Raw genomic sequence first — 126,073 nt, 5'->3', positions numbered from 1 at the left:
ATGGAGACAGAGACTGCTGGATAGTGACCAAACCTGTTTGCTCTTCTTCCTGGACACACAGCTAGACTGTTTCTGAGCCTTCCTCACAACAGTGGCCAATGGAAGATGAGAAAGTGATGTAAACCACTCCAGGCTTGCCCCATAAAAAGTTCTCATGTTCTATCTGCCATTGATCCACTTCTTAATATAGTTGAGCACAGTGACCTTGGAAGCCATCTGTTGAAGATGGTAGAGCCCCTGAATGTTAGGAGCTTGGATTCCTGAATCTGTGCTTAGAAACAGTTGCCTATTGGGTTATGGAAGACAGAAACCAGGGTAATTTCTGACATGTCCTCCCTCACTCTCTACATCCAATCCATCTTTAAGTTCTTTATTTTTGTCTTCCATATATATATTGAATCTGTTCCTTTCTCTTCATACTTTCCACCAACACTTTTGTCCAAATTGACATATCATCTTTCTCTGGACTGCTGGCATAGCCTTCGAACATGCATCCATTCTGTACCCCTCCTCCCCATTCCTTTCTAGTCTATAAAAACTTGTTTTTCCTCTACTATGTACTCTAATTATGGATGCGGTGGGACATATTATATTGTGATAAGACCCCTGGCCTTGAACCTTTGTGCATGCTGTCAGGTAAGGCAACGCTAAGGGTGGTAGGAATATTTGTAGAAGCTGTTCCTATACCAGGCAGGAACTAAAATTAACTATAAGTAGAAGTGACTGTGAATTGCATAGATATATCCCACTAAACCCACACTAAATGCACCTTCTTAAGTCAACGTCCCTCGGCTGGATTTCCAAAAGTACTGTGACCACTCCAGTGCTACCCAGTGTAAGTGTGATATGACAAAGGGTTAGGGGCAAGGAGGGACCTAAGAGGAAAGACTGATTTTAAACAATTATGCAAATTTTACAAAAATACTATGACCATGTGACACATTGTGAGGGTCTCTTCAGGGCCTTGGAAGTAACTGATACAAAGGAAGGGCCTTGAAGCTTGAGCTTCATTAGCTTCTCTGAAAATTCACCTTTGAAGGGCAACCAATTTTATATAAGACTCTCTAGATGGATTTGTGATGTGTTTTAGAATAGGCTCATAGTATTAACTATAAGATGCTACTTTACATATTATCTAATGTGTCTTTGTATTTAATTCAAAATCATGTGTCTTGGACATGGTTGGTACTTGATTTGCTAAGTGAGTGAAACTCAGAGGAGAAACTAGGTTAGAAAAAATGGAAAGATAGAGGATGAGAGAGAAAAAGGTGGAGAACCAATAGGAAAAAGGTGAAGGAAGAGGCTCAGTGTGGTATGAAGCCATCAGGCCAGTTACTCCAGATTCAGGTGTCAGACTCATCAAAAAGTGCACTATCCTCAGTCAGCAGATGTTGATCCCTGCCACTTGAGTTTATCAGCCTCTTGAGTTTATTGGGGGCTGCAGTAGAAACTTCTAGCTCATTGACAGCATCCTACCTTAAGCCTCTCTCTCTCTTCCCCTATGCCTGAGGACTTTCTTTAGTGCCAGAGAGCTCGCCCCCCTGCAGGCAGTTACAAAGGGGGTATAGCATTAGTGTCCCTGGGGCAACCATCACCACAAGGATGGAAGTTGGTAGAGAAATGGATCAGCCTAGGCAGCTTCTAGTGGGATGCTGTTGAGGTGGGTTGCACACGATTTCCCAGAGGATTCCCAGAGAAATTGAGTGCTAGTTGCCCATAGAAGTGACCAGTTCATTAACTCACTCATTTATTGGCATCTCTCCCTTTCCTGGCTCATTTTCCTCACTTCCTCTCCTGTGCTTCCTAAGTTAACCTCTCAAACTACCCACACTCAATTCTTGTGTCAGGGTCTGCTTTGGGGGCAACAAAAACCAAGACACTTGGTTTAAGTAAGTAATTTGCCATTTAAAGGAACATAATCTAAATATTAAAATACAAAAACATGGACTACAGATTTTAAAGAAAATAAAGAATTTGGAGACACCCCAAAAATGCAACAAAATATTTTTTTGTGCTATATGCATCTGTTTAAAAATAATGTTGAGGTTCTGAAAAAAAGTAATTTAGTTTTTATGTCTATGGGAAGATAAAAAAGAATGAATTATTGCATTCAGCTCTTTAACATTCTCTTGCGTTTATATTCCAACTCTGGCTTATTAAATGGCTCTGTGCTCCATTAACATATACATGTGCTTACAATATAAACAGCTTAACTAGACATCTGTGTTGATGGCATATAAGAAGTAGTTAACTTTTTGCCTTGTTTCTGTGCAATGATCCTGATATTTTAATCTGCTGGCCAGATTGGGTTTTTGGTACCAGATGTGTCATAGTTTGGGTTTGTATTTTGCAGGTGCTCCCCCCAGCTGGGAAGATGGAAACTTGCCATCTTTTTGAGATGATGATTCAGGATAGAAATATAAGTGTGTTAAAAAAATAATTCAACATATCAATGAAGGGCTTTGTCCCTTGTGGGCTTCTTATGCATAACATATGAGCAGACTAGCAGCTGGCCTATATTTTAAAAGAAGACTTAGAAAGTTAAAAACTTTCATGGATATTCAAAACATAAGCAACTGCTTAGCATTATGGAAACAAGATACAACAATAAACTTTTATTTGTGAAGCTTCCCCCAAATAATAATCCCACTGGGCCGTGTTCAGGTGGTATTTCCGTCATTTGGATTCACTAAAACATCTTGTAGAGGCAGAGTAGGAGAGATGACTACATTTATTAGATATGGGGACTGGTTTCTATCTGATTTCTAAATCACATTAAAAATATCCCTACTTATTTTTGCTATTTTTCACTTAAACATATTGTGAAAGAACTAAAAGCGCCATATAGAACTGAGGTGTTAATAAAATATATCTTATCTTATTCCAGGCCTGTAAAGCAAGAATTCTTTAGGGGTTGCAACCTCTTTGGTGGTCGAACGACCCTTTCACAGGGGTCGCCTAAGACCATCCTGCATATCAGATACTTACATAACGATTCATAACAGTAGCAACATTACAGTTATGAAGTAGCAATGAAAATAATTTTATGGTTGGGTCACAACATGAGGAACTGTATTTAAAGAGCCAGAAGGTTGAGAACCATTGCTTTAGGTGGTGATGTTCATTGGCTGCCCCTTCAAAAATCACCTGATGAATATTAACCAATGTCAAGGAATGTCAGTAATGATTACATTAACCCCTTAGCTTACACTGATACTGGAAGGAAGGACTCTGTCAGCCCGTTGGTCCAGCTTTTGAACCAGGAGTTAGCCCCACTCCATCCTCACCACTGTGACTCTCATGCTTCCCCCATGCCAACAGCTCCATTTGGATCTTTAGTGATAGCTTTTTTTTTCTTTTGGAAATTGCTGTCCTCTCAAGTATAGTAAGGCCTATATGACTGGTTCTTTTATTTTTTTTTTTAAATTTTCTTTTATTGCTTAATGTATTACAAAGAGTATTACATATATGACTGGTTCTTGAGTTTCAGTTTCTACAGTTCACAAGTATTTTGTGTAACACAATTACGTCTGTGCTCTGGAGTTTTTAAAGAGAACAAATTAGCTAACGTTTAAGAGAGTAAATAAGAATCAGGTTGGTATCTGTGTTATTGCAACCTCGCTGCATGTAAGTAACAGCAGCGGTGACAACTGGTCATGGCAGCCGGCAAGGGTGATCTATGATTTGGGGTGGAAACTGTGCAGGAAGAAGCTTGGAAGGAAAGGATGGCTTGTTGATATAGAAATTTGGAGTATGGATGATGAAGAGCCCTAATCTAAGTCATAAGACCTGTATTCTAGACACAGTGTTTGTGCTCAACAAACTGTATTCTTGAGCAAGTCTTAAAAATAAGATGGTTTTGGAATCCTGTTATTATTTTTTTAAAAGTGTATGTAGTAAGAGATTTTATGCTTGGAGGGAATAGAGGTTGCAAGTGGTCAAATGACCTAGTTGGGAGGGAAATTTGGCAGTGGAAGGAAAGTTTTCTCCATGTGAGAAGTTCTGACAACCAAGAAAGATTTCCTAATCATTGTCAGAAAATAACTTTGTCCAGTCAGAAAGCATGGAAGTCTCAGAGCCCAGGAGTTATAGATAAAATCCTGGCTCTTTGATTAAGAGTAAAAAATCTTAAGAAGGCTTTAGGCTTAAAAACAAAACTTTTACCATTCCTAACTCTGACTTGAGAAACGTGTCTATATGTAGAAAAATTACTATATTGATTAAAAATGGAAGAATTTAGATGAAGCCTTAATTTATCTGGACTGCAGGTAATCATGTGAACAGGGTGACAGGAACACCCTCAATAGTCCTGCTGTGTTGTGGCTGGTTGTTAACTCTACCTCCTTGTCTCAGCCTTGTTTAGACCTGTTCTCACCATTGTTTCTATGCCCCTTCAACCTTTAAAAGCCCATCCCCTGCTCTACTTACACAAGAAGTTTGTTTTGTGCCTTGGTCTCTTGGTGATTTCTTTTTGACAATTACTGCACACTTAGTCAACTTTCAAGAAATGTTTGTTTCAATGTCAAGGTTACCTGGTTTCAGAGTTTATTCACATGTATTTTGAAATTGGATGTAAGAGAAAATTGGCTGCACATCTTTTTGTGGCATGATTTTAATGGTCCTTTTGTTTCTTCATCTCCTAGATTATTAATTTTAAAAAAATAAAATGGTTGTTTTTGCTCTGACAGCTTAAGCTAATTTTCCCCCAGGCATATAATTTATATTGGATGTTATTGGTTACATTAAAAAAAAAAACAACCTCCAAAGATTGGGTGATCCTCTAAAAGAATATTTGTTTTTATTTAAAACTATGGTACATCAAAGTAAAGCAGTTACATTTTAAACAAATAAGACATAAAAATTTTTCACAGAACTGGGAGGGAGGGTAATTTGCTTTAGTTTACTGTCATTCTGGAGGCCAACAATAAGAACATCACCATTTTCTTTGTCTGTGAGCATCAAATATAAACTTGAAAAATTTAGTGATAAGTTAGTAAAGTTTTAGGGTTTACATTTTATTCAGAAATTAAAACTTCTTCAGTAAAATAACTTTTCTTCATTTTGCTCCACATCTTGAGGAATTCCTGAATTCAGGAATGTTATTATATTTACTGCATGTTATGGAATGAATGTTTGTGTCCTCTCGAAATTCATATGTTGAAATTCCAACGCCCAATGTAATGGTATTAGGAGGTGGGGTATTTGGGAGGTCATTAGGTCATGAGGGTGAAAGCTTCATTAATGGAATTAGTGCTCTTATAAAAAGGACCCCAGAGAGCTCTCCCTCTCTCTTTCTACCAGGATAGGTTATGAGTCTTCATTCTAGAAGAGGCATTTCACCAGAACCTGAACATGCAGGCACCCTAATCTTGGGCTGCCAGCCTCCAGGCTGTGAAAAATAAATGCTGTTGTTTACCAGCCACCCAGTCTATAATTTGTCCTAGCAGCTCAAACTAAGATACTCTATTTGCGTCTTCAAGTCAACTCCAATGTGATTTAGAAAGAATTTGTTTTCTTATCTCCTCCCTGTAGATTTCTCAATATAATAATTTCCTAGGAGATACCTTATTTATTTTTGGATTTTTGCTTACTGTTTTTTTTACATTCATAATCAAAAGTTTCTGACAAAATTAAAAATATCCTACAATAATTATTTATTATTATGTAATAAATAACCATAATAAGACTGATCATGAAAATAAACACAAATGTGGTAGATCCTCATTTTCTAAAGAAATATATCTTTATTGACTTTTTCCATTTTCTTACAAAGCAGTTATAAAAACCTCATTCATGCTATTCAATGTCATGATGGCTGCCTCCTTGTGAGACTATCAGTGGAGCTGTAGTAAGTTTCCTTAAGCACCACAGAAGATGATCTTTGCTTGGTCCCATTTTTTACAGAAAAGAATCCAAGTTTCACTGAATACAGTATGCTTAGCTCTCTTGCAGAAGACCACGTTAGTGGATTAATGTCTAATTTACATACAGTAATAAAGACAAACTTTGAATCTTTACAGATTAAATGCCCACTTCATACCATGGTGTAATTGTTTGTATTATTGGTGAGTGTACAATGTATAGGTGTAGATGTACTAGATATATCTATAAATAAAATAGTGCTTTAAGGTAACAATATTCTCTGGCTGATTTAAATGCCTCAGTGAACTCTTTCAAAAGATTAAAATGAAAATGGCCCCACTATTATTGTCAATCTTAACACTGAGCTTGTGCGGAAGGTTCCTATACTGCTGACTGTCAGCATCTCCAGGTCCACGATATATTCTCTTGGTCCTGATAGTGACTTCACCAGCACAAGCATTGCACTTACAGGACTTGTTTGCTAAAATAAAAGAAAAAAGAGGAAGGGAGAAAATAAATGTTTTTGAATTGAAGTTTTTATTCTTTTGGGAGTATACTCCCTAAAAGAATTAGGGGAAGCATTTTAAGGGTGGATAAAAGTCATTCCTTAGTCTTTCCTTGGTTCCAACTCTTCTTGGGCTTTATCCTTTGTCTACACATAGTCATCAATTCCAAGGAAGGAGCCTGCTTTTTTCTGTTTTCTATTTGCATTCTATGTTAATTTTCTCTTCACTTTTTTTGAGTATTTCAGCCTTTATAGAGACTGGAGTTCAGGTGAGAATCCAATAATTTCGGAGAAAGATAAATCATATATATATATATATATCACTCATATGTGGGATATAATGATCAACATAGTCTGATGAACAAGAATAGATCCAGAGACAAATGGCAGGGGAGGGGAGGGGGTTAGAGAGCAACCAAAGGACTTGTATGCATGCATATTAGCATAACCAATGGACACAGACACTGGGGCGGTGGGGGCTTGCCCAGGGTGGAAATGGCTGGGGGAGGGGGTCAAATGGGGAAAAAGGAGACATATGTAAAACTTTAGACAATAAATAAATAATACAATAATAAATAATAAAAACATATATTTTTTATTGATTTCAGAGAGGAAGGAAGAGGGAGAGATAGAAACATCAATGATGAGAATCATTGATCGGCTACCTCCTGTACACTCCACACAGGGGCTTGAGCCCGCAACCTGGGCATGTGCCCTTACCGGGAATTGAACTGTGACCTCCTGGTTCATAGGTCAATGCTCAACCACTGAACCATGCCGGCTGGGTGAGAATCTGATAATTTTTGAACTGGTGAAAAAGTTGTCATCTTTTATTTCTCAAAATTTACATTCCAGTAGATGAAGAGATATGTAAATAGTAATTTCAATAGAATGTGGAAAATGCTAATTTATATGCAGAAATGCAAGGCATGTATGAAGAGGGAACCTCAAGAGCTAAGGGAAGACTTTTGAATGACTGAGGAGAGTCACCCAGAATAAATGGAAGTTTTGTAAAGAAGTATATTCATTAAGCAATAAAACAATTTAAAATAAAATAAAATAAAATGGGTGCAGGCACTGCCATGGGAAAAAAGAAAAGAAAAAGAAGTATATTCAGAAGATGATGCAATTTCATTTTGATAAAGAATGTGATGGGTGCTGAAGAGTAGAGGGAGATGAGGCTGGAGGGGCAGGTAAATAAATGTGTGAATTTGAACACCAAGAGGAGGTCAGGGATAGAGACAGTGGATTAAGATTTAGCAGTCACTTCACTGAGTGTATTAAACCAAGGGAGAGAATATATCTGTGATAAAACTGGGTCTGACAGAGGCCAACATTTAGGGAGTGGGCAGAGGGGAAGCATTGAAGAAAGCTGCGAAAAAACAGATGATTGAGTGGAAAACAAATGAGTGGCCAGCAGTGTCTAATTGAGCAGGAGAGGCTGAGGGTGACTGAAACTGAAAAATGTAGCCCTGGAGTTAGCAGTGTGGATGTTGGTGTTGGTTTTTTCCCAGAGAAATTTCAGCAGAGTAGTGGAACAGACAATAGAGATGTGAGGATAGGAAGTGAGAAAGCAGAGACTATAACTGCAGACTGTGCTTTAAGAACCTTGGCCAGGAAGGAGGAAGAGAGAGAGGCAACCGAAAAGGATGGGTAAAGGATTTAAAGAGTGTGGGAAATTTGAAATCAAGAGCTGAAAAGAAGAAATAAAAGAAAATAATAGGATTGTTGAGGACCCATCTGAAGTTGAAGACTTATGGTATTACTAATCTGTGTGGACAAGTTGGGTATGAAAATAGATATGGATTATGGGATTGATCCAGGTTGCTGGTCGGGAAGTTGAGGTGTTGGTGACAGAGTACTGCAAGGGTCCATCAAATAGTTGGTAGACTGGAAGAAAGTGGAGGGTGAGGGGTCAGGGGATTAGCATCACTTTGGGTATGAAGAGAAGATAGGGTGGGAATGAGGGCATGAGAGAGAGGGAGAGTCAGTCATTAAGTGTGTCACTGGAGACTACGATCTGATATGAAACTGTTCTGAACGATAACTAAGTCCGGCGTGCGACCGTGGGATTGGTGGCAGAGTGGCATGAAGCCAAACATCATGGGGGATGAGATGGACTCACTGCTAAAACCTAGTCTCCCATCTCGTGAACTACTTACTGGTTTCTCCATTTCCATTCTTGCTTTACTATAATCTAGGTTCGACAGTATAGCCACAACCTTTTAAACATGAAAACTTGATAGTGATGCCTTTTCTTAAAACCCTTACTATGGTCTGTAAAGAATTGTGTGGTTTAGGCCTTGTTCATCTCTCCAGGCTCCTCTCAAGCCACTCTGCCTATAGTACTTGGAATTCCAGACCAGCTGGTTTTCTTTTTATTCCTTCCATTTGCTGGTCTCTAATTTCTAGTCTTCAGTTTAAAAATCAACTTCTGCTAAGAGGCTCACAGACCACTCCTGTCTTGGGTAGGGGTTGACTTGTTATGCATTTATGAGCAACTTGCAATGCTTAGTTGTAACTTTCAGCAAACTTGTTTTACATCTTGACTACAAGCTCCACTGGAGCAGGAATTGGCTTAGTTTTATTCACTGTTGTGTCTCTGGACCTAACATGGTGCTTGCCCCTTGTAGGTAACAGTATATCTTGAAAGCATTGATTGAATTAAACTCACTTAAAATATTTTTTGAGCACCTGTAATTGTGCTAGGTACCATTCTATGTGCTGTGCATAGAAGAGTGAACAGACAGCTAAAGTCTTGCTCTCATTATACTCACAGACTAGTGGGTTACACAGACAAATGAATACTATGCAAGTGTTGATAAGGCTATGAAGAAAAATAAAGCTCAGAAAAGGAGGACAGATATTGGGTGGGATGAGAGGAGGATGGTACTCTACCTCCAATTCATGTAGTACTTCTTTACAATATGTCCCCTTTTCTAGGGAAGAAGATTTTCTCAGTATTCTCCCCAAAGGAATATAAATAAAATCTTGTTTACTACAGTCCCTTTCAAGATTCAGGTCCAGTCTTGTGACTATCAAGAAACATTATTTGACTATTGCAGCCCACATTAATTCTTTGATGTATTGGACCACAGATTTAAATTCATACTTTCCCCTTCCTTTTTTTTTTTTATAGATGTTAACTTTTACCACATGTTTAAAGCTTTTTGAAATAAGGAGCTATGTATTACATGCACTAGCTTGGAGCTGAGCAAAAAGTAGAGGCTTAATTAAAGTCTGCTAATTGATTATTATGCATTAAATGCACTCCTCACAAGTGGAATTTCAGTGGAGAAATTTTGTAGGATTTTGATCCAAATACTTTTTGAATTATGTGATGAGAAATAATCTTGAAATGTCTTTTTATTTTCAATAGTTTTTTGTTTTAAATAATTTAATACTATTTAACTCTAGGATTATAAAAATTGATATGCTGTAGATCATTCATAAGAAAAAAGGATTTTACTTGGAAAAAACAGAAAGTATATTTGAAAACATCAAGTCGATAAATGCACTGATATGAATCATAAAACTTTTAAAGGACCATGTTTATTGCAAGGAAAAAACATGCTGAAACTTTACTTCACTGTTTGTTGATTCTGCTAGGAAATTTTATTTTCTTAAATTATAGCTAAAGAGTTCAAAATGGGAAATTATTTTTAAAGAAGATTTTTAGATGAACCTATTTTATTACCATGGGTTACAAATAATGTCATTTGTTTGGCTAGAATTATTAAATTGGTATTATCTAAACTGTATGAAATTCATTTAGAATAAACTTACATTATCTACTCTATCTCAAATTTAAAACATCAAATGTTACAGAAATTTATTCTTAGCTATGAGAAAAAAGAATAGTAATAGATTGTATTTTGGGTTTGTTTTTTCTCTTCAGAAGTTGGTCATGAGAAATTAATCATTTCTAATTTACTGGCAAAGAAACAGAATCACATAATTCTGGAACTGGAAGGGAACTTAATATAGCGAAGAACAGCATAAACATGTAAACATTAAAAATCTGTAAACTTTTACCACAAGGATGAATTTCCCAATTTACTTTTCATATTCTCAGACTGAAATATTGACTTTAAAATTTGATTAAAAATGAAGAGTGCCCAAAGAAGTTTTGAGAAAATTGTAACTGGATGAATAACATCCTTAGTGTGAAACAGTTACCATAACCCTATAAACTGCTTGGTGCGGTGCCATCATTTTCACATGCAGTGGTGAGCTATATTTAAAGTATGGCAGACTTTTAACCTAAAATGAACTTGCTGAGATTTTGCAGGAGTGGGTGGGGAGGTGTTGGAAGGCTGAAGTCAGGGAGATCTACTTGGAATCTGTTGGAGGGATTGAGGAGGTGCTAAGAGCAAGTTCAAAGGAAGAGAGGCAGGGGTATGGGGAAGCAAAAATATCCCGGGAGACACTGAAGAAAGAAATGGCAAAACTCAGAGAAAGATTTCAGACAGGCAACGAAAAAAAAAGGAAACACAATGGTGACCTCAAATTGTCTCCCTGGAGGTTTGCAAAAGTGGTACAACTATTGCCCTAGCTGATTTGGCTCAGTGGATAGCACGTTGGCCTGTGGACTGAAGGGTCCGGGGTTCAATTCTCTTTCATCATTGACGTTTCTATCTCTCTCTCTCCCTCTCCTTCCTCTCTGAAAGAAAAAAATATATATTAAAAAAAAAGAGGGGTACAACTATTGACACATATGTTGCAAGGGGTTGGAATCACTTCTTTGAGATTCTAGGTTTTAGTTCTATAAAAATGTAAATACTCCTGTGACTGTAACAATAAGAAATTCATGGTTTTTGAAAAGCCCCCCAGGAATTATTTTTTATAGGTACAATTAAAAACTATCACTAATTTTTGGTATCTTTTTGGAGAGTGTGTGTGTGTGTAGGCTTGTGTTTTGGTGGTCACACACAACTCCATTAGAGTCTACAACTTGTTATCTGAATGATTTTAGAGAAGCTACTTAATCTCTCCGAGTCTCACTTTTCTGTAAAAAAAATGGAGGTACATATTTAATATCTAACAATGTTAACAAGAGGATTGAATGAGTTAATGCACACAGGAAGGCTTTCAGTGGTTCTCAACCTTCCTAATGCCGTGACCCTTTAATACAGTTCCTCATGTTGTGGTGACCCCCAACCACAAAATTATTTTCGTTGCTACTTCATAACTGTAATTTTGCTATTGTTATGAATCGTAATGTAAATATCTGATATGCTATATGTGTTTTCCGATGGTCGCGACCCACAGGTTGAGAACCGCTGCCTTAGATAATACCTGCACATAAAGACACTTTAAATGTTAGCTTTTCTTCCATATGAATACTCCCAAACAATAACAACAATAACAACAACAAGCCTGAAACTTTCTCAACAGCGAAGGCTGCCCTCAGGATACTTACTCTTAGGTAGAACTCTCCATTTTCATTTCCAGCTTTAATCTGAAAAGTATTGATAGTGTTGGCATAGATAGTTGTGGCCTGTATCTGGAAGATATCTGATGGCACAGACCTATCAGATCGAATGCTCATATATTTGTAGACTATGGACTGGGGGAGTTCTCGGCATACTGCATTTGAGACTGGGCAAACACATCGGCTGCAAAGGCAAACAAACATATTCAACATTTTGGCTTGGTAAGACCAGAAAATTCTTACTTTCTGAAATTTTTATTTTTCTTACTTCTCTGATGTTAGAACATATGGATCTTGACAAGGATTTCGTGGGTAACAACGGAAGCCGCCATGATAATTCCAACACATTTCATCTTCCCGACATTCATTTGTGGTCTCACACTCATTTATATCTGTAGAGACATAGGGTCAAAGAGTTTACTGATCTAAGTAAATTGTTTAAGTGGCAGGTTCAGGTTTTTAAGGAAGGAATCTGGACAGTGTTTAATTTGTTTTTAGATAAGAGACTGCATTTATTTCAGTTTATTGCATTTAATTCAGCATAGATGCAGCTGAGCCACTGTAGAAAAATTGATATGTGTCATTTCATGATACGTTATCAAGCACCTATTGTTAATGTGTTGAATTCAAAGCCAAATGCTGGTCATTGATCCTGCTTATGTTAAAAGGAAAAACACCACTTCTTGCCCTCAGGGAGGTTATAATTTAGTTAGGAATATAGATATGGCAAATAGTAATTTATATATATAAAAGCCTAATATGCAAAGTGTCCCCTTGGGAGTTTGATCGCTTGCTATGATGTGTGCTGACCACCAGGGGGCGGTGCGGAATGAAGGGAACCCTGGCTGGCAGCCAGCAGCCTCTAGGGACCCTACTTGTGCACAAATTTCCTGCACTGGACCTCTAGTTATAAAATAAAATTGAATTAAATAAGAGATTGAAAAGTGCGCTAGAAGATTAGAAGCAGAATTGAATAATTATGCCTGGGGAACTAGGGAAAGCTGAAGGAAGAGGAGGCACCTCAACTTAGCCTTGAAGGGTGGTGGTTGGGTGGGATTTTCATGGTTGGGATGGGAGGGGCCTTCCAGGCTGAGAAAGCAGCAAGCTAAGACTATGGGGAGGGCAGTTCACTGTCTCAGAAGCTTTGGAGAAAGGTAGAAGCTAGAGATGCGGTTTCAGTAAGTTCTCCAGGAAAGGATTATACTCTCCAGAGAATGCAAAGCACAAGAATGGAGCTATGAAGTGTTCCACCTTGTAGAGCATCCTATCTAATAAAGAGGGAATATGCTAATTGACCCATACACCATCGCAAAGATGGTGGCGCCCACAGCCAATAAGGAGGGAATATACTAATTGACTGTCACACCCTCAAAGATGGCAGCACCCACAGCCACAAGATGGTGGTGCCCAGTCCCCTCAGCTCTGCCAGAGCACCCAGGGCTGGCCCGAGGTGCAGGCAAGCCTCAGATCGCGGCTGCCCAGCTGCCTAGGGCCAGCCAAGGCTCTGGTAACCAGGGCTGGCTGAGGCTTGCACTGCCAGCAGTGGCAGCAGCAGAGGTGTGATGGGGGCGTCGCCTTCCCCTGATCGCCGGGTCACCTCCTGCCCCTGAGGGCTCCCAGATGTGAGAGGGGGCAGGCCGGGCTGAGGGATCCCCCGTCGCCAGTGCATGAATTTTCATGCACCGGACCTCTAGTAGCTATATAAAAACAGAAGAGGAATTAAGGAAGGGACTGTCAGTAGTGAGAGGCAACACTGGAAAAGGCAGGTGGGGAGAGAGTAGTGTGAAGGAGGGTTGTGGACAGGCCACACTGCACAAAGACTGGTTTTAGATTTAGGAATTAGGAGCTCCCAGATAACATCTGAGAGAACAGTTTCACTACAGAGCTATTACTTAACAACAGCAACAATTATATTAATATCTACATTCCTATTAATGCCTATTGCCCTTTGCATTTGAATAGTGATTTAGATTTTTATCCAATATAAGCCTTTTTCTGAATCATTCTTCACCCACAACTGGATATTTTCATTTGTTAATATATTCATCCCACAAGTAATTTATTGAATCCTTGCTGCAAGCCAGGCATGGGCTAATTGATGGGATATGATTTCTTTCTCCTCTCTGAATTCTTATACCTCATGTTTTTCTTTTTGGACCTTTATTGCTTTCTGCTTTACATTATTGAAATATGCATATTTGTCTTCACCCTTCTACTAGCTTGTAAACTCCCCAAGGTCAAGTGCTATCAAATGCATCTTTATATCTCTTCATCACCTAGAATTAATGCACTGGGGGCACCTGAATTTTTAAGAAACATTAAATTGAACTAAGTTGCTCCTCACACAAATTGCATGGAGATAGGTGAGAAAGGTATTATCTCTACTTGACATGGAGGAAAGACAAATAAGGATTAAGTAGCTGACCCAAGTTCATAGTTAGTGAAAGGCAACTTTCCACTGCAAGGTACTGCATCCTTTCCACTGTAAGGTAATTCCATGCCTTGTCTTTTAGGGAGAGAGAGAGAGAGAGAAAAAAAAAAAAAGACCATGCAACAACTTTCTTATAGTTTCCAAACTGGCTAAAGCTATCTGGAATCCAAAAGAAGACTGGAAAAGCTCTGAGGTTTCCAAGAGTCAGTTATAAGAAGTGTCTTCTTTTGGACTTACTATGCTAACGAAATAAATTCCTCAATAGAAATCACAATAATGTTGTCTTTTCATTATTTTTCACTTAAAAAAATAAAGATGCTGTTTAGCTACAGGGAAAACTAAGACTGGTTTGTTATATGGAGTCTAACAGCAGCAAAAATAAATTTTATGTAATAATTTAATGTATTTTAATTTAATTAATGTTATTGAATTTAGAGCCTAGCATAATTTACACCTTAATCATTCTGGAAGGTTTTCCAGAAATTATTAATAGTATTAAAAAATTTTATAAGTGTGTCTATGTTTATGTATATTCTCTTTGTGTCTCTATTTTTCTGTCTTCCTCTCTCACTCTCGTATTTTCCACTCCCCACTCCCAACCCATTTGTATTTTTGCAAGACCATGGAAATGAGAAAAGTTATCTCACCCTCAAAATAAGCCTTGTGGAGAAATGTAAGAATTCTAACTCTTTCAGTTTTACTTCAATATGTGGATGAGGTGGGGAAGAAATGGTTTTGGTGGGGAAAACCAATTGCTTTGAACTTTAAAAGAATCTCTCTCTCTCTCTCTCTCTCTCTCTCTCTCTCTCTCTCTCTCACACACACACACACACACACACACACACACACACACACAAACACACATGTTTTGGCTTAGCCAAACATTCTGAAGCTGTATATCTTCAAGACACAACATCATTCATCTAGCTCTGGCTGGGTAGCTCAGTTCGTTAGAGTGTCGTCCTAATACGCCAAGGTTGCAGGTTCAATCTCTGGTCACGGTACATATAAGAAGCAACCAATGAATGCATAAATAAGTGGAACAACAAATCAACGTTTCTCTTTCTCTCTTTTATTTTCACTAAAATTAATAAATAAAAAATTAAAAAAGATATAACATTCATGAATCTCCTATTTAAAATTTCAGTGCATTTTCCCCTTTAATGATAACAGATATAAATGTTTTCAGGTATACAGACTAGACAGGTAAGATTCTGCTGTACATTAATTTGCTTCTGTCTTTTGCTGACTATCAAATCCATTTATGATAAGAAACACATAGATATTTGTTTGAAAGACTCCAGGGAAAATTAAGATGTCCCAGTGGCTAACATTTTTCAGCATGTAATATTCATGTTAAAAGTCTCAATTAGGGTTCGGAGAGTAAAACCATTGGAATGCAATGTTTTTCCACAATTAACATTACAGAGTCTTTAGTAACTTGGAAAGGGGTATAAAGATGTTCATTGTGAGGTGAATGACATTCTAATTGTGCTCATATTTGGTGGTTGGAACCTAGTTGAATGCTCATATGCATACTAATAAACTGCATATCAATAGATATTCCTCTGAGTTAGTATTTTTTCTGTAAAATCATGATACAGACTGAGAATCCTGTGTCTCCTTTCTTTAATCTTCTCCTTTTTTAACAAGATTTGATTACTGTGTGCCCTCTCTCTATTTTGATTAAAAAGGACTCCCTAGAGAAGATTTGCTACTGGTCATTTACGTTGCTAGGTAACTTTCATAAAAATTTGTTGAATTATGTAGTGCTTGTACTTTACAAGTAATTTTTATTCTGTTTCCTCCCTCAACTTCTTTTCCAAATAGGAAAGCTGAGACTCAGAGTCTAAGTTTGATAATTTGTTCAAGATTGTATCGATAGAATGTAGTACAGCTAGGAATCAAACAGATTTCCTGTCTTCAAATTCAGTCATTTTTTTCATTGTCTCATTGCTTTATGTGAATGTGTTTGTACTATCTTTTCCAGGATTATCTACATTTTTTTTGTTTTATCTGAGCAGTATTTTCCCTGTCAAGCTACATGCAGCATTGATGGTAGGAGAAGAGGGTGCATATTTTCAGATCTTCTGGAGAGACTCTGACTGAAATCATACCATGTAGAGAGCTGCTTCTTCCACCTGTGTGTATGTGTGAAGATCACCTGAATGTTTATTTTAAAACTGGGCCCAAGAACATTAACTATTTTTGAATCAATAGTTTTTTGCCAAAGAATTCAAGCACATTTTAATATATACATGAGGCTGATTTTTTCAGTATCTAAACTACTTCTCAATTTATAATCTTGGTGTTTTAGAGACCCAAGACTGCTTTAAGGTATGCCTAACCCACATATTATGTTTATGTTCTGGACTCAAATTCATGATGAAATATTTTAACAATCAAATCTTTTCTGGTGGATGCTTAGGAGACATATCATATAGATTATGTAGGCTACATAGAAGGGATATCAGTATTTTATGAAAATTATTTATATTTTAAGAAAGAAAAACAATTACTTTAAATTTCAAGGAAAGTAGGTATTTATAGTAAACTAGAGGCCTGGTGCACAAAATTTGTGCACGGGGTTGGGGGTTGTTGTCCCTCAGCCTGGCCTGCACCCTCTCCAATCTGGGACCCCTCGGGGTAAGTCTGATAGGCCCACAGGGATTGGCCCCAACTGCCTCTGTCTCAGCCCCTGCCACCGTGGCTTTGTCCAGAAGGAAATCGAATGTCCGGAAGATGTCTGGTCAACCCGGTCTAATTAGCATATTACCCTTTTATTTTATTTTTTTTAATATTTTTTATTGATTAAGATATTACATATGTGTACCCTTTCTCCCCCCCCCCCCCCCGCTCATCCCCTCACCCCCCCGTTGTCCGTGTCCATTGGTTAGGCCTATATGCTTGCATATAAGTCCTTTGGTTGATCCTTCCCCCTTGCCCCCACCCTCCCCTACCTTCCCTCCAAGGCCCGACAGTCCAATCAAAGCCTCTCTGTCTCTGGATCAGTCCTTGTTCATCAGTTTATGTTGTTCATTATATTCCACAAATAAGTGAGATCTTGTGGTATTTATCCGCTCTCCAGTTCCATCGATGCTGTGGCAAATGGTAAGAGTTCCTTTTTCTTCTTCCTCTTCTTAAAGAATACCTTTCAGCATTTCATATAATGCTGGTTTGGTGGTGATGAACTCCTTTAGCTTTTTCTTATCCGTGAAGCTCTTTATCTGACCTTCCATTCTGAATGATAGCTTTGCTGGATAAAGTAATCTTGGTTGCAGGTTCTTGCTATTCTTCTCTTTGAATATTTCTTGCCACTCTCTTCTGGCCTGTATGGTTTCTGTTGAGAAATCAGCTGACAGTCGGATGGGTACTCCCTTGTAGGTAACTGACTGTCTTTCTCTTGCTGCTTTTAAGATTATCTCTTTATCTTTTGCTCTTGGCATTTTAATTATGATGTGTCTTGGTGTGGTCCTCTTTGGATTCCTTTTGTTTGGGGTTCTCTGCGCTTCCTGGACTTGTAAGTCCATTTCTTTCACCAGGTGGGGGAAGTTTTCTGTCATTATTTCTTCAAAAAGGTTTTCAATATCTTGCCCTCTCTCTCCTTCTGGTACCCCTATAATTCTGATGTTGGTATGCTTGAAGTTGTCCCAGAGGTTCCTTACACTATCTTCATATTTTTTGAATCTCTTTTCTTTTTTCTTTTTCGGTTGGGTATTTTTTGTTTCTTTGTATTTCAAATCTTTGACTTGATTCTTGGGATCCTCTTGTCTGCTGTTGGATCTCTGTAAATTATTCTTTTTTTTTAATATTTTTTTTATATATATTTTTTTAAATATATTTTATTGATTTTTTACAGAGAGGAAGGGAGAGAGATAGAGAGTCAGAAACATCGATGAGAGAGAAACATCGATCAGCTGCCTCCTGCACATCTCCCACTGGGGATGTGCCCGCAACCCAGGTACATGCCCTTGACCGGAATCGAACCTGGGACCCTTCAGTCCGCAGGCCGACGCTCTATCCACTGAGCCAAACCGGTTTCGGCTATTCTTTATTTCAGTCAGTGTATGCTTAATTTCTAGTTGGTCCTTTTTCATGTCCTCCATGGTCTCACTATACTCCTTGAGGGATTCATTAAATTTATCGGCGGTTTCCATAAAATTCTTGACAAACCTTATAAACGTGGCCTTGAACTCTATATCCAGTCGTCTGCCCTCCTCCGTTTCTGCCAATTGTGACCTGTTTCTTTGTCTCCGCATTTTGGCTGCTTCCCTGTGTTGATAGAGTGGCCCTGCGCGCCAGGTGTCCTGTAGGGCCCAGTGGCTCAGCCTCCCCAGTTACCTGGGGTGGACACTCTTAGTGCACTCTTGGTGCCTTGGTTGTTGTAGGATCACTGGGAGGAATTGACCTCCAGGCCAACTGGCTGTGGGAAGCAGCTGTGTCTGAAGTGGGAGAATGGTCCCCCTCTGACCACTGGGTACAGTGGCTCCTGGATCTAAGGAGGTGCTAATTCAGCCCCTGCCTGAGGCCACACAGCCGGAGCCACGAAGAGGCTCAGCTGTGAAGCAATGCAAGCCGCTGCGGGGCCTTGGGCCTTCTCTTCATATTACCCTTTTATTAGTATAGATACCCTCTATTTTTTAGTGAATACTCTATGAGATGTGCATATCTCATAATGAACAGGAGGGGGGCAATAGTTCAAATTGTTTGTTCAGGGTGGAAAACAATGAAAAGTCTAGGGTAGAGAATCCTATAATTCCTCCCTGCCCTTCCTGGTTAAACTGAACATAGCAGATACAAAAATAAACTTACCCTGACATGTTCTACCTCTCACCACTTGGTATCCCTGGGGGCACATACACGAGAATTTCCCAGGTTCATTGACACACTGATACTGACACAGGTAGCTTGAGGTTCTGCATTCATCAATGTCTGTTGAATCAGAGAAGAGCAGGGACACAGAATTGAAAAACTACTTTGGTAATATATTTTTTAGAAGTAATAGAGTAAAAACACTGCAAACTCTGAAACAGAAATACAATATTTGTAAGAATCTCAAGGGCAAATTCTAACAATATCAGCTCATTTCCTCTAGAACAGTAATTTTCAACATTTTTCATCTCATGACATACATAAATGAATCACTAAAATTCTTTAGCAAACCAAAAAAATATATTTTTTACTGATCTGACAAAAATAGGTATAACGTTGATTCATTTGTACTGAACAGTTATTGTTATGTTGGCTTTTGTGATTTTTAAATTTGATAATTTAAGGGAAAAGAGGTCAGTGCTCCTCACTAAATAGTGAAGTATTGCACGTTTTAAAACTTCTTATGGCACATCAGTGTGCTGTGGCATACCATTGAAAATCACTGCCTAGAACTTTATAGCACAAAGAGTTTGTCTTACTATTAGTTTTACTCAATCTTGCTGACAGTTTGTCAAATCCTGGACCTAACCATATGAACTAAGCAGAATGAATGAACTGGCTTATGATTGCTGCTTTTCATATCTGCAGAACCACCCATGATGCAGATTCACAATTGCATTCTCAGAAATTGGGTATCTTTGCTCCCAAGTTCAGCTGAGCTTTGAACTTCAAGTCCCATCACTGTGCTAGCTTCTAGAGATGACATCCTGACAGGGTCTGGCCTTCAGGGAAAGAATGCTTTGCATTTCTCAATGGTGATGCCCTTATTGTTTACTTAGAAGGGTAGAGGCAGGTGTCCAGATTCAGGCCCTTTTGGTTTTGAGCACAGCAGCATGATGCAAGGCCTCTCTGGGTGAGGTATGACCTCTGTAGCCCCAAGTAAAACAGGGAGGGTCCACAAAGAAGTCAGGGACATCAACTGCAGATGGCATTCCCCCAGGATGTCTTATGCCTTTTAAATTACACTGTAACATGCATGTGCAATGGACTCTGAAGGTCATCCCTTCAGTTAAATGGGCCTATATGCTTATGTGGAAAGTGACTTAAGATATGTGCCCAAGCTGCACACTGGCAGGAATAAGACTAGGGGCCAGGCCTCTGGGTTTCTATTCTAATGCTTCTGATAGGCAACCAGCATTTTCCTAACTTAAATATGTGTGCCAGTCACCCAGAATTAGATGCAAAATTTGACTCAGTGGGTCTGGGTTGGGGTCTGAGATTCTGCATTTCTCACAAGCTCCCAGGAGGTGCTGATGCTGTTTGCTGTTGGGTCAGACTTTGAGAAGCAAGACACCAGCACACCCTTCTGATTATTAGACCCCCCTTGCATTTAATATTTAAGTCATTTTTTCTTCTCCTTTTTCTTGATTGCATACTAAAAAGTCAATGTGGCAATTGAATTAACTGGATTTTAGAATAGAATTTTCATGAATAAAAATTTGTTTTCATAAACAGGTACATCTATATATATAAAAGCCTAAGCAACTATCCAACCACTCAACTGGTAGCTATGATGAGCACTGACCACCTGGGGGTAGACGCGCAGGCATGGAAATATGGAACAAACTGATGAATCTCAGAGGGAAGGGGGTGGGGGGAAGGTGGGAAGAGATTAACCAAAGATCTTATATGCATGCTAGAGGCCCAGTGCAGGGAGGGGAGGGTGTGGGGGAGGAGGAGCAAAACTGGCAGTCCGACATCCCCTGAGGGGTCCCGGATTGTGAGAGGGTACAAGCCAGGCAGAAGGACCCCACTGGTGCATGAATCCGTGCACTAGGCCTCTATTAATCAAATAAAAAACAGCAATAAAGAGTCTTATTAAAAATTATTTGGAAAATATTTTACCTTCACAGTTGAGCCTGTCACTACTTAGCTCATATCCTTGATTACACTGACAGATGAATGAACCAAGAATGTTGTAGCATTGCTGAGCACATTGATTGCTGGCATCACATTCATTTATGTCTGGAAGGAAAAGTCATATGAATTTATATATCTGTGTCTTTAAACATATCCTTGCTCTTTGGTACCCATGTCATTTGATGATAAGTGAATAATTCCCCAGGTGGATTCTTTGCCCTGCAGAAGCTCATTGGAGAACATCCATTCAGGTTCCATATTTGTTGGAACAACTTCGAGCATCTGTTGTATACTTCTTTTAGAAATACCAATTTTTTTTTTCTGGGAATGACAGTTATTTTGGGGTTTGATGAATCTTTCCAAAAGAATTTAATGATTCTAATAAATATACATTCCAGTATCTATTTTCTTTTATTGTTGCTCAGATGCAAAATGCCAAGTCTATAAATAATTGATATACTAGTAAGACATTCGTACTGATATGGTCTCTCAGCATGTTGTAGTGAAGATTTATCTGTGCTATTTATTACTTTTTAAATGGGTTCTGTTAAATTCCATTACAATTATAACATAAGCCTTTGAGACTCATATAGAGTTTTGCAATGCTCTAAAGCACTGAAAATATTGTGAAAAAGGCATTTTTTCTGCACTAGATTCTTTCCATGTCATGTCAATCTTAAAATTGTGTGCCGTGACATTGCATTCTGAAAGGGGAGAAGAAGCATATAAAAATCAAATGCGCTTTCATTGGAAAGTTTATGTACTCGAACTTGCAGTAACCCCGTTGGCACCTTCAGCTTTTATATCACACATTGTTGACTAATTGGTGTGTGCATATCAATGGATCTGTATTTTCTTTTTATACACCCACGGTGGAGAACTAAAACCAAGGTTAACAAAGTTTTCCATTCACATCTTGATGTATTTTAAGAAGCAGATTGATTACTGTCTTTTCAGCTTTATTCAGGGAAGTTGATGGAAACCAGTTCACTCAAGAACATAGAAAACTAGAAATACTGCAATGTGGCATGAGGTTTTTTTTTTGTTTTTTTTTTTGAAGACAGAAGTTAGTCAGGATGGGGGGTTCTCAAAAGGCTTACCCACGCAGGTATAGTTGTTGGCTGCCAACTGAAACCCAGGACTGCACTGGCAATAAAATGATCCTGGAGTGTTCACACATCTTTGGTGGCAATATGGAGGCATGGTGCATTCATCTATATCTAGGTTACCAGACACACACGAAGAAAACTATATTATTGAATATCCACAGCTGTTTGCTCTCAAGTTCTCAGAAAAACATTTCCTAGAAAAACTATCTAGAGAAGACATTTTAAAAGTGATTATTATTATTATTATTATTATTATTTTTAATTAGGGTAATATACTTTGGTCTGCAATCTGCAGTTAAATGAGATGTTTAGAACAAAGACTTCATAAACCTGGCTGGGTGGTTTGAGAGTAAAAGAGAGAAAAGTAAGACTATTTCATATATATATATATATATATGTATATATATATATATCATATATATATATACACATATATATATGATATATGTGATATATATATCAGTTTGAGGATCTAAAGCTTATTTCTAATGACAGAAGTAAAAAAGAACTATCGAAGACTCGAGTGATGCACATAAAACAAAGGGAAAGAAGGGGTAGACTGCTGTTTAGTTGGTGACTTTGGTGAAGTAATTAAAAGGTTCAGTATCTTGGTTTTTCTTTTGTAAAATGTGGATAGTAATGCTTACTATGTGTATCTTATGATGTTTCTGTGAGAATCAAATGAAAGAACATGGTGGAAGGAATATGGTGCTAACCAAAAGTGCCCTTCTGACACATTGATGAAGCGTTCCAGCCCGTGTCCTTCTCATATAAATATTTCCAACTATAAAGTGCTCAATTGAGAACTTGCAGAGTAGGATTAGTATCTTAGAAGCATAATAAAATTTCATTGACTCATGGCTCTACACTTTGTGACAACTCCAACATGGCATGTGTAATTTAAAATAACAATTATGAATGCACAATTTAAGACTATGTAGTGATACTATCTTATGGTAAGAAAAAAGCAAAACCAAAACTTTATGCTGAGCTCTTCTGGTACTTTAATAACAAATAGTGTGGAAGGCATTGTGCTCAAGTGGCCTCAGAGTAATCTGAGTTTGAGTCTTCTGGCAATTACTAGCTTGGTGTTAATCTCTTGGAGTTCCAATTTCCTCCTCTGTAAGAAATAGTAAAACATTGTGGTAGAACTGTTGGAAGGATTACATGACACAATGTAGGCAAAACTTCCTTACACAAAAAAGGTATAAACAAATGGAGCTATTATTGATAAGTTGCAAAATCTATTTGATTTAGTTTGAGTATTGAAACAAATGATAATGATATACACATGTTTTCCCCATCATTATTTTTTTTAATTAAATCTTTATTGTTCAGATTATTACATTTGTTCCTCTTTTCCCCCCCCATAACTCCCCTCCTCCCAGTTCCCGCCCCATCCTCCGCCCTCACTCCCCACCCACTGTCCTCATCCATAGGTGCACGATTTTTGTCCAGTCTCTTTCCACATCTCCCACACCCCTTTCCCCCCCAAGAATACTCAGTCCATTCCCTTTCTATGTCCCTGATTCTATCATGATTACCAGATTATTTATTCACTTGATTCTTAGATTCACTTGTTGATAGATGCATGTTTGTTGTTCATAATTTGTATCTTTACCTTTTTCTTCTTCTTTCTCTTCTTAAAGGATACCTTTCAGCATTTCATATAATACTGGTTTGGTGGTGATGAACTCCTTTAGCTTTTCCTTATCTGTGAAGCTCTTTATCTGACCTTCACTTCTGAATGATAGCTTTGCTGGATAAAGTAATCTTGGTTGTAGGTTCTTGGTATTCATCACTTTGAATATTTCTTGCCATTCCCTTCTGGCCTGCAAAGTTTCTGTTGAGAAATCAGCTGACAGTCGTATGGGTATTCCCTTGTAGGTAACTGGGTTTCTTTCTCTTGCTGCTTTTAAGATTCTCTCTTTGTCTTTTGCTCTTGGCATTTTAATTATGATGTGTCTTGGTGTGGCCCTCTTTGGATTCCTTTTGTTTGGGGTTCTCTGCGCTTCCTGGATCTGTAAGCCTATTTCTTTCACCAGGTGGGGGAAGTTTTCTGTCATTATTTCTTCAAATAGGTTTTCAATATCTTGCTCTCTCTCATCTTCTGGCACCCCTATAATTCTAATGTTGGTACGCTTGAAGCTGTCCCAGAGGCTCCTTACACTATCTTCGTATTTTCAGATTCTTTTTTCATTTTGCTTTTCCGGTTGGGTGTTTTTTGCTTCTTCGCATTTCGAATCTTTGACTTGATTCTTGCACTTCTCTGGTCTGCTGTTGGGAGTCTGTATAATATTCTTTATTTCAGTCAGTGTATGCTTAATTTCTAGTTGGTTCTTTATCACAACATCGAGGGTCTCATTAGATTTCTTGAGGATCTCACTACATTTATCGGCAGCTTCTAGACAGTTCTTGAGAGACCTTAAAAGTGTGGTTTTGAGGTCTATATCTTCCATTTCTGACACTTGCATCCTGTTTCTTTGTCTCCGCATTTTTTTATCTTTTCTTGGTGCACCCCCTTAGTGGTCTTTGTGCGCAGTCTTGTTGTAGTTAAGCCTTGATTGTTGTCGGCAATACCGGGGGTGATTTGACCTCCAGGCTAACTGGCTATGAGAGTCCGCTGTGTCTGTAGTGGGAGAGCTTCTGTGTTGGATCTCTAGGGCGGTGCTAATCTAGCGTTTGCCTGAGGCTATCCGGCAAATGGCTCTGCGCAGGGCTTGGGCAGGGCAGGTCCCCGGGGATCTACAGGGCTGGTGGAGCAAGCAGTTATGGCTGCTCTCAGTTCCATTCCTAGGGGCTCTGCCTTACAGAGTCCCAGCAACCGCTGCAAACCTCAGAGAGAAAGCTGCCTTCGAGTTCCGACCGAAGCCAGACAGTCCCGCTTCTCCGGTTTGAGTCTGGGTCCCTAGAGACTCGCCCGGATCTGGAGCTCAGAGTCTGAAACTCCCTCCCGTTTGAAAACAAGAACCGCGCCCTCCGCTGCCAGCCCGCTCCGCGCTTACTCCGCACCTTAGTATTTCACTTCAGCACTGCGCCTCCTCTGAGTCTGGGTATGATATTCTCTTTCCTCCTAGTTGTAGAATTTCCACTCAGCCAGCCTTCCTGTGGTTCTGGATGATGTCCGTTCCGTCTTTTAGTTGTTTTTTGAAGTGGTTGTTCGAGGCAGCAATCTCCGGCGTTAACCTATGCCGCCATCTTGGTTTTTCCCCCCATCATTATTTAGGTGTCTCAAATGTCACCTCAGGAAGACCATCTATGACCATCCATATAAAATGGCTTCTTCTGCATTATCTATTGTATTTCTTTGCAGCCTTTGACATGCCTTGACATTGTGTTATGTGTTTATTTGCCTCTTGTCTGTCTCCCTCACTATAATACATGGTAGATAAGACCTGTCTCTTTCTCTTGAGGTGGCGATAAAGTATTTTTGTCTGTTCACTGCTATATGCTTAATACCTGGGCCTGGCAATAGTAGGCACTTAATAAACATTAGTTGAATGAATGGAAACATCATACCAACTAAGAGCAATTTTATTATAGTTCTTCCTTGTACCCAGTATTATACTCAGGTGCTAGTCTCAATAGCTATTTGTATAAATGGTACTTTCTAATAGCTCCACAAGGGCTGTGATTCTGTACAATATGTTTGTTCACCATGATGTACCAGCACCAAGTACAGTTCCTGGCACACAATCAGCCATCAAAAAATATTTGATGAATAAATGATGTGTGTCTTTACAACCAGTAAACACTCATCAAACCATTGTTATTTGCTAGCATTGTGTTTAATGCTGCAGGTTTATAATGATGATCAACATACATATGTTCTATCCCTATTTACTATGGAAGGTGGGCATGAAAACAGATTACTGCATGAATAAAATAAAAAATAGAAAGTTGCATAAGGGACAGAAGGAACACTGGGCTACTCAAAGTGTGGCCTGCTGACCACTGCTGGTCCATGGACTATTTGGACCAGACTGTAACAGATAAGTATAGAAAATGAGAGTAGTTGTTTAGGAATAGCAATTTGATGTTACCACATCATTACTGTAGTTTGTAGAAAAATTAATCTACAACAGATAGAAAATTTACAAAATGGATCCATCAAAATTTGAGAAATAATAGTATAAAGGAGGGAGTGACTAATTATATTGGGGTAGATCATGGACAATTTCCCAGAGGAAATTACTGAGCTGGGATTTGAGAGTTAAACAGGAGTTTTCCAGGAGTGCATGTTCCTGGTGCTGAAAGAGCTTATGTAAAGGCACCAAAATGTGACTCTATGCGATGTATTGTATTGTGGGGAATTATAAGTAGTAGGGTAAAGTTGGAGTGGTGTTTTTTTTTTTTTTTTTTTTTTTTTTTTTTTTTTTGTGGGAGAGAGGTGTTCAGAGCTGGGCAAGGATCAGGTTAAGGAAGACCTTATATGCTCTGTTTAGGAATGTAGAATTTTTTCTATGGGTGGGAGAAATGCCACATGATTAGATTGAATTTAAGAATGTTTCCTCTTATCATCTCATAAGAGCTATAACCATATGTTCCATTCTCTTTGGTTCTTCCCACAGTAGTTTGGGTTAGTTCTTTTTCTGTACTTTTTATACTATTAATTGTTTATTTTCCTGACTAAAACAGTGGGCAAAACTTTGGTGTCTATCAAGTTTTCCACACAATCTTCTCCTAAATCACAGCTTCAGTCACTGCAAACCCTGGGCCTTCCTCAGAGGCTGGCAGTAACTCCAGCGTCTAGGAGCAGCTCATGGCAGGCAGAACTCCACTGGGGCCCATGAGGAGCTCAGTGTTGACATCTTGACATCAACAGCTCACATTTTTTGGAGAAAATGGATACTGGTTGTCAGTCCCCACGTCCCGATCCTCTGTTTCTAAGAGAAAATAAGGACTCTTCACTTTTCTGGGAAGAGATGGTATGTAAATCAATGGACAGAGGTGGTCAATTAATGAGTTTCATGACTCACAAACAAGCCCAGACACTTTAGTTTATCTCTTATTTGCCAGTCAGCTTCCCCATACTGTGTTTTCAAAAAAGGTGTCTAGGGCATCTCCGTGGTGAGCACTCTTCAGGGACTAAGAAGACAGCAGTAACACAAACCAGACCTGCCCCTGCCTGGAGGGAGCTCAAGTAGAACTCTCAAGTAGAGGTACATGCTGCACTTGGCTTTGCATTCCTAGCACTGCACCTGCAGCATGAAGAATGTTTAGTATGTTAACTCATTGAATAATGATAGCACACAGCTATTCAGTCCAAGACCAGGCACTATTCTAAGCATCCCCACACATGAGCTTCTGAAACAGGGGCTAGTATTATCTCTATAGTACACAGTGAAAAAGTGAGATAGAGAATGTCAGTAACTCACCCAAGTCCTCAATGTGAGTTTAGGGTGATGACGGGGTTTGAACCTCGCCATCTGCCTTATAAACTATGACACCAGTGAATGAAGCCTGTATCATTAGTGTTTAAGTGCTATGGTCCCCAAATAGATAATTTAAAATTATTTCTCAGTTGCTTTTATGGTCTCATTCACACTCCAAATTTCTGCTTTTGCTTAGTCTAATATATAACCAACACTTTGATAGCCAGAATATGCTAAACTTGCAAGGCTAGTTCGTTCTTGTGAATGTGGAAAATGGATTGGTATTCAATGAAAGAATAAACAGTTGTTGGCTATCATTCTCCAAATAAATACAAGTGCTTTGTTTTGAATGCCCGAGGTTTAACAATTATGATGCTCAAGACAGGATTTTGCTTACTGCACTGTTGTACTTACCCACACACTGCTCTCCTCGCTTCTGATAGCCTGGAGGGCACTGACAGGCGAAAGAGCCACGTAAATTGATGCACACTTGGTCAGCTCTACAGTTGTGCGTCCCTGCAGTGCACTCATCTATATCTGTTAAAGACATGCAACATAGAAAGGGTTTGAGTAGGTTGTGACCATGTTAATATTTCCTCCACGTTGTTATAATACTTTTCCTAAATAAACTGAGTTTTTACTTTATTCTTAAAATATTACTCTGCAATATTGTTATATTGGAAATGTTTAAAATGATAAATTATTTTTAGTGTTCAGAAAATAATGTGGGCCCTGGCCGGGTGGCTCACTTGCTTGGAGAGTTGTCCGGTACACCAGAAGATGGCAGGTTTTGATTCCTGGTCAGGGCACATACCAAGGTTGCAGGTTCAATTCCTGGGGAGTCTATGGGAGGCAACTGATTTCTCTCTTACATCAATGTTCTTCTCTCTCCCTTCCTCTCTCTAAACTCAATAGAATAAAAAAATAATTTCATAGATGCCAATGTGTACCATTCAGATATAAGAAATGTTAACGTTTTGCTGTGCTTGCCTTAGCTCACTTTATTGTGTTAAGAAATGAAACAGCCCTAGCAGGTTTGGCTTGGTGAATAGAGCATCGGCCTACGGACTGAAGGGTCCCAAGTTCGATTGGGGTCAAGGGCACATGCCTGGGTTGCGGGCTCCATGCCTAGTAGGGGGTGCGCAGGAGGCAGCCGATCAATGATTCTCTCTCATCATTGGTGTTACTATATCTTTCTCCCTCTTCCTTCCTCTCTGAAATCAATAAAATTATATATATTTTTTTAAAAAATGAAATATATCAGATATATCTAAAGCCTTACTCCATCCTCATACCTTTGCCCACCCACCTACCACTGTCTTGGAGTAGGCGTGAATCCTTCCCCAAGATGTTTTTATACTTTTAGTATACAGTTATGCACCCATTAGAATATATAGTATTGTTTTGTGTTTTAAAATGTAAATAAATTATATGATACTGTTTTTCCACCCAACATACTGCCTTTGAAATAATTTCTATTGACAAATCTCTAAAAATCTGCCAAATAAAAGGGTATAAATCAAACTTTAATATTATGCATTCCCTGTTGCTGTTTGTGTGTGTGTGTTCAAACTTTAGAAAGAAAGGATTTAATTTGGTCATATTTCTTTAGGAGAGATTGGCTGGTGTAGTGTAAAATACATATTTTCCCAAAACATTTCAGTTCTGGAACAATATAGTAAAGGTGACTTAAGTAATAGGTAGGTAAAAGTTTTAGAAAAGTAAAAAATGCTCAGTCATAGTATAATAACCATGTTACAATAAATTTCTGTGGGATCAAAATGTGATGTGAATCTGTGTGTGTACATAATATAAATGTGATTTTGGCATCTTTTAACAAGTTAAGACTCTAAGTATCTTTTGTTAAGACTCTAAGTATCATTCCAAAAAATATAGCCTTATAATTCCTTGATGACAAATTTAGTATAAAAACTGCAACAAGCTTGGGTCTTAGAACATCACTGTGGTAGACCCAGGGTGGTGCTTTGGGCTAAGAATCAGTAATAAAAAAAAATGAGCCATCAGTTAGAATTTATTCTTCAATTCCTGCCCTTCCCTTTAAGAAGCTCAGAATATTGCCAATTCATCTTTCTAATATTTCCAAGGAGATTTACTGCACTTACAGTACCCAGTGTAATAATGTAGGAAGTTCTGGTTATAAGAGGGTGGGTTGTCCTCAGATATGGGCTTAAATTAGCTGGGTGTGGAAATGATGATACGGGAGATTCCAAAAGAATGAGGGAGGGGAGATGAAAAATACTCGAGGGATATATGGCTGTTATTGGATAATAATCTACTAAAGCATCTACTTACATAGTTCTTTGTACCTGGTTTTTAAATTTTGGTGAATTTATTTTTGTTATTTTTTTTTTTATTTTGAAATTTATTATTATTATTTTCAAATCACTATCCTTTTTGGGTACTATGCAAAAGTGCAGCAATCTTGCTTTGAAATTATCTGTTCTTTTTTGTGTATTTTATTATTTTCTCATATGCACGTGATGAAAACATTTCTACTGAGGTTTCTTCAGAGCTTTATGACTTGCTAATGCAGTAATGACAACAGAATTCCTATTGTTTTATGTCAAGAACATTTGACAGCATTTGCAGTGATAACAGCCCTGAGAGATACTGCAATGTGATATTCAGTTGTGGCAGGTTTCCTCAGTACATGCTGGCAGAAGATCAAGGACTGGCTGGCTGCTGCATTTTCTAAAGGAGGCCTCACCAGTGACCAAGTCTTCTCTCTGCAAACTGCCTCCACACCATTACACTTCTGATGTCCTACAATTTCTTTCCTACTTTCTTGTCATTCAGTTCTGTCTCTTCGATAAATAGGGTAACATTTCCAGTGGAATTAATATATCATTAAGTAGATTTTAAACATAAGAACTGGGCCCCATGGACCTATTTTTCCTTAAGGACAGGCCCATTTACATCTGAGAAGGATCTATATTATAAAAGGCCAGTGGCCATAACGCTGTAATGACCAAACGACCGGTCACCAGGAGGTGCATTGATGGGTCTTGCAGTGCGGCGGGGGTCTGGGTCCTGTTGGCACAGCAGGTCTGGGTCTCGTGCAATTTCATGCACTGAGCCTCTAGTTATTTAATAAAAAATTGGGTGCATTAAAGTAATTTAATAAAAACAAACAAACAAAAAACAAGTAAAATACCACTGCCTCCTCTCCATTTTTTTGCTTTCTCTATCAAACAAACAAAACAGCAGTAGGACTCATCTCACCTAGCATTGACTACTAATATTTTTAATACATATTTACATGGATTCACTTTTAATTTAATTCTTTCAGAGGAGAAACTTTCTGAAATTTGATAAAATGCAGCTGCATGAGATTCCCTTTGTGACATTATTCCCAAAGACTTGAATGCATGCTTCATCATACACCTTGAGCTGCATCTGCTAGTACATGATCTGACTACATTTTCATTTATGGCTTCTCTGACTCGAGTTTATAATATTTATCCTCTCCTTTGCTCTTAGCAGGTTATCTAATGCTGAGAGAGAGAGAGAGAGAGAGAGAGAGAGAGAGAGAGAGAGACTGGATTTCTTTGAATTATCTTCAATTGTACTGCCAATTTATTGGTTTATTTAAATAAAACAATTTTATTATTTTTAAAATTGTACTTGGAAATATTGTTATGATATTCACAAACCATATAAGCCATATTAGAAAGTTATATAAGAAAATACAAAGTCATATAAGAATTTCTATACATTGTTAAGCTCTTTTATGCTTCTCTTTTCTACCTGTCTGCATTTCTATTTGTCTTAGATGTCAGAAAGTTCAATGTATAAGAAAATCACTAAAATATACATCTGTGTCAGAAACCCAAAGCAGAATGTCCATCCTTGTGCAGATGTTCCAGAAGATCTGCCTCCCCCAGGTATGATTATGAAAGCCCTCTGTGGTGAGGATGTCTGTAGTGGCAAAAGCAATATTGTATTCATAAGGAAAACTAGTAGCCCAGTGCACAAAATTCGTGCACATTAAAAGGGAATTAATTGCCCTAACTGGTTTGGCTCAGTGGATAGAGCATCAGCCTGCGGACTCAAGGGTCCCAGGTTCAATTCTGGTCAAGGGCATGTACCTTGGTTGCGGGCACATCCCCAGTGGGGAGTGTGCAGGAGGCAGCTGATCGATGTTTCTCTCTCATCGATGTTTCTAACTCTCCATCCCCCTCCCTTCCTCTCTGTAAAAAATCAATAAAATATATATATATTTAAAAAGGGAATTAATTAGTGGAGATATTTTAATATTGCTATTTGCCCTTTCTCTATAATAGAAGTGTGAGAGATGAAAGGAAATTAGTAAAATGTATATGAAAATAATATATAAATTTATTAATAAATAAACAGTAACAAAAGGATATAACAACAGAGGCATGACATAAAAATGACAAAAACATGATATGAAATCAACAAAAACATGATATGAAAACAACAAAAACATGATATGAAAAGAACAAAAACATGATATAAAAATAACAGTGATGCAAACAATGACTGATAAAGTGATTAAACTTATTCTAATATCTCCCTGTACACTACATTAAAAGTGAAAACACTTTCAGAGTGCTTAACTAATTTCCCTTGTGATGAAGTACTTAGAACTTTACCTGTAACATCACATGTCTGCAAACTCGAGAGAAAGCAACATATAACTGGCCATGTGCAAAAACGGGTTCAGGTAGGAATATGCCTACTTTGTCTAGAGTTTGTCCTTGTGATTTATTAATAGTCATCACAAATGCTGGCACCACGGGAAACCATCGTCGAATCAATTTAAATGGGAGGCCAGTGTCAGATGGGGACAAATTAATTCTTGGAATCATTACAACCTCTCCCTCTGCAGATCCTGTTAATACTTCAGCATCGATAGTGTTAGGTCGTAATCTTTTGATAATAAATCTGGTACCATTACAAAGATCCCATTTACTATTGAGATTTCTCAATAGCATGATGATTGCACCCACTTTCAATTTTAATTTATGACATGGCATTCCCGAAGGAGTAATACTATTAAGAAATTCAATGGGAAAATTTTCCTTTTCAGCATCATCTGTGGAATCAATGGAATCATCACTCAAATATGTGTGAAAATCTCCATTGAGTATACCCAAATTTTCTTCATTTAATTTTTGAACATGCTCATGTTTTGGACAAAGAATTGCATGTTTAGATATATTTTTAATATTATCTATAGCAGTGGTTCTCAACCTTGGCTGCACATTAGAATCACCTGGGAATCTTTTTAAAATCCTGATTCCTGGGCCTTATCCTCCAGAAATTGTTTCTTTGTTATGGGGTGGGGCCACAACATTAGTAACAAAGAAACAGAATTTCTGGAGGATGAGGCCTAGAAATCAGGATTTTAAAAAAATTCCCAGGTGATTCTAATGTGTAGCCAAGGTTGAGAACCACTGATCTATAAATATAGTATTTTCAAAGGTAGCTTCAATAATAGATCCATTACAAATCATTTCACTTCCACACTCTGCTCCGAGGGCAGGTTCCTGCCTGAAACTTTGCCCTGAGGGCCGGTTCCTGCCTGAAACCTCGCATTGAGGGCTGGTTCCTGCCTGAAACCTCACCCTCCAGGAAACAGCTGGGGGAGGGCGCAGCCATTTCCAAGACGACCCTGGCAGGACTGACTTCCTTCTGGTTGGTCGCGGTTCTGGCTGTGATGTTACACCCAGGGTTTTTATATAAGTAGATTACTCAGGTCAGCCATGATTTTTCTGATAACTTAAGAAGTATTCTGGGGAGAGGAGTTTTTGCTTTGTTTTTAAACTATAATTTATCCTTGACAGTCAAGCTCACTAAGTTCTTAGGCCATCAGTTAACACATTCCCTGGACCCATGCCCTTTGAGAATAGGGTCTATGTGTTTCTGTCTCTCTGTATTTCTAGTGCCTAGTGGAATGCATGAAGAATGGTGGGTTTTCAATAAATATTTGTTTAAACATGGATGAATGAATCATGATTGCTGAAAACTGAGGTCTAGAGTTTCAGGAAAGTAGGACCAGTATTTTATCTCATGGAACTAAACATTACAAGATAGGTTAACAGGCAAGTTGTGAGAAAAACAACAGAACCAGCATGATGTCAGCAAAGGAAAAGGATGTAGGGCAAGGGGATTGAGAAGTGCAGAAGCACTTCTCATGAGGAATAAGGCAGCATCGGATGAGGATGGCTATGGAAGGTTTGCCAGAAGAGATGAGTTTTGAGCAGCATTTTGAAGAAGGTGAGGTGCATGGAATTGACAGAAATAGGAGGCTATTTCTAGGCAGAAGGCAGGTCACATTAGAAAACACTGACAAGACAAAAGCCATTCTCAGCATGAGAATGGCTGAGAGCTGGAGTCAGCATGGCTGGAGGGGCTGCCTGTGGGGAGTCTGGTGAAGTGCCTAGTTGAAGGTACTCATAAAATGGTAGTTCAAGAGCTCTTTCTTTCTTTACAGCAGTGTAGTATTCCATTGTGTAGATGTACCAATAGGGGAAAAAGGATTCATATGTAATACTTTAAGCCAAGCATGTCATACTTGCAGCTGGCGGGCCGCATGTTTGACATGCTTGCTTTAAACAACAAAGAATCTAAAAAAGAAAAAAAAAATGGTAGTTCAAGTCGTGAGCAAAATTCAGGACCTTAAAGGTGGGATTAGAGTTTGAATTGAACACCACAAGGAACAGCTCATGTAGACATAGCCTAATGTAAACATTACCAAAGAACAAAATAATAGTGTGCTTCCTAAAATATCACAACACATAAATCAACTCACATTTCATCATCCTAATGCATTAAGAATAGCTAATGGCAATATTTGATGATTCCCTCATTTTTCAAAAATGTGCCCACGTTCTCCCTCCTAGTGATTTATAGTATTGCAGGTCCTTCTCTTGCTGATTTTGGCACCATCATTGCTTTAAATAATAGTCTGATCTTTGCTCAGCTCATACTCCTAGCCTCTTTACCATACTGACCCCCAGTCTATGCAATTGCATATTTAGTTTTCTCTCAAAGTTAATGGAGGTAACTATGTCCATGTCATTGTGGTGTCCATGAAGTCCCTGCTTAGGCCCTCATTCTCTATGTTTTTGGCTCTTTTCCTTTAGTCTGATTCATATTTCCCAAACCCCTGACTCATGCTGCTTTTTTTCTCTTATGTAACGTTTTAATTTCTGCAATGTTCTTTCCACAATTTGATAACTTACCACGACATGAAGTCACTTAGTGTGTTTCATGGACAAAACTTTTCTGTATCTTAAATGCTGTAGATTACCAATTAGACTTCTAATTTTTGCTGCTTTAGGTTTAAGGAATAATTCAGAACTACTTTAGAATAAGCTACTATCACCCAGTAATGAGAATGCACTAAAATAGAAGGGAGGGGATTGAAATTATTTTGACTCTGTCACTGCTTATGTGATCCAGGACCATGGTATCAATATCAATTCTTTTTCTTTCTTCTTCTCCATCTTTAAAAAAGGCTGTCTATCCCTAATGATAGTTCACAGAATTTTAAAAAATGTTCAGAATATTCAAAAAAATATGTGTTTTTTATCCAGACTGTAAACCTGAGAGTAAATAACCATATCTTTACTAGTTCTGTGTGGGCACTGTGCATGCTTTGGAAATATTTATTTGTTGGTGCTGTCCCTTGAACTTCTGTGGTTAGAGAAAAGTTAATGGTTACATTCAAGTTGCTGCTAATTCTTGACCTGTGATTTAAAACTTTGTTATATTTTCCACAATCATGCTGATCTAATCTCATAATAGAAGTAAAGTAGGGGGGAAAAGGTCAAGCATTCATGCTTGCTGTAAGGCGGAGTTACTTCTGCCTCCTTTCTTTTCTTTCTATTTTCTTTTCTTTCTATTTTCTTCTCTTTTTTCTTCACATTTTTAATGATTTAGATAGATACCTATCTGCTCAGAATCCTTTCAAGTGACAGGTCAATAAATTAGTTCCCAGGAAAGTACTCTTTCTACATACTTTATGAAACCTTTAAGTAAAAGGGATTCATTGGGTGAAGATCTTATAGTTATTTGGGGTATTCATCCTATTTTTCAATATAGTCCTTGAAGGTAGCAACTATCTCAATAAGAGCTGAGGGCATTGCTGTTTTACTGCTGCCTCATTCATTAATGGCTATTGATAACAAAAACTTGAGAATATTATGTTGATTGAAATATGATTAAGAAGATGTCTAATATTTTATATAACTTCCTATACAAACTTGTTAAAATTCTAAAATTAAATGGTATAAAAATTGATAAATGTTTAACAATATCTAAACACCTATTATTTGATTAGGAAATCAGATCTACAGACCTCTGACTTAATCCTAATAAGAGCCCTGTGGAATAAGTGGTTACCTCATCCACAATTTATGGGTGAGGCAGGAGGATGTCACTGAAATGTAGATTGGTGAGGTAACCTGCCCAAGGTCACACAGAGCAGGAATTCAAACCCAAAATTTCCATTTTGCCTCTGTATTTTAGGTCTCCAGAAAAACTTATTTCTAAGAGTTTTAAATAGAAGTTTTATTGTAGTTATACATATTTACTTTTTCTTAGAATTAAAGAGAGGGTTGTTAATCTGTAGCACATTGGTTCCTCCCTTGCGTCTTTCTTCTATGTTAGAATAACATTCATAGCTCTCCAAGTCTTCTGTTTCCCTCCCCACTCTTTAGCCAATTATCAACAATTTCTGTCAAAGACTTTCTATTTCTCTTGCTGCTTCTTTCATAGTACTGGAATCAGATTTATCTGGGCCAAATGCCCAGTTCTAGTTAGCTTTTCACCCTTCTGAAATTATCAACCAGAATTCACCCAAGCTAAGCAGTTCTAGTGGAGAAAATAAATACTGATAGTTAAGTAACAAGAGAAGACTGTCTTCATCCATAGCCAGCAGTAGATTTATAGTTCTAGATTCTTATCTGTTCTGGCAAAAAAAGATTGTTAATGATTTGGTGTGCTTTAAATGATAAACAAAAATATCACCAAAATCAACAAATATCAGCCTCCCTGATAGTTCATGTTTTTGTTTTAGAAAGTGAGTCAAGTGTCCTTGGCATTGCACTGTGTTCTATCAGGACTTTGAAATATGCTGTTCTCATATGGAAAAATGTTACATGTACTTGGAGTTGCTTTTCCCAGCACTGGTGATGGATTTGCACTACAAATCAACCCTCTCCTACCTGGTATCCTCTATAGCTAGTGGTGTTCATGTACAGAATGATTGAGGGTAGATATAGGGTTTGTGATTGTGGAGGGGAAAACCAACCGATGCATATGAACACTCAACTCATGACTCATCTATATTCTACGTCACACAAATGAACCAATCAATCACAGGCAAAACAGGAGAACGAGCAAGGAAAAAAAGACCTTAATTTCTATTCTTCAGGTCTTTTTGCACACTGCAGAATGAAGCTCATTGCTTTCAGAATCTTAAAGAAAAGACATTTTCTACGAATAAATAACTGTTAATTGTCAGTGATGTTCTCTGGCATCTTTGTAAATGTCATACCCAGCTAACCTTCCTTTTTTATTCTTAAACTTAATTATCCATCAAGCAAATGTATGGGAAAAGATCGTCTTAGTATTTGGAGGTAAAACTGTATTTTGTAACAAATAGCACCATCAGTCTTTGTTCCAGGGTGGCTTAGTACCAGGAATTAAAAACCTCTGTGTGAAAGTATGAGCCCATATCATACAAGCTGTGGACCTGGCCTTTGGAGGAATTAGGACCCCAACTTATTAAGGGATGCCTATGTACTGACATTTTAATTGTCTTTTCCTGGTGCTCCACCACTTCACATTGACCCTCCCACCCCTTCCCATCCCCAGCTCCATCTCAAATCCCTGAAAAGTGATGAACTGAATGAAGACTGACTACATTCAACTGAGTCCACCATGCCCGCCTAAGTGCTGTGATTTGATTCCTGGCCCCCTTTCCTGAGTCCTTACAGCCAGATTAGTCAGTCTCTCTAGCCCAAAGTACACACATTCCTGGCGTACTCCTTCAGGCAAATCATCACTTGAGGTCACATAAGCCCCTGGCTATGGCAGTGCCAATTACAACAATCATGGCTTGGTGACCTCCTAAATGTATGAGACCAATTACATTACAGTTGTTGTTCGTTCAACAATAAACAGCTTTTGTGCTCACTAAATTGAGTCATACTACTAAATTTGCTGAGTGTAACTTGGCAATAATTCTCTAAATCATTAACTGCCTAAGGCTTTGAAATAAAGTATCTTTGTGCCTCTTACTCTTAGAGCATGTTACTTTTCTTGTGTATATTTTTCTTCCCATTTCATTACATCTTACCTATGATGTTTCTGTACAGTGTTTTCCCATATGCCTCAGGGCCCTTATGTTTTTCTGAATTCCAAATGGAGCAGAGAGGTGGAAAGAAGGGGGAAGAGAGTGACTCACCAAATTTCCACTAAATACCTTTTACTTTTCTCTTTTTGATTTAAAATTTCAGCACAATGAAAAGCAATGAGAGCATAAATATGTAGATACATTTAAATGAATACTGAATACATGAAACAATAATAGCAGGGTCTCTGGGAATTTATCAAATGTATAGAATGAAAATACAGAGAATAAGAGCATATAGATTGGCAGGAGGGTAAATGTAGTTTAAGCAGTTTAAGGTCCTTACACCTCTAGAAAGAGCTAAAACTACTAATTTATTTTAGACTTTGATAAGTTAAGGATGCAAGTGAAAGTAACCCCCAGGGAAAACACTAAAGAAGTTATAATAATAAAAATTATGAAACTACAAAGCTAATACAAAGGAAAATAGAATAATGCAAAATATTCTATTATTTTAGAGAGAAGGCAAGAAAGGAAAAAAAAAAGAAACTAAAATGTGCTGAATGCATAGAAGGCAAATACTAAAATGGTAGTTTAAACCTAACTATATCACTAGTTACATTATATGTACTAGTATGTGGATTAAAAGCTCTTACTAAACCCCCCAAATTCTCAGGTTGATTAAAAACACAGAACCTACATAAACTGTTTCAAGAGACAAAATTTAAATATAATAACAGAGATAGGTTAAAGAAAAAAGATAAAAAATATACCATGCAAACATTAACCAAAAGAAAGTTGGCTTTGCAGTATTAATATGAGACAAAGTTGACTTTAAGAGATATATTATTAGAGAATAAAAAGTAACACTATGTAATGATAAAAGTTTTAGTTCACCAGGAAAATATGGAAATTATAAATTTAACTAAATTTAATCACCTGGATCCAATATAGATAAAATAAAAGTGGATGAAACTAAAGGGAATAATGGATACACATAATCGCAGTAAGAGATGCAACATACTTCTTTCAGTAACTAAAAGAATAAGCATACATTTTCAGAAATGACTAGAAAATATAAATAACATGATTAAAATTTTTGAAATAATTGACACATAGAACACTGTACAGCATACATAACCTTTTCAAGTATTGAGAAAACAAGCAAAAAGGCTATATGCTGGCCTTCAGACAAGTTTAAATAATTTCAGAAATTGCAACATACAGTTTTTATTCTCTAACTACAATGTGAATTAGATAGGAACAACAACATGGAAAGATGGTGCACCCAGAGACGTCATAAGAGTCCTTCAGCCAGGCCTGGATACCTTGCCCTATGCAACCCTTCCAGCTGGATTTTCATTTGTATCCTTTGTCATATTCTTTTATCATAAATTGGTAAATGGTAAATTTAAAAAAAAGGTAGGAACAACAGCAGCAACAACAAAACTAGAAAAATACCCTTATTTTGGAAAAGAAGACATACACTTCAAAACCACTTATGGCTTAAAGAAAATGAAAATTTGAGACTTCTTCTTAGACATGTGGTACATACACACATGTATTTCGTTGTACAGTTGTAGAGATTATTTTTACAATTTATCCTCTAACATCTGAAAAACTTACTTGATGATAAAGTGTAGCAAGGAAAGATCTCATCTTAAGTGATTTTTTAAAATTCTTTCCCTCTTCCTTGAACAAGGAAGCAATTAAGAAATCCTAGCCTTGGCTGGGTAGCTCGGTTGGAGTGTTGTCCCGTATACCAAAATGTTGTGGGTTTGATTCCTGGTCAGTGCACATACGTAGGCTGTGGGCTTGATCCTCAATCAGGGCATGTACAGGAGGCAACAGATCAATGTTTTTTTCTCACATTGATGTCTCCCTCTCTTTCTAAAAAAAAAACAAAACACCTAAACTTGGTGGATCCAAGATAGCAGTGGAGTTGGTGGATGTTACTTACACTCGCCTCTTCCCAGGACCAAACTGGAATTACAATTAAAATGTAGAACAATCACTGAATAACCAATTGAAGATTAGCGAAAGAGAACTCTTATAACCAAGGATTTACAGAAGAAGCCACATTGAGGTTGATAGGAAGTGTGGAGATGTGAAAAGGGCTGGCCCCGTTCCCATGGGCAGTGGCTGAGGTTCTAGAGCGATATCTCAGCTGCAAAGTTCCCCCTTAGAAGCATGGGGTCTCACCCCCAAGCTGAGCTCCCCAGCCAGAGCACCAGAGTTGGGAAAAGGCACTCACATAATATCTGGCTGTGAAAATCAATGGGGATTCTGTCTGCCAGGGAGAGACAGGGGTCTGTTAGGGCCAATGCACAAAATCTCGTTTGCAGCCAGTCAGCCTGGGCTCTGGTGGAGGGAGGGTGGAGCAGACTAGAGTTGCATGAGAGACTAGGGTTTGTGGCTCTGGGGAGACATCTGAAGGGAAAGTGAACAGGATAGTCATTTTCCTATGCTGCAGACATCTTTCTTGGGTGGAGCACTCCCCTCCATTGGGCATCTACCTGGGGAATGCAATAGCCCCACTCTCTGGATCACCTGTTGCCCCACCTTATGGAGCTTACACCCTGCTGAGGAATCAGTTGTCTGGGCCAAGGTATAGAGGTCTGGGCAGACTCAGGAAGTGTCAGTGACTGAATTGTGTTGCTCTGGAGTGAGGGCCACTTCCTTCATCTTCCTCCAAGCCTGACCAGCACCTCCTTGTCAAGAGAGATACACAAGCCCCACCCTCCTGATTCATGGTGACCTTGCCTTGCTGAGATCAAGCTTTGGGCAGAATCTGGGATAGAGTGAATTGTGTGGTTCTACAACGGGGGACATTTTTCCCCTCACATGCCTGACTGGTGCAAAGCCCTTCCTCCACATAGCCAATTTTGGTCTTTTGGGGCTTGATAAAGTCTGCTGGCCTCACCCTAACAACTCCCTGAGACCCCACCCCACCATAAAGGTGTGTGAGCACCCAGAGGGTGGCAGCTAGACTTGGTATACCCTGTGACATTTGCTGGGTGGCCTCAAACCCAGCACTGGCACCAAGTCTGAACCTGTATAAATCTGGTGAACACAACTTACCCTTACCTGGGACTCACTGAAAACCTACCTCATGCCACTTGCCAGAGGCGAGGCAGCCAGTCGGCAGAGGTGGATCTCAAGGTACCTTGGGACTTTTGCTGACCTGCCCCTGGGCCCGATGCTGGTAAAAGGCAGCCTTGATTCTCCAGCACTCAGGTCCAGCAGAGGCAGCCACAGTGGATTACTTTGTAGCTCCAAACAGTTTGCTGAGGGTCAGTCACAAGCAGCGACTGACAGTAGCCTGCACTGAAGTCCCTCCCAAGAGGCCCGGTACCAACACACCCAGTGGCCATCTTCAGACAACATGAGAGCAGGTTCCAATTAGCTTCACAAGTGGCATATCCAAAGGCTGATCTTGGCAACACCAGAACCTGCTGAGTTGAATTTCACTTTGTGTGGTCAGCAGCAGCTCATACACTGTGTGCAAGCACCCAGCTAAACTTGGCTGACTGTGAGCATTGACCCTCACAGTCAGCCAGCCTGAGGGTGGACTCCATGCATGAATGGGCCAATAACAATTAAGACTCAATTATGACAAGAAGGCTTACATAACCCCCACAAAGAACCCAGCTCAGGTGATGAAGGAAACTGCTCCAATGGGTCCCACAGGACAACTATTACATAATGCTACCCTACCAAGATGAGTGGATAAAAGAGCTGTGGAATACTACTCAAATGTGAAAAGAAGGAAATCTTACCCTTTGTGACATCATGGATGGACCTGGCTAGTATTATGCTAAGTGAGATAAGCTAGTCAGAGGAAGACAGATACCATATGATTTCACTTATATGTGGAATCTCATGAGCAAAATTAACAAAAAAAATAGAAACAGCCTCATAGATACAGAGAACAGACTGACAGCTGTCAGAGGGAAGGGGGATTGGGAGGCTGGGCGAAAGGTGAAAAGATTAAGCAAAAACAAAACAAAAATCCATAGACGCATGCCCTGGCCAGTGTGGCTCAGTTGGTTGGGCACCAAAAGGTTGCTGGTTCAATTCCTGGTCAGGGCACATGCCTGGGTTTTGGGCTCAATTTATGGTAAAGGTTGTGCAGGAGGCAGCCGATCAGTATTTTGCTCTCACAACAATGTTTCTCTCTCTCCCCCCGCCCCTCTCTAAAAATCAACAAGAATAAAAAAAAACCCCAACATCATAGACACAGACAATAGTATGGTGATTACCAGAGGGAAAAGGGGTGGAGGAGGCAGAAGAGGGTAAGGAGGGCATAAATGGAGATTTGACTTGGGGTGGTAAACACACAATATAGCATACAGATGATATATTATAGAGCTGTACACCTGAAAACTATATAATTTTATTAACTAATGTTACCCCATAAATTCAATTAAAAATTTGATTAGCAACCTTCAATTGATTAGCAACCTTAAAAAATTAAACAAAAATCCTAGACTTTTTATTCCTTGTTCTGTTCTAAGAAAATTTCATGAAGACTCTGCAGCCTTTAACATATTAAGACTTAAGATTATTCAATGATCAAAATATCAAATGTGAGCAACTATCAACTTGTGCTCAAATCTTTACTATAACATTAAACCAAGTAAGGTTTTATTCCAAATTGATACTATAGTAACCATTTTCCCCAAGTTATTCATGGATTGTCATGCATACTTGAATTTAATTTGCTGATAAATTGTGTTTGAAACACATAAGCTGTAAGGTCCCCTCCACCCCCTTTCTGTGTTAAAACACTTTCAGCCAGAGCATTCAAAAAAAATACCTAAGTATTAGTTCAAGTACCTAAAGGCAATAGGGGACAAAATAAGATTCTGTTTAGTAAAATTATGGGCCCTATGAGCGTTTCAATTCTAAAGATTTCTTAAGCTAGCATATAAAATGGTCTTTGGACTTTTAAATGAGTTTGTGGGCATTTTACCTTACATTTTCATTGGAGGCAAAAACACATTTGAACTATATATACTCAAAGATTTCCCTTAGCTTTAAGAATCTGAAATTAAAACTCACTCTGCTGAATTCCTGGTTGCTGTTGTAGAAACTATTCATTCTTCGGCTCTTCTCTCTTCCCCTAACTTAAAATGTTAGATCTGAAGAAACATGAATACATGCTCTTGCTTTCGTGGGGACCATGATCATAGGTCTCTGTATCTTCTTCTCTTTTTCATTTTTCAGCAGTGACTTGTCTCTCTAATCTATAGACTCAATAAAGGGCCTAAAATGGACTCATTTTTCTGGACAGGATTAAATGGCTCTGTTAGCATAGTGAGATGAACAGAAAGTTCTCCTGAATGTTTAAATGCACTACTGTGTACCTGTAAGGTTACATACTTGTCAGGAATTTAGAGTAGCTTAATGCCTGTTTGGCAGCGTAAACTCTGAAAAAAATGTCTCATGGGGAAAGATGCCCTGCACATGGTTTCAATGTCTGTAAAGTACAAAAGGAAATGGACCCCCACCAGTTATGCAGCTGGCATGCTAAAGGTAGATGCCAAACTAAGGCAGTCTTTAAGAGAATTTCGTGGCATTACTAAACACAGATAAGAAAAAAAAAATCTATGTCCTTAGATCTGTTTTATATGCTTAAAATGGTTACTGTAGGAAGCATATCCGTGGAGTCTATCATATTCCAAGTTTTCATTTTAGAAGAAAATGGAAAAATTGAGCAATTCACATTGTTCATTTTATAATTAGCCTAGAATTATTTTTCCTTAGAAATGCAATAGTTTGTTTGTGGAAACCTTAAAGTGAAAACCTTGGCTTCAGGCATATATGTAGTTGATGTGGATGGATAACTGTGAGGCTTCCAGGTAGGTGTAAGGAGGCCCTTTGTCAGTGACCTTCAACTGCGGATCTCTTTCTATCGCATTCAGAATTAGAATAATCATTCTATTTTCTCACTGCATAGTCTTTTGAAGGTCTAAGTTGCTTTATTTGAGATTGTATCTTTCTTTAGTTGCTTATGCTAGGTTTCTGTTAGCCTTATGCCAAGAATTATTATACCAGGAATTAGAATTTATGGGAGGATTTGTTGATCTTTTGAGAAAGTCTGAGAACCACAGAATACAATTTTTTTTTATGCAGCTCACTAACAGGAAGATATAAAGTATGACTGAGACAGATGAGTGGGTAAGAACATGGGTTTTAGTGTCAAATAGGTCTCAGTTCAAATTCAGGCAATACCACGTTTTAGTTATGTGACCGGAAAAGTTAATTATTTAACTTTTGCAAGTTTCACCACCATATCTGTCAAGAACTTTTCATAATGTTATTGTGAGCACTAACTGAAATAATACACACCCCAAACGGTACCTGGTTGACATGAAGGGCTCAATAAGCTATATTTAACATTGTGAAATGACTATAAGTTGGTGTATATCAGGTTGGTACTTCTGTTGTATACAGGTGGAAAGAAGCAAGGAAACTGTAGAAAGCTAGAGCTCTTAATATAATTTTCTATTTACTCTAATTACACATCTTATCTTCATTCCCTTGCTCAGTGTCAAATTTTTAATGTGGTCCATAATGACTGAAATCCAATCAGGAGAAATGCCAAAGCATTGAATGAGTTCCTGTGCTTTGGCATATTCCAGATGAATGGATTCAAGAACAGCAAATCAGCCTTTCTTTTTAAAAGTTACTTTTCATTAGAGAAACTGCAAAAATTCAAACAAAAGGGATCTGTCAAAACAAAAGAATCTAACATCTTTTGCTTTTCATAATATGTTGTGATGTGAGAGGACAGTTGATTGCTATAGTACTCTTTCATGGCAATGGGGTGTTAATGTTTATAAAGATTGCTTAGCAAACATAGCTTTAACTAGAGCTGTAATTAGAACCTATATGTAACTCTGAGACAAAATTTTGTGTGAACAAATTCTAGCTATGAAAATGTAAATTTCAGCAGCAATTTTTACTTATTATATCGACTATGTCAAGGACAGTATGGTCATTATCTTTTGAACAGTGATAAAATTATAAATCTGAACCAGAGAACAGATGGGGAATATTTTCAAATATAGTGGAGATATACCTGCATGGAAAGTCAGGACAATTACTTCTGGTTGTTTGTTCATAAGGACAAGGCTCTGAATTAGACTTTAAGATGACAAAACTGGATACCTGACTTCTCAAATGAACAAGTCCAAGGAGTTTCTACATCATTTGTAGCTAGTGAAGCATTTATTCAATGTTATCATATAGAAGCATTTGATTTAGAGTCAACTTTTGTTTTTTAAATGCTATGCTAGTAATAGAGTAAAACCATGGCATATTAGGGAAATATTCTTTTGGTTCCTTTGAACACTAAATGACTTCCTCCAAATGCTTTCCTTATAGCCATAGGTAAATTATATATGTGTATATGATAGTCTCTTGTTCCTATATTAAGAAGATAACAGAGAGAATTAACAAGAAAATGGAATAATTTAAAGCCCAGGAAAAACACTGTGCTTATGGTGACAATATGACAAATCAGCAGGTGGTTGACTTACCTGTCTCCATTCTGCATTTCTGACTCTTTCCTATTTAAATATTTGATTTTGCATTTGCCCTTTCTCAATTTCACCATAATTAAACAGACAATTCTTTTTAACTTGAGAGCTCTGCTCTGACTGCTGCCATATCCAAGGTAGTGTTAGGACCATCTCCTGGTCTGTAGGCCTTGAGTGCTTCAGCAGTGGTTTGTGAGTACTGTTTCATGCTCAACACTGTGGCTCTTCAGTGCACCCCCCACCACTGGGAGCTCAGCAAGGCTGCCCCTGCCATCTTCATCTCCTCAGTGAGGCTGGGCTGCTCTCCAGGCCCTTAGGACTCCCAACACCTGCCAGCTAATCTTGTGATTATGCACATAGATATCAATAAAATGCAGGAGGTCCTGTATGATTGGTTTGAACCTCACTGCAACAAAAGAAGTGGTTTCATGTAAAAGCTAGTCTCTTCCTTAGATTCCAACTTATCAATGCCATCTTATATGATCCCACACATCAGCCAGGCTACATACTGCCTTATGCAACATACATGTTGCCACTAATCTACCTTTGCCTCTGAGCCTCTCTCCAACCCCTTTAACAGAATGGATTCCCCCGTTCAAGGTCCAGTCCATATCCACCTTCTTTATGCTTCTTTTTTCAGGTTCCTTTGACCAATGCAAGATCACAACATAAAATAGCTGTCCAGCTGATCTTTGGGAGAGCTGTATCCACAAATTAACTTTGTTATTAAAGAGTGTAGCAGCAAACTTGCCAGCTCTAGAAAGTCAACTGCCTTGGAGAGGTCTTGGATGACTGTTGCCCACCTCACCTTAACTAGAACCGCCTTAATGATGAAGGAGTGCCCCTGGCACTTTGTTTGGCTCAGGGTCCTAAACAAGTTTTTGCCCAGACTACTGAATTCTCATTTTCCCTATTAGGAAACCAGCAGCTGGATAATCCTAGGCACACATCAGTGGCTTACATACTTTTATAGCATAGGTTTGTTGAAAGTACCAGTTGAGCTCTCCATTAGGTTTGATGTGTAAATTCTATCACTGTTATATTATAAACTGGCAAAACACTCAGTGCTTCCATAGTATTTATACAATTATATTATCACTACAACAAAAATTTTACAACACGATGGGATGCTGTGCTAAACAAAGAGAATATGCACAACTTCTTGTAGCTTCTGCAAAGGCTGAGTTACAATTTTACTTTCAAACTAGTCTCCCAATAAGCTTTAGTACAAACTTTAAGGTGGAACAAACCCCAAGCAGTAAAAATCATTTGAGTTAGAGTTATATTCTGTGTGGGTAAAATCATAATGGCCTGGACCAATGCACTATATGCTGAGTAGACTTTTAAGACTGGATTTGACTTTTTTACAGCTTTTCCTGAGCTAAGACATTTTCTCCATGGCATTAATTTGATAAAAACTTAAGCTTACAAACAGAGCTGTGCTATTTGTAGAATGAAATCCATACTTAATATGCATTGGAAGCACTGTTATAAATGGAGAATAAAAACAGTCTTAATTAGTTACAATAAAATTACCTAACTGGGTCAACAAATTTAGAATTCAGAAGTAAGTTTTAAAAGCAAATGATATGTTTACTTCTTTTGTGAACAATGAGGGTGGACTTCATTTGCATTTACATAAATATATTTCAAATTGGTATAGGGCTTCTTTCACTTGGTGCATAGGAAATCTGATTATGTCCTTCCTAGTATCGTCAAGATGAAATTCAAACTTTTATTTATTTTTATTTTTTTATTAATCCTCATCCTAGGATATTTTTCCATTGACTTTTAGGGAGAGTGGAAGAGAGAGGGAAACACAGAAACATTGATGTGAGAGAAACACATGGATTGGTTACCTCCTCCAGGGCCCTGGACAAGGAGGAGCCTGCAACCGTGGTACATGCCCTTGACCAGAATCAAGCCTGTGACCCTTTGATCTGCACACTGATGCTCTATCCACTGAGCCAAACTGACTAGGGCAAAATCCAAACTTTTTAAGATGTCATGCAGGGGCTTTTCATGATTTGAGACTGGCATACCCTCACATGGTGCATACTGAATCATATAGAGTCTATATTATAGAACACTCATTCCCTTCTTCTCTGTCTTCTACTTATAACCTTAGCAAATGTTGTTCCCTCTGCATGGAACATTCTCCCAACTCCCTTTGCCTTCCCCCAGTTTGTTAAGACTAATTCCCACAACTTTCTAAAACAGGCCTGGTGTCACCTTCTCTGGGAAGTCTCTAAAATGGAATTCAAAATGCCACATTGTAATTACTGTCCACTTCTTAAACTGGGAACTCTCTAAGGGCAGGCACTATACTTTTATCTTGTATTCTCAGCATCTGCTGTTACTCAAATCAGGTTTATTGAATAATCTCTCACTTTGAAATTATGTTTAGGGCTCCAGCTCTAGCGTACCTACTCTGTGGTTTTATGCCATCTCCCAAACTGTAAATAACAAAGCAAACGTTAAAATTTTCTTCCCCCATCTCATTATTCCCAAATCCAATCTACACTAATAAAAGAGAAACATGCAAATTGGTGTCACTCCGCTATGCCCACCAGCCAATCAGAGCGACTATGCAAATTAACCCAACAAAGATGGCAGTTAATTTGCATACACAGGCACAGAGCGAAGAGTGAAGGCTCTGGCCGGACTGAAGACTGAAGACTGAAGATTGAAGACTGAAGACAGAAGAGGCTTGGCTGTTCCACTGCGGCCGGAGGGGAGAGGCCAAGCCTCGCTGCAGCCGCAGTGAAGAAGCCAAGCCTCCCTTCTGCAGCCCAAGCCAAAGGCCTGGGTCCCAGGTGCTGGTGGAAAACCAGTGCCGGCAGGCAGGGGAAGGAAGGCCTATTGTGTGAATCTTCATGCAACGGGCCTCTAGTATAAAATAAGAAAGTAAATCCAGACAACTGACAAGTCATCTCCTCAGACCCCAAGTATGACATGTGTTTTTTTAAAAAAAATATTATTATTAATATATTTTTATTGATTTCCGAGAGGAAGGGAGAGGGAGAGAGAGATAGAAACATCAATGATGAGAGGGAATCATTGATTGGCTGCCTTCTGCACACCCCCTACTGGGGATCGAGCCTGCAACCCGGGCATGTGCCCTTGACTGGAATGGAACCAGGGACCCCTTCAGTCTGCAGGCCGACTCTATCCACTGAGCCAAATCGGCTAGGGCGAGGCATGACTTTGTTTATGAAGTGTTCCAGAGTGGAAACTTAAATAGATCAAAACATGGACAAACCAGATGCTCAACCTTTGCAAAATTCTAGCTGTGGGCAAGTCTTCAAAAACAAACAAGCAAACAACAAAACAAAAACCAGTATTGTGGCTTAGTGAGGTGAGATCTAAATCCAGTTAAAATTCCTTTGAATTATTCTATAAACTAAATTATATAGTCTTATGTTCTTAAGTTCTCAATCTATTAGCTTAGCTGTCCAGCCTCACCCCTACTCTCAAACAGCCTTTTCTATTTTTGTTTAAATTCTTATTGTTAAACAAATACAATTTTAACTGGAAGATTCATTTCCCCTAAGTAGGTCAGGAGAACTTGTTGCTCTCCGGTACTTACAACCAGATCATTGCTTAGTTCATGTTTACATGATGTTAGATTGTAAGGGACTCATAGGGGAGAGTGAGCCTGTGGACAATTGCCTCTTACTATAATTTCCTATAATTACAAAAACCTTGTTATAATCAGAGCATGATTCTGCTCAGGTTGTGTTCATTATATTTTGCAGTGTCATATCCTTAACCATATCCTTGCTCCATATTTCTTCAGTCATATTATGACTAATGAACATTCTACAGTTTAATGGGTACGGGTGCAAGTCAGAAAGGCTGATTGTTCAGAAGATCATTTAAGTACTTACTTTACTCCTAATTGGTTATTTCAGGGGTACAGGCCCTGAAATTACACAATTTCTTTTTAATTTATAAATTGGTGCTCACCTTTGTAATACCTATAAAGGAATATATTGCTAAACAATATTATGTAGAGTTTACCCTACCTCAAGTGGAACTTATATAGAGTCATCATTTGACTCAGGAGAAGCACTTGCATGCAAAAATAATAAATGTGCCTGTTAGAAATAGGTTTAAACAAATTATTAAGTCCTGAACATAGTCCTAGTGGATCAAACTCTATTTTTATGCCTCTTATTAGCAATGTTATTATATGTACAGTACTTGAACATTAACCCAATTCTTTCTTAAGAAACTTACTTGCCTTTCAATACATCAGACTAACAAATGCCCTCTCCATCCCTGTTCTGCACCCCAATCTGTTAGGATGACTTAACAAATTTAACTGTATGTATAATACTCTGGTTTCTCTTCAGATCGCATAAATCTTTCGCCTTTTCACTATATGTATATACTTATTTTTCTTCCTCATCCTACAACTATCCAGAAACAGCATTTTCATTATGCCACTCCTTGCTCAAAATCTTTTACTAATTATGTCAGTAGTAAATCGAAAAGGCTTAACCAAGAATTCAGTGTTTACGTAACTGTACTCCAATGACTTATCCTAACTTGTTTCCTGCTTCCTCACAGTAGCCCTCCTTTCCCCCACTCCAAACAAGGATACAATACTGTCACCATTATTTTGAGTACAGAGTGTCCACCCAGCAAAGCCTGCCTTCTTCTCCTCAGGATTATTCACATCCAATTCATCCTTCATGACCCAGGGGATCACTTCCACTCTCTCCACAAAGTCCTAACTGGCCTCTGCTGCAGCAACCAATCCTTCCCCTGGACTCCTCCAGGGCTTTTCAGTAACCACCACTGACCATCGGTTACACTGGAATGAGGTTCTGAACTAGGGCTTTGTTCACTTGAATTGTTGAACTGAATTATTTGTAACATTTAATTTTTAAATTCTGACCTTAATCTACCTCTTTAGATAGATTGAAAAGTCCTTGCAAGACAGGTGGTTTGTAGGCATCTAGTACAATTTGAACATACATTAACTGAATGCATCGATGTATGAACTGATGAATAAGTGACTAAAATTTTAACAAATGAATGCATGAATGGTACAGATTTAAGAGCACACATGGAAAAATATATCCTAAATTTATATTCACAATCTGGGTTTAGTGAGGGAAAGAAAGGCAGAGTTCTTTTTTTAAAAAATTAAATATATTTTTATTAATTTCAGAGAGGAAGGGAGAGGGAGAGAGAGAAACATCAATGATGAGAGAGAATTATTGATTGGCTGCCTCCTGCATGCCCCACACTGGGGATTGAGCCCAAAACGCAGACATGTGCCCTGACCAGGAATCAAACCATGATCTTCTGGTTCATAGGTCAATGCTCAACCACTGAGCCACGCCAGCTGGGCAAAAGGCAGAGTTATGAAAAGCCAATGCTCTAGTCTAGATACTTAAATTATCTTTTAATGCCTACATGGCAAAAAGTTGTCGGTCCAACCAGAATGGCTGGAAACAGGCTATTTTGGTTCCATAATCCTTCTATTGAGTACTGTGTGTATGGGAATTTAAGATCAGCACAAAGTTATGGCGAGAACCTGGTCACATAGTGTTTCCCTTCCACTTAAGGAGGGTTTGTGACTTCATTCTTTGGGAAGTGGACTCTCCTCCAAAGCAAATGCAAAATAGGGGTAAGTCAGACCCAGTCTTCCTCAGAGAGCATGCACCAGTTCGGGGGGGGGGGGGGGGCGGAGTCATTGCTGATATATATATATATATATATATATATATATATATATATATATATATATATTCATTCTTCTGAACCATTTAAAAGATCAACCTGGTTTCAGTTTAAATTTTTTTTTTCTTCAAAATAAACCTACATGGCCACTTCTTCAAATTTGTTCCAGATGGATTTAGTCATAGAATGATTGATTATCCACTCAGTTGTGAGCTATGTGGTTAAGCTCAGAAACCTACAACAAACTGGTTTGGAGCCGTGTTTCATGGTAAGTGGCAGAAAAGATAATCCCTAAACTGTCATTTTAGAGTTAGTGATGAAGAAAGAGGAATTTAGTGGGGCTACTTATGTCAAGAGAATGTATTAGTAAATAGATGACTGGATATGAGGAAATCTTATGAGCATAATGCTTTTTCTCCCTCTGGACTTCCCAGTGAAGGGAACCAGATATGACTGGGAGCCTCCCCCCCCCCCCCCCCCCCACGAAGGCTGCCCTAGCTCTCACTGCCTGCATCATGTACCAGACCAGCCTCCTCAGGATGCTCCAGGCCAGAGGCCAGAGGATGGCTTCTACCTGGCGGTCGAGCCACCCATTTATCCTACTACCCACTCCACAGGTCTACAGAGGTTTTATTATTAGTATCAGAGACACCTGTGCAAATCTGGAAAATATTTCTTGGGGAGGGTGAACCAAGGAGAACATAGACATAATGTTACATTATGTACTTTAAAAAGCAATTTAAGAACATTTGGTCCTCTTCCATGTTTTTAAAGGAATAAAAAACCTTTCTTTGGGTTTTACTTATTCCTTCTAATAGTTATATTAGCCGTTATTCTTTCCCTTTGGTCAATTCACAATCTGACTACTAGAATATTCTTGAACGGGAAATTGAGTGTGGCTGGTGGCCTTCCCTCCATGTCACCATTTTACAGGTCTTTCTCTACATGATTCAATTTCTTGGTTTCTACCTTCTCTAATTTCCCCATTTTGGCTAATTTATCGTCCCCTTTCTCTTAGCGTGCTAGTGTACATCCTTATTGCCTTCTGGTTGAAAAACAAGCCCCCTATCAAGATACCTACTCAAAATGCCAAGAGAGTTCATGTTGGATTTTCTGGCTTCTGAATTTGTAACTATTACACAACCTATTTATTATAAACTTAGGTTGTGTTCAGCATGTGTCTTCTAGTAGACTTCTGAGGCAAAAAAAAAAAGTAAACACTATTAAACATAAAAAATGATGATTGTAGGAGCAGGCTTTTGAGTAGACTGTAGGAGGAAAAATGTGACCAAAACAGAACATAGATTTCTATGGGAGAGATGGAGAACATTTTCCATGATTTCCTAACAAACAAAATATCACAGATGTCTAGGACAAAAGTTAACATGAAGCAAGAACAGTTTAAATTTCTTTTATGTAACAGGCATGTGGGTACATGCTAATCTGCAAAATAAAGAGAGTTTTGTGTTTGCTCATAAAGTTTTTGTTTCCTGGATATTGTTTATTTGTAGAGTAGAATAAAGGAGGATTTTAATAAAAAGAAGTTTTAAAATCAAAGGATATAGTCATAATTATTTAGGAGTGGTTTTGGAAAAGATTGATAGCGTTTTAGAAGTCCTAGTCCATGAAGAAGAAAAGGGTAAAAATTCATATAAAAGGAACTGTGAGAAGCAGCAAGGTTCTTCTTTTGGACAGTAGTTTGCCTGTTTCAACCACACCCATCAGGCTGTATGTATATCTGAATGAGTCATCCGGTCTCCTACACTCTTGGGGAGGTGGGTGCATTTTGCTTTTTAACTTAAATTTTGCTTTTTGAAACTATTTAAAATTCTAGATTTAACTCTAAAGATTTGGTTGGAATCAATTCAGGGGGAATTTTAGTTATGGATGTGGTAGGCAGCTTTTGACATGGCTCTCAATGATCCCATTCTTCTGGCATCCTTGCCCTTGAATGTGGGCTGGATATAGTAACTGGTTCCTAATGAACAGAATATGGCAAAAGTGATCATTTGTCACTTCATTGGTTAAGTTACAAAAGACTGTGACTTCAGTCTCATTAGTACTTTCTCTCTTGCTGACATCTTCTCCGGCCCTTCACTTGCTTACTCTAATGAAGAAGACTGCCATGTTGTAAGATGCTCTTTGGAGAGGTGTATGTGGCAAGGTACTGAAGGAGGAAAAGAGGCAGGAAGTGAATCCTGCCAACAACTATTAGTGAGTGAGCTAGGAAGTGGATCCTTCAGGTCAAGCCTGAAGACAGCTGCAGCCTTGGGAAAGACCCAAAGCCCAAGGACTCAGCTCAGCCATACCTGGATTCCTTACCTAGAGAAACTGTGAGGTAATAAATGTCTGTTGTTTTAAGCCCCTACATTTTAGGGTAATTTTTTAGATGGCAACAGATAGCTGGCTCATAGATCTCCTTATGTGATAGGTAATGATGCATAAGCTCAGAAAAGACTGATTGCTTTGACTGTAAGCATAGTTTGAGACTGAGACTGAAAAAAATCCCAAAATGTGATATGAACAAACTCCTAAACTTTAAACAGATTGTTCTTTGCTGAAAGGTACTCATGTTCCCCAATGACAGTAGGAAATCATTTGAAATCAAGGAATTAATAATAATGAGCCTATAACATTTAGTGTTATCACCTTTACATTTTAAAGGAGTTTAATGCATGCAAAAAGTATATTTACATACCAAAATAAAAACTCCTTTCTAAGCTAGGATTGAAATGGAGTCCTGGGCTGTAGCATGAATCATAATAATTACCCAAGTCATTGCCCAGGGAAAGGACACCAGTGATTTAGTCCAGACTTCTTTTAGCAAACAACCAGCACAAGGTGTGAACTGTTTTTTCAATAAAGATTCAGGTTCTTAGAACTATCTGCTTTTTGTTTCTGAGTCATTAATGCTATTATAATCACAGAATTCACCTGCATTTTTCCCAGTGCAGATTTTAACTTGTTCTGGCATGCTTTCCCGATAAACTATTTGAAAGACAAAGAACTACTATCAACAAAAACAGCTGAAATTCTAGGCATGTATCAATCAAGAACCATATAGGCTTGTAATCTAGACAAAGTGCTCTCTCTCTCTCTTTCTAAAATTATGTTGAATAAGAGGTGGAAAGGACAACTCATTTTTCACAGCTGAGAAACCAGAGGCCCAGGGAGATTAACTGGCTTCATGTCGTCAGAATTACTTAGGGGATGACGTAGATAGGAACCTTTGTCTCTTGCTGAGTTTCATGGGGTTTTGCCACTCTTTGCTGCCAAGGACTACTTTCTGGGATCCTCAAGCACTCAAGCACTAAAAACATTCCACTACATGAGAAAATTCTATTAATTAAGAAGGAAGGGAAATATCTATGTGTTACAGCTGTAGTTATTACAATGGAATTTATATCAGAGAAACTGAGTATGTAACCAGAGGAGAAAAATATATTTTTGGGGAAAATACTACATGCAAATCTAATTCTATCCAAATTATACCACATTTTGCTAAATGCAGAAAATAGAGAATGAGGAATCACTAGACCTATCAGCTTCTTGTCGGGAAGAACAAACTGTGAGCTACTAGGAGATGGGCTCTGTATGTATCAACAAACTCTGGGAGATTGTTAGAAATGTGGAATCTTGGGCCTCTCTCAGACCTACTGATTCAGAATCTTCATTTTAATAGGACCCCCAGAATATATGCATGTTCATTAAAGTTAGAAAAGCACTGGTTTATCACACAGAATATATAGGAGATTCTCCAAAACATATTAGTCAAATGAATCGCAATGTAAAAAACTCCCATAGTCAATTTTGTAAAAACAGAAAAACTGATTTATTCAGGTGTCATTTTTTCTTTTTCCTTCATCAGTTTTCTTAGGGAAAAATGCATTTATGTGTATATACATAGGTGGAAAGTGGTATCTCATACCATTTTATGAGATACTGCAGTAGAACCTATTTTTGATTAGTATAGTCTTATGCTTGCTCAATGTGCTTTACTCTCCTATCTTCTCATTTTTTATCTTCCAGTTCCACTCTACATATTTTTCCCCCCTGCCTCTCATTCCTCTTACAGCTTGCTGTTCCCATCTCTCAGGGTAAGAATTAGTTCCTAGATGAGAAAGATAGTGCTCAGCTGTTTGCTCTACTTTGCGTTTTCCTCCACAAATGTGTGAATACATTCTTGGCCTCTACCCTAACAGGTATTCAATGCATTTTTGTTTTTCCTTAGATGATTGATCTTTATACCGAGTGATGTGTAGTGATGGTAGGTGGTGTTGAGGAGAGAGTGTCACTGTTACTTGAGTCACTCAGCAGAGGAGCCAGGGAAGTCCCACAGCTGGCTTCACAGTTTCATCCTAATAACATGTGGTATATATACTTAGAATCAATCAATGGGCAAGCAGTATTTAGATAGTGAATTTTTAGTGATGGCAGTTTCCCAGTTGTGATCTTTGTGGTTGAAAGGTTCACCTAAGTATAATGGAGAAGAGGGAAAGTGGTATTGCCTTTCTGCTGAGTTAGTTGACATAACAGTGATGTGTCATCTATTAGAATAATGTTTAAATGCAGCTCTCCAAATCAATTGCAAAGACTAGGTCTGAATTTGAATGTACACTGATTCTTGTTTTTCTAATTCGAGATCTACACTGAGAAATAGGCAGACCCATTGCTTTCAGTTAGTTTTGTTCACTTCTCGAGACCTTTCTTGATTTTGTTAAGTTCATGAGAAAATTGAAAAAATATTCATATTTAATCAAATAATTCATGTAATCTTCCTTTTTGTAGACTTTCTTATTTTCTCTTGTCACTCTAAACTGTTCCCTAAAGATGAGACCATGGAACTGTGTATTTTACAATACACAGTTAAAACCACTTTGTAATAGATTCATAATACTTTTGGTAATTTGTAATTCTGCCTACTCCTGACTTTGATATTATGGTCATATTTTCCAACAATTCTTTAAAACTCTTCATCAGAGCCCCAATACTGCTTGTGGCCAGGTTTTTACAATGACAACTAAATAGCCCAAGCTCTTTTTCTAATAGAGTGATATTCTGATAGTCTATTTGGGGTATTAACCACATGTGATAGCTTGTTTTATTGGAAACTATTGTTCTGGCATGTTTATACAATCAATTTTTCTGATTTAAACTGAAAAATCAATGAGAAGATTTTTTAGTTAGAGTTGATTTCTAATTTACAATGGTTTTGCTATTTAACATTTTTTTTGAATGAGCTATTTCACCAAATAATCTTTCCTGGTTTTTCAGAACAATCATTACCTGCTTGAATTGCACCACAATTAAATTTATTTTTTTTTACTTAGCTTCTATTTTATCATTAGCTTTTTTTCCCCCCATTCACTAAATAAGGGAGGTCACGCAGTTGAAGTTCAGAACAAAGCCTTGCATCTTTGCCAGACTGTTTGGGAGGATTCTTTTCTCTGGTTACCTCCCTGGATTAGGGTTCTTCTGATAAGCTAGGTTGTGAACTATTTTTACAAAAAGGGCCCACAGTTTTTACTGGGAAAGTTTAATTATTCATGAATGACTAGAAATTTCTGCTTTGCTTATTCAGTGGCATTTTATTCTGGGCTATCTCCTGACTAATATAATTTACTGAACTCTGAGAATGAAAGAGCTTGGGGATTCAGTATCAGCCCCAAATAAGTTATTTTCTAATCCAATCTATGATGGTGTACCTAAAAAGTTTTGTTAAAAATTCAGTTGCTCATTATAAGATTACAAAGGTGGGTCAGGATGGAATCCAGATAAATCTTTAAGAAAGATTAGTAAAAAAAAAAAAAAAAAGGCCAGAATGTTGCAAAAGTGTTAAGGCAAGATAGCCTTAGAGATTATGCCTTAATACCTGCACTTCTATTTGGTGGACCCTTTCTAAATTCTATCTAACAAAGTTTTGTTGATTTAATTGTGTAGTAGCTGTCCAAGGTGCCCTATTCTCTTGTGATAGGTAGAATTTAGAAAGCAGTTTCTAGTGTGGAGTTTATGAGAATAATGAGAGGGGAGCTGTGTTCTGAACCATTTTAGAAGCTTTATCGGCTTTGATTAGTTTAATTTTGGTACTTGTTACTTTCCTACCAAAAATAATGGCACGCTCTGTGATTGTGCACCTCTGTATATATGAGCATGAACTTGAGTGGGTATACTGGTATGTGTGTGTGTGTGAGTATTAATAGTTGGAATAAACTATATCTAGGCAAGAATGGGTATATTTAGCTTGCATAGACAGGTATCTTTTAACAACTTCCTTTGGAATCTCCTTTCCTATTTTAGATGAGGTATATCTGATATCACAAACTGCTCAGGTGAGAACATGGATAAGGAGAGAAAAGAATCTTACACAACAGTGTCTCCTTAGACCTTAGTTACAGAAAATAGTGATTAGAAATAAATTCACTGGTGGGTTTTGCAAAGTCAAATGATGCTGATATCTAAATTGCTCACATATTTTAGAATGATTAAAGTTGATCTAATTCTCTAAGAAGGCTCTTGAAGTCAACAACAATTTGAAAGATTCAATAGCAGACTCTGAAAAACAGACATATACTGCTCTTTCTAATTTTGGTGTATTAAAAGATATTGAAATATTTAAGTTTTTTCAGTGAATACAACAACAATGTAATGGCATGCTTGTTTTGTGAATGCACATATGAGAGGAGGACTTGCTACAAAGTATTTCACAAGTGAAATCTAACCAATCACTGTTAAACAAAATTTGTGCCCTAATATGGATTGTGATAGACCTGGTCTCCAGGGTGGACACTGAAGAGGACCCCTGGAGTTGTTTCCCACTTTGGATTGTGTTTCACACCTGAACTCAAAGAAGTAGGATTAGATTCCTTGCAGCACACACAGATCCTTAGAGTGAAAAACTTATTTCACTACAGTCCCTGGAGCTTTTTGAGATTTAACTATATATGCACAAAGGTAGTTCCAATTCCCGTCATGATTCTCACTTTAGCTGGGCATACATAAAGCTATACACATAGCTCTTAATGGTTTTCTCTAGTTCCATTCCCTACAGTTCAACTATAAGCTAGTTACCAGCTCTCAAGGGGTCTTCAGTAAGCTGATTTCTTTTTTCCCGGGCCCCTGGGGTCTAAGGATTTCATTCTCCCTTCTCTAGCAATTCAGCTCTTCCTTCTTTGGGACTAGCTAAGAACTGAGCTTCTTTAAGTCACCTACATCCAACTAAGTGACTTTCCTGGATTCTACCCTTTACATTTGAAAGTAGATTTTGAAAGGATAATTTCTGTCCTGCAATAGAGGGAAATGCCCAATATAGATTGTTCTGATCCCTTCTTCCTTTCTTACTCTTATCGTGTAGAGCTTTAAGTGTCCTGCATTTCTTCATAATATCAGACAGCTCACATAAATATTTACCAGCCTTACGATTATTCTCTTCAAATATCATTAATATTAACATTTCCCCAATTCAACTGTATCATCATTATTCACCATTAGATTTTAGGAAGGATATATTTGACACAGAGATTCATTAAATGGCTTGCCAGACAGTTAACAGATTTTAAGTATTTCCAATTACTAGTCTTGCTCTAGGAATAACAGCAACCTGTTTATTCACCAATGTTTATAAAAAACCTAACAATTTAAGACATAAAAAATAGACTTTATAGCTTCTTCTTTCAAGTGGATTAAGCTTCAAGTGGGAATAATATCTAAGCCTTCCAAAATTAATGAGAAATTTGAAAACATATAGTTGGGAAATACACTTTATATCCGTATGGTACTCTATGGCTGATTTTCAAGGGTAGTTTTAGAACTCACAGTGAACTCTAAGCCTGCATTCTCTGATGATTAAAAACCATTCATTTATTTATGTTCTGGCTGAGTGGCTTAGTTGGTTGCAATATCACCAAAATGTCTTGGGAGGTTTTGATTCCCAATCAAAGCACATACTTAGGTCAGAGTACATACCGGTCAGAGCATGTGATAGGCAACCAATTTATGTCTCTCTCTCTTCCTTCCTCTCTCTCTAAAATCCATAAACATATCCTTGGCTGAAGATTAAAAAATGAATAAAAACCATACATTTATTCAAACACACACACATATACATATACACACCAAACATTTGCTTAGTGCCTATTCATTAATAAGTAAAATGGGACACAATTTGAGAAAATATTTAGACAGAGCTGGTGGAACACGCTAGTGTTTTGTTGGGGAGTTACTGAAGATGGAACTCGTAATAGATGTTTTCTGTGTAGTGGCTCCGTATCATGTGTACTTTCTGATTCGGTCTCTCTCGCCTACCCCACCCTTGCTTTGTTAGCATTCCTATGAGCAGCACACTGCTTCTGGGGGACTTTCCTGGGAAACCACTATTAAGACATATGGAACTTGGGGACACAATGCTGCTTTGTGTTGTTCTGCTTGGCTACACGATGGTTACTTCCTCTGCTATTTGGACCTCAGTTTCCTCATCAGACCTTCCAATTTCCCCTTATCATCCTCTCCTAAATGGGCCATTCTAGGGAGGAACCAGACTTTTGCTCTTGACCACATTTCTGGGGACATATGTGGGTTTTTTTTTTTCTGTCCAAATATGGATTTTAGTAAATTGTAAGGCAACCTATGTCACACACTATTTTACTTCTCTTTTTTGGCACTTTATCATGTACTTCTTGTGATGTACCATGTCTTTACTTTATTGAACTGTTCATTTCTTTTATTGTTATTTGCTAACTCATGGGTCAATGATGCAAAGTTCCATAAGGATTATGACTACTCCGTCTTTCTAACGTGATTCTATCAAAGTGCCTTGCAACAGAAAGTGGTTCTCAAACTTGATCAAATTTATTGAACACTAACTGAATGGTTTTGTATTCTGTTTGATCAACTTCACTTGCAGTATTGCCTGGTTACCCTTGACTAGTACAGATGTACAATTATTTTAAAGGTAGTTCAAGTTTTAGAATTTGAATTAGCCCCAATCTCAAATTTTTACCCTATTTAGTACACATTTACATAACATTGATTCACTATGTCTCCCTTCTTTTAATCTGTGGTCATATGAAATTGATGGCAATTAGCCATCCATGCTGCTGCCAGTATCCTAGCACTCAGCCTTCCTTTCATGTAATTTCTTCATTTCTTTATTAAATGTTTACAAATCATTTAGGTTCAAGCTGAAAGCCTGCAATTGTGGGTAAATGCTTGCAATGATAGCTGTTTTCTTGTGCCAATATTTGAATGCAGTTTTCTTGATCAGTTTTATTTTTGAGTGCGCAATTTGCAGTTACCTCCTGGAAAATGAAGAAGGCTAATGAATTTCAGATGTGGCGTGAATTACTTATTTGTACATTCATGCAAAATCAAATGCATTTGTGGCAAATTTTGTTTACTCTGGTTTCAAAGAATAAAGTTGTGCCAGTAATTCAACAAGTGCAAAGGCAATCTTTACAAATGGGGCAACTTGTTGATTTCAGAGAAGAGAGTCGGAGACTTTCTGGTGGAGAAAGAAAGAATGAGCTAGTACCAGTGCACATTCCTGAAGTCACCCCGGCTTACAATTCTACTCTAATCTGCTTCTTTTTGTTTCTATGAGGAGGGGGAATTCATTTCATAGATGAAGTGTTAACAAGAATCTTCTTGTCTTTGGTGGGAAGTAAATCTTTGATTAAGTTTAAGATACTTATGTGAATATTCTTCTAGTATCTGATGATATTCATAGAGTCTAAATAGAATGGGATGTCAGCTGTGCAGATGGTATTTTGATAACCAAAAAATGCTTTAAACACAGTCAAAGTCAACCTCTTCTTTTGTTACTCATGAACTGAACCTCCAAACAGCATTGCCTCATCTCACAAGTTTATGCCATGAGCATAAACAGTCTGCCTATGGAGGGGATGGGTATCTCTTTACACCAATCATATTACCATACCCATAACATAGCTTAGAATTTTACCTACTGACAATTTAAGGGCAGTTATAGTATTTCACATTTGCAGGTTTTATAGAGAGGTGTAAGATCTTGTTTTCCTTCTTTGCCTTTTCCTCTAGATTGCACTTACTATGTCCTTGGTTTAGGGATAGAGTCCTAACCAGATTCAGTAGGTCTGATGTTATAAGTTACTGGATGATGCTTCTAGTTTGAGATCACACTTAGGGAATCATTGAGTTAGGTGGTTATATGGAATAATCTTTCGTGGAAGAGTAATCACATTGATCTCTTCCATTCTTCCATCTCAAATAACTGTCATTCATTTTTTTTATGAAGGAATTTTAAGGATACCTTCTGACTTGTATGAATCAGATTCCTGTACATAGTGTTCACAAATGTAGATTAAAAATGAGTCTTAAGTTAATTAAAAATTCAGTGACTACAATATTTGGTAAGTTATGAAACATTGCTAGATTTTTCAGGAGGAAATCAATAATTTCTATTACACTGCATCAGCTTATTTAAAAAGGAATCAAGCTTTCCCTATAAACTTAACTCCTATCTGTTGATGGGCTTTAGAGAATTTTCAGGTACTCAAAGGTAATTAACAACTAAAAACAACAAAGAACGGTAAGCAGGCTAAATACCCATTTTACTTTCTGCTTGAAGTATTTATTTTCTGTTAATATCATAATTGACTTGATTATAGTGTTCCTTTTGCAAAATATCTATTTTCTGAGATCAAAGCTCTTTGGGAGGAGACTGCATAATTATATGTAACAAAAATTAAACATTTCCTCACAAACTAACAAAAGCAACCAGAGATTCTAATGACATTAGTGAGGATCAACAAAAGGGTAGCATTTGGAAGTTGTTTGGCAATGACAATGCAAGGTATGCTGAGCCAATTGGTTGCACTATAATTTACAAATCCTCTTCTGGATATGAGATCATTGAAGTTTCAAATGAAAGAAGTACAAAAAAGATGTTCCTAGCATCTGAGAATCTGTATATGTTAGTTCAAGTTTCTCTTTTTTTAAGTGGATGTATAGAGAATAACTTTTTTTTCAAAATAGTATTTTAGTTATCCTTATGTTTTATGAAGAAATGTGTGGAAGATAAAAGATGGTCCCCAAGAGGTAGTTTTTTAACCATGAGTATAATTTTTGTTCCAAAAGGCATTTTTTTCCTTTTTAGGTTTTTAATTGCTTCTGTGTCTTAGATGATAAAGATAAAAACAAAATAAAATAATTGAAAACATAGTTAAAATTTTTAAAAGTAAACATTTGGGGGAAAATTAATTGAAGCATGGTATTTAATTGTGTGATAAAATTTTTCCCTGCAGTAATGTGGTAAGATGAGCTAACTGCTGTATGACATGTATCTAAGTATGTAGGTACTGATGTCTAGGTATCCTACACATGTGATCTAGAACAATGTGGAAACAGCTCATGGATAGATTGGCAAGTGGGAAAAGAAAGGCTCTGTCCAGCGTAAAAATAAATGAGGTTTAGTTTTTGAAAGTTTAAAACAAACTTAAAAAAACAGTTCCATTAGACAAACAATACCTTAACCTAAACAAAAAAGGCTGTAATATTGGGACTTTCTCACTCTTGTCTGTGAAGTCTAGGAGATTTGATTATTGGGGGTTGCTGGGGTGATCAGCTATCCATTTGCCCAGGACTGAGGCATTTCCAGGGTTGTGGGGCTCTCTGTTTTCAAAACAGAACAGTCTCGGGTAGACAGGGATGGTTGGAAACTCTACGGTATGTTTTCGCCTTATATAATACAAGCCGGGAACTGCATTCTGGATTTGGTTCATAATCAGCTTCATTAAGCATTTGTAGTGAGTTCTTTTTTAAAAAAATTTTTTTTATTGATTTCAGAGAAGAAGGAAGAGGAAACATCAGTGATGAAAGAGAATCATTGATCAGCTGCCTCCTGCACACCACCCACTGGGGGTCAAGACTGCAACCCAGCCATGTTGCCCTGACTGGGAATCAAACCGTGACTTCCTGGTTCATAGGTTGACGCTCAACCACTGAGTGACACTGGCTGGGCAAGTTCAGTTTTTGATGGAGCAGTTTCTTTAGCAGGTTAGTAATGATACCTATAAATCCTCAATAAGTTTAGTAGTTGATTAATTACTAGTTATACAAAATAGCCTATGTTTAATTTTTCAAAAGTTCAATTATGTAAACAAATTCCTTCAAATTGGGCAATCAATGTCTTCTCTTGTCAGTTCCCAAATGCTTTTTTTTTTTTTTTTCCCCTACAAGAATGGGACTCTTAGAAAGTTGTATGTGATTAAAAATCCTTTCTCAACTTGAACTAGTGACTTCTAACTCCATCTCCTTTGAGGAAGAATACATAGAAACTATGCACTTAAGATGTAGAAAAATAAAGTGAGTCATCAAAGGTCCAATTCTCTTTTGGAGGAGATGAATATCTGTTGTTTTTGAGGCAGATGATAGCACATGGAGAAACTATTAATTTATAAAACTTTACTTATCCAAGACTCCAGGTATGTAACAATGACATGATCTTCATGTAATTATAGAGCTGCCACCTGTCATTTGAAATTGGAATAGTTCCCCCAGGACATGAAAAAAACCTGTTCATATGGATTGATATTTGGATGTTATGTTGCATTTTAAACCCCTTGTTTTTGCACAAAATTTAAAAACTCTGGAAAATTTTAAGAAAAGGAATAAGAGGAACGTGTTTTCACGAAATATTAAAACATAGACAGCTGGTTAAATATATATTTATAAAATAGAATGTATTTAAAAATACTATTTAAATTATTAGGTGTCACCTATGATTGGTAATAGTGCATTCAAAGGCACAATTGACTTTAATGCTGAAACAGTACAGATTTCAGCCATTACATAAAGATGTCCTCAGCTTTAAGTTATGTAATGATAAATTGTACCTGTTGAAAAAAATATGTGGAAAAAAGAAATAATTTTAATACAAATATGACTCATCTGGAGGCATTCATTTATTCTTATATAGTGACCATGGTAAATGCATTTGGATTACTGGACATAAGTATGCATCATTTATAAGGGAGTGGAGATCTTTATTAAAACAGAAGGCTCCTCAAACTCCACAATGATGTCAGTAATAGAGGTCCACATTATTGTTTTAAGCAGAGATCCCCACTATTTCACATCAGTTATAAAACATTATTTTGTGTTGCTGGCCTGAAATGAGAATGTCATACATCTGTAGGCAATTAGAAGAAGCTGGACTGCATGTTTGATTAGCTCAATAATAAACGAGCATAAGTGTGACTCGACTTGTTAGTCAGATTCCCTAGACAGATTATCCTGTTGTTATCATATGAAATAACCCCCTTTTATCAACAATTAAGTAAATCCACATTTGTGGGCACTTTTTAAAATCTGTGAGGTTGGAAAATCCAACTTAAGTCGTAAGTCAGCCAAAAACCTTTTAACCCTGCTTCTAATTATACAGATCTTCCCCACCCCCTCAATCCCAAGTTGTAGAAATTGGTTGAATTATGCAGAATAGTTTGGGAAATACCCTGTGTACAACCAATAAGTATATAGCATCTACCATAAGAAAGGCATTTACTAATTTTAGCTTATCACTATACAAATTTCCCAAAGAAGTAAGAATTATAACTGTTTTAATATGTGAAAAGTAACTTCTTTGTAAGATAGCCTAAATCTTTTTTTAAAAATATGTTTTCATTAATTTCAGAGAGGAAGGGAGAGGGAAAGAGAGATAGAAACATCAATGATGAGAGAGAATCATTGAATGGCTGCCTCCTGCATGCCCCACACTGGGGATTGAGCCTGCAACCTGGGCATGTGCCCTGACCCAGAATCGAACAGTGACCTCCTGGTTCATGGGTTGATGCTCAACCACTGAGCCACACTGTTTGGATTAGGCTCGATTTTTTTAAAGAAAAGATCTCATTTTTATTATTCACATATTACTATACAGTTTCTACTGTAACCAATGAATGTTGTAAGTTCTGAATATATTTTATTCTAGAACTTGTTCATTTGGTTATAGGTATCATTTTTGAATTCAACCACAATTGTCAATGATGGACTATAAACTACTTTAGGAAATAACCCTTCATTTATTTGAGTGTTTTTTTCTCCTAAGTACCAGTGAAATATACATCTGAAGTATAAAAAATAATTCAGCATATAAAAGTCATACTTAAAACATTTCAGAAAAACATTTCAGTTTTAGGAAAAATATCACCAAACCTTCTAATATAATTATATATTTCAATAACAAGTAAAATTGGTATCTTAAATAGATGCAGGTATTTTTTAAATCAATATTCACTAACACACACACACACACACACACACATAACCTCATGAGGTTATCTCCTTGACAAAATCCTAAACTAAATATCAGAATATTAAGCAGATGCTGAGGCATTCATCATCAATATTGGAATTCTGACTCATGACAGTAACACAAAACAGATGTTCATATGATGGGCTCTCTGGAAAGTGACACCATCACAGCTCTTGTTGTGGGGTACTTAAAACTTGAACACAAAATATCTATATATATAAAACCCTAATATGCAAATAGAACGAATGGTGGAACAATCGAACAACCAAACAACTGGTTGCTATGATGTGCGCTGACCACCAGGGGGGAGTGTGGAACATGACGGGCGTCAGCAGCAGGTGGCAGAGCGCTGAACATGGCAGGCATCAGCTGCAGTGGGATGGTGGAGCAGGTGAGCGAGGGCGCCAGACCAAGGCAGGGTGCTGGTCACTGTCATTGGGGCAAGCCTCTGGTGGTTACTGAAAATTCTCTGTTACTGCGTGCTGCGGTCCCGCCCGGCACTCGCACTTGCTGCCGGCACCAGCCCCGCTTGCACCCGCTGCCAGCGCCTGGCGCCGGCCCTGATTGCTCAGCGCCATCAGCAGGTGGGAGCGGCAGCTACACCCCCCATCACCCCTCAAGGCTTTTCCACCTCCCCCTGCTCCTGAGGGGCAGTAGGGGCCAGCAGCCATTGCTCGCACCTGCTGCTGGTGACAGCCCCACTTGCACCTGCTTCCAGCGCCGGAGCTGCCGCTTGCACCCACTGCTGGTGCTGGCCCCAATTGCTCTGCACCCTCAGCAGGTGTGAGCAGGGCCGGCACTGTCAGCATGTGGGAGCGAAGGCGGTGGGAATGGGGCTGCCGGCAGACAGGGGACCGGGGGCTGAGGTGGGAGGGGCTGGGCAGGGGTGCAGAGGATGGGCTGAGACCTGCCCCTGTGCCCACTGCAGCCTCACAGCCCACAGTTCCTTTCAGGGTGCACAAATTTGTGCACTGGGCCCCTAGTAAAATAATAAAAGTCAGAACATGATAGATTTCCATTTAAAATCTACTACCTCTTATATAAGAGATGAAACTCAACACTGGTGAATGAGGGACAGCATCCCAGGAGACCAGAAGATGCTTTTTTCACTTAATGCAGCAGCTAGGTGATCCCAATTGAACTCCTCAGTGTTGAGGGAGGAAGGTGCTCTCTTCCTCACTCGTGAGTAGGTAGAAGGTAAGAACTCCTAGCCCTTTCCATTGACCAATGTGTCCCTGGCATTTATGGCGTAATAGGAGGTCTACTCAGTTAGCCCTGCAATGAAAAAGGAGTCTGGGACTCCTGCGGCCTAGCTCAGTAACACAATCTCCACATCAAGCAGATCTGAAAGGGTTTGTCAGGTAGGAAGAGGGAAACAATCCCTTAGCATAGTCCAGTTAGCTACTATCCTATGTGTCTTCAAAGCCCAAGATTCTTATTGCTTTGCTAGCATGAGTCTACAGCTATTTCTAGAATACACAGTGATGTGTACTCTTTGTGACAATAAACAGAAAAACCCAGATACATGGTGCCATTTCATATGTGAAATGTGTTCAAATGAGAGCTTTAAAAGACATGTGAGTATGAGTGGGGGAAATGATACTGAGAAGCAGGAGTCCCATTTCTTTATCCCATAATATGGAAAAAATGTCAGTGGTAAGTTCAATGAAAAGAAAACTTGAGAACCCAGAGGGGGATATTTACTAGTATGGAGTAGCTTGGCAGAACAATGTCAAATTCCCATGGATAACCTGACTGCTCCTTCTGACAGCTGTAACTCTGGCCCTGTCTGCCAGGTCTTAAGGCTGGCTCTGCACTCACCATCTGTGTGACCCTGGGATTTCAAACTTGACTGCATGCTGGAACCACGTGAGGAGCTTTAAAAAATGCTGATGCCTGAGATTGTTATTGAATTGGGCTGGGGTGTGACTTGAACGTAGAGGACTTTTAAAGGCTCCCAAGTGACTCTAAATATGTGCAGCTAAAGTTGAGAACCACTGGTGACCTCTCTGAGTCCTCATTTGTAAAATGACGACTATGCAGGAAGCAACTACCTTTTAGGATTATCGCAGGCAAAGCATTTAGCACAATGCCTGGCACATGTGAGAAGCTGTCAAAAATGTGTGAGTTGTTATTTTCACCATGTGGTGCACTTGGGCAAGAACCTATTTGTTAGTAAAAGAAGTCACGCTTACCTTGGCAGATGTTATGCTCACTCTGCTCATAGCCTGTTGCACACTGGATCCTGTGAGAAGGGTTGGAGGGAATGCGCTGAGGGTCAGCTGGGTTCCGTCGGATAACAAAGTTATTTCGGCCAGTCTGCACTTCTGGACCTGCAACTGCAGCAGCACTGGCGACATAACCAGTCCCAGGCACCACTCCACTGGATGCCATGCCACTGGCTGCTACACCCCCAGCTGCACCCGAGGTTGCAACTGCATTTGCAGCTGCACCCACAGTTTCAGCTGCTGGTGTTTCTTGCTGAGGCTGTTCATTATTGACAATAATCTGGGCTGTTTTAGGAAGGCAGAGGTATCCTCCATAGTGGTTGACACATTTCATTCCACCTTTGCAGGCATCTGGGACAATGTCACATTCATCAATATCTGTGGTGAATAAAAAAATAAGTCAGGAATCTTCGTAGGGGGAAAATTGAACATGTACATATATGCTCATCTATTTTTTGGTATAATACAAACAGTACAGGAAGAGTGGCATAAGATGAAGAGTGACACAGAAAGCTATGTTCAGATGGGAAGTCTTTGAAGTTGGCTCACCTTTGCATTGCTGTCTTACAGGATCCCACTCATAGCCATCTGTGCATTGCTGTGAAGAAAACATCAAGATGGGGCCAGGAGACAGTTAGTTGGTGTATCCAGTCCCTAGGAAGTCACTCTAAAAGTGTTATTCTTATGGCAACAATCTTTGCACTAGCTTCCTAGATAGATGATGAGATGGGTAGTTTAACATTCTCTAGCTTTTCTTTTCTTTCCTCCTTTCTTCCTTCCTTCCTTCCTTCCTTCCTTCCTTCCTTCCTTCCTTCCTTCCTTCCTTCCTTCCTTCCTTCCTTTCTCTCTCTCTCTCTCTCTCTCTCTCTCTCTCTCTCTCTCTCTCTCTCTCTTTCTTTCTTTCTTTCTTTCTTTCTTTCTTTCTTTTTTAAAGACAAATCTATGCATTGTCCTGCTTGAGGCCTCCCTTCCCAATCATTAGCTGCCTCAACTCTACTGTTGTGTTTGATATAATCACCCATGACCATCTTGGAATTCTTCCCTGTCTTGATACTAATTTCCAATCTCTCTGACTGCTCTGGTCTTTTTTGCTTTATTTGCTTCTTCTTCCACATTGTAAATTTTATCCCCCCCGCCCCCCTCCCCCAAAAAAATCCAACTGAGTTCTTTTTTTTCAACCCTTGACTCTTCTCTTCTTTCTCTCTCCAAAGCATTCCAGCACCTGGCTTTCCTTATCATTCCCATTCAGCTGGGTTCAGAGCCTCCCTCTCACACCCTGGCCTGCCTCCTAGTTTCAATTCCCACAGGTCCTCTGGTTCACTTACTGAACCATCTATCAAGTACCTTCTCACACCATTCTAGTCCCTGGGAATGCAAAGATCATGAAGCCCTTTTCCCTGCCCTCAAGCAGTTCATGGGCCAGAAGAGGAGACAGACAGGTAGACAAATTGGAACAAGATGTTAGGTGCCATGACACAAGTATACATGTAGGTAGGAGTTGTGGACTCTGCCCAGGGATATGGTGGGCAAAATAGGATGGAAGGAAAGGCTCTGTGAGGGAGGCCACAAGTGAATGGGGACTTAGAAGAGTAAAATTGTTAAAGAGGGGATGGAGCTGCAAGTAGTCTTGGGTGGGTGGGTATAAGGTTAGAGTGGTAGAAAGGGCCAAATCTGGGAAACCTTTCTTTGGGACAGACAGGAACTGAATTCTTACTGAAGGTTAGTGAATCTCACACTGTATTATGGTTAAGAATCACCAAGGTGCTGGTTCCACCCAAAAGATCGGATTCTGGTAGGAGGCCTGGAATCTGAGTTCCTAACAAGCATCCCATATGATTCTGATACAGATAATCTAGGTGCTACTTCTATTTTATTTTACTTTTTATTGAATTTATTGGGGGTGATATTAGTTAAAAATTATATCAGTTTTATGTGTACAATTCTACACTAAATCATCTATACATTGTATATTGTACTGTGTGTTCACCACCTCAAGTCAAGTCTCCTTCTAACACGGTTTATTCCTCCTTTACCCTCTATTACCTCCCTCTACCTCTGTTTTCCTCAGGTAGTCACCATACTGTTGTCTGTCTATGAGTTTTTTTGCTTTTTGTTTTTTGCTTAATCCCTTCACCTTTTTCCCCCTCTCCTCAACCTCCTCCCCTCTAACAGCTGTCAGTCTGTTCTATGTATCTCTGAATTTGTTTCTATTTTGTTTGTTAGTTTATTTTGTTCATCTGATTCCACATATAAGTGAAATCATATGGTATCTGTCTTTCTCTGACCGGCTTATTTCACTTTGCAGAGGCTATTTCTTGAGGAAAGAAATATGCTTCAGGAAATACTGAGAAAAAGTATAGTAAACAAAAAAATAAATTATTTTAATAGAGCTGAGAGTTGCTTATGCACACAACAGATGCTTGGCAAGTAAATAGCTGAATGGAGACAGAGAGGTCAGATATTTTACTGATATCTGAAACTTAGTGGGGAACAACTAAATTTACTTTATCTCCTAAACTAATTTTTCCAAGTTTCCCAAACATTGTTCAAGAAAGACACTACCACCATTCTCGGGACTCAGGATTACAATTTTGACATCAGTATTGACTTTTCAAATTATTTTCCTTCAAGTTCTGTTGACTTTGTGTCCATTTCTGTATCTACCAATTAGTATAAGCCTTCTTGGCCTCATGAGCAGGCAAGGCTCCTTAACAGGTCTCCATATCACTACATGGTGCACAACAGCCTCCCTGGCAATCTTTCTTGTTCTCTTGGTTATGTTGTTACTCCATCTAAGATAACGGTTCTCAAACTGTGGGTTGCGACCCCTTTGGGGATCGAATGACCCTTTCACAGGGATCGCCTAAGACCACTGGAAGACACATATATAATTACATATTGTTTTTGTGATTAATCACTATGCTTTAATTATGTTCAATTTGTAACAATGAAAATACATCCTGTATATCAGATATTTACATTACGATTCATAACAGTAGCAAAATTACAGTTATGAAGTAGCAACGAAAATAATTTTATGGTTGGGGGTCACCACAACATGAGGAACTGTATTAAAGGGTCGCGGCATTAGCAAGGTTGAGAACCACTGATCTAAGAGATCACAGTGGCCTGCAGATCTCTCATCTCTCATTATTTTCATCTCCAGTTTCTCCCTACTACCCAGCTCCAGCCCATCTGACCTTGTCACCTCTTGGAATTGTCTCGGTTGTTTACACTTCTAGACTTTGATTATGACAATTTCTTTTCTTCCTGATTCAAGTGCCTCTTCAGCCTTTTTGGATTAATCCAAAGTCATTACTTCCTTCAAAAACCAGCACAGAGTTCTATCTCCTCCAATATTCCACCACTGAAATTAATTACCTCCTTGCTTTTCTATTGCTTTAGCAACTTGTATAACCTGTATAAAAATATTTGTACTTGCTTAGGAACTTTGTGGTTTTTAACAGTATCTTCCCAGGGTAAAATCCCTGAGGTTAAGGTCTGATTTTCTTAGTAAACAAATAAACTTAAATTCTTTTGATAGTAATGAGAACTGCTTATGCACATAGCAGACACTTGGTGAGTAACTGAATGCACCCTATCTTTAATATGGTGGGGGAATGCTATCTTATGGATATGCGCCCATCCTTCTGAAAAGTACCTCTTTCAAGCCACGAAAAATGGCAGTTCACTTAAATAATCTGCATGTTAATAGAAAAACTTCAGTTTACTATAGGTATTTAGTTCCAGTACCTTTAATACGGATCTACTATTATACAAGCCTAGAGTAAATTGAGCTAACCACTTGCTGGTTTTGTAGCCTTAAGCAAGTGCGATACTCTTCCAGACCTTCAGTTCTACTCCCAGCAGAGGGAAGATGATGCCACTTACCTTATACTTTGCTGTGAGAATGAAACGAGATAATGTCTCCACTGTGGGATACTTAAAAATAGTTACATCTTATTCTTCAACCACTAATCATTAGGCATACACAAGTCAAAAAAGAGAATAGATCTAATCTTAACACAAAAAGGATGACATATCTGGGAAATCTGTTGTCATAATAGTGAATCCTAGTGTGTAATCTTAAAACAATTGTATTTAATCCACAGGGAACTTTCTCTGCTAAAGGTGAATAAGATTTAGTGATTAGCAAAGGGGAGGGAGTATAAAACAAGAAATTATAAAAGCTATAAAATCTTTTATTAGATGAATATGAAAGTGGGTAGCTAATTTAACATTAGATCCCTAACTTAAACTAAGGTTTAATTTAGCCTGCATAACAAAACATTTTCAGTAGAAGATAAACAACACATGTATTCATTTCTCTTGCTTTATTTATCTTCAGCAGAGGAAGCAATTACATTTACCATTAGGTTAACAAAATATTTATATTAAACCCTATTTTGATTGATAGTTGATTTGAACAACAACAAGGAACATTTGCCAGATGAATACTATCATTCTAGTGATAATATGGTACCAAAAAAGTGATATAATGTTTATTATCAGTAATTGAGATTAGCTCACTTTTAAGAATTTTATTTTTAAAAAATTTCACATTTTTAAAAAAATATATATTTTATTGATTTTTTAGAGAGAGGAAGGGAGAGGGATAGAGAGTTAGAAACATCGATGAGAGAAAAACATCTATCAGCTGCCTCCTGCACACTCCCCACTGGGGACGTGTCTGCAGCCAAGGTACATGCCCTTGACCGGTATCGAACCTGGGATCCTTGAGTCCGCAGGCTGACGCTCTACCCACTGAGCCAAACCAGTCAGGGTGAATTTCACATTTTTCTAAATAGGATTACTTAATTTTAAATTGGAAACAAGTAAAAAAAAATGTGTTTTTCATATTCTGATTCAGGACAAATGTCATTTGCCTCACAACACTGATTAAAGAGTAAAGAACACAAAACAGAGGTGCAAACTCACCAGAAGTGAGGTAATTACCACCCTCTGTCCTCACCACATCCACTCCTGGCAGTGGGAGAGGTCAGATGATATTTTCAATATTTTAGTAAACATTAGTTATGCATACCCATGCACTTAACTAATTAATCAGATATTATCTGGAAATATCAGATATGCTAATTAGAAAATGCAAAATCAAATTTCACACAATGCATTTCAAAACCACTTGAGCAAATTCCACATCCTGGTAACACATATAGTTTATCGCAAGGGCATTTATATGAGTTATCAGTTATACTATAAATGAATATTAGCCTTTATAAAGTCAAAAAAGGCCACTTACCTGAGAACATAAGTCACATGTATAAATGAGGCAAAGTGCTTTTCTGATGTTTACTGATTTTGACTAAAGTCTTTCTCTGCCAGTTTTGGTTTCATCTGCATGTATGTAGGAATCCTGGTTTTCCAATTCCTGACACCCATTAATTTATTGAATGTGTTGGAAACATGTAGCTTACTTTGGTTTTCATTTTAAAATGGTTCTCTCTCTCTCTCTCTTGCCTTACACAGATCATTAATTACATTTTAGTCCCTATCTCAATTGGTAATCTAAATGAACTTTAGAAAGGACCACCTGCAATTTACAAGGAATCAAACGTGCACCGTGCTAAGGCATTGTTTATTACCCTCTGCGAGTGCAGCCCACATACACTGGCAAGAGTGGATAAAGTCTCCCTTGTGTCACAGAATCCCGCTGAACAGCACTTATCTCAAATTCCATCACCCCTTACCGTGTATGTGATGGTTTCCTCAGTGTCCTGTGACTTGACCAGCGCCAGAGTCAGCATAGATAGGAAAAGGGCTTTCAACATCGTGAATCTTAAAGAAAACACAGGACAAAGGGATGCTTAGTATCAGTTCCGGGCAAATAACAAAACTTTAGCTGTGAGGTAACAAGCAAGGAAGGAGGGCGGGGGGGGAAAAGCAGAGACTCCACGATACCCAACTTCAATCTACTTTCTCAACTCCCCACCCCCCTCCTCAACCTTCCAGTGGCCAAAGGAGGCACCAAAGTCTGTAACAGGGCTGCAGAGTTACATTTCACTTCACTCCATCCGGCTGTGCCAAACATATACAAAGGACACACAGCGTACCTTTCATACTGCACCTACACAACAGGCTCCAGAATGAGGCAGAAGGAAAAGAATTGAGGTAATTAATTTCAGAAGAGGTGGTATTTATTTATTTAATTACTTATTAGCAAGAGTGAAGGTGGGACAGCAAATCTCCTATCCCCTTGCACGTTAAGGCTTTTCCCTATAAGTTCACCTCCAGCTAGTGAAGTTCTTTGCACAGCTCAGGAGAAATACCTGCGAACCAATATGAATTACCTTGGCCTCACACTTAAAACTAAACAAAACACCACAACAAAACCTGGCAATCTCTTCCCAGTTCCAGAATACCTGCCCCTCAAGAGCTCCTTCTCTCGTCCCCCAGCACCAACTCTCAAAAGTGATATTTCCACGCCGTTCTCTGCGCGCGGCTTTGTTTAAAAGCGCCAGGTTGTGTGGAGGAGCGTCTGCTTCCCTTGTGCCTCGCTAGTTTCTCGGTCCCCGACACGCTACCTTCAGGACTGGGGCTGCCTAAGGCCTGAACCGGGGGACCACACCGAAGCCTGAGTTTCGGGGTGGCGGGCCTGGCGCCCCCAGTGAAGTGAGGTCCCTTTTCTCAACAGTAGGCTAACAGGCGGCAATCCCTGGAGCTGCTCAGCGCTCCAGTTTTTACCAGCGCCTGTGGAATCCAGGTGCGTCTTAAATCTCGCACATTAGCCCCTGAAAATCTCAAAATCTCGTTTAGGGGCAAAGCCCTGTCTGATGACTGTTGGCGCGCACACACATGCCCATGCAAACAGATGTCACCCTGCTACTGGCACATGCTGACAAATCGCATTCCCAGACCGCACACCTCCACCTCCCTTTCTGCCTGAGAGATCCTGCAAAGTCTGGGTCAGTTCTCGGGTACACTGCACCCCTCAGGTTACCCCACTTACTCGCCGGCGCGCAGCCCTGCGGGCACTAGGCGCAATGGTGTGACCCCCGCGTCGGGGGGCTCCTACCTGCGCGGCAGCGCAGCGCTCCGGACCCGGGCAGCGAGGGGAGAGTGCAGGGGAGGGCAGCCCCGTGGGTCTGAACTGGCGAGTTCTGGCAGTGGCTGCAGCCGCAGGAGGAGGAGGAGGAGAAAGGGAGGGAAAGGGGGAGGGCGAAGGAGGGCGGAGGAGAGAGCTGAGGGAGGCGCTTGGGCTGAGCCTAGCACTGCAAGCCGAGCGGGAGAGCGCGCTGCGGGGCTGGGTCCGCACCCCCTGGCCCAGGGCTCTCTCCAGCACCCCACCTATCCCTCCTCCCCAGTTCTCATGGGCCGGAACCCCAGGTCGAAGATGGCACGATTGGCATATGGGGTTTGCATCAGCCTTTGTGATGCTCCAGCCTCGGGGCAATTTCTGGTGCCTGTGGAGGGGGATACTCTCTGGAGGAGAGCTTTTGAGGGTCCTGGAAAATTGCTTAATTCCCCTCCCCCTCCCCCCAATTCCCCAGTGAATTCTAGGAGAGTAAATTAATCCCATTCATAGAACTGATTCTTTTGTCGTTTCTTTCAGATGCTTTTTTTTGTTTGTTTGTTTTTGGGAGTGGGGGAGGGTCTGCTTCCTCAAACCTAGGAAAGAGTTAATTCATTCATTCAACAAATATTTGTGACCTGTTATGTTCCAGGTGTTGGGAATAGGCCAAGTAGAACTCACGCTAACAAAAATGTGAAGGTGGAGTTTGATTTTGTTTTCTCAAACCTTTTTTTTACGGGCCCCTTTTCTCACCTACTGCCTTTCTTCTCTCCACTGGTTCATTTGTGGGAGAGTCCCCAGTCCTGGTCATTCCAAGTTGGGCATTGCACTCTCACCTTTCATTCTAATGTGGAATTTCAGGAATCTGGAGGGGGAACCATTTTTTTTTTCCCCTGGCTTCTTCAAATCATACCACACAGATTGCAGTTATCTCTGAAGCCTACACTCTAAAATCAGATTAATAGTTTGCTTCCAAGGCAGTCATGTCCTCTAAAAAGCAAACAGCCAAATACAATTTCATGAATGAGACAATGTATAAACTGGAGGTATTAAGAACTTTGACCCAGAGCTGGAGGCAGAGGGTGGGAGGGAGAGGAACAGCTCCTTTTCCTTTCCTGCCGTGGGAAAGATGGTAGACCCAGGCTATCAGGTGGAAGCCTCTCTCCTTATCTTTGGAGTATGCAATGGGTTGCCCAGACATGGTCAATTTGGTTGCAAGCCACACGATACGTGGCAAACTCAGAGGAGCTTCATGCCTGAACCTTATACTTGACTATATGCAATTTTGCTAATAGTACTGAAGATTTTTACTAACAAAATATGAATGTTTGTTTTCCTAGTCATTAATGATCTCCAAAATTTTTTAAAATTAGGTATTTGATTTTGCACAGCAAAAAGATCTGTCCAGAGAGATTTTCTTTTATTTCCTTTTCTAAAAATTGTTTAAAGTATTACATATGTCTCCCTTTTCCCTGATTGACCTCCCTCCCAGCCACTCCCACCCCCTAGGACAAGCCCCCACCTCCCCAGTGTCTGTGTCCATTAGTTATGCTAATATCCATGCATACAAGTCCTTTGGTTGACCTCCAACCCCCCCACCCCCCCGCCCCCACCTTCTCTCTGAGGTCAGACGGTCTGTCCAGTGTTACCTTGTCTCTGGATCTATTTTTGTTCATCAGTTTATGTTGTTCATTAGATCCCACTTATGAGTGAGAGCATATGATATTTATCTTTCTTCGACTGGCTTATTCCGCTTAGCATAATGCTTTTCAGTTCCATCCATGCTGTTGCAAATGGTAAAAGTTCCTTCTTTTTTATAGCAGGGTAGTATTCCATTGTGTAGATGTACAACTGTTTTTGAATCCACTCATCTGTTGATGGGCACTTAGGATGTTTCCAAATCTTAGCTATTGTAAATTGTGCTGCTATGAACATAGGGGTGCATACATCCTTTCTGATTGGTGTTTCTGGTTTCTTGGGATATAGTCTTAGAAGTGGGATTATTGGGCCAAATGGGAGTTCCATTTTTAACTCTTTGAGGAAACCCCATACTGTTTTCCACAGTGGCTGCACCAGTCTGCATTCCCACCAGCAATGCAAGAGGGTTCCTTTTTCTCCGCATCCTCTCTAGCACTTGTCGTTTGTTGATGATAGCCATTCTGACAGGTGTGAGATGGTACTTCATTGTTATTTTGATTTGCATCTTTCAGATGATTAGTGACTTTGAGCATGTTTTCATATGTCTCTCGGCCTTCTGCATGTCCTCTTTCGAAAAGTGTTTATTTAGGTCCTTTGCCCATTTTGATTGGAGTATTTATCTTCCTTTTGTTAAGTTGTATGAGTTCCCTGTAAATTTTGGAGATTAAACCCTTATCTGAGATAGCATTGGCAAATATGTTCTCCCATGCAGTGGGCTTTCTTGTTTTGTTGATGGCTTCTTTTGCTGTGCAGAAGCTTTTTATTTTGATATAATACCATTTGTTTATTTTCTCCTTAGTTTCCATTGCCCTAGGGCAGTGATGGCGAACCTATGACACGCGTGTTAGAGGTGACACGTGAACTCATTTTTTTGGTTGATTTTTCTTTGTTAAATGGCATTTAAATATATAAAATAAATATCAAAAATATAAATCTTTGTTTTACTATGGTTGCAAATATCAAAAAATTTCTATATGTGACATGGCATCAGAGTTAGGTTAGGGTTTTTCAAAATGCTGACACGCCGAGCTCAAAGGGTTCACCATCACTGCCCTAGGGCCTAGGAGCTGTATCAGTAAAGATATTGCTATGACATATGTCTGATATTTTGCTGCCTATGAAGTCTAAGATTTTTATGATTTTCCCGTCTTACATTTAAGTCCTTTAACAGTTTTGAGTTTATTTTTGTATATGGTGCAAGTTGATCTAGTTTCATTTTTTTACATGTATCTGACCAATTTTCCCAGCACCATTTATTGAAGAGACTATCTTGACTCCATTGTATGCTCTTGCCTCCTTTGTAAAATATTAATTGAGCATAGTGGCTTGGGTCTATTTCTGGGTTCTCTGTTCTGTTCCACTGTTCTTATGCCAGTACCAGGCAGTTTTGAGAACAGTGGCTTTGTAATATAGCTTGATGCCTGGTATTGTGATCCCTCCAACTTTGTACTTCTTTCTCAGGATTGCTGTGGTTATTTGGTGTCTTTTTTTATTCCAGTTGAATTTTTGGAGAATTTGTTCTAGGTCTGCAAAATATGATGTTGGTATTTTAATGGGGATTGCATTGAATCTATAAGTTGCTTTGGGCAGTATGGACATTTTAATGATGTTGATTCTACCAATCCATGAACATGGTATGTTCTTCCATTTGTTTATGTCTTCCTCTATCTCTTTTTTCAATGTCCTATAGTTTTCCAAGTATAAGTCTTTTACTTCCTTGTTAAGTTTATTCCTAGGTATCTTAATTATTTTGGTGCAATGGTAAATGGGATTTTTTTTTGTTTGTTTCTCTTTCTGTGAGTTCATTATTGGTGTATAAAAAAGCCATAGATTCCTGGGTTTTAATCTTGTATCCTGCTACATTGCCAAATTCATTTATTAAGTCTGGTAGTTTTCTGATGGAGTCTTTGGGGTTTTCTATGTACAATATCATGTCATCTGTGAATAACGACTCTTTTATTTCTTTTGAATTATTTCTACCTATCCTCAACCCTTTCTTCAGAAATAGTGGATTAAAACTCCCAAATTTCTATCTCTAGCCTGGACCTCTTCCTGTGTACCCAACCGCTGACTTGTTATCTTCATCTGTATACCTACTAGACATTTCAAATTGTACAGGTCTGCTGATTCTCACCCTCTCTCCCAGCTTACTCTTCCCAGCTGCTTCATCACCACAATTAAAAGCAATTTCATTTTTCCATTTGCTCAGGTCCAATATCATGGAGTCATCCCTTGATTTCTTTTTATCACACACCCTGCATTCAATTCTTCAGAAAACTCCGTTGGTTTCATCTTCAAAATAAATCCAGAATTGGACCTTTTCTTATCAATTCTTTTTTAAAAAAATATTTTGATTCATTTCAGAGAGGAAAGGAGAGGAAGAGAGAGATAGAAACATCAATGATGAGAGAGAATCATTGATCAGGTGCCTCCTGCATGCCCCACACTGGGGATTGAGCGCACAACCCAGGCATATGCCCTGACCAGGAATCAAACCATGACTTCCTGGTTCATAGGTTGATGCTCAACTATCAGTTCTTTAGTGAGCACCATGGTTTAAGCCACCATCATCTTCCACTTGGATTATTACAATGGCCTCCTAATAGGCCTCCTTGCTTGTTCCCTGCTCCTCTGCAATCTTTTCTTGGTGTAAGTTATTTAAATAGAATGCTAGAGTGTGTACTCTTCTGTGTTGGCTTCCTTCACTTAGCATCTTTTGAAATGCATCCTTGCTGTTAGGTGATCAGAAGCTCATTTTTGTTGTTGTTGTTGCTGAATAGTATTCCATTGTGTGGACATACCAGTACACTGATTTGTTTATCTGTTCACCAGTTGATGGATATTTGGATTGTGTGTAAATAAGGCTGTCATGGATATTCACATAGAACTCTTTGTGTGGACATGTTTTACAATTTTTTAGGTAAATACTTAGAAGTAGAACTGCTGGGTCATATGGTAGGGGTTATGTTTAACCTTATAAGGAAGTATCAAACTGTTTCTCAAAGAGATTACTATTTTATTTTCCTGTCAGCAATGTATGAGATTCCATTTGCTCCACTTTCTTGCCAACACCTAGTATTGTCAGTCATTTATAATGTTAGCTATTATTAGGGGTGTGTAAGTGGCATCTAATTGTGATTTTATTTTATACTAGAGGCCTGGTGCAGCAATTCATGCACTGGTGGAATCCCTCAGCCTGGTCTGCACCCTTTCACAATCCAGGACCCCTTGGGGGATGTCGGACTGCTGGGGAGGAGCCCATGCCCAGGCCGGGCACCGCTCTGGCTCATCCCAGCCCTGCTGCACCTGCCACTACTGCTGCTTGGTATTGCTGCTGTGGAGGCGTGAGAGGCTCACGCTGCTGCAGCTGCACTTGCCAGCCATGAGCCTGGAGTCTGGCCCCACTCAGTTAGCTGAGCGGTGCTCCCATTGTGGGAGCGCCCTGACCAATAGGGGGCAGCTCCTGCATTGAGCATCTGTCCCCTGGTGGTCAGTGAACACCATAGTGACTGGTCATTGCGTCGTTCGGTCACTTAGGCTTTTATATATATAGACTAGAGGCCTGGTGCACGAAATTTGTGCAAGAGAGGGTGTCCCTCAGCCCTGCCTGCACCCTCTCCAATCTGGGACCCCTTGGGGGACATCCCTCTCATAATCCGGAACTGCTGGCTCCTGATTGCTCACTTGTCTGCCTGCCTGATCACCCCCTAACCGATCCCCTACTGGCCTGATTGACTCCTAACTGCTTCCCCTGCCGGCCCAATCGCCCCCAACTGCCCTCCCCTACCAACCTGATCGCCCCAACTCCCTTCCCCTGCTGGCCTGATTGTCCCCAACTGCTCTCCCCTGCAGGCCTGGTCCCCCCCCAACTGCCCTCCCCTGCCAGCCATCTTGTGGCGGCCATCTTGTGATGACATCACAGTGGCCATCTTGTGATGACATCATGCGACGTCACCTAGGCTTTTATTATATAGGATTTCTCTCAGGGGTAGTGATGTTAAGCATTTTTAATATGCTTATTGACTATCAATATATCCTCTTTAGTGAAGAGCCCATTCAAATCTTTAAATCAATTCTTTATTGTTTTTTGTCTTATTATTAGTTGTAATGGTTTTTTTTAAAAAAATATAGTCTTCCTGCAAGATCTTTGTCAGATATATATTTTGTGAATATTTTCTCTCAGGCTTTATCTTGTCTTTTTCTTTTCTTAATGTCTTTTAGAGCAAGCATTTTTAATTTTATTAATTTTTTTATGTTTTGTCCTTTTTATGTACCATTTTAAAAAAAATCTTATCTTGGGCAAATCTTTTATGCTTCCTAAACTTCAGTTTCTGTTTCTGTAAATGGGGAGAATAACACTCTGTTTTTAAAAGTTGTGAGGACTGAGTGAGAAACTCATGGCAAATATCCAATACATGTGAATGATTGTTCTTAGATATTAGAATGATTGTTCTTAGATATGCATGAGGGCCTATAGTAGACCATTCCTCCATCGTAACATAACCCAGTATTATTTAGGTATCATTCCTATTCCTAACAATAGGGTATCTCCTGATTAGTCTAAAGGTAATAAAATTAATAATGCATTTGCCAGCGATTGTTTTGGGATAAGCTATTGTCCCACTTCATACCGATCAGAACTGAGTGGAAGATTTCTTTTCCATAGTTAGGGGAAAGGCTTTCTAAGCTCACTGTGGAGGGGGACAATGGAGCCCTTTGCTTCAGTTGCTACTGGCAGTCATGTTAAAACCCAGAGGTAAGCCAACCTGAGCAGGAAAGGGATACATGCTGTCCATGGCCAACACATGGAGAGAACATGGATCCATGGTGGGTTGTTCCCAGGCCCAACTAACCTTGGACCCATGATACTTTTAGAATTTCTCCACAATGTTTCAATTTCTTTTAAAGTCAGAAGGAAAAAGTAGGTATCATTCAGCTTAAATTATATTTGTATTTATACCATTGTAGTTGGAAAATTATTTATTTATTTATTTATTTATTTATTTATTTATTTATTGGAGGAAGGGGACCACAAAGGCAAAAGTGACTAGGGACTGTGAATGTCATAATGTGGTCCTGATTTTTGAGGACGTTTCCAGTTTTTCAATGAAAGTTCTGTGTCCTGGGAAACCCTTCAGTCCTAGGCGAACTTAAAGGAAAGTAATTTAGAAAGAAAATAGGACAGGTAGCCAGGAGTTCTTACCTGGACTTTGCTGTGCTCTAGCTGGGTAACCACAGCAGTCACTAAACTTCTTTCAGTTCTTCAAAAACGTTGACTAGGATAACAACATTTAGTTGTAGTTATATTGTACTTATCTGTTGTTATCACATTGTAACTTACCCTTAGCTTATCACATCATTTTTGCCTGTTTCTCATTTATTCTCTCTTCTACTAATAAGTATCCTGGTTTTCCTTTGGTAACCAACCCTTATAGTGGTAGGCCATGGCCAGGTTTACCTACAGAATGCCCCTAAGTTTCCCAACTCCTAGGTCTTACAAATAAGGAAATTTGTAAAAATGACCCAGTGCCTATACAACTAAAATGTCAAGGCCCAGAACTTGGCAAATAGGCCTGGTGATGTGGCAGAATTATAGTCTTCTGTAGTGGTTTAAGTTATTTCGGTGTGCTGATGAGACTGGGCATATAAAGAGTACTGGGTCCACAATTCTAGGCTCCTCTGGCTGGAAGACAGCCTATTCTATACACGCTGTCAAGTCTTCCAGGATTTAGGCCTGCCTCTGTGAGCTACAAGCTATAAGGCCAAGAGCTGGGGCTTCCACCCCGAGCCCTTATTTCATGTATATCCTTTGCCCTGGTTCTTACTTTCCTTGAATTCAGACACTGCAGTTTGATTTAGAGCATATCAGTCCTTACGATTTGTATGGAGCTTCGTTTTCCTCTGACATTTTTTGGGTGAGTATGTGGTCCAGGCTCTTCCAATAATATCACATCTCCTATATCCACAGTGTTTAGTTCAGAAATGATAGCTACATCCTAAGATAACCCCCAGTGAGGGGGCAATATGGTATAGGGGCGGGATCCAGAGAGCCTAGGTTCAGGTCTTGACTGTGCCACTCACAGGCTGTGTTAACTTGAGACAGTTACTTAACCTCTTTGGGCCTCAGTTTCCTCATGCATAAAATTGGGATAATAATAATTCTTGTCTTGTAGAGGTTTTAAATAGGAGAATGCTCATAAAGCCCTTAGTACATTCCAGTTCCTTGCATGTAGCTATTGCCACTTGTTGATATTATCAATCACAGTGGCCTATTACTCAGTTTATACTGTGAGCTTAGTAAATCAGATTCATTGTATGATAGAAAAGAAGAAGTTATTAAGGTTGAAAATTTTCTTCATATTTTGTTTGTAACTATCTCTAGTTTATGGGATATTTAGAAGAAGCAGAGTTTGGATATTCAATTCGCTGCAGTTTGATGACTTGGGTCATAGAAATGTGTGGCACCATACTGACCAACATCCCGAGGTAATAGTATTTTTGGAATAAATGGCTCTGAGATACTAAGTTTTTGAATTTCAAGTGACTTATAAAAATTATACTTCCTTACTGATAATAAATAGTACTAACTAACACTTAGGTAGTGCTTACACCATTTCAGAAACTAAGTACTTCATATGGGACAACTCACCAGGACTATTGTTCATGCCTATTTTACTAAAAAATAAATTGAGGCACAGAGGAGTTTAGTAACTTGCCCTGGTCACACAGCTGGTGAGCAGCAAGTGTGGTTCAATTTCAGGCTGCCTGATGCTCTAAATGTTACTCTCTCCCCACCACCAACCGAATTTGTGACTTCAGGGACAGAAAAGAGGCATGGATGATCTCTTCAGTGTACTACAACTCTAGAGATTCAAACTGGATGCATAGATTGAGCAAATTCCAGTTAAAGATTGTAATAAATTCATCTTGCTGAATAGCTGTAAGCTCAGGGGAACCTTAGATTGTAAAGATTTGAAGTTCTGTTTGGTGGTGGTGGTGGTGGTGGCGGGGAGTGGGGGGGGGGGGGAATCACAATTTCAGAAGAGATTCAGAGATGTTGATGACCAGAGTGGCTGATTCAGTTGTAAGCTAACTTGGCCCAGTGGGTATCCCTGGCATTCTAGAGACCAAGACAAATCACAGAATTAGCCTACAGTTTCTGGCCATATAGCCAAACCAGGCAATATTTGGGTCTTTGTAAAAGTATATTCCCTTATGAAGCTGTTGGAGGAGAAGCTAGTGCTGGAGCCAGAATTGGCTGTGTAAGCCCTTGCCTTTCATAGAAAGCGTTCATTTGTTAAATAGTAGCATCCTTAGTAACATGATGAAAAATGACAACTGACTATTGTAGCTCTGCAACATACTCTTGTAACAATAATGTTGATTAAATTATTTTACTGGGCTGTTTTTCCTGTTGATGCTTAAAAATTTAATACTTTTAAAAAGCTAAGTTTACCATTATTATCCATGAAAATACTCTTCTGGTGACTTGACATGGATTTCTGGTTTACTTGCCATTATTGAAACAAGTCCTCGGAAGAAATAGCTTCTAATATTCTTTTTAGTGCTAAAATTTTGATTCTATCTTGTCTTTGTCACTGAATTGGAGTCAGCATATGGCTAAGAGATAAGATGCATTTAAGTGGGTTTTCAGCAGATGCTAAGTCTTTTCTAATGCACATACATACACACACTTGCACACATACATCATTATAAACCTGTACACAAAAGATAATACATATTTTTAAAATTAATTTCTAAAATACCCCAAACATTAACCCATGTAACTGGTGGCCTATGCCTTTCAAGCAGGCTCATTGAAGTACATGGAAATTGGATTGTAGCTCTGGCCTCAAAGAATATTGGCAAATTTGCATTTATGTGACATTCATTTGCCTCAAGTATGTCATTGGTGAGTTCTTTGTTTTAGTGAGTGCCAGATGTATTCTTCTTCTGAATATATTTGGTGAAACTCTATTCCTGAATGCCAAATGGACATGAGAAAACTTTCAGTCATCTGGAGCTTGTAAATTGTTCTGAAATTTTTGGAATTTTATTGAAGGCTTGATTTCATCATAGAGCAGAGAATACCTTGGATGAATAAAAAGCAAATCAATCAAAAATATTTGGAATCAGTAATTAGAATTTCCTTGGAGAGATAAAATGTATGATGTAAATCCACTTGCAAAAAAGATTGCTTTCTAATAAGTTATCAGATCTTACAGGGCAACTTCAGATGCAGACACAGATGTGAAGTTTTATTTTTGTTTTTGGTTACAAGTTTCTCCCTCTCTCCTTTCAAACTTAGCTTTTCTGGAAACTTTATTTGGCTAATCAAGACTGATGGGGTTTCAAGATGATTGTTATATAAAGCATAAAATTAGAAATAATACCCTCTGAAAATTGTTAATTTTATTTTAATGTGTAATTTAAAGAAACGGATTATCACTCTCCTACTTTTGCCAGTTTGGAATCTTTCCATGTTTTGCTGACTTTTAGAATTTTTGATGTCCTACTCTCCAACTTTATTTTACCATACTTGAGTTATTTTTTCCTTCACTTTGTGGATTATTATTAGAATAGAAAGTTATCCTCATCTGTCTTTTTGTGAATACTTAATCTTGCACCTTGAAACTGATTACAGATACTCCAATTGGTTTTTAAATGTCTTAAAAAATTAATTTTGTAAGGAATAGGGATTCAAACAAAATCAAAGACATTGTGTATATTGAAATTTAGAATTTTAAAAAGTGTGTAATAGCATCAGGAATACCGATTTATAATTTTTTTTCTTAGTATGTTATATCCTATAGCAATGGAACTGCTTAGACGAAAGCCTAAAATGGAATGAAAGCTATTTTCTCTCTGCTCTTAGAGGAATTTTAAGGCATAAATTATTTTGATAAACTAGCATTAACTTCTTTCTCACTGTAGAATGTAAAAAGGCAAAAAAAGAAAAAACCCACACCTCAAACCCTTTCTACTTGGAATTATAGCATGCTGCTAACGGAAAAATATAAGAAATGACACATCTGACTTTTATTGTTGATTGAATAGGGCAAATGTGGAAACTCTATTCAAGGTAAGAGGTTAAAAGTTCACATGTCCACAAGGGAGATATTGCAAGGATATTGCTTAGATTTAAGTGTGTTTTTTTTTTAAAAAATAATTCTGTTCAAGCAGACGCTTCAATTGTAATTAATGTTTAAAAGGGCCAAGAGTTATAAAACACTTGCATTTGTTCAATTTAGTTGGAAGGATAGCAGGATCAGAAAGGATTTTCCAATCTGATTTAATATAAATGAATTCATTGTATGGTGAAAAGGAAAAATAAGAAAAAGGGAATATTAGCAACCATCTACTCCAACTCCATCACAGAGCTTGGAGGTCAGACGACATGTCCAAGTTAACTCCAGTTAATGGCAGAGCCAAGGACTAGAACCATGTGTCTGACTTCTCATCTTTGGGGCATTCCACTTTCCTGCCCTATCTCTTTATCTACAACCTCCTTTGTGTATTTGACATCATTTTCATTATCTTTATCCATCCATATAACATGAATTTGGCTGAGGCATTTTTCCAGGCTTAGGGAGCTTTTGGGTGGAGCTGACATGTACTTGTGCAGAATTAAATGGGTGTTACCTGGTATCTTTCTTCTGCTAAGCTGTGATCTTCTTGAAGGCAGGGACTGTGTTTGTCTACCTCCCTTCCAGCCCACATTGCAGAACATGCTCTATGAAGCTTTATGCAGAATCCAATCTGCCTCAGGAATTCCACCTGCCATTTTTTTTAACTTCTATCCCATTGCCTCCTCCTAGGAGTCCTCCTCTGAGCCTATACCTCCTTTGGACTGACAATTCACCTGGTCAGCCTGATTTTTATTTTTGTATCTTTCCTAGAAATTATCTTTTATAATATTTCTGCTAGTCACTATTCTCTGCAGACCTTGGGCAAGTGACCCCCATATCTGCCTATGTTTTAAGCTTACAGATCACTGCCCAGACTATACTAATGCCCAGGTCCCACCTGTCTGGGAGCTGTAATTGATAGTTTTATATGTGTATTCCTGAAGAAATGAGGATAACCTGGCATTTGTTAGATATTCAACATATGTTTGTGGAATGAACATCAAAAACACTTCATAGTGTCTTCTTTGTCCTTATCCTTTTCATCTTTTCATTGACTAATTAGCTTGGAGAGACAATGTTAAGCACCATGTGTGATGTAAAATGACTCATGATTCAATTGATCACACTTAGATACATAAATAAAACTTACTCATCACATAGCGGCTTTAAGTACCTGGAAAATTCTATGAATAACATGATTTTTATCCTTCTTTGTGTATTGTGAAGACTTAATTTGGATATGATCTTGCACTATTAATGGGTAATTTTAACTATCTAGTCAGTGAAGTAAACAGAGTTGTACTATATACACATGCTGAATTTCTACCACGTAGTCTTCTTTCAAACATTCAGAAATTTTGGGCCGAAGCTAACTAATAAATAGCAATTAAAAAATAATGTGTGAGTCAGCTATATTTTAGACAAACTGGTACTTATTTTTCTTCTGCAGAAGTATATAAAAGAAGTATAACAATAGGTTTAAAAGTAATTGTCTTGATTAGCAGCTTTTTCCCCCTAGTGATTTACTAACATTTACAAATGAATTTACTATTTTTCTGTACTATTATTCTGTAGTTTCTTTCTTCCTAATGACTCTTTTACACAATAGTATTTGTTTTATTCAGATTAAAAATAATATATGCTCAATGTAGACATTTAATAAAATATAGGGAAAATAAAGATGTAAATTAAAATAATTTATAATGAAAATGACTTCAATATTATCACCCTAAGAGATAACCACTATTAACATTTGGTTGTATTTCTTTCTACATTTGTCTATATGTTCATTCACTCTCTCTCCCCATACTTATTCTCAGTGTACATGCAAATATCAACAATGTTATTTTGAAGTATATATATTATATATACATACAAGATTTTATATATTGTTTTTTGTTTCTCAACATTGTATTTTAAACATTTCCTCATATCATGTAGTGTTTTGTAAAACTTATCTTTGGTTTTCTTTACTCATAATCTTTAGTCCTAGGTTCTTGTCATTACTGAATTGGACGGACAACCATTATTTCCTGGATAATGATCATGCTCCGCTTTAGTTGGTTGAAAATCCAGCTTTAAGAGGAAAATTATTGCTTCCATTTTATGATACTTACAGATTGGGTTAAGTACTTGTCTACACTACAACAGCACCACATGTATTTCTGTTTTCATGACACTGACCTACTGTCTATGATTCTCATGTGTATGGGTATCTGTATGTCTGTCTCCCCTATAGGACCAAAAGCTCCTTGAGGGGCCAGGTTATATTAATCTTGATATGCTCAGCTCTCAGCTGAGTGGCTCTAGTTTGTGCTTCATATGTGTTTCTTAAAGAAAAATGGAGAAATGGAGCCCCAGGGACATTAAGTTGTCCCAAAGTGTAGGATTTGTCTATACTTCTTTGCTGGAGGGCAGGGCTGGACTGTTGCTTTGTTACTGAAGTTACTCCAGGCCACAGCATGCCTACATTGATAATAATAATCTGTTTTCTGGTCTTTGTGTCTGTTTTTTACTGAAGGACCTCAATCCCAAATTTTCTCCTTGTGGGCAGGACAGCTTGGGGTAAGGTGTTGGGGTGTTACATGGGTTTATGAATGCATTCTTCTCACTTCTGACAACTGAGAGCTACTGGACCTGCAAAATGGCATAATTCTCTTGAGGATGAAGTCTGAGGTATTCCATTGGGCACTGCAGCTCCCACAGTTGGGCTAGAGCCCTCGAGGTTCCAAAATGAGCTGTTTTCTGGAGCCTCTAATGCTCTGAAACTTCCCTGGACCCATGCAAAAGTGAGGGAAATGTCTCTTGCTCCCTCTTGAACTACATTTTGCCACATGGGCACCAAAGTGGCATTGCATTGAGCATCAATACTCACACATTCAATAGCAGAAATAGTTTCTCTCATCAGTGCCTTTCCATAGGAATCAATGTCCGAGGCTTTAGCAAAGGGGACAAATCTGAGTCATCATGATACCTTAGAACATACTGCTACCCTCCTTTCTTCCTCTCCAACTACTGTGTCTTTGTTACTGAATCAAGCCTCGATTCTCCCTAGGAGGCTTCTCAGTTTCCCAATGCAAATCACCTTCCACCAGGCCCACCCTCCCTGTTCACCAAACTCAATGTCTGAATTTCAATGGAAAACATGACATATGTATCTCTATGTCAAACTGTACATTAGTTGCCTAGCTGGTGTGGCTCAGTGGTTGAGCATTGACCTATGAACCAGGAGGTCACAGTTTAATTCCCGGTCAGGGCACATGCCCAGGTTGCAGGCTGGATCTCCAGTGTGGGCGTGCAGGAGATAGCTAATTAATGATTCTCTCTCATATTGATGTTTCTATCTCTCTCTCCCTCTCCCTTCCTCTCTGAAATCAATAAAAATATATTTTAAAAATTTTACATTAGTCTGCAAGGATGATCTGCTGGTTGGACATGAAGCTAGAAAAGATTTTGAACTTCCACCACAGAGTCAAGAATCTTTGAAAAATTGCTATTCTTGCTACATGCTGGCTCTTATTGGTATGTCTAATCACTATCACTTTTCTTCTCTTCTGCATAAGTATCTACTGTTTTTCTTTTCTCTCTACCATCTTTTAGCTCCTCATTTATTTTTCTTCTAGCTTCTGAGGAAAGCCAGACATCTTAAACCAACATCACTGCATTTACATGGGATAGGTAAAAACAGGGTAAAAAAAATAAGGGTATTCTTGTCCCTTTCAGTCTTACTCACTTTTCTGTAAGATCCTTAAACTGAGGTTGAACAAGTTAAGAATTAGTTTAAATGGAATACATTATTTAGGAGTCACATAAAAGGAACTGGATTCCTGTCTTCTATATTTCAGCCTGATGATCATTTTTCAGACCCGTCTTATTTCTAGAGGCCCAGTGCATGAATTCATGCACAGGTGGGGTCCTTCGGCCTGGCTGGTGATCAGGGCAGTCTCACCCAGTCCCGACTGGGGGTTGGGGGGTGTGCGCAGCTAGAGGGAGGGACCACGAGAGGTTGGCTGGCCACAAGAGGTTGGCTGTGGTAGCACACTGATCACCAGGGGAAAGCTCCTGCATTGAGCATCTGATCCCTGGTGGTCAGTGTGTGTCATAGTGATCAGTCGTTCGGTCATTTGGTCAACTGGTCATAAAGGTCACTTAGGCTTTTATATATATAGACTAGAGGCCTGGTGCACAAAAATTTGTGCACTGGCGGGGGTGGGGGGGTGGGGGGTGGTGTCCCTCAGCCTGACCTGTGCCCTCTCACAGTCTGGGACTCCTCGGGAGATAACCACTTGCTGGCTTAGGCCTGCTCCCCGGGTGGCAGATGGCAGGCCCGGATCCCGCGCTGGGTAGCAGATGGCAGGCCCGGATGGTGGTGGGGCGGGCAGCCGATCATGCTTCACCGCCACGCCGCCCCGGGTCGCACACAGCAGGCCCGATGGTGGCGGGCAGGTGGCAGATTGTGCTGCCCACCCCGCCTGCAGAATGCAAATTTAACGGCTATCTTTGTTGGGTTAATTTGCATACTCTTCTGATTGGCTAATGGGCATAGCAAAGGTACACTCAATTAGCATCTTTGTCTTTTATTAGTGTAGATTCTCATATTTATCAAAGGTCCTGCACATTAAACAGGCCCTAAATCTTTAATTCTTTGACTTTCTCTGCCATTCATGTTTTTCTTATGATTACACTTCAGAGCTAGAGGTTTGACCCATTCCTTTATTATATAGATGAAGAAATTTACTTGAAAACAGACACATACACACACATACACTTAATAACAGAGCTCAGTCTGGAATCCTGTTTTCTTGATAATATACTAGCTCCCAATATGTGGAAATAACATTTATATGAGGAAGCTCTTAGTCATGTATCTGAAACTGATTGATAGAGGTTCCTAAATTATAAAGTCACTCTAAAGCCAGTGACTGTATGCTTTTCAAGTAGCCTGCTAAGTTAGTAGATTCTATAGAAAGTAAACTTAATAGCCAAACCATTTATGGACAGTAATGTAGACTAAATTATTGGTTTTATTTCCATACAGAGATACAAGTGTTGATTAGTTTTAATTAGGTGATTATGTGCTGATTACCTGGTAATGCATTTTATTTGAAATGATTAAATGCATTTTGTTGCTGTAATTGAACTTTATGAATAGGAAGTAAAACTTATCCAAATGTCTATGTAAAATCATCTGGTTGGTTTGTGTATATTGATGTGTGTTATTTATTTATCTTTTAAAATAGTTTGTTTTTAAAATTTTTATTGGTCTCTCAGCCTTTCTACAAATATTTGTAGAACACATGCTATGTATTAAGCATTGAGTTTACCACCATTGTTCGGAAGGATATTATAGTCCAGAGGGTTGTCAAACACGTAAGCAGGGAATTATAATGCCATGGGATGGAGCAGCACAGAAAGTGTAAGGAAGAGGCAATTAACCCCACCTTGAGAAGTCAAGGAAGGCTTGCTTCCTGGAAGGAATGACATCTAAGATAAATTCTTAGAGTCAAGTTAGCCAGAGAAAGGGAGGAATTGGCCTTTCATAAAAGGCTCAGGGAGCTTCCAGTGGAACTGTAAGCAGTTCAGTATGAATGGAGTAGAGAGAGCAAGGATGGTGGAAAAAGGAGTTAAGGCTGGAGAGATAAGTTGGGGTTGGGTCATGAGGCTATTGTTTGCCATAGTAGGCAATCTGGGCTGCATGGTGCTATATAAGTGAGTTTCAAGTATATGTGTTTCAAATTGAAATGTGTTGACTGAATTTAGAAACAGAAGTCCTATTTGATCTTGAAGAGAGCAGTTTAATGGGAGGAGTGGGAGTGTCTAACAGACCACAGCAGGTTGAAGAGTGAATGAAAAATGACTGAGTAGAGACAGTGGTTGTTGTCAAGTCAAGAAGTTGAGTCAATTTATGAAACATTTAAAGTTTGTATGTCATTAAATATATAGGATTAGTTTAGAATTTTAGGTTGGCTACAATAACAGGTGATAGGTTTGCCATCATATACCTCTCTTGATGTAGGCTAATTTTATTTTCCAAGAGTACTGTGAAGAAAATAATGTTAGGTGATAAAAATGTTTCCTCCAAACAAGTGTTTTTTTATGATCAAGGCTAACTTACGAATTATGGTGTATCTGAGTTAGATCTGATAAGCTCCTACAAAGTTCTATCTCATAGTTAGTAATTGAGAGAAGTTAAAAGTAGTTACAGTTACTGCAATAAAGAAAGCAGGTTGCAAGAATCTAACTTTTGAAAATAGCTTATTCATTTTTACACAAGAATTCATGACATTATAAAAGACATTGGCTGCAGGAGTTCTTTCACTCTTTTATACATGTGAGATTATTTGATTAACAAAAATTCTGCTTTCATAATATTATGCAAACAGCCCACCTGTACTGTAAGTACATGCTGCCTACCTTTCAGCACAAATTAGTTTTTTTTTCTGTCTATAAGCATTAAAAATGAAAATAATACATGATGCTTCTAATGCTAAAACTGCTATCAGGGGTGGATTTACTATGCATTTAATGAAACCTCAGAGACCCCTCACTTGCACAACATTCTACCTAATTTTGTATTCATAGTTTCATATTTTTTCTTAAAGAAAGCCTCCAAATTGTATAAGTTTCAAATCAACAAAAATCTGGGTCTGCACTGATTTCTCTGTAATAGATAATCCCTGGATAAAGAATTTCATGGCAAGGATTTGAAGCTTCAACCTGGAACTTTATCAAGAAAATTGGAGAACTGAACTACTGGAGGGAGAAGCACATACACCTAATTTGTAAACAGGCGATAATTAGTAGAGAATATTCTTGAAAACCAACCAAGCAAAAAATTCTTACGTGTAAATAATTTTATTTTTTCTGTGTGTGGCTTTTTTGATCTAGTAAAAGGCCACAGTTTTTGAGGCTTACTATGAACTACACTTAAATTAATCTTCACAACAATGCTGTGATGTATTACTGTCTGCTTTGTACAGATGAGGAAGCGGAGGTCTCGAATGCTGAGTCTGATCTGGGGCTGCCTGTTAAGGATGCATTTAACTTTGTCCTGTATTGCTCCAATAGTCACTACACACTGTTCATTTGGTCAGGTTTGATACCTGAACAAAATGGACTCTTCATAGAGAAATATATCTAAAGGCAAATGCCCTTGGTCATTAGGGACCAGTGCACATCTAGGACCACACAAGAAAAGGGACCCCAAGACCCAAGGATAAGTCTGTCTGTGGCATCATTAGCATATATAAGAATGATAGCTTATTATTTTGGCATATTTTAAAAAGCTATCTAGCTGAAGTATTTTATTGATTTTCTACCTTAGGAGAGCATTAAATCACTAAAAATCCACTCGTTGTCTAACATTTAAAGAGCTATCAGGAAATTGACTTGTTAAGAAAAGAGAGATAAAGCTATATATAGTCATCTGACAAAATAAAATGAAAGGTATGGAATTAAATTAACTATGGCCATGGGGGAAAAACATTCAATAAAAACTCTCCTTGAATAGTTTCTTATAGGACCAAGATACCTGTTGTTATACAAACAGGCTATGATTTATTTTGTCACTAAAATATTGAGTGTGTGTGTGGCTTGTGGTAAATATAACCAGAGTGTGGAATTACATCTATTCTAAAGCCATCCATGAGTAGCTAAAGATCAGAGCATCCCATTTTTTCATCCAGTTGTCAAAGCATTTATGTCACCCAAATGGTGTCATGTTATTCCATAGAAACAGAGTATGTTTAATTGAATCCTCCTGTGGTAAATGGTCTCTTATCTTATCTTAAGAATTCTTTCTAGAAGGCTGAAAAGGGCTTAGTTGTTTATTCCAGGCTTTCCCCAGACCATTAAGGCCTCCCCTACTTTACCCCCACTCCAACTACATATATTTAAATATATTTTTATTGATTTCAGAGAGGAGGGGAGGAGAGAGAGAGAAACATCAATGATGAGAGAGAATCATTGATTGGCTGCCTCCTGCACTCCCCACATTGGGGATCAAGCCCACAACCTGGTCATGTGCCCTGACTGGGACTCAAACCATGACCTCCTGGTTCATAGGCCGATGCTCAACCACTGACCCACACTGGCTGGGCATAATATATATATTTTAAAGAGCACCTGGTATGCAAATCATAGTTTATTTTCATGTTTTAAATCTGAAATCTGATCTTTTAAAAAACATTAAAAAATCAACATATTGGATCAGGCAGAATCTGCTTAGTTTAGTAAATTTTTCTTTCAAGTGGCTTTAGCTGATTTTGTCTTTTTTATTCTTATTCTTTTCTGATTATAAACTTTTCTTCAGAAGTTTGGTAGGAAAGGGGGTTGAAACAAGTGAATTTTTGAAGGCTCATCACTTTATAATGTTACTGTATAAGACTATAAGGTCTCTGCATTTGGTAAATTTCAAAAAAAAAATCTGCTGTTAGAAATTTACCAAATCATTTTATAGCTGAATAAGTTGCTTCTGAATGTTATGTTTAACTTAAATAGCTGACAGATTTATTTTTCCAATAACCTCCCACCCCTGCCCCTTCAACCCCCTACCTACTAATTTTGTCTTAGTTAGTCATGAATAAATAACATTTATGATTACAGTTTGTGATGGCCCTTGGGAACTGTGAGATGCTCTCAACTGGAATTTAAATTTCTACAAGCAGTAATACAATTTGTCAGATTTTGGGATCTTAGCCATGTATACTTAGCATTATTCAATCACCGGAGTCATATCTCTAGGAAAGAACAGGTCTCGCCACATAAATTCAGTCTCTGAATGAAAGCCAGAATGAGTCAAACAGACATAACTAATTGGGTCTTCACAGTCAAGAATATTTGTTAGCAAGTTGTGGCATAATTGTTCATTCTCTGATAGAAAATTCTTAACTCTATTAGGAAAATGTTTTATTAGAAAATATATGAACTGGGGTTATTTATTGGGAGGTGTAAACCATGCTTTAAATCTAAAAGAAATCTTGGACATTTTTGATAGTAGGGACATCAAATTTGAAGTGAAATTTAAAATATTTAGGACTGATCAAGTTTGTCTTCTAATTACAGCATGGTTTAGTGTGTTTAAGGGAAATGTACAAGCACTTGTGTGAAAGTCAGAGCTAAATGTTTTTACGTGAAATTTAAGCCACCTATATACTTGAATTTTTTACTTTCTCATTTCCTCTTTTTATACGTGCATAGTTATTTAGAGAAAAGGTAAAAATCAGGGTTGATCTTTAATTTCAACAGCATTTACAGGGTCCTAGTATAAATGCTATCTTAGTAGGTTGCTCTTTGGGTTGAATACTTTTTCTCCAGGCAAGGGGTGGGGGCATGCAACCACTGGGAATTAAGTGAGGCTATAATTCTTAGTCATTTGTTGATGTAGGCTAAGTTCCAAACACTGAACTAGAGGTGAAAGTCCCTACGTCCTATTACTAATCCCCATGGTCTCTTAGGTTCCTTTTGTTTTTCTTCTCATTACATTATTAACTGTATAATGTCAGGGGATATATCAAACTCCCATAATGGAAGTACAATGTATAAACAATTTATAACTTAAAAATTCCTTATCCTATATGTAGGGTTCTCATATTTAGCATATACTATCATTGAACTCCAGATAACTTTTTAAAAAATATGTTAGATTTCTGCAGATTGTCTAATTTGTTCCCTGATATTGGATTTTAATTTTTATGACTTCCTTACTCTGTTGTATTAAATTGTGGCCACAATAGGGCATTTAAAAGCCATTTCACTAGTGACTTTAATCATGTTCTGTCATTAGGTAGTTTTGTGTTAGATTCCACATTCCTACTTCTTGAACTTCAGCACCTTCCCTTTGAAAAGTGCCAGATGCACCATAAAGAGAAATGTGAAGTTTAAAAAACTTGTAATGGTATTATCTCTGGTGCTGTTTATACACAATATTATTTTTCTAAGTACTACATTTAAAATGTTTTTCTTTTAAAATTATTCATTATATATAGTTATTGTAGAAAATAATGACAAGCAAAGTGACAAATTTAAATAACTCAAATCCTACCATTCAGAGGTAACAAGTGTTAATATTTTCATTTTGATGTCTATCACTTAATATCTCTTTGTTTATACACAAACATATTAGTATATATAATGAATATATAGGATGTCCCCCCAAATGTACATACACTTTAACAGCTGATAGCTCACTTAATTTTGAAAATGAGCTGTATATTCATAAAAACTGACTTTATAATAAAGTGTGTATACATTTTTGGGGGACACTGTGTTATATTATGTCCACTTATATTGCAATTATCTTTTCCCATTTAATATTATTATCAACACATTTTTCTTCTCACAATAAGGTATCTATGCTATGACCTAATGGTTACTAATGTGATGTTCTATAGATTGCTATAATTTATTTACTCAACCCTTAATTATTGGATATTCAAATTGTTTTCAAGTTTACATTGTTATAAAAAGTTTTCCATACATAAAGACACTGTTTATTTTTTTAGGATGAATTTCTAGAAGCATAATTCCTAAGTGAAATAGTAAGCACACATTAAGGCTTGTGTATCTATTGCCAAATTGTTCCCTAGAAATAAATCTATCAATGAATAGTCCCTTCTATGAATGAGTGATTTTTTTAAATCCTATACTATCCTTTTATTTTTATCTTTGACATTCCATAGTTGAATGTCATCACATATTTCCTTTAATTTCTATTTCATTAGTCAGTAGTAATGTTTAATACTTTTTTATGTCTTTACTTGCACATCTATAATTTTTAAAATGGATTGTCTGTTTTAGTATTTAGCCTATCTTTGATTAAATATGTTTATAAGATTAAGCAAATAATCCTGTACTCACATCCCAGTTGAAGAATAGTACATTTCCCAAACTTTTGAAGCTTGTATGAGCTCCTATCATATCACATTTTCTCTTTTCTCCAGAAGTAACCAATTACATTCATTTTGTTCTTATTGTCTTTATAATTTTATCATATATAGGCAATTCTTAAACAGTATTATTTAATTTTTCATATTTTTGGACTATAGATAACTAGAATTATACTTTATAAATTTTTGTGACTTTTTTAAAAACTAAACATTATCCATTGAGAATATCCTTTTTTAATGCATATATGGTATTCTACTTTATGGCCATAGCATAATTTATTTATTCATTCTTCTGTTGTTTCCAGTTTAAGGTAGCATTTTACACATAAAAATGCTACCTTAAATCTTCTTATACATATCTCCTTGTGCATATGTGTAAAAAGTGTATTCTTACTATTGGAATTTCGGGTCATAGGGTAGGCATGTTTTCTGTTGAAAAAAATGTCAAATTGTTATTTATTTATTTATTTTTATAATGAATTCTTTTTTTAAAATTTATACTTATTGTTAAAAGTATTGCAGATGTTCCCTTTGGTTTTCTGTTTTTTTGTTTTTTTTTCATTGACCCCCCTCCACCCTGCACCAGCCCCTCCTAGGCCTTCACCACACTATTGTCTGTGTCCATGGAGAATACATATATTTCCCCAGTTTATCAAACCACCTCCCCCCGCCCCGCCCCCCCCACCTTCCCTCTGAAATTCGTCAGTTTGTTCCATGCTTCTATTTTACTCATCAGTTTATTTTGTTCATTAGATTCCACATATGAGTGAGATCATGTGATACTTATCTTTCTCTTACTGGCTTATTTCACTTAGCATAATACTCTCCAGGTACATCCATGCTGTTGCAAATGGTAAGAGTTCCTTCTTTTTTACAGCAGCATAGTATTACATTGTGTAAATGTACCACAGCTTTTTTTAAATTAAATCTTTACTGTTCAGATTATTACAGTTGGTCCTCTTTTTTCCCCCCATAGCTCCCCTCCACCCGGTTCCCTCCCCACCCTCTGCCCTTAACTCCCGCCCCTGCCACACTGTCATACATAGGTGTACGATTTTTGTCCAGTCTCTTCCCACACCTTCCACACCCCTCTACCCCCGCCCCCCGAGAATTGTCAGTCCACTCCCTTTCTATGCCCTTGATTCTATTATAATCACCAGTTCATTCTGTTCATCAGATTATTTATTCACTTGATTTTTAGATTCACTTGTTAATAGATATGTATTTGTTGTTCATAATTTTTATCTTTACCTTTTTCTTCTTCTTCCTCTTCTTAAAGAATACCTTTCAGCATTTCATATAATACTGGTTTGATGGTGATGAACTCCTTTAGCTTTTTCTTATCTGTGAAGCTCTTTATCTGACCTTCAATTCTAAATGATAGCTTTGCTGGGTAGAGTAATCTAGGTTGTAGGTTCTTGCTATTCATCACTTTGAATATTTCTTGCCACCCCCTCCTGGCCTGCATAGTTCCTGTTGAGAAATCTGCTGACAGTCCTATGGATACTCCCTTGTAGGTAACTAACTGTTTTTCTCTTGCAGTTTTTAAGATTCTCTCTTTGTCTTTTGCCCTAGGCATTTTAATTATGATGTGTCTTGGTGTGGTCCTCTTTGGATTCCTCTTGTTTGGGGTTCTCTGTGCTTCCTGGACTTGTAAATATTTCTTTCACCAGGTAGAGGAAGTTTTCTGTCATTATTTCTTCAAGTAGGTTTTCAATATCTTGCTCTCTCCCTTTTTCTGGCACACCCATAATTCGATGTTGGTATGCTTGAAGTTGTCCCAGAGGCTCCTTACACTATCTTCATATTTTTGGATTCTTTTTTCTTTTTGCTTTTCCGGTTGGGTGTTTTTGCTTCTTCATATTTCAAATCTTTGACTTGATTCTTGTGATCCTCCAGTCTGCTGTTGGATCTCTGTATAATATTCTTTATTTCAGTCAGTGTATACTTAATTTCTAGTTGGTCCTTTTTCATATCCTCGAGGATCTCACTAGATTTATTGAGGGTCTCACTAAATTTATCAGCAATTTCTAGGAAATTCTTGAAAAACCTTATAACCATGGTTTTGCACTCTATATCCAGTAGTTTGCTTTCCTCCAATTCTGTCATTTGTGACCTGTTTCTTTGTCTCCGCATTTTTTATGCTTCCCTGTGTTGATAGAGTGGCTTTGTGTGCTAGGTGTCCTATAGGGCCCAGTGGCTCAGCCTCCCCAATTACCTGAGGTGGAAACTCTTGGTGCACCCCTTTGTGGGCTTTGTGCACAGTCTTGTTGTAGTTAAGCCTTGATTGTTGTTGGTATCAGTGGGAGGAAATGACCTCCAGGCCAATTGGCTGTGAGAATCAACTGTGTCTATGGTGCGAGAACTTCTGTGCTGGATACACCCTTATGGAGTAAAACTTGCTTCAATGGGGCTTTGGTGCTCTCTGAGTCTGCCCCCTGAGTGTGTCCCTTATGGATCTGAGGAATTGTAATCTGGATGGTCCCACTCTGACCACTGGGTACACTGGCTCTTGGATCTTTAAGGAGGTGCTAATTTAGCCTCTGCCTGAGGCTACCCAGCAGGAGCTATGGAGAGATCTGCAGATTGCTCTTCTTTGTTTGGGGTTTGGAGGTGCCCAGATGAGGCCCAGCTGTGAAGCAATGCAAGCTGCTGTGGGGCCTTGGGCCTTCTTTTGGATGTTCTGAGTCTCTCTGACCCAGCTGCAGTTTGTTAGGTAATTTTAGATTGCAAAGGGCCAGGCCATTCATATGCCAAAGCCTCTGCACACAGCTTGGGTGGGGCAGGGTCTCAGGGAATCAACAGGGTGGAGCAAGCAGCTATGGGTGATCCTCAGTCCTGCCCTATGAGGCCCCGGGTCTCAGTATCCCACAGTAATTGCTGCAAGCACCTCTGAGAGAAATCCGTCCTCGAGTTTCACCCCATGCCAGACAGTCCAGTTTCTCCCTGTATGAGTCTGGGTCCCCAGAGACTCGCCTGGAACTGGAGTTCAGAGCAGTCGGGAGCTTGTGACTCCCTCCTGATTGAAAAAGACAACCGTGTCTTCAGTTGCCAGCCCTTCTGCGTGCGCCTCCGTACCTCTGCACTTTACTTCCGCACCTCCTCTGAGTCTCAGTGTGCTTTTCTCTTTCCTTCTAGTTGTAGAATTTCCACTCAGCCAGCCTTCCTGTGGTTCTGGATGATGTCCGTTTTGTCTTTTAGTTGTATTTTTGAAGTAGTTGTGCGAGGCAGGAATTTCAGGTGTTTACCTATGCCGCCATCTTTGTTTCTCTCTACCACAGCTTTTTTATCCACTCACCTGCTGATGGGCACTTGGATAGTTTCCAGATCTTAGTTATTGTAAATTGTGCTGCTATGAACATAAGGGTGGATATATTCTTTCTGATTGGTTTTTCAGGTTTCTTAGGATATATTCCTACAATTGAGATCACTGGGTCAAATGGGAGTTCCATTTTTAAATTTTTGAGGAAACTCCATTAATATTTGATAAAAGGGGCAACAACTTATAATGGAGTAAAGACAGTCTCATCAATAAATAGTGTTGTAAAAATGGGACAGATACATGCAAAAACAAAACAAAACAAAACAAAAAACTTGACCACCAACTTACACCATACACAAGAATAAACTGAAAATGGATGAAAGACTCAAATGTAAATCATGAAACCATAAAAATCTTAGAAGAAACCATATGTAGCAAAATTTTAGACATTTATCGTAGCAATATGTTACTGTTACATCTCTTAGGACAAGGAAACTAAGGAGAAAATAAATAAATGGGACTACATCAGAATAAAAAGCTTCTGCACAGCAAAAGAAATCAACAAAAGGAAAAGAAAGCCCACTGAATGGGAGAACATATTTGTCACATCTGATGAGGGGTTAATTTCCAAAGTGGACATAGAGAAGGTCAAGAGACATATGAAAAAATGCTCAAATTCACTAATCATCTGAGAGGTGCAAATCAAAACGACAATGAAGTATAACCTCACACCTGTCAGAATGGCTATCATCAACAAATCAGCAAATGATAAGTATTAGTGAGGTTGTGGAGAAGAGGGAACCCTAGTACATCGCTGGTGGGATGCATACTGGTTGCAGCCACTGTGCCATATTGTTATTTAAAGTGCTTGTAGGAAATCATGTGATACTTGTCTTTCTCTGACTGCTTATTTCACTTAGCATAATACTCTCTAGGTCCCTCCATGCTGTCTCAAAGGGTAAGATATTGTTTCTTTTGTTTGTTTGTTTTTGTTTTTTTACTGCTGTACAGTATCCCATGGTATAAATGTACCACAACTTTTTTAGTCACTCATTTACTGATAGGCATTTAAGCCCAAGGTGCTTTGGAGTACCAAGTACCAGGGAGAGAGGCACTTGGCCAGACCTGGGGCTTCAGAGGATGCTTCTTGACCAAGATCATGTGCCATTAGTAGGTGAGGCTAGGACAATGGTAGAGGTTTGAGTGTTGGGTGGAGTGGGAGAGCTGTGTAAACAGATGGAACAGCATAGGAAAGGGCTCAGAGATAGTGTAACCAGACAATCAAAGGGTCCAGGCTGCTGGTCACTACTTGAGCCAGAGACAGGGTTGAATCTTAAATGAGCATTTATTCCAATACTGCCAGCAGTATGGGAGAGCAGCAGGTCATCCACAAAAATCTGCTCTGCAGCCCCCCATAAGTCAGCTGCTTATCTATATATAAAAAACCCTGCAAATAGACCAAATGGCAGAACAACTTAATAACCGGTGACTATGATGTGCGCTGGCCACCAGGGGGTGCGTGTGAAACATGGCACACCAACAGCATCTGGAGACAGCGCCGGAGGAGTATGGCCTTTGTGAAAACTTGCAGAACCTGGAGATAATGGGTATGTCTTGTCAGGAAGTCTATGCGAAAATGTTCCACCCATGCAGACACATTTTGGGATTGTGGCAGCCAGATAACGGGCCCTATGGAGGACTGCTGGATGTAGTGGCGGACGGCTTACACATTATTGGTTGGACTTACCTGCCTCCCCATGACCCCCATGTGGATGACCCAATGCAATTCAAGCCCCCATTTAGAATTCGCCTGACAGAGAGGAAACCGGCCACGGTAGAGTGCATGTACGGCCGCAGAGGGCCCCACAGCTGCCACATGCAGATTCAGAAGGACAGGTTCTCCACCACGTGCAACCAGACGGACTACCACTGGATATCTGATTGGAGCCGAGAGGATTTATGAACGTGGGTGAGGGAAGAATGGTAGCAAACGCTGGAGGACATTTTCCAGGACAGGCTGCAGTTCATCCTGATGAAATTCATCTACCAACGTTACGACAACTACCTGACCTACCGCCGCATCTACCTTCCCCCGAGCCAGCCAGACGACCTCATCAGGCCAGGCCTCTTCAAAGGCACCTACGATGCCCATGGCCTAGAGATTGTCATGCTCAGCTTCCATGGGAAGCATGCCAGGGCCACGAAGATCACGGGTGACCTCAAGGTCCCTGCCAGGCAGCAGACGATAGAGATCGACCTCTTGCACCGCATCCAGCTGCCCGATGTTGAGATCTTCCCCAACTTCAATGAGCTCTCCCGCATCTTCCAGGAGGTTTGCGAGCAGGTGATTCAGGAGCAGCAGCAGCAGCAAGAAGACAGGACTGAGAATGGCGAGGGCCATGGCTGGCAGAGCCCTGTTCAGCCCAGTATCGGGGAGTCCAGGTCTGCAGCTTTGGAGGAGTATCCTGTCCCGTTTGTTCTTCTTGTGGGCATGAGATCAAGTAACCAGAACTACCCCTGAACCTGCAGGATGTGTTTCTATGGCGTGGGCATTGTCGCTGGGTATGGCTTCGCCAACCCCCAGTGCATCCCTGGAGTCTTCATCCTGTTTGATGAGGACCGCTTCGGGTTCATCTGGCTTGAGCTGAAATGCTTCAGCCTGCACAGCAGAGTCCAGGTCACCTTCCATAATGCCGAGGCACCATCCCCACAGGCCTTCCACGAGATGCTCAAGAACATTCAGTCCTGACCCCCTGATGGCCCCTCCCTTGTCCAGGAGCAGGTAGCACTGAGAAGCGTTTCAGAGGAAGAGCAGCTTGCATGCATTTTGGAGATTTGACCTTCTGACCAGATTACCCACTTTCTTGTTTGTTTGTTTTTTAATCCTCACCCAAGGATATTTTCCCATTGATTTTTAGAGAGAGTGGAAGAGAGAGGGAAAGACAGAATTATCCATGTGTGAGAAACACATTGATTGGTTGCCTACTGCATGCATCCTGACCAGGGTCCAGGCTGGGTAGGAGCCTGCAACTGAGGTAGAATCTAACCCTAGACCATTCAGTCTGCACACTCAGGCTCTATCCACTGAGCCAAACAGATAGGGCTGAGCATGTCTGTTTAAAAAGAAAGAAAAAGAAAAGATCCTAAAATTAGATAGTGGTAATTTTTAGATTATACAACTCTGAATATAATAAAAACCATTGAATTGTACATTTTATTTATTTATTTATTTTTTAAAATAGATTTTATTGATTTTTTACAGAGAGGAAGGGAGAGGGATAGAGAGTTAGAAACATCAATGAGAGAGAAACATTGATCAGCTGCCTCCAGCACATCCCCTACTGGGGATGAGCCCACAACCCAGGTACATGCCCTTGACTGGAATCGAACCCGGGACCCTTCAGTCCACAGGCCGACGCTCTATCCACTGAGCCAAACCAGCCAGGGCTGAATTGTACATTTTAAAAGGGTGGAGTTTATAGTATGTGAATTATATCTCAATAAAGCTGTTATTAAATAAATAAATAAATAAATAAATAAATAAATAAATAAATAAAGTGCTTGTACTGTCCTAGTCCATTTGGCTCAGTGGATAGAGCGTTGGCCCGTGGAATGAAGCATCCAGGCTTCCATTCTGGTCAAGGGCATGTACTGAGGTTGCAGGCTCAATTCCTGGCCCTGTTTGGGGTGGTGTGGTTGGCAACAAATCAATCAATGTGTCTTTCTCACATTGATGTTTCTCTTTGTTTCCCTCCCTTCCACTTCTGAAAATCAATAGAAAAATTTCCTCAGGTGAGGATTAACAACAAGAAATAAAGTGCTTGTACCATTTTATACTCCCACCATTAGTGTTTAAGGGCTTCTATTGTTCCACATTATTGCTGTAATATTGTAACATTTTATATTATTAAACTTTAAAATCGCCTGTGGCTGTAAAATGATATATTGTGGTTTTCTTTTACATTTTGCTGATTATTGATGAGGTGAGGTGAGCATATTTTTCATAAATTTATTGGACATTTGTGGGTGCTTCTCTGAAGAATGCCTTTTCATGTCTTTTGACCATTTTTCTATTGGGTTGTCTTTCCCTTTCTCTCCTTCCTTCCTTCCTCATTGAAACCTACAAACTGCCAGAAATCAGCAAATGCCCCCAGGCAACTATACTTTTTAGTGCTTGAGTACCTTCCTGGATTCCACTATTTCAGACATTTTTGCTTCTGAAGAATTCCTTTATTTTATTACCATCCTATCTAATAATAGACCAACATGGTAATTGACCATACCTTTGCTACACCTCCCATTGGCTAATCAGTGCGATATGCAAATTAACCATCAACAAAGATGGCGGTTAATTTGCATACTTAGGCTCCAAGTGGCAGAGGGAAGACTGAAGGCGAGCTGGAGCAGCAAAATGGAAGACAGAAGGTGGCTCCGGCCAGAGCGAAGGCCTGAGTCTCGGGTGCTGGAGGAAAACCTGTGCCGGCAGCTAGGAGAAGGGAAGGCCTATTGCACGAATCTCTGTGCAACAGGCCTCTAGTCTAAAATATTTTTCTAAAATGTTTTCTAAAAATGTTCTATTCAGAATTTTTTTGGTACTTGGTGTACACCATACTTATGGAATTATACATCTAGAAATTTACAATTTTGATGTAGTTAAACTATCAACATTCCCTTGTATGGTTTTTCTTTTTGGTGTTAAATTTAGGAAGTCTTGCTTTACTACAAGAGTTTTCAAATATCCATATATATTTTCATTTTGTAATACTTAAATATATAATTTATTTAGAATTTATCTTGATAAAACAGGAGAAGTAGAAATCTAATATTTTCTCAGATAGTTAATTTGTCCTAACATCAAAGTAATTGCCAAAATAAAAATACAAAATAATAGAAGCTGAAGTAAATATCACCAATAAAAATGGTTGTGTTTGAATAGAAGTTGTAATCATACTTCATATGGAAAATCAATTATAAAAATAAATGATTTTCTGTTTTTAAAAGTATCTCAAATGTAAATGACTTAAATGCTCCAATCAAAAGACATAGGGTAGCTGAATCGATAAGAAAACACTATCCATATACATGCTGTCTATAAGAGACCCATCTCAGGACAAAAGACTCACACAGGATGAAAGTGAAGAGATGAAAAAACATTTTCCATGCAAATGGAAAAGAAAAAAAAAAAAAGCTGGGGTAGCAATCCTGATATCTGACAAAACAGACTTCAAACTGAAGGTCATAACAAGAGTCAATGAAGGCCACTTCGTAACACTAAAAGGATAGATACAAGAAGAGAATATAACCCTGGTAAACATATATGCACCCAGTATAGGAGCACCCAAACATATAAAAAAACTTCTGGAGGACTTAAAGGAAGAGATCAACAGCATTATAATCATGGTAGGGGACTTTAACACCTGACTGACATCACTGGATAGATCTTCTTACTTGTCTTTGTACTCTTGGAAAAAGGCAGGACTTTTTTTTTTTTAAATTTTATTTTATTGTTTAAAGTATTACAAATAGTAGTACATATGTCTCCTTTTTTCCCCCATTGACCTCCTGGCCTCCCCTAACCCTTGTCACATGCCCTCACCCCACCTTGGATTCTGGTCAAGGGCATGTACCTTGGTTGCAGGCACATCCCCAGTAGGGGTTGTGCAGGAGGCAGCTGATCGATGTTTCTCTCTCATCGATGTTTCTAACTCTCTATCCCTCTCCTTTCCTCTCTGTAAAAAAATCAAGAAAATATATATTTTTTTAAAAAGGCAGGACTTTTAATTCCTTGGTTTTATTTACCAGTACCTGCTTTGGAAGATATCTTTTTTCTTAAAATTTCTCAGGATACTCTAATATAGGGCAATAAAACAGGAAACCCTGTGGAGACAAAAAAACTTTGCTGACCCCATGTATATAATCTTTCTGTTTTTCTATAATCAGAATCTTGTATATATTGAATTTCCTGTGTGACAATTATTGGTGGTCTAGTAGAGAATTAGAAACAGACATGCATTAATTTGGAAGGGAAAAATGAACCTTTATTTCCCCAGGGATGTGGGCTATGGGGGTGAAGAGAAGGGTGCATGTATATTCTCCATGGAAGAGTATTAGACTCTTCTTCATAGATTAAACTGTGGTTTCTAGTCAAGCTTCCCTGTATCTGTAGAATTATTTCCATGCAAACTAGAAATTTACTGTCTGAGAAAATTAAACTTCTAATTGCAACTCATAGCTCACATGTCCACAGACCTGTGTGGGAATAACAGGGGATTTGCCTTATGCACACAATCTCAATCATTCAGCAATTTTTTGTTGACCCTTCAAAATCTATCCTGGGTCTTGCATATAATAAGAAGAGATTCAAATTCTCATTTATTTGTTATGTGGGATAATAGGTTATTTTTATTAATAGGACATATAAATTATTAGTTACATTTTAAAAAAGTCAAATAATATAATACATTAGAAACTAAAAGTATCTGGGAGAAATTTGACTCTTTGGAGCTTTCAGATTTTATAGTGTTTTTCTCTTACCATCAGAGTATTTGCTGTGGTTATAGATGAACAAGGCAGAGATTGAATCAGAATTATCCTTTTGATGTGTTGGAAGTTGCTTTATAGACTAAATTTCTGGAAGCTTGGTATTTGCTATTTTTTCCTCATAAAAAAAGAAGTTACACAATTCAAATCAACACTTGTGACATATTTCATATGCCCATGGCAAACGATACACAGTGTCAGGAATGTGGTAGGCATTCACTATACACCTGTAAATTAACTGAAAGGGGAGCATAGGAAAACATCGTCCTGTTTATTTTAAGTTTCTGGTTGGTTGCATTCTAGATAAACGACAGTTTATTGCAGAGAGTAAAACAGGGCCTGATGGAATCTAGGAAAGACATGGAAAGGGAAGGTTGTCCAGCAGGTCAGGAAATTTGAACCCGTTGTCAAGAGTTCTGAATGTTTTTCCTGTTCAACATTATGAGGTGCTTACCCATCAGTAATTTTAGTTTGGTTTTTATGTGAGCTTAAACTTTGGGTGATTTCTTGACTAGTGCTTTTTAAATTTAACACCAGCTTTTTAAAAATAATTTGCATTTTGTTTCACAACAGTTGCTCAAAATATCCTTGAAAAAGGAGGGCTGTGTTAACCTTCAATACTTAAAAATCACTTGGAGGAGGTTCAATTGAACATGAGTATGTGTTTGCAAGAAAGTAAAACATAACCAGAATGAGTAACCTCTGTTCTCTGAGGCTTATTAAGCATATCATTCATGCTTGAAAAAACAAAGTGAATTTATTTGTTTTAATATCCAAAAACTTTGACCCAAGAGTTAAAAGGAGCTAGCTAACCAATATAGTAAAAATAGCAGCAAACTTACTTTTTAACTGGGATGATATTTAGCCTTCCATCGTTTCATCACTGAACATGTTGAAAACAGTTTGAAATAATTTTCTAGTGTTAGAAGCACATTTAAAATGTCTATTCTGAGAATATGAGTTGTAGGCCTGCCAAATTACCGAATAACCAGGTCCTCAAAACCACTCTGGAGATAAAGGAGAGTAATTTTTTAATTTAAATTATCCAAATAGCTTATCTTTATAATCCCATGACAACTCAGTAATTGCTCAACCTTCATTGGATCCCTGCTGCCTGTGGGTAGAGTTATAGTCATTAAATGAAAGGATTTAAGGAAATAGCAGGAACCAGCAGGGAAAGGTTCATCTTACTTTTAAAATGTTGTTTTTAAATTAGAGATGCTACATGATGATTTAGTTAAACCTAAAGAAATCCTGATTAATCTCCTCATATATCTATATTTTGTTGATAAATCCTGGGAGATTTTCTTCTGTTGTTTTCAATTTTCTCTAATGGAGTGATTGGGCTTTAGCTTAATTTGATGTTCTCTCCTAGGCCACTAATAAAGGCAGGCCTCTTTCTCAAGTGACTTTTTTTATTATTATCTTTCTAGAAAAATGCTGATGACAATATCTTTTTTTATTACCCTTTACACTAAACCTCTCCATGCCTTCTCAATTGAATATGGTAACAGCCAATTATTTAACATTTAATAACTAATTTTAGGTAAAACAAGGGCTTTTCTCCTCCTGCCAGTCATTTTGAAGCTGTAAGTGTACCCTAAAAAGTACAAAAGTACACATTTAATGATTTTAGACTCTGAGTTTGGTTATAGAGAAAATGACATTGATTAAATGGCCTTTCAATAATTAAATACTTTCGCTTTGTCCTTGATACTGTGCCATATACATTGTGGGGTATAAAACCTTAAGATGTGATGACTGTCACCAACTTATTTACAGTCTGGATGAAGTGATCATACTCATGTGTGAACATTCAGCAATTAAGTAGCAACATAAGACAGCATATGACTAAATGTCAAAATAAGCAATATAAACAGCAAGCGCTCCTAATAAGGGTTGAGTATCAGTATAGGATAGATATTTAATTTTAACCTGTGGAGTCACCTCTTACTTCATATGCTGTGCTCATGCATAAGAAGATGCTCATTCCACCCAAAGAAATCTATAGATTCAACACAATTCCTATCAAAATACCAATAGGTGCATTTCACAGAACTAGAACAAATAATTCAGAAATTTATATGGAATCACAAAAGACCTTGAATAGCCACAGAAATCTTGAGAAAGAAGAGAAAAATTGGAGGAATCATGTTACCTGATATCAAACTATGTTACAAGGCCATAGTAATCAAAACAGCATGATACTAACATAAAAACAGACATATAGATCAATGGAACAGCATAGAAAGCCCAGAAATAAACCCACACCTATATGGTCAATTAAAATTTGACAAAGGAGACAAGAACATACAATGGGGTAAAGACAGTCTATTCAATAAATGGTGTTGGGGAAAATTGGACTGTTACATGCAAAAAAAGAAAAAAAAAAGAAAAAGAAAACTAGACCACCTTCTTACATCATTTGAATTTCACTTTAATGGTAGGTAAGGGCTTGCCAGGGCATAGGAGGGACAAAGGCACAATAGGGCAGAGAAAACACTCCTCCTTGCCATGGATAAGCAAAGAGCAAGAAGCTCATCAAGGCAGTGGACAGGCAAGTAGGGCCGAGGGGGTGGTACATGGGGAGGCAGGTTATGAAATGTCCTTTATGACTAGGAAAAAAGGAGTCAAAAGAGAGTTATAAGCCACAGCATAACATTATCAGATTTGGTTTCTAATATTAGAAAATTCATTAACACTGGTGGCAGAGAGACCAGCTGAAACTGGAAGCTACATAAGGACAGGTTGTGTTTAATCCTTCTTGGTATGCCCAGCACCATCGCATGGTAGATGCTCTATAATATTTTACTGAATTGAGCCTTTTTGTTGCCTGAATAGTCTGATAAAAGGTTGAGAACCCACAGTAAGGCCTTAGCAGTAGAAGTGGGAAGAAGAGGTCAAATTTGAGTGAGATTTGTGAGATTAAATGTATATATCTATTGTCTGTTTAGATGTGATGGAAAAATGATTAGGAAGAAAGAAAGTTGAAGATAATGCCAAGGTATTTCACTTGGGAGACAAGATGGATTTATCTTAAATTAAAACAGAAACCTCAGGAAGCACCATGAGCTTTCTTCTTGAAATGGACATGTTTTATTTAAAGGGCCTCTGGATAACTCACTCAACTATGTTCCGTGAGCCATAGGAAATATGGGTTTGGAGAGTGGAGTTTAAATTGAGGCTAGGAATACAGATTTCAGAGTCATGAGCAGAGAGCAGATGAATTGAGAGGTAGAGAGCACCACAGTGGAATGGCCACTCTCTGAGGAAAGGATGAGGACTATACTGGGTTGAAGAGTGTCTCCCTCCCTCCCCCGCAACACATAATTCATGTCAACGTGGAACCTCAGAATGTAACCTTGTTTGTAAATAGGGTCTTTGCAGAAATAATTAGCTAAAATGAAGTCATACTGGATTAGGGTGGGCCCAGGTGTCCTTCTAAGAAGAGAATACAGAAACATAGATAGTGGAGAAGGTCATGTGAAGAGAGAGACAGAGATTGGAATGTTAAGGATTGCCAGGAATGACCAGAAGCTAGGATGAGGAAGGATGGACCTCCTCTAGAGCCTTCACAGTGAGCATGACCCTGACAACAACTTTATTTCAGACTTCTAGTCTCCAGAATTGTGAAAGAATATATATATAATGTTGTTTTAGGCTAGCCAATTTGTGTCACTTTGTTATTGAAGTCCTAGGAGACTGATACAAGGACAATGGATGGACCCTGGCTTCATGGTAGCAGAGGAGGACCCTTGAAAGAGAAGGAACAGCCTCAGAGGGAGGAAAGAGCCATGTGAGCACATGTGTGAAGTAGTGTAAGCATGGTTTGACTAGAAGAGATGATTTGTGTCTAAGGGTGGTTTAGAAAAAGGGTCCCAAAGGTAAAAACAGTTTTAGGTGCAGATATGTGGTTAGCCTCTGATTGTTGGAAGCAGACAGGGGGCAGGATGGTTCTGGGCTATTTCTACATCTTGACTCTTCTATCAGTCAAGGTTGGGCTTTCTTCCTTTTGCCTCCAAACTCACACTGGTCTTCCCTATTTTGTAAAGTACAGGTGACCCTAGCCCTGGCATGTGTGGCTCAGTTGGTTGAGGGTCTTCCTGTGCACCAAATGGTTGAAGGTTCTGTTCCTGGTCAGGGGATATACCCAGGTTGTGAGTTTAATCCCAGGGCAGGGTGCATTCAGGAGGCAACTGATTGATGTTTCTCTCTCACAGCGATGTTTCTCTCCCCCTCCTTCCTCTCTTTCTAAAATCAATAAACACATTAAAAAAAAAAAAAAAGACAAGTAACCCTAGGTCTAACCTGCTGCCCTTTCTCATCTCCCTTTGTACCTATGGCCTCCATTTCCTCACTATTCACTCTCTAAGATTTGATTTATCTCCTTAGATTCCCAATTAGCCTTTAACTGGCTTAATTCAGTCCCTTTTCCCTCTCCTCGTTCGGCTTGACCTCGTTAATGCATCTCTGTAGCATTAACATTTCTGATCTTCTCTCCCTTGTTGAAAGTTTCTCTTCCCATAAATTCTCTGCTGCTATATTATTCCAGTTCTTAAATTACAACTCAGTCTCCCCAGGGTTCATTCTCCCTGCTGCTACTGCATAATGTGGACTAGATGATTCTCTTGGTTTGACTATGACTTCTAAGATTCCCTTTCTCCTTCCCACAGTCAATTTTTACACCTATTAATTAAATGAATTAATTATGAATTCATTCCATACATACTAATGACACCAAAATCCATTTCTCACATCTGGCCTCCCTCAGCCTAATCTAATTTTAGTCAGAAATATTGAGTATCAATTCTAATCTGTCATTTTAGAATTTCTCTTGTTTTATTTAAAATGTTTCCTTAAGGAGCTCATTGGAGTATATTTGGAAGATATAGAAAATGTGAAAAGAAAAGAATTACCCAATATTTCCTTTTATTTATTTCTTTTTTAAAAATGTATTTTTATTGATTTCACAGAAGGGAGAGGGAGGGATAGAAACATCAATGACGAGAGAGAATCATTGATTGGCTGCCTCCTGCACACTCTCTAATGGGGATCCAGCCTGCAACCTGGGTATGTGCCCTGATGGTGACCTCCTGGTTCATAGGTCGATGCTCAACCACTGAGCCACACTGGCTGGGCATTCCTTTTATTTTTTTTTACATGTAGAAATTCATTGTTTATTTTTACAAGCACAGTTAAAAGCAAATGTTAGGTATGTGTGTGTGTATCTATAATATATGTGTTTGTCTTCTGTTTTTTAATTTAACATTATAATACAAACATTTTCATGTTATTACCAAAGTTCACAAACATTTCTCATGGCTGCAGAGCATTCTATTGAGGTTACATTAATTTTTTCTTAGCCATTTCCCTATATTCAGTATGTCCTATGTTTTTCTATTACAAATAATAACTGCAATAAGTATCTTTGGGCACAAAGCTCTATGTTAGTCTAGATTTTTTATAATAACTTCCCTAAAATGGAATTTTTGGATCCAGGGTATAAACATTTAAAACTTTATATTGTCAAGTTGCTTGTAACAGAATTCTACCAACTTGCTTATCAGCAATCTATAAGAGTACCTATTTACCACACCCCTACTAAGAATGTTTACTTAAATTTTTCACTCTTTACAAACTTGACTTTTTCCCTTCAAAAACACTGGTGGTGTGTCTTAGTGAATAGACCTACAATTCAGATATTTCTGTGATACATGCATTAAAGGGCTGGTAGTAGAAATTAAGATGATGACAAGGGTTCGCCTTTCACTAACAAAAGCATGTTTACTTGGAAAGCAGAATCTCAAAAAAGGAAAGATCTGGAAAGAAAATTTGATATGGCTTGAAAGGCAATCTCTTCGGATCTGTGGGACAGTATTTTGGCTTGAATTTCTCTGTCATTCCTCTGCAGAAAGGAAAATATTGTTAATTTCTTAATTTTAAGCAGAAAAACAATTTCTCTCTGCAGATAGATTCACATATCCTTACAGACAACCTCTTCCCAGAGGCATGTACAGATGAACATATTCTCATGTGCTTGTTAGCTGCTCGCTGAATGAAGTGGTTGTTTAGCAAAGTTTATTATGAAAGAAGCCTGCATTACCCTAATGTAGGCATGTGTAGCTGGTGGTGTGTAAGGTCTGCTCAAAACATTAATTCCATTCTTCCTTCTAGTATATACAAAACGTAGTGTCAATTTATAGAAGAGATATTTTTGTTTGTCAAGTCCTTTCAAAAAGTCTGAGATCTGATATTTTACAGAAAGCAATCCATGTCTTACCAAATCTGATTTCTGGAATCACTTTTTTACAGCTTTCTGGGTTTCCAGTTAGTGATACTTGAATGAAAGTCAGAGAAAATATAGGTGCTTGATAACATGGAACTGGTATGTTCTATATTCCCAATGTTTGGAAAAATCAGACCACTATTAATATGCTGAAAGCTAGATTTTGTAGAATGTTAAACGCTCATGAAAGGAACGATGAAAGAAAGGGCAGGTTTCCTGCCAGCATTGCGGTCAGCAGCAGTACTCTGGCCTGATTACTTAAGCCGATGTTTTTCTAAATCAGTCATGAATCAGTAATTATCAAGTTTTGCAATACTAGGTGATTCTCTTGAGACTAGCAAATGATTTGTAATGTTAAGTTGATAGCTTTTTTAAAAAAAGAAATAATTTGGCTGCCCTTGATGGGTTTCCCTGGGCACTGGGTAGATAGAACCCCTGTTGATTTCATGGGACTTTGTCTATAGGAGCTTTGTAGATTGAGCTTTCCTACATGATCAAATGGCACATATTTGCTTTCTTTTCCCACAAAACTGAGAATGCTGCTGGTGTGTGGTATATTGGTTTTACTTTCATTCATTTGGCTTAACTATTTAAATCACAATTTAGTCCAAAGAGGATTTTAAAAAGAGAAGTAACAGATGAAAATTCTGGAATCAAGGCTTCTGCTTTATTTTGTTTCTTCCAGCATGTTTTTGGGATGACCTGTTTGATAACTGTTTTCTTCTACTTTAAGACATTCTCCTTTGTGTGTTGGAATTATGGATATTAAAGTTGGAAGTTGAACATTTTCTAATTCAGTCTCCTACTTTTTGAAACTCATAGTAGTAAATTGTTTCAGTCACAGAGCCAGGAATTGGTTAAATAGAGATCCAAATGTGAGCTCTTTCTCTTACTTGACAGTGTGTTAGCCAACCTGTCTGCATCAACACAGCAACCTTGTTTCTGATTCAGGAAACCTGGAGCTCAGTGAATTACATCCTTTGCAATCTGTTCTGATGAACTGCATGATGCCAGGATTTTAAACAGCTTGTTCCTTAGTTGTCCAGGACTTTTATACTGTTGCCTCTCTTTTACAGTCACCATCCTGTGGCTACATATTTTACTTAGGATTTCTGTATAACTCTGCTTTGTCTACCCCTTGCTTGTTTCACTTTGGAAATGCTGTCTTCTTGGGTATGTTTTTGACAATACCTTTGCTTGGAGGTTCCCAAGAATTTTAATGTTTTAATGTGCACGAGGGCTCCTCAGAGTGGAGACCAGGAGAGTCAGGATCAGACGGGCCTTTCAAAATACTCTAGAATCCTAATATCTCTTCTTCAAGAGGCTACATTTTAGTTCTGTAGTTAGTTTTTACCTTGGGGAGCCCTTTGTTTAATAGCCACAATCCTCTTTGAGTACTAATGAATTTTGGCATCATGGGGTTCTCTTAGACACTCTGACCCCAGGAGTTTAGTCAGGCTCTTGGTAGAAGTTATATATTCCCACTCTTTCTGTTTGGCTACCACATTCACACTGAGCCCTGGTACCCTGAATGAGCCTAACTCATGGGTAATCTTCAACATGTGACAGTTTTATAGTGTGGATTTCCAGATTCATCTGTTGTGCTATCAAGGGGAAGCTGTAGAAGTTCACACAATCACAGGCTTGGAAGGGAGCCTACTGGTCATTGAAGGCTTGAGTCACCCCTACAAAATCACTGCCAAATAATTATCTAGCCTGACGGGAAACTTATTACCTCCCAAGGCAGTTCTTTCTAATTTGGACAGCTCTGCCTGGTGGGAAATTCTTTCTCATACCTATTCAGTGTTGATGTGTTTCCCGTATTGAGTAAAGCAAATTTCCCATTAATTAGGCTCCCCAGAGTCTTTCCAGAGTTGACTTAACCTAATACCTCTGAGAGAAAAATTTATTTGCATTTACAGAACTTAGTGGATGTTGCCCTGTGAAATTCAGAGTACAACCTTCTATCATCAACAGACCTTCAGTGGGCATTTCATATAAAACACTTGTTGGACTAAACTGAATTATTCTCTGAAGAAAGCAGCGATGGCTAGGAATATAGTGCTTATAGTATGTGTCATTCCTTTGGGAAGCTACTGCCTTGGGCTGTTAGTTTCTTTATAAGCATGAGTCTTGTCTATACAGCTAGTTGTTAAGCTCCTCGGGTGTGGGCCTGTCTAGTGTGTGCAGTCCCTAACAAGCCTTACTCATGACCTTGCATTCACAGGATCAGCTAATGTTTTGCAAGAAAGCAAAAGTGCAAGAATTTCTCCTTCTGTCACTGACTTATTTTTCTTCTTTGCCCTAAATGATGAGTGGTAGTAGGTAGTGGTTCATGAATGCTGGCATGAGCCTAGGGCCAGTTCTGTTTTATTGAAGGTTTTAAAACTAATCTCTTAACAGAAACAAGTTTTCCCAGGCCAGCCTACAAAAACCTACTCCCTTTCTGTCTCTGACAGTACTACAGCATTGGCAGAGCTATCTCAGGGGTTAAATTGGTGCTTGGGTGTTGGTTTGGCAGCCTGACAATCACATACCAGGAACACCCTTCTCCACACATCTGCCTGGTGTACACTTCCTCATTCTTCAGGCCTCAGCAGGAATGTTTCTTTGTGGAACCTTCCTGATCCTCCCAGGCAGAGGGTACCTCTTCTTTCTTGTCCTTGCTGTACAGTGGACAGTCCTCTACATTTATACATGCTGCATCACACATGTATTATTTGCTTCTAACACTGTCTCCTTTGTTATCCTGTGAACTTCTGGAGGAGAGAGACTGAGTCTCATTTCTTTATTTCCCCTGTTCCAAGCTCAGTGACTAGTACAAAGCAGGGAGATAACTCAATGAATATTTTTGAAGGAATGACTATTAAAATAGATTAGTTATTTGTGATGGCTTGAAAAGTGCATTCCCAAGTGCTAGAGAACCAGTTTACAAACTTTGGAACATAACATTTTTTTTTTTTAAGTTGGGGACTGCTGACACTGTTTTGTATGCTCTCAGGTCTCTGCCCATAATAGGCATGATTAAACAGCATCCTTTCAATGAACTACAGTTAGGGTCGTATGGTCTGGGATAAGTCATGAGCTGGAATAGGAACAAAGTGAGGCAGGCCCTGAGGATACAGATCTGCTCTAGACATTCTAGGGAAGTACAAAGTAGCAAGTAGGACATGGTGTCCACAGGATATGGCAGCCAGGAACAGATCAGGCAAACAGTTGACTTTTACAGAGTCTGATGGAATAAGTGAGACATCCTAAAGGTGGTTGAATATAATGATAGGGATTGAGGAAGAGGTGATCCTCAGAAGTGTAGACTGCTAACTGGTCCACCTGCATGAGGGTATCTGTCAGCAGGTGAGAGGTTTCATGTGAAGAGAGTACTGGCAAGGGCCTGGCAGAGCTCTAAACCTAGGGGACACTGGCACAGGCCCTTTATCGCTCATTTTTTCCAGCAGATATTTATTGGAATATTGCATCTCCCTAAATTAGTTGAAACCTAATCCCCAATGTGGCAGTATTTGAAGATGGAGCCTTTGGGAGGTGTTTAGAACCGTCATGAGGGTAGAACCTTTATGAATGGGATTAGTGGGTCCTTATAAAATAGGACCCAAGTTGAGGACAGAGATAAAAGACAGCCATCTATGAAACTGGAATCACGCTCTTACTGGATACTAAATCTGCCAGCGCTTTACCTTGGACTTCCCAGTCTCCAGAGCTATGAAAAATAAACTTTCATTGCTTCTAAGCCACCCAGTCTAAAGTATTTTGTTATAGCAACCTGGACAGATGAAGAAAAATACCTGTTGTGAAAATGCTTCCAAGAGGTGGTGAATTCTTGATCTGGTTTTTAGTAGGAGAAGAAGGAACATGCCTAGATGCCAGCATTGGTGCCCATGATCAGGGTGAATTCCTTGTTATAGGCCTCGAGCTCCCTTAAATGCCTTGTGTTTCTGATCAGGATTTATCCTGGAGACAGAGAGAGGACAGGATGGGACAGAGATTCTAGGGTCAAGTAAACCCAGCTGTGATGAGACGAAGACTCTAGGGGCTGGGTTCTAAGAAGGGCCTGACAAACACCTCTTGACTGATAGAACTACATCCAGCCAATGACTGTCCATTAGCCATTAAATATAGTTGACTGGCCATACCAAATGATGGCACTAGATAGCAGAGAACAAGAAACCCTGATTTCAATAACATCTCACACTTGAAAAATACTCCATACTTACCAAAATACTTTCACATTTCACTATATCATGTAACCCCAAAATTCTTTGATATAGGCAGGGGTGGCTTATACCCATTTTCTTTTTAAATGAGCACATTAGTCACTAATGGTTTAAGTGGATTATGTAACTCCTGGCAGAAGCAGAACTAGAACTTTGAACTCATTTTTGCTAAGTCACTGCTGTTTTCCTTATACCACTGCTTTGCTCATGTGATGCTGTGACAACTTTTGGAGAACCCTGTTCACTGAGATTAGTTCAGGTTTGATTGACTTCTGAGAAATAGAACCCAGCTGGGTTTGAACATCCAAGAGATGTTACTCCCATCAACAATCAGGAACTTCTGATACTTGCTTAAATATACATCAATTCTGATTGAGTGGGTTATTATCTATTTTAAGGAGGTTTCCTTAAATGTACTAAAGTACATTAGCAATACTAGAGATATAACTATATTAGTTTCTAGTAAAAAATTTTTGTGATTTCACCATTGAATTGAGTTACTACGACGTGATAAGTACACTTCTAAGCTCTAAGAACATGGCAATAAACAAACAGACAAAATTCTCTTTGTCACCGGGCTTTTGTTCTGCTTGAGGCAGGAGTATTTGTGGAGGAGACTAACAGAAACCAAGTAATATATAAAGTATGTCAGATATTGATAAATGCTATAGAGAAAGATGCAGCAGAAAATAGGGACAGGACATGTCGGGGTGAGGAGAAGGTTGCAATTTTAAATAGAATATTTAGGAGAAGGCCCATAAGAAACTTGAAGGAAATATGTAAATCTTTAAAAACTACAAAAAAAAAAAATAGAGAACATTCAAACTACCTATCAATTACGAGTGAGTACACACACACAACTAGCATTTACTTTTAAAATTAACTCCCAACTCTATTTACCTAAAAAAAAAAAGAGAAATAAATCTGACCTTATATTTTTGTAGAACTGTAAGGATATGTAATTTAGCTATCACTAATCTCTGCTTTTTTTGTTTGCAGACCTCCCACTGTTTATCTCAGTGATAAAACTCTACAATAAATTTTGACTTGAAAAATTTCAGGATATCACGAAAATGGGAAAGACAAATGAAGGCTACGAGATGAGACAAATATTTGGCAAATCCTATAAAGCACTTAGAGTAAGCTTTATTAAGTGTGGCAGAATCAGATGATCATTACTGTATTTATTTTTATCTGGGGTCAAACATAATTAAAATAAAACATTTTCTGTGAGTTTCCAAATTAACCTAATGATTTATTGGTTTCCAAAGATCTTTGTAGATGGTAATCTTGGCTAGAGTTCTAAAAGAGGGCTCTCTAGATTTGTAAAGAAGTTGGGAAATAATTTGTTTAAAAACTAAATTAAAAAAAAATCCCAAGAAGCACCATGAGAGAATATTTTGTGACATATTGAAGATTTAGTTAAAAGGTGCTATCAGGGATTTTTATGGCAGGCTGAATCTAAAATGCCCAGTTCCTCATGGTTTAGAACTGCGAAGATCAAGGAAGAAATGTAGCTGCCCTCTTGTGGCCAAATTAGGGTTTTTTCCCTCCCCTCTATGTCTCATTACTTGGAGGAAAAATGTTATTTTCGCCACCTGGAGCTATTAATGCAATAGTGTAAGAGTAATAAAACATTTCAAGTTTTCAGATGGGCTAAAGGACCTTTCCTCCAAAGCAAGGACCTTGCAGGTTAGTAAATATATACTTTTCAGTTGAGCAAAACTCCTGGTTATTGGATTATATTAAAACTAGAGGCCCTTTCCACCATACCTAAGAGAAGTCACTTGAGATTTATGAGAAGACTTTAAGAATTAAATCTTCAAGTCCACAAATACCTTTTGAGGGAGAGCAGTGGGAATTCACTTCAGGGACAGATATTTATATATATAAAAGCCTAAGCGACTGTCCGACCATTCAACCATTCGACCGTTCAACCAGTAGCTATGATGTGCACTCACCACCAGGGGCAGATGCTCAACGCACAGGCATGGAAACATGGAACAGACTGATGAATCTCAGAGGGAAGGGAGAAGGAGGGAGGTAGGAAGAGACTAACCAAAGATCTTATATCAGCCGTGGGCAAACTAAAAAAAATAAAACTAAAAAAAAAGACCGTACCCTTTTATGTAATGATGTTTACTTTGAATTTATATTAGTTCACACAAACACTCCATCCATGCTTTTGTTCCGGCCCTCCGGTCCAGTTTAAGAACCCATTGTGGCCCTCGAGTCAAAAAGTTTGCCCACCCCTGTCTTATATGCATACTAGAGGCCCGGTGCACAGATTCGTGCACTGGTGGGGTCCCTTGGCCGGGACTGTGAGGATCGGTCCAAATCTGGCTCTCTGACATCCCCCAAGGGGTCCCGGATTGTGAGAGGTCTCAGGCCAGGCCAAGAGACCCCACCGGTGCACGAATCCATGCATTGAGCCTCTAGTAGGAAATAACAATAGGAAGCGCTTGGCAAATCTCAGCTGCATAATCAAAGCTAAGTCACCTAACCTGGGAGCTAGCTTAGGCTTCATTTTTCTCATATGTAAGATGAGAGAGTTCAAAGGTAACTTCTCAGACTCCTTTCAGTTGATGAACAGGACAAACTGTTTTCCTGTCTCTGGAATTTCTTTCCTTTCTAGTTATGTGGCTTTATGACTAGTGAACTAAAAGAGCCAGTAGGGGAATTGTGTGATGAAACCGTTGAAAACTGCAGAGCCATAGGAAGATTTTTAGGATTGCCCCATTGGTCATGTGAGATTTTTGTTTACTAATACACAAGTACTGAATTTATTAGGTATCTGCTATGTGCTATGCATTATTCAAGGTGCAAGTAATACAATAGTGATGGGGGAAAGAATATTTGTCTTTAAGATATAGTTTTTCAAAAATTAAATTCAATCATTTTTATGTGATTTTACGCAGTTTGCTTTTACATTCATATGATTCTGAAAATATTAGGAAGAACTTACCTTAAATTTTAAATTTTTATCTAGGTTAGATTGGCTTAACAGGGGTCCTCAAACTATGGCCCGCGGGCCACATGCGGCCCGCCGAAAACATTTATCCGGCCCGCCGGGTGTTTTTGCCGCCGCCGCCTGTTGCTAAATTTGTTCATAGTTTTTTTTTTTAACTATAGTCCGGCCCTCCAACGATCTAAGGGACAGTGAACTGGCCCCCTGTTTAAAAAGTTTGAGGACCCCTGGCTTAAAGCTTAGCAAAACTCTCAGTAAACTTGGGCGAAAACTGGGTCTGGAATCAAAACTTTGAGGTCAGGATAAGTATGCCCTTTGGTGAAGCTTCTAGTGGAAGAGGTGCCTGGCTATGTTTTGGCCATTCTGAAAACTGTTCTTTTTGGGTTATTTTTTTTTAACATAAAAAGAAATCCTAGTAGGTTCCATATCCTTTTGAAAAATGCCTTTTCTGTGTTCTGTTTTCACATTCATATCATGATGTGGAATGGTTAATTAAAAAAGCAAGATTTATTTTTAAATGATTTATACTTTTATTTTTTTTATTGTATTATGCTAAGATCATTTTTCTTGTCTTGTTTTCCTCTCAAGTCCTTGTACACACTCCAATACGTAAAACAGAGAAACAATAATAAATTTTGAAACATTAATTATTTCGGATGTGAGAAATCTTCAGCTATACATTTCTAAAATGAAAGTTGACTTACGTTACTAGTTATATGGCTATACACATGTGTGCTATAATCAGTTTACAGAATCTTGATAAAAATAATTACTCCAGATTACAAGAAGTTCTGGGAGGACTTCTTGATGACACAGATTTTTTTTTTCTGTTGCCTTGGTATTTTCAGAATATCTTGTACATCATCTACTATATGTGTCTTTGTTGTAAGTTAGTGTTTGGTTAGATAGAACATTTGAACTCTGTTCAACTTGGCAGTGTAAAGAGCCTGGAGTCCAATGATTTGTCTTTAGGGTGGTGTTTAGGGAATAACAAAATATTTCAGAATCATTTAGGGTATTACAAGAGGAAATTTGGGAGTGGTTGAAATGCTTTGTGTACTTCTAAGAAGGAAGGATGGGAGAGATTACAGGAGGAAAATAGTTTTAAAAATTTTACTTAGAGATTTGTAAATATAATAAACATTACTGCAGGATCATAATAAAATGACAATAAACTGATAAAAAGATGAGGCTTTTTCTAATCTCAGTGTAATAAAACTGAGAAGGTAAAACCAAAAAAATTCACATTTACAAAGGCAAGTTCATTGATGAGTAATATTAGAGCTCCCTCTTGACCAAAGATCTGTCTGTTAGGAAGGCTTTTAAATATTTTTTATGTTTTTTATTGACTTCAGAGAGAGGAAGGGAAAGGGAGAGATAGAAACATCAACGATCAGAGAGAAGCATCCACCGGCTGTCACCTATACGCCTCCCACTGGGTATCAAGCCCACAACCCAGGCATGTGCCCTGACTGGGAATTGAACCGTGACCTCCTGGTTCATGGGTTGATGCTCAACTACTGAGCCTCACTGGCCGGCTAGGAAGACTTTTTTAAAAAATATTTTTTATTGACTTTTTACAGAGAGAATGGGAGAGGGATAGAGAGTTAGAAACATCGATGAGAGAGAAACATCGATCAGCTGCCTCCTGCACGCCCCCTACTGGGGATGTGCCCACAACCAAGGTACATACCCTTGACCGGAATTGAACCTGGGACCTTTCAGTCCACAGGCCGATGCTCTATCCACTGAGCCAAACCAGTCAGGGCTAGGAAGACTTTTAAATGCAAGGTGTCATTTTGGTACAAATGGTGGATATCATAGATTACTTTTAAAAATATGATTATCAGGTAGATAGACTCTGAGAAAAGTAGTCTGAAGTCTTTAAAAGAATGCACCAGATTCAGATTATGCTGGGTCAGCTGGCTATATGGTTTTGGATAACCTTTTAGCCTGTTTCTTGACCTGTAAAGATGATTCCTCTTCTCTTATAGGCTTGTTCACAGAAGACTCCATGCCTTCCTCTCTCCACATTTTCTAGGTTTCTAGGAGAGTCTTGCTATACAAATGCTACTCAACTTACAATGGGGTTATGTCAGGATAAACCCATCAATAAGTTGAAAATATCATATGTGAAAATGCATTCAATACACCCAACCTACCAAACATCATAGCTTAACCTCACCTACCTTACATGTGTTCAGAACACAATGTTCAAAAAACACTGGCAACACAGTACACTGTAGAGCAGCAATTTTTCAACCTTTTTCATCTCATAGCACACATAAACTAATTACTAAAATTTTTTGGCACACAAAAAATATATTGTTGGCTGATATGACAAAAATAGGTATAATTTTAATTGATTTATTAAAAAATAATAGTAATTACCTACTCTTTTTGCTCCACATTGACTTTTTAAAAAATCAGGTGCCTATACTTGTATATAAGGATTTCTGGTACCAAGAATTAACCAATCAGACACAACTTTATTATGCTACATGACTAATAAGATGCAACTCTATTATATGACCTATATAGTTATGGTTCCAGACAGGGCATTCACATTGGATGTCTATTGTGTTGGCTGTTGTCATTAAAAAAATATTTTTGAGCTTAGATTTTATTGTCACTTTATTTATTTATATAATTTTTTATTGTTGAAAGTATTGCTTGCATATGTTCCCCTTTTCCCCCCACTGACCTCTTCTAGCCTGCCTCTGCCCACCACCCCAGGCCTTTACCACCCTATTATCTGGGTATTGTGTATTTGACAATCTAAGGGAAAAGAGGTCAGTGCCGCTGACTAAATAATCAGGTTTGCAGGTTTTAAAAATTATTGTGGCACACTGATTGAAAGTCACTGCTATAGAGTATTGGTTGTTTACCTTTGTGATCCCATGGCGGATGGGGAGCTGCTACTGCCAAGCATCGTGAGAGAGTATCGTACCGTATATCGCTAGCCCGGGAAAAGATAAAAATTTGAAACTTGAAATATGGTTTTTACTGAATGCATACTGCTTTTGCACCATTACAAAGTAAAAAGATTGTAAATCAAACTATGGTAAGTCAGGACCATCTGTATATCTGTTTTCTAAGATAATACCAATCAGTGAGTCCTAAAGAGCTAAATGAAGAAAATATTGTTTAGATGTTGTTGTTGGGTTAAGCAGTGCATGAAAATTAAACTACCTCTTCTAGCTGTACCAAACAAAGAAAGATTTTTTTTTTTACATTGAAAGCAAAGGGGCCTTACCCCTATGACCTATAAAGAAACCTGCATTTTTGGCTTTTTGTTTTGCTGTGAGGTTGTGGAGAGCAGGTCTTTACAATTCCTGTGCATACGGCTCAAAGGCTTATCCAAGCATAAATAAGTGGCTGTAATTTGAACCTGGTTGTTGATTGCTTTTTACTTAGACCTCTTTCCTCCATTCATTTGTTCTTTCATTTCACTCAAGCACTTCAAGAATTGGGCATACATTATTGAACATAGTTCTTACATCTTTATGGACAAGACTACATACAGAGTGTTGCCTAATTCTGGATCACAAACTACAAATGTGTTTGCAGATCAGAAGTGAAACAGACCCTATTTATTGGTAACTAGAGTGAGTTAAAGAACACTTGCTCAGTCCAGAGAAGGGTCACCAGTAAGAGGCTTGTTTGCTATGCCAGGATTTTCCTTTTATTTTTTAAATAAAGAAGCCAGAAATATAGGCTTTAATGCGAACTCCCTTGACTTTTAAATCATCATACAAACCAAACAAAGTTCACTATTTGAGGACTGCCAGTTTGTATACCCTAATTCCAGCTGTGTTAACTACTCTCTCTTGATCTGTCTCCTTATAGCATGATGGTTAAGAGCTAGACAACTGGAATACAAATCACAGCCCCACCACATACTAGCTGTGTGACCCTGATAAGTTATTTGGCATCTCTGTGCTTTAGTTTTTTCATCAATGAAATGATGATGATGATGATAATAGTACTTATTGCATAGAGTTTTTTAGGAAGAATCAAATGAGTTAAATATATAAAGTGCTTAGAGTAGTGCTTGGGACACAGTAGGTGAAATCGAAGTGTTTAATATTATTAGAGTCTCCTTGTGTCCTCTCATGAAGAAACTTGTGAGACCTTTATTGGGCAGCTCCTATGTACCAGGAACTATGCCAGGTACTTTGTAGACATTTTCTCATTTAATCCTCATACAGACTCTTGAGATAGGTGTCATTTCTATTTTACAGTAGAGAGAGCTGAGACTCTATGAGATTTAGTAACTTGTCCAAGGCAGAGTTGGAATTTGGATGTAAGTGGATCTGATTCCAAAACCCATCATTTTACCAGAAAGCTCACATCCTTAACCCAGGGAAATGTGTTGTGACTCTGATGCTTGATGGGACATCCTTCACAAAAGGATTTAAGTAAAATTGCCTTAAATGTATCAACTTGGGTCAAGATGAATTTGGGAGAGCTTTGTTACCTATACACCTACTATACCTGCCAAGAAAGCATGAACTCCTTGAGGACAGAGACTAAGTCCGCTCTATTTGAAGTCCCCAGAATATTCAGTGAGCTCAAATGCTTACAAAGGAATGAATGAGAGACTCAAAGTAAGAGGCTCTCAACCTACACCATTTTTACAATGATAAGTCTAGTCAGGCCAGGAATAGGCCCTTCATTACTGCACTGAAGCCCCCCGCATGTTATAAAACACCTTGCCTCCTTTCTTAACAGTGTTCTTTATAGTGTCAATGAATAGATATCAGAAGGGATGGAAGCAGTAGAGGCATGTGTGAAGAGAAGGAAGTGGAAAGGAGAAAAGAATGAAAGTGGGAAATCTGCCTGTAGAGATAAAGAGAGTGGGGGGTGAGAAAGGCAAAAGCCATTGAGCAAACTTCCTGTCAGCTGCACAAAATGATCTTAGGCTCAGATGAACTTCCCAAATCAGGACAGAATAAAAAATCACACACAACAGTTTCTTTGGAAAATGCCCTTATCACCTCAACATGTTCTGCTTTTCAGATTTGCTTTCAACAGCTTTTGTTTTTGGTTAGATGGAATAAAGGAGTATGAGACTTTTACTCAACAGAGTATCTGCTATTATAAATCACATGAAGTCTTTCCCAATTAGGGCTTAAGTCACATCCATCTACAGCTCTGAGGCAGAAAAATATTAAAATCTTTCTGCTGGCTTGTGATGTTTTCAAAGGGTTTCAAATTTCTCTTCCATATGAGAAGTTTGAACATCCAGAGAACTTGCTAATCCTTGCCTCCTTGACTTAAATGTGTTAGGAGTCAGTGAAATTAGAGAAACCATCAAATAAGTGATTAAAAGGTCTGTTTTCCAAGAGTCAAGTGGAAAACAAACAAGCAAATAGAACTACAGTGCCCATTGTATTCCTTTATCACTTTGATCTGTGCCTTTCACTAGATTGAGGGTCCCACCAGGTCTGCTGTGTCTTCATCACTTTGCTGTTCTTCATTTTATCCAGATGGAGTCGCCCCCGAGGGTCAGGCAGGCTCACAGATGGACATTTGGAACTAATCCAGATACAGAGCAACACTGAGCCTATCCATCAGAGCCAAGCGTCCCTGTCTGAATGAAAGTTTAGCTAGTGCTCTTTAATAGGCTTACTCCCAGAGTCCTGTATTTGCTGGCTGAGGAATGGTGGCAAATTTCTTAACCTGAGTTTCAATTTTTTTTTATCTGAGAAATGGAAATAATCGTAGAACCTACCTCACATATTTGTGATGATTAAAAGAGATTTACCACATGTAAAAGGCTGAGCGTAGTGACTAACGCATGTTCATAATAGTTAATAAAATGTTTTAGAGGTGATATTTTCACAAGAGCAGGTGATCATATTTGCATTGGAAATAACCCCTTTCAAAGTGCTTTGACTTGTACATTATTTTTAAAGGTTCTTAGTGTGATATCAAGATCCTTCATTCACCACTCTCCAGAAATTACCTATGTCTATTATAGGACGACTTCTATCCCTTTCTGTAAATTATCCAGACTTCCAAAATGTCATGTATTATTGTCTTTTTTCTTCAAGGGGAAAAATGGTATAATTATATAGCAACTATATGTAGATAAAGCAGTGGTTTGGTTTTTTTAAAGAAGTAACTATTGCCCTGACCGCTTTGGCTCAGTGGATAGAGCGTCGGCCTGCGGACTGAAGGGTCCCAGGTTTGATTCTGGTCAGGGGCATGTGCCTTGGTTGTGGGCACATCCCCAGTGGGGGGTGTTCAGGAGGCAGCTGATCGATATTTCTCTCTCATCGATGTTTCTAGCTCTCTATCCCTCTCCCTTCCTCTCTGTAAAAAATCAATAAAATATATTAAAAAAAAAGAAGTAACTATTCCACACTTACTATTTTCATATTCTATCAGTGGTCAGCAAACTGCGGCTCGGCAAACCGTGGCTCGTG

General features: G+C 38.5%; 1 protein-coding gene and 1 pseudogene across 2 annotated transcripts; one reads left to right on the top strand and one right to left on the bottom strand.

Moving 5' to 3' along the window:
* Window positions 1–4,773: 4,773 nt before the first annotated feature.
* On the bottom strand, window positions 4,774–74,732 carry EFEMP1 (EGF containing fibulin extracellular matrix protein 1). Its single transcript, XM_081101324.1, has 11 exons — window positions 74,580–74,732; window positions 73,321–73,408; window positions 68,162–68,210; window positions 67,580–67,990; window positions 27,923–28,045; window positions 22,125–22,244; window positions 21,010–21,129; window positions 19,045–19,164; window positions 12,070–12,193; window positions 11,790–11,985; window positions 4,774–6,343 (listed from the first exon to the last, which is right to left on the bottom strand). Exons 2-11 carry the CDS (start codon window positions 73,399–73,401, stop codon window positions 6,182–6,184), a joined length of 1,506 nt encoding a protein of 501 aa, XP_080957450.1. The 5' UTR covers window positions 73,402–73,408; window positions 74,580–74,732; the 3' UTR covers window positions 4,774–6,181.
* Window positions 74,733–100,804: 26,072 nt separating this feature from the next.
* On the top strand, window positions 100,805–102,365 carry LOC308525898 (F-box only protein 31-like; annotated as a pseudogene). Its single transcript has 2 exons — window positions 100,805–100,813; window positions 101,074–102,365. The product of its transcript is annotated as an F-box only protein 31-like (transcript).
* Window positions 102,366–126,073: the final 23,708 nt, after the last annotated feature.

This window comes from Myotis nattereri (assembly GCF_964212035.1).
Source record: "Myotis nattereri genome assembly, chromosome: 10".
In the NCBI taxonomy this organism is placed as follows: domain Eukaryota; kingdom Metazoa; phylum Chordata; class Mammalia; order Chiroptera; family Vespertilionidae; genus Myotis; species Myotis nattereri.
This window is presented reverse-complemented; position numbering and strand designations above follow the sequence as displayed.

Coding starts and splice junctions, on each gene's coding strand:
- EFEMP1 (XM_081101324.1), bottom strand. CDS start 73,401: ATGTTGAAAGCCCTTTTCCTATCTATGCTGACTCTGGCGCTGGTCAAG. Junction 28,046..67,579: donor TGAGCATAACATCTGCCAAG/GTAAGCGTGACT, acceptor TGTCTTTAACAG/ATATAGATGAGTGCACTGCA. Junction 12,194..19,044: donor GAGAGGTAGAACATGTCAGG/GTAAGTTTATTT, acceptor ATGTCTCTACAG/ATATAAATGAGTGTGAGACC.